At 35.9% G+C, this 125021-nt stretch overlaps 2 protein-coding genes across 3 annotated transcripts; one reads left to right on the forward strand and one right to left on the reverse strand.

Moving 5' to 3' along the window:
- The first annotated feature begins 13461 nt into the window (after window positions 1–13461).
- LOC149779871 (whirlin-like) lies at window positions 13462–101002 on the forward strand. Its single transcript, XM_089937313.1, has 16 exons — window positions 13462–14268; window positions 27320–27532; window positions 29095–29220; window positions 49129–49328; window positions 52974–53013; window positions 54108–54317; window positions 55069–55149; window positions 58856–58957; window positions 61542–61592; window positions 64468–64557; window positions 65608–65828; window positions 69521–69983; window positions 77530–77639; window positions 86709–86916; window positions 93746–93895; window positions 95386–101002. Exons 1-16 carry the CDS (start codon window positions 13516–13518, stop codon window positions 95602–95604), a joined length of 3237 nt encoding a protein of 1078 aa, XP_089793439.1. The 5' UTR covers window positions 13462–13515; the 3' UTR covers window positions 95605–101002.
- Window positions 101003–108912: 7910 nt separating this feature from the next.
- Window positions 108913–117044, reverse strand: LOC149779872 (small ribosomal subunit protein uS2m-like). Of its 2 annotated transcripts, XM_089936285.1 has the most exons (3): window positions 116967–117044; window positions 113913–113999; window positions 108913–109612 (listed from the first exon to the last, which is right to left on the reverse strand). In XM_089936285.1, exons 1-3 carry the CDS (start codon window positions 117022–117024, stop codon window positions 108954–108956), a joined length of 804 nt encoding a protein of 267 aa, XP_089792411.1. In that variant the 5' UTR covers window positions 117025–117044; the 3' UTR covers window positions 108913–108953. The 2 variants fall into 2 exon arrangements, with proteins under 2 accessions (XP_089792411.1, XP_089792413.1); XM_089936287.1 differs by lacking the exons at window positions 113913–113999; window positions 116967–117044 and adding an exon at window positions 113726–113803.
- Between the last annotated feature and the right edge of the window lie 7977 nt (window positions 117045–125021).

Consider the following 125021-nt stretch of genomic DNA (forward strand, 5'->3'; position numbering starts at 1 on the left):
AAAATGTCAAACTATCCATTTTATTTAGTTTATTATGTTCATGTATCTTGTTTTGTCGGAAGTTTCCATGTATTCAATTTTTGTTACCAGCATTTTGCTGGTCTCTTCACAATCTTTAGGTATTTTCCAACGTAATAAAACAAATGATAAAAATTTTGTGTCTTAAAGCCGTAAAATCTTTATCGTTTATATTTATTGAAATTAATCTCTAACCATTTAGTTATGCTTCTGTTTCCTTTTTGCTTATGCATGCATCTCAAATCTTGACATTTTTGGACGCGTATTAACAAAACATTTATTGCATGTATACCTTGCCTTGCATTAGGTTGATCAAATATAGCTGTATGAAAGTTGCAAAATCTTTTACTTCTGCTAAATCATTAAATGTGTGTAAATATAGATTTTAGATTTTTACATACATTTTAACAAAATGCCCACCTCGTTATCTAAAACCTTTGAACCCGTAGGAACGAAACTACTACCAATCACAGGGAAGACCGAATTTCCCTTTGCAGATCTGTTTCCATTGCAAAAGTGCTTTGTTCTCTCATTTATCATATTTTGTTATTGCTGGTTTCACGCTTCATATGTATGCAAGCCACACATGGGACCAGCACCATTCCAGCTCTGTTCTGGCTGACCTGGGTTGTGTCACGACGCCCTGTGCATGTACTTTACAAAAGACAAGCACTTTGGCCAGTGTCTTTGTGGTCGACCTGGGCTGCTTCATTTTTTCTTGTGTTTTTACCTTTTCGCGTAGTGTTTTCGATCTGCTTTTTCTATGCCAGCAACTTCAGGTACTGAGGTGAGCTCAATTGTATATGCAAAATATTTCACTACAGTAAGACTCGATTAATAATTTTTGATTTACACATCCTTTTGTTATAACACTGAACTATTCCTGTCTTAATTTTTGGTAGAAAAGTGTTGTATTTTATTAATAGTTTTGAGCCAGTAGTACGATTTAAACAGCGTTAAAGTGGGTCCTCTAGTGTGGAGAAAATATGGGAGTCATGGCAGTTTTAACTAGTCGGTCAGCAAGGTTAGAAGTGGACATCAAATCGTCTAAACCTCACATTTCATCTTGACCTTAGAAACCTAAAATTACAATTGAAGCAAAACCTAAATTGAAAATATAAATATTTTTTTAAAAAGATGAGCGGCTCTACCCTGATCCCGTATTTCTTCATCCGGTCAGTTTAATTATTTATTAATTTTCATTTGATCTTTTTGGAAACAAGCTCAAAGCATACTTGATTAAATTTATTAATAAATGTTATAACGTGGATATAATCTGATAACTGTTTTGTCTACAACCTCGGCAAAATATTTAAACCTTGAAGCAAAACAAAAAAATGCTCCTCAATTTATATAAAAAAATTCACTTCTAACCATGTGTGAAGCATTTATGTTGCATTTGTTTTCCTACTATTTTAATGTAGAGAGTGTTTCAGAACTCGTACTCTCCATGCTTGTAATTATCTCCCTTTTCAGATTACAACGGGGATTTGTTTGCACATCCTGGCTAATTTGGCAATCAAACAAAGGCATCTTAAAGGAAATTTTTCCTAACAATCTTAGCTGCCGGTGGGAAAAAAAAAACAACTCTTGATTTATAAATATTATTACATTTACAGCTTTAATGTTTTGCTTCACAATTCAGTTACCGGATATTCATATAAGGATACACGGACGAAAGGACAATCAGATAGACAGACAGACATACAGACAAATAGATAGATAGATAGATAGATAGACTTACTGATCTCCTAAATGGTCAATTTCGTACGTAAGTCTTTTGGACTTTTCTCGGAATAAGCGCCTAAAGCGCGCTAGTCTCATGTTTATGGTTTTCTCCAAAAGAAATAACGAAATCTAACGTTTTCCCAGTGACGTAAAGTTTTGTTCCCTGGAAACGTTTCCGTCACTTATTTCTCACGTCATAATATGTTTTTATTGTATTCCACTGATTTATAATACGGACTGATTCAAAGGGAAAACAACTAGAATTACACAAGTGTCAATCTTTAAAGTTGATATATTAGGACTAGTGTTTATATTATAAAACCTGCAACACCTTATTACAAGTAGAATAATAATAATAATAATAATAATAATAATAATAATAATAATAATAATAATAATAATTATTATTATTATTATTATTATTATTATTATAAAAGACAGCACTCGCATACCAATCCCCCTATGCTTAAATGTGCGTTATTTGGATTTTGAGTTATTAAAACGGGTAATAGGTGCAAGACAAATGGAGGGTAACCTGAAGAAAAAAAAATAGAAATGGTATAAGATGTAAGAAAGAAAACAGAAATAAGTGTGGATCAGATGAGATTAAGAAACATGATTGTTGTATGAGTATAAGTATATAATAGGTTTTCATATAAATCTTAATAAACTAGTTCCTGATTATGTGTACAAAAATATAAGCATGAGATAAATCAAGATTGTAGATTGGTAGATTGTAGATGCATTAACTGATTTTCATCAATATATCTACAACATTTCAAACCATAGCCAGAAAATAACTACTATACAACTAAATTAATTAATGCGTGCCATTCAGTTTCAAACATTCACGAAACCCTTATTTCACACTGATGTGGGTTTGGAACAAATAATCACCTAACTCTAATAATGCCATAAACGGAGACGTAAATACACGAAGCGAACACCCGAGCTTGTTACAATAAATTAATGCTTTGTGAGCTGTTTTGTATAACCAAGCAGTTTGTCCAAATCTTATGCTATACTTACTGGGGAAATAAAGTCTATTAACTGTTTATAAATCCTTTTGTGTGATTTAGTTTAGTAGTATGTACACACTGCAACGCATTTATCGATGATTAAAGTTGAATAGTTGCTATTTATTCTTTGTAAAACTTATTTTGCACGAGAACTCGATAATCAAAGACAAATTCTGTCCGCTGGGAAAATTTTCTGCTACACAGTCTTTATTTTTCCGCAAGATTTACAGGTATACAGATGTTCAGTTCATATTATGACTTACGATATGCAAATTCCATTATTGTGATATCTACATTAAATAGATGCATTTCTTTCACATACATATATGATACCTAAATATATATATTGAAAGCTAAACTGCGTACATATTTGAATGTATCGAGGTAAATATAGATATCAGATCCATCCCATTTCTTTCTCTACTTTGCTATTTATTGAGGACACCTCCCCACCACTTCAATGCTTTATTAAAAGCGCTATGAAGTAAATCATCTAAATCTAATCTCAACACATGTAGGTGTTATTTTCACTGTTTATCTCGAAACTCAGTCCGGCCATAAACGTTCCTCTGTTGCTAAAGACGACGATAAAGAGAGCAAACACTTGATTATCTGTTAAGTCGGTTAGAAGGGGATTATCTCAAAACAATTGATGTGTTCATGCTCAAAATGGAACAGACATTTGACCAGTTTCACTTAAGTAAATTTGTGTTCGTTAATTGCAGGATTCCATATATGTATTCGTTAATTGCAGGATTCCATAATTGTATTCGTTAATTGCAGGATTCCATATTTGTATTCGTTAGTTGCACGATTCCATATTTGTATTCGTTAATTGCAGGATTCCATAATTGTATTCGTTAATTGCAGGATTCCATAATTGGTCATGCATACCCGACGTATCCGATAGGATTGATATTTTGACTGGCTATGAAAATGCCCAAATCGAGCCTTAAGAGTTTTTATCAAGAAGAAACTCGTATCCAGAAAAATGTTATACTGAAATCCTAACACGGCTTTTGGCTTCTTCATATACATATTGCAATGCAGATATGTGTGAAATGAGCTAGTGTCTTCTGATAACTAATTAATGCCACCTCTATCACACCCAGGTACCATGGAAGTAGTTCAGCTGCTTCGGACGGGACAAATGTCAGGCTGATTCATACGCAAAGGCTTTTTTGGACGTTATCCTTTTGTTATTAGTTAATCACTGAATTTCGGGTTATTTCGCAGGCTTGAAGATGCTAGTTTAATTTTTCCCTTGTATTTTTTTTTTTTTTTTACAAAACAAGGCCTGCCAGGGTAATAACAAATTCCTGCATAATAATTTTCATTCGAATAATCTTAGAAAAGTACTCTTATTCGAGTGCTAGGTAATTCGTTTCAGCTCCATCTTGTTACTGGGACAGGTCAATGGTAGTGTATTTCTTTTTTTTGTAAAGCAAACCTTGTTTGTACTAATTGCGCAGGAACTGTGCGCAAAAATCGAAAAGAAGATGATTTATTATTTATGAACTTCATGGTGGAAGAAGATTAGAACATCTGCTTCATGAGTGTACAATAATATAGGTTTGGGACGGAGTACATGGATTTCATTTTTGTTATAAAAGTTACACTTGGAATGAAAAAAATTGCAAGGTAAGAGATTAGCATGGACTGTCCGAATTTATTTCTTGGATGTAATTTTGTTGGTATATAAGGCCCAAGCGAATTTGCAATACATCATGCATGAATTTACTATCTAGGTCCAACATTCCTCTACGTCGCATCATACTAGAGAAAAAAAAAATTAAATCGTCAGATGAGGCCGACCAACCTTTTTCCATCTCCAAGTAACTAATTGGTACCGAGAGCCGCTAGCATACTAGACCTGCAAGTAGGTCTCCGCTTTTTTTCTCTACTGACATTAGTGGTATAAAAAAAACCACACAAGCGGAGACTTACTTGTTGGTCTAATTGGATTCAACATATTGGACTTGGACTGCTCCATCTGTAAAAAAAAATATTTGACCTTTTTGGAGGAGGAGGAGGACCCTTGAGAAAAACCAGTGACAAATTCTCTGAATCGTAAGTAGGACCAGATCAGGTCAAGTCTTGGGGGTGGGGTGTTCAAAACTTTCAAAGGACCCTAACCTTCCTCGAAAGGGCACCAAATCAAAAGTCTATGCGCCTATTTACTCTGTGTGTATGATTCCCAATAAACGTGCTTAAAAATAAAACGATGGTAAAATTTCAAGTGCCCAGTGACAGAACGTTTGTGTAGTTTTTTGTTTTTCTTTTATCCATGGGTGGGTGGGTCCGGAAACCTTAGCCCACCCACCCCACCCGCAATCCGCAAGAAATGTCCAGAATGTTGAGTAAGGATTTCTTATCCTTTTGTGTATTATGTGTGAAACATTCCACAATAATGCATTGTGAACTAAAGTGTCTTGGTAAGTTTTACTGTCCATGGAGTGGGTATGTGAGAAAGCTTGCCAGTAGCTTCTCCTGGGTCGGTGGTTCTTTCCGGGGTTTTCATGGGTTCTTCCTCCACCATTAATACTGGCCGCCGCGTATAGCCTATCGTGTGCTGAAAAATGGCATTAAACCCAACAACAACAACAACAACTGTCCATGGACCAGGCGAACTTACATGAGGATTAAAGATTAACATTGCACAAATGTTTTTACTGAACGAACAGTGATGCTTACTGGCCATGGACCAGGTGAGCTTATGTGGATCAAAGATTTACCATTGCACAAATATATTTACTGACGGAACAGTGTATTGTATGAAATTCGTAAGTTATAAAGGGAATTTATTATTTTGAGGTAGATTTTAATTGTCTCAGGCAAATACTTTTGCAGATTGATGGTGGGGTACAATTTATTATGGATTGGAAGATGACTGGAGTTTATGGATGTGTATAACAGGATATGTATATACATTCCTCCAGAAAGTACAAAGTATAATGTCAAGATAAATAAAATGTAAATATTGAAAGTTTTTAATGCAGAATCTAATATAATTGGATTAGTTCACTTACAGGACATTTGAGTTTTTTTTTTAAAATTTAAATTATAAACTGCATATATGTAAACTCTATCAAACATTAAGCTTCCGTGGTTGACATGGTGACACCTGCTCATTGAATACCAGATTGGTTTTCATCCTATTCATATCATTATTTAAATAGGAAAGATGTATTTTATTGGGGTTTTAGATTTTTCCCAGGTCTTGTGATTTACTGAAGAGGTTGTGTGCAGTTTTAATGTTTCTTCTTAGAGGAGATTGCCGGAGATGTTAGCGAAAGTATTGAATTCATACACAGACATTTTTACACCTCTGCTTAAACCAGTCACAGTGTCCATAACAAAGCAAGACAATTGCAGACCAAAATCACAGTCGAAATGAATTGTATTGCTTATTTACATTGCCAAACTTTAAAACATGCAATTTTAGAGGCAGATATTGTGTTTAACAAAAACATCAACACTTGCAAGGGTATATTGTGACACAACATTGGAAATTGGTGTCTAGCCTAGAGACACACCACTACAGCTGACTTGGATTTAGGTGGGCAGGATTCAAACTTGCCACCTTTGGCTTGCAAATCAGGTACACTAACCACTGAGCCACAGGAACAAAATGACTTCTTTGAATGTGATTGTGGGAAGAATGATCCACTTTCTGGTCTAGAATTCTCCAGTAGAGATTGGTGCTACCACAGTTAACATTAATTAACTGATTAATTAGCCAATATTAATTGGATTATTTTTATTGAGTCTTAAAGCAAGACAGTTAACATTAATTAACTGATTAGTTAGCTGATATTAATTGAATTATTTTTATTGAGTCTTAAAGCAAGACAGTTAACATTAATTAACTGATTAATTAGTTGATATTAATTGGATTATTTTTTACTGAGTCTTAAAGCAAGACCAAATGGAAACAATGTGACAATTTTTGGTAGTCATTATTGTACAAATGCTGCAATCTTCATTGTTTTTTTCTCAGCTTAGAAATTATTGCTTTGTATGCTGGCATGTTTAGCAGAGAACATGAAAGTATGCCTTGAATGTAGAAATAGATTATGTTGATGAAAATGTGGTACTTAAATATTTATTTCTTTCTTCCATTCTCTCTTTCTTTCTTTCTTTCTTTCTTTCTTTCTTTCTTTCTTTCTTTCTTTCCATGTACTGCACTGCATACAACTGTTTGACGATCCTCCATTAACAGAGAAAACCATTTTTCTTTTATATTTACCCTTCATTTGTAACATATTTGTGATGGTGATTTCGATGTTTCTGTTTGTCTTGCCAACTACTGTCAGCGCATTTGGGAACAGGATAGTCAGTTTATTTGAACTGAATTGTAGGTGTTTGTTTTCCCTTTGCAGTTCTTAGTACATTGTGTTGACAAACATAAATTTAAAACATAGCATGTTGATATTTAGCTGGAAATTTCATACTGAATTTTAGACATTTTGTTGGTATGAATACCTTACCTGGTTCATACTGGATGATTAAGTGTGATAAAGTACTTGCAGCACAATAGATGCTATGAATTTACTTAACTTAGCAAAGTGTACTTAGAACAATAAAGAAAAACAATACAATAAAGGGAAACAATTCCTACAATTCATATCAGTTTGCATAGAACAGTAAGGAAAAGCAATTCCTACAATTCATTTAATTTTACATAGAATAGTAAAGGGAAACAATTCCTAAAGTTCATTTCATTATACATAGAACAGTAAGGAAAAACAATTCCTATAATTCATTTAATTTTACATAGAATAGTAAAGGGAAACAATTCCTAAAGTTCATTTCATTATACATAGAACAGTAAGGAAAAACAATTCCTATAATTCATTTAATTTTACATAGAATTGTAAAGGGAAACAATTCCTAAAGTTCATTTCATTTTACATAGAACAGTAAGGAAAAACAATTCCTACAATACATTTAATTTTACTTAGGACAGTAAAGGGAAACAATTCCTACTATTCATTTCATTTTACTTAGAACAGTAAAGGGAAACAATTCCTACTATTCATTTCATTTTACTTAGAATAGCAGATTAAAACAATTCTTACAAATCATTTAAAATGAGTGCAGTGTGAATTGAACAATAAAGGGAAACAGTTTTTAAAATTTGTTCTAAATGACTACATTGCACATAGAACAATAACGGAAGAACTTCCTGAATTCATTTCAAATGAGTACAATGTATATAGAAAGGGAAACAGTTCCTCTCAAAATAGTATAGTTTATGTAGAACAGAAAAAGGAAACAATGCAATGAATTAATTTCAAATGAGTACATTGTATAAAGAACAATAGAGGGAAACAATTCCTACAATTCATTTCAAATTAGTACAGTGTACATAGAATGGTAATGGGAATAATTACTACAGTTCATTTCAAATTAGTACAGTGTACATAGAGCAACACAGGGAAACAATTCATACAGTTCATTTTAGATGATTACAGTGTATGTAGAAAAGTAAAGTGAAACAATTTCTACAATTCATTTGAAATTAATTGACTATCCAATCATCAGGTACCTGTGAATTATCTGACTACTGTACCAGGTTGTTAGGAACATCCCTATAGATTAAAAGGCAGAAAGGTCAACAGTTAATGTCCCAGAGAAAGGGGCAGTTGTTTTAATTTTGCTCAGTGATAGTGTCTTTTGAATGGCTGTAGTTTATTCTGTTTCACTGATTAAATTGTCATCCAATATTGCACATTATTTTTTGTTTGGGCTTAGAAAAAGTTTGAGGTCAAAATGTCAAGGTCAATGTCACAATACTCAGTTACTTAGGATTTTGTAAATGGACATTTTACTAAATCTTCTTTAATATTTTCATTGGTTATTTTTCATTTACTGTTACAGAACTTATCGGCTCCATTGTTTTCTTTCTTATATGTGACAAGTATATTTTTTCTTCAGAGAGTGACGTACTGATTCAGATTGGCCAAGACCAAAAGTGAGAAATTAGCAGTCCATTTGAAAAGGTACTAAAAACTTGTACATGTAGCTGTTTCAGGGTTCATTATAGACTGTGCCCTTGCATCTGTGATCCTGTTTTTTTAATCTTTGGTTCAAGGAAAGTTCCCTCCATAATGCTTATATGGCAGCAAGAAAAAGAACCAAGGAAAAGAAAAATGAAAGATCACTATGTTTGATTTTAGACTGAACAGAGTGCATGCCATGCTTACTGAATAGAGACCACTTGTTAGTGAAAAAAAAGTGCAAGATGTTTAATGTTGTTGGCTGCCATAATGGCTTACTGATTTTATTGGTTTGGTCACCAGATGAGAGTACATATTTAGGTCTACCATCCTGGAAAGAAAATGAAAGAAGAAACATTGAAATCTTAACCAAATTAAAGCAGATTGTTTTACAGAATTAAGCCTACAGGGAGGAAAGATGTAGATTTATATGCTAAAAAAAAATTCAAGAGGGGATTGGGGTACTCAAACACGAGTAATTCCAGTTCCAGTTTGGAAGGCTGATAATGATCTCCGATGCTTGGGTCATGGAATGTTTTAATTCTTTCAGTAAATTTTCAGCTTTTTTGCATCCTGATCTTTAAATCAGTCATTGTTGAGTCAGTCTATTACACGATTTACTACAGTTTCCATGAAATGAATGCACCCTGAACAGTGCTTATTCCAGGAATGGTAAAAGTGGGTCGTCAGGGCTGCATACCAAGTCAAAAGTAGGGTTATTTAGAAAGAAAAAGACAATGGGTCACATATCTCCTTATTGACTTCTTATTTAATAAAGAAAATCCAAACACCATCTTTATCAGCCTGCCCAGCTATAAGCCACCCTATCAGGATTTGAATTTTTAAAACTGCAAAGATATTTTATCTTTAATTTCTAATGATATACAATATCCCATTGTTAAAGCATGGGTATAGCAAAACACAATATCCCATTGCTAATACATGGGCATAATGATATGCTCTATCCCATTGTTAAGGCATGGGTATGATGATATACAATATCACTGGTCAACAGTGAAATCATTACTGACTTGAAAAGGCCCTAATCTGTAGTATTTTGGTGTGCCGAACACGAATATAACCGTGAAAAATTTGTATTGGCTCTCGTTTTGAAGATATTCATATACCTTATTTTCTATGTTTCACTGTGTAAATTTCTCCAGTAGGACTGCAGCAACATCCGGAATAATGATGTAACATTGCATAATACCATCATGCTCACATCATCCACAGTTGATTGCATCATTTTCTGATGCAATGCAATACTAATGCCATGCGGCTGCTGAAGTAAGTTGACGTCAGCAGTGTACTATACATGTGTAGGCCTATTATACTAATGCCAGGTGGCTGCTGAAGCTGACGTAAGCAGTGTACTATATAAAGCCCAATCAGATAGGTTCAGCATTTAAAATATTTTAGACGTTGTGCGAGACAGTTCAAGCTACTGTTACATAAAACTTATTATTTTATCCATTTACGTACAATAAAGAACAGTAATGCCTCGAAAGTGTGTTAATACCGCGGACAATTTTTGCTATATTTGTGGGGAAGTGACATTTGCCAACCAGAAGAAAAGTATCAATTCTCAAGTGAAGAAGGCATATCATCTTTACTTCGGATGCAAGGTTGGTGACCAAGACAAGCCTTGGGCTCCGCATATATGCTGTGCTACATGTACAACACAGCTTTCACAGTGGTTGAATTGCAAAAGGTCATCAATGCCGTTTGCAGTCCCAATGGTGTGGTATGCTGTCCACATGAAAGAGACATACGATAACTTAAGGCAGCTACTGAATTCCATTGAGTATAACAAGTACAGCTGGCACCTCTGTGGTGATTTGAAGGTAGTTGCCCTTTTAATGGGACTGCAGCAAGGATATACAAAATACATGTGTTTCTTATGCGAGTGGGATAGCCGAGCAAGGGAAATGCACTACATGAGGAAGGAATGGACTCACAGGCAGAATGTAGCCATTGGAGAGAAGAATATCCAACACCCAGCTCTGGTTGAGGCTCAGAAAATCTTGCTACCACCCTTTCACATCAAACTAGGTTTGATGAAGAACTTCGTGAAAGCCATTGACCGGACTTTGCCAGCATTCCGATACCTGCATGAAAAATTCCCTCGACTCAGCGAAGCAAAGATTAAAGAGGGAGTTTTTGTGGGTCCTCAGATTCGAGAGCTTTTCAAAGATGACCGGTTCAACAACTTGCTGGAAGGTGACGCGAAACAAGCATGGAATGCTTTTCGCCTAGTTTCTACAAACTTCCTCGGAAATGTTAGGGCAGAAAACTATAAGGAACTAGTAGAAGACATGTTGATGAAGTATAAGAAACTTGGCTGCAATATGTCTCTAAAGATTCACTTCCTTCATTCCCATTTGGATTTCTTTCCTAGCAACTGTGGTATTGTTAGTGATGAACACGGCGAACGTTTTCATCAAGATATCGCAACAATGGAACAAAGATACCAGGGAAAATGGTCCACTACAATGCTGGCTGACTACTGCTGGACACTCCTCAGAGATGCTCCCGAACAGCTGTACAAGAGACAGGCGAAGAAATCTAAGATGTAGTCAATGACTTGATTTTTTATAGGTAGGCTATTACAGTTGACCTTTTACTATTGGAATGCATTTCGTTATGTAAACATTAATTTCTTGCAGATTACAAAAAAACTAGAGCCAATTTTGCAATTTGACTGTCATATTCGTGTTCAGCACATAAAAATTGATAAGAATTGACTAATTTTATTTCAGTAACATGACTTTTGTAAAAATTTGTTGCCCAGTGTATCCAGTTGTTAATATTTGGGCATAATGATATATCCCATTGTTAAAGCATAGGCATAATGACATACAATATCATTGTTAATGCTTTGGCATAATAATATACAATATCCCATTGTTAACAAAAGGGCATAATATACAACATCCCATTGTAAATAAATGAGTTAAATTATATACAGTGTCCAATTGTTTAAACATGAACATAATGATACACAGTTTTCCATTCTTAAAGTATGAGCATAATGATATATAGTGTCCCATGGTTAAATCATGGGCATATTGATATACAATATATAATTGTTAATACATGGGAATAACAATACACAATATCTCATTGTTAAAGCATGTGCATAACATACAATATCCCATTGTTAATACATGAGTAAAATGATATACAATTTCCCATTGTTAAAGCATGAGCATAATGATAAATGATTTTCCATTGTTAAAGCATGAGCATAATGATATATGATTTTCCATTGTTAAAGCATGAGCATAATGATATATGATTTTCCATTGTTAAAGCATGAGCATGATGATATATGATTTTCCATTGTTAAAGCATGAGCATAATGGTATATGATTTTCCATTGTTAAAGCATAATCATAACAATATATGATTTTCCATTGTTAAAGCATGAGCATAATGATATACAATGTCCCATCGTTAAGCATGGGCTTAATAATAGAAAGAATGTTACCTTGAGACTTAATAGAACACACTGTTTATTAGTCCTTATGTTCTTCTTTTTAATTGTTATTTTATTTTACACCAATCAGCTGATGGAAAAGTGGGCATAAAAAGACACAGTTTCAGTTTGGGCAGCATGTTATAAAACATTACAATTTTCCTTGCTTTATATGCCTGATTCCCTTAATTCTTTATATTCATTTATTTCATTGATCAAAACTTGTGATTGGCTGTTTTTATTACCAGATGTTAATTATGTATTAACTCTGGTGTAATTTATAATAATTAGAACTCCCAGTGTACAAATAGCTGTATTAACTCTGGTGTAATTTATAATAATTAGAACTCCCAGTGTCCAATAGCTGTATTAAGTTTGGTGTAATCTATAATAATTAGAACTCCCTGTGTACGCTAGCTGTATTAACTCTGGTGTAATTTATAATAATTAGAACTCCCAGTGTCCAATAGCTGTATTAAATCTGGTGTAATTAATAATAAGAATTCTCAGTGTACAATAGCTGTATTAACTCTGGTTTATTTAATAACAATAAATACTCCCCGTGTACATTAGCTGTATTAACTCTGGTGTAATTAATAATGATAAATACTCCAAGTGTACATTAGCTGTATTAACTCTAGTGTAAATAATTATAATAAGTACTCTCACTGTACACTAGCTGTATTGACTGATGTAGTTAATAATATAAAGTAATCCCAGTTTACACTAGTTATGTTAACTCTGGTGTAATTAATATTAAGTACTTTTTAAGTCACAGTTGGTGAAATACTTCACTCTGAAGTTGTAGCACACTGGAGAAGTATTTAGGGGAAGATTACTGATCATAGATTGATAATCTGTAATCTTTATGAATGTCAGGATCAAATCTAGAACTACAGGGTCACAAAGCACAAGTTTTAAACACTTCACAATTATAACCTGAACACCTCAAAAAAATCCAGCATCATTTGAAAACACTACCTGTATTAAGACCATAAGTTATAGATGATAGTTACAGTAAGTCACTTCTTTCAATTAATTACATGTGAGAAAAATTCAAAGCATTGGAGACTGAAAGCAACGGCTTGTATGGGCAGTCAAGACCTGTTTTCTCAAGTCCACTCTTTTTGCTGTTTAAAACGTTTGCTTTTTATGACTATAGGTGACTAAATTTCTACTATTGCAGATGGAAATAGGCCATTCCCTTTGACCTCCCAGAAAATTTGAAAAACTAGATCAGCTTAGGTGTGCAGTTAGACAGGGCAGCAAGATGTCTCTGTTTCAGGAGCCAAGTGGAAAGTCACGGTTCAAGACCATGTCAGTCAATGTTAGGAGACTTCAAGAGGCACTTGACATGAACCTGGATGTCATTGAAAAACAAAAATTCATCCAGGTACTGAATGAGTACCATGCAAACAGAGATATTGTCCTTTACATCAAGGCCTTAAAAGGAATTCTGAATACCCCAGCAAAGAAGCAAATCCTGCCTTTAGTTCGGAAAGTCATCCCAAAGTCTGATATTGAAGTGTTTGATCAGTTCACAAGCAAAGGTGCTAAGAAATATGCAACATTACCTGTAAAGATCTCCAGAAAATTTGGCCGTCCAAAAGTCACAAAGATGCCTGATTTTATAGAAACTCTTGATCAGATCCCACCCCATGATCAAATCCCATCACAACAAAGTGCAGCTCTTGTAGACAATAAAAGCCTTCGGACTCTCAATAAGTCAGTTTCAATAAAGTCACTGAAGTCAATGAAATCAGCAAAGTCATTAAAATCTGTCAAATCAACATTCAGACCTAAAAGTAACGATGTTAGAAGAATTCAGATCAAACACCTGAAAGATCCAGATGCAGGGTATGGTTTCAGTATTCGTGGAGGTGCTGAGTTTGGAGTGGGAATATATGTTTCGCTGGTGGACAAAGGAGGGCTAGCAGAAATTCATGGACTCCGAGTTGGAGATCTTTTGCTAGAGGTCAACGGTATTTCATTTGACAGAATAACACATGAGGAGGCTGTAAAGGTATGAAGTAATATGTAAATGTAGTACTTGTGTTTTTCCAGTCACACTAATGTATTCTAAAAACTCAGAAAACATGTTACACTTGTTTTTTCTGGTCACGCTTGTATTCTTAACACTCAGAAAACATGTTACACTTGTTTTTTCCTGTCACGCTTGTATTCTCAACACTCAGAAAACATGTTACACTTGTTTTTTCCTGTCACGCTTGTATTCTCAACACTCAGAAAACATGTTACACTTGTTTTTTCCGATCACACTTGTATTCTCAACACTCAGAAACATGTTACATTTGTTTTTTTCCAATCACAATTATATTCTCAGCACTCAAAAAACATGTTACACTTGTGTTCTACCAGTCACATGTGTATTCTCAACACTCAGAAAACATGTTACACTTGTGTTTTTCTATTCACACTTGTATTCTCAGCACTGACAGAAACCATGTTACACTTGTGTTTTATGTTCTGCTAGTACACTTGTCCTTTTCAACACCCAGACAACATACATGTAACACTTGTGTTCTGCCAGACATGTTTGTACTTGTGAACACTCATAAGACTTAAATGTAACTAACTTGACATGTTCTGCCAGCGATGCTTATTTGTACTTCTAAGCACCCAGAAAACATACTTAAAAATTTCTCCAGAAATTGAGAATTTACATGATTGTTAAGACAGTTGTAACATCTGTAAGTAGTAGATGTAGCGGAGAAGATTGAAAACAATTTGAAGAGTTTTGGCAATTGTAAGCATGTGTATCATTTTGTTTTTGAAGAAAAGAGTTGAGCGATTCCTCAAAAAAAAATTAATCACAAAAATTCTTCAGGGCTACGAATTTTCTGAGGGTCCAAGGATTTCTGTGGATTTATTCATCCCCAGGGTCATTTTTGAGATTGTAAAAAATTTAAGGAGAAAATCTGATGGAGTGGGTGGGTAGGCCATCGATCCAGAAAGACAACATTGACATAATCATTCCCCAGTAGTTTAGAGAGCTTATTGCCTGATCAAAAAAGACTGATTGCAATTTATAATTAACCAATCACCAAGTGTTGTGTATTTGTCTTTGTAAGAGAAATAAAGAAGCCAAAATAAATGGCAATGGAAGAAATTTTCATGATTTAAAACTAATTGAAAAATTAGTATTTTAAGGAAAAACAAGGAATCTAGAGTGAAGGAAATTGACAATGATATGAAGGTTAAATTTTCCTTCAAATAGTTTGAATGTTGTGTACAATGGAAGAATGGTTTAGATGAATAAGTATCAGTTAAACTAGGCGACAATTTTGGGAAGTGTGACTTTCCGGGACAGGCGTTATGCAGTTTGTGCACAAAAGCAAATAAATTACAGCAATCATGGTACAGTTGTACTTGAAGATCAAGTCAGATCAACGAAACATGTCACTTAAAGCAAACGCTCACACAACAGTATTGGCAAGTTGCTTAAACAGTTCAGTGATGAACCTGAACCATAAAAAAAATCTGAGAAGTTACTATCATTACCCCTGACACTTCAACAGCAACTGTCACATTCCCACATATTGTTCTGTGATAGGATAGCAAATTCTGAGGTATGTTTTTTTAGTGTTTTAGGGTTTTTAAATCAACAAATTGAAGGAGCTTTTGGGGTGGGGGTGTTGCTCCCCTGGCCCCCTAACAGGCTATTGCCCTGGGCCTACAAGGAGGCCTATGCAGCTCCCTTGACCCCATATATATGTTTTTCTCTTTTCTCATAAATGCCTGTTCACAGCCCTGTTCTTTGGAGGCAACATTAGACTGTCATCGAAAGAATTCCATATATTACTGAATGCATTTTCTTCCTTGCTGTTTGATTAATATTTAGAGACAATTTCGGTGTTGCAAATCATGTGACAAGAAATATATTCAAAATATCTTATATTGTGGAAGAGAAATGGAGATGTTTTCAAAACTGGAGACTGGTCTTGTATGACAGATGCTCTCTCAAGTTCAAGCAGTTTTCTTATAAATTTGGGGTCCCTGAGTGGCCGAGTGGTCTAAAGTACACACCATTACGAAGCTGCCATCTCAACTCTGTCTGCATGGGTTCGAGTCTTAGGCTTGCAGGCCAATGTGGGTATGTGATAAAGCTTGCCAATAGCTTTTTGTGGGTCAGTGGTTCTTTCTGGAGTATTTCAGGGTTCATCCTCCACCAGTTATACTGGCTGCCATGTATAGCCTATCTTGTGCTGAAAAAATGGCATTAAACCCTATAACAACAATTATAGTTTTGAGTGGATTATAATAATAGTAATAATAATAATTATTATTTATTATTATTATTACTATTATTATTATTGAAATACATGCAGTTATTACAATCTTTTCATTACATGTATCTATATACAAGTACTGTACTGTAAGGTCATTGGCCTATTTCACCATTCTGAGTTATTTGAGTTGCGAGAGTTTGTAACAAAAACTACATTTTCCTAATGTTAAATTTTATATTACTGTGCACTGTAGGTCAACACAATGGAAGAAGGGTGTATGTATATTTCTAAATCATTCAAACACAATTTTGTAAAATTTGCAGTTTCATTGTTTAGGTGCCCTTGAATGAATAACATTTCATAATAGAAACAAGATTACCTCCACTAACTCCAGTATGCTGTAATGGTAGTAAGTAACAAATATCCAATTTCTGTGTATACCTTGAGGAAAGTCAATCAATAAAATTACCCTACATACCTGTGAAGCGATCAAAGTAACAGAAATACAGGATTTTAATTATGATTCAACCATCCATTGCATCTCCCTCTCAGCCTTAACTATAAAGAGAAAGCTAAACATAAAGAACTTTCTGGATTATTTTTGCAAACATTAGTGTTACAGATGTAATTAAACTAATTGACCTAATTCATGCTGCAGCCAATGCTCTCCCAATCAGGTGTGCTTTACACCTGCAGTTACCTGTGAGACTAGGTGTGTGAATTACCTGTTAGGATATGGATCAATACTACAAAGCTAGGCTGTTAATACTACTTGAAGTGAATGTAATCCTATCTGATTTTTTTTTATTTCATAAGATTCTGCAAGAGCAGGCTGTGTGTGTGTGATTTGGACTTTTTTATGCAGCTTTAAAAAAAATTGAGTCAAATTGCTACGATGTCTGCAGTGTGGCAGTGTATAGTGATGTCTAGCACTGGGGCATCACTGCAGACATGTAGCATGATGTCCCACCCAGTCACATTATCCTGACACCAGGCCAACCAGTCCTAACACTCACATCTTAATGCTGAGCACCAAGCGAGGCAGTTGTTAGTACCATTTTTGTAAGTCTTTGATATGACTCAGCCAGGGATCAAACCCATGACCTTCCACATCCGAGGCAGACACCCTAATAATAATAATAATAACAATAATAATAAAGACTTTATTTAGAGAAGGTAACTCAGTTAGTTACAGAACTAATCTACCTTGAGGCCTTCTATTATGTACAATATATACAGTATATACAACATGATGTGAAGAGTCTGGCTTGACACTAAATAATTAAGTAATTTTAAAATTCAAAGTATCAAGCCTGGAACACATTCACAGGCATCAGTGAAAACATGAACATATATAAAACATAAAATATAATCATGTATTGAAGTATTCACTAAGCCACCAAAGCGGTTTAAGATCAGGCTAATGAAATATATATTTTTGTATGGATATCAATAATGCATATCAATCTTATTTAAAATTAGCATATTAGTGGCACAGAATTCACTGAATTATATTATTTTCTATCCAAGTACTAAAAACCAATTTTCTCATGATATCTGTCAACAAATTTGTGAAAGTTATTCCAAAACATTATTGGAAGATTTATAAAGTTGTTTTGTTTATCAGATGAACTTGTACACAATAGGTGTCATCAAACAAATATTTTGAAATTAAGGTTTTGAATTTTAAAATATAAACATCTGTGTTGGCATTGTATTATTTGAAAGTTTTAGTATGTATATGAATCTTGGTGAAGCTTTCATTTTAAGCTTCCTACATTTGTATTTATTTTGTCATTGAAAGTATTGTAGAATATTGGCATATAGCCATTTTTGTAAAAATAAAATTACAAAATTGGAAAAGCATTTTTTTTTAATTTCTGCCAAGTTTCTGAACACAGTTTAATTGAATTTGACAAAAGCATTCTTGCATCAATATGGCTGCCATATCTATCAACATTTGTTGTTTAACAACTTAATTAAAATGGTTACTTTTCAAAAACCACTGTACGAAATTGTATCAAGTTTGACAGAAAGCATCCTAGTTTGTAGATCTTTCAAGTTTGTAGAAAATGATGCCAATCCACCAGCAACTAGGGTTGCAGTAGCCAAAAAGTTGATAAATCTTTACAACTTTTTCTCCGAAATGCTTGAATAGAATTTGACTAAACTTTATAGAAAGCCTCTAGGTCTGAAGAGCTTATAAATTTTTACAAATAATGTCAAAATGCCATCGAATATACTAACAGTAGACAAACCTTTAAATGAAATCTTAAAAACTGCAAAACAGAATTTAGCCAAATTTAATAAATATGGCTGCCATTACTAACAAGAGGAAAACCTCCTTTAGTTGATGTTTTAATTTAAAATATGTTCAGCAGAATTGACCACATTTAACAGAAAGCATCCTGGCATAGATGGCTTTCAAGACTTATGGATGATACCATTCCGTATTCAGATATAGTTTCCATTGCTGAAGATACAAAATACTTCAGACAACTTCTTCAGGTAAGCAGAATTTGACCAAATCAAAATAAATCATTCTGGTATTGGTAACTTTCAAATTTGTACAAGTGATTTTGATTCATCATCAAATATGGCAACCATTATTAAAACTGGAAAATTCCTTTAAAAAACCCCAACTCATTCTTAAAAACAACACTCAACAGAATCGATGAATTGTTTTGACAAGTGGCTGATGGACTTGCTATGCAAAAATAACAAGTCCACTAATATCCAAATATGATGGAATTTCTTCATTACATAGTAAGGGCATACAAGAAAATTATTGTTCATAGAATAAATACTGATATCCACCCCTTGATGGAAAATATCAATCTTAGATGCTCTATGATACAGAATGAATAGACGCTTATCCATATGAAATATTATGTCTGGCAGACACAGATTGTTTGTTGCAGAAAAATGGGCTCCATGATAGCAGATTCTCCACGCTGCATAAAAGCTTAAAAAGCCAGTGCATGAGCAGTTTGTAGTAAGAGTTTAGTGTACTCACTCAGACAATAGTGTTCCAAGAACTGCTATATGCCACATGATATATTATATGTAATAGGAAGTCATTTCTGTCTGTAGTCACATGGCACCTTTCTGACACCTTTCAGTATATTCTGTAGTCTAAGTAAAGAACTAATATTAGTTAATGGAGTGGGGACACCAAGATACAAGTATGAATGCCAAATACTGGCATGATAAAGTTGTATACCGGTAGTTTGGTAATGTCAAGTGCAGCATCTGCGTACAATGTGCAAAAAGGAAATCAAGGTGTCCTCATTCGCAATGGGGGGTAAACTTGATCCTGGAATCTACAATCCTATCATTAGCAAGAAAGACCTGAAGGTTTAGAAGCCTGATGAATAAGCACATCCGGTGCCTATAGGCAAATAAGATCAGTACCACAAGAAATTTACGGTAGGCTCTATGTGAGCAGTAGTTTTGCTGGAGGAGGGCACTTGCATGGTTGTTCCTCTGCTGTGGGCACCAGCTGCCAGAATCATTCAATCTGTAAACGAGATAATGCATCAGCTATAGCAATTTTCTTCCCTGGTATGTATATGTTCAGCATATATGACAAAGCTATTAGTAGTAAAGCTGTCAAAGTCAGGTAGTGCAAAATATTTGTTTCATAATGTCAGGACTCTTAGATCTGCCTTCTTTTATTAATGCAACTGTGGTCTCATTGTCCCAGTGGAAGAGTATTTTTGTTTGCTGCAATTCCTGACCCCACAATACTGCTGCCACCACTATGAGATACAATTCACAAAAAGCTATAGACGGTTTATGGGCCTTTAAAAGACTAGCTCCTCTGGCCATGAATTTGTAACCTGTAACCTGAGCGACCTTTAAAATACCTCAAAACCAACAAACCCTGAAGCATAGATTCATTGTAAAGTTCCATATCTGCAGAATCAGGGATATCATCATCAAGCATTGTCATGATGACCATGGTTCTATCAACCATGTGGTGTGGGTGATCAATTTGTAAGGAAGTCGTCCAACAAGTAGAGCAGATTGTCAATGCCACTCTTATTCATTTCAATCCAACCGATAGTTTGTGACAGTTTGGTGAAAATCTTTGATGAAAACCAAGAACCAAACACTAGATGTACATAGAAATAACACTGATTGTTCCATTTAATGCTATGATAGGGCTACAGACTAGGGTGGATGGGGATGAGTTTAAATGCATCGCAAATGTCGAATCTACATACCACGCCTCTGTACCTTCCTTTCTAATTGTTTTTATGGCATCATTGACCATGACATATTTCAAGGACAATTCCTGCTTATCAATCAAACTATTAAGTCTTGAGTGTTCTTGATTATTATGTGAGGCTGAGAGATCAACAATTAGCCTCTTTTTCCTGGAGTATTTACCCTCAATGATGCCTATAGGATTTACCTGGTAAAAAGATAAAGGTGAATAATGAAAAGGTCCTATCAGAAATCTCTTTTGTTTCTCCTGTTCTATAATATATTGAACAATGTTTGGCTGGGATCTAGCAGACATTAAATTTTTACATTCCAAGGTTGCTGAAGGTTCTGTCCGAATAACATGAAAAACCCTCATGCAAACCATTTATTGAATCTGTTACAAAATCAATATCAGGGTGAGTGTGGAGCTCTTGAAGAAGAGCTGAGTTGAAGAAGCAGGTCAATATTTATAGGGGTAGTGGCAGTTGTAGGCATGGAAGAAACAAAATTTCCTTGTATCTTGTCTTGTGTCACACCAGGAACAGAATATAAATTGAGTCAGTCCTTCTTATTATTTTCTTTAGCATGACTTAAAGTTTTAATGGGGTTCCCATTCTTGGCTCTCTGATCACAACTGGCCTGAGGGTGGTCATTCTTGTACAATTTACATATATGTAATAAACTGCAGTTAGGCCTGATACAATTGGTCTCATTGAAATTGTTGCATATTGTTTCCTAATTTGAACAGAATTACTGGATGGCCATGCCGATCCATTGGTGTATGACTGGCTGAGTTGGAATTCAGATACTTGATAATTTCTCTTAGATTGTTGAGTATTAAAAGGCATTGTGGGGTTAGCTGGACAGAAGCCACTTGAGTGTAGAGTACTGTTGCAATGAATGCAAACCTCAGTCTTTCTACCAGAGAAAATGGCTGCAATGACATCATATCTGGGCAGAGAAACTATAGTAGACAAAGAGGGGTCCAGCAAGGGGCCAGAGAAGGATGCACTGTGTATTACTTAAACTATATCTAATTAATTAAATTACATTTTATAAAATCTGTTAATTACCATTATTATTGGAAAAGTTCATTATACCAGGTATTTGGATCAAGCAAAAAACATTCCTTATCCCCAAATTTTTCAAACAGCCTGAGATTGATTTGTGCATCTACTGTAATTGAGCTTGTTTACCCCATTACTAATAACGTGCATTAAATACTATATACACCACTCCCTCGATAACTCGCACACATTGGGGTCCAGAAACATCGACCGCACTATAAGTGAGGCGCGAGTTATCAAGGGACCTATAAAATAAGCCCAAAACCAATAAAGTGATTGACGACATAACGGAGAAATAAGGGGGGGGGGTAGGCAGATTATACTGTCGAATACTCACTTTATAATCGTTCTGAGATTAAATGTTAATAAATATCTCTTCATAACAGTGTACTTTATTATTTCCTCATAGGACAACATTAATTTCAGGATAAATTACAGTATATTGAGGCGATCATCGAAAACATTATTCCATGTGGTTTCCGTTCGCTTAACATGTGTACCACTTCACACATTGTGTACTACATCACTAATTTTTATGTTGAATTGGATACATTCTAGTTTTATTGTTTGATCCAAATTAGACATTTTTTTTATACAAAAGATCGACTTTTTTCAAGAAACAGTGTCAATCGAACGATAGAAAGATAAATATTTTTGAATGTGATAGAAGTAAAACGGAAAACAAAAAAAAAACAAGGGTTAATCAGTATAGACGTATTTAATTGGTCTACAAATTTAAAACAACGTAAATTAGAACAAGTTAATACTTGCCGTTTGTGACACGCTTGACAAATATCAATTCACTGTTTGAAAAAATCAGGTTTTTTTTGTGTGTGTGTTACTCCTTGGTTTCTCTGCCGCTGAGCAAAATCCCTCAGATTTCTCAACTGCATGAGCTTTACGTAGTCAACATTTTGGGTCTCCAGCCACCTTATGGCAATATCAAAATATTTGATTGCTTCCTGTGCAGAGGGGTGGGGGGTGCAACATCTGCGTCTGCATCACTTTCAACACTTGTGTTGCTCCAGTTAGAATCGTCTTCTGCTGCAAATTTGTTCGCTATAGAAATAATTATAGTTTCATCTGACATGTATTCGGCTGTGGGGCAATTATTGTCAGCACAAATCCACTCCTCCATATCATCAAGAGAAATGCCCATCTCAGGACCATGAGTCTGTACGAATTTCTCCCAAACAGCCTCGGCATTAATGACATCAGTTTCACTGAAACTTTCGAAGTCACTATCATCGTTGTTGTCTCTGTTACTGTTTTGCTTTACGTCAAAGGCAGCTCCAAGACCCTTAATCCAGCACCCGAGGTCTCATGTAATCGATTTTTTTTTTAATGCAACAAACACTTCCCCAAGTTGTTGATCAAAACAAAGCCGGCATGTACATGTAATTAGGTTCTCACAGAAGTACTCACGGGTTTCGATGTGACGGTTGATTGACTCTTTTCTTGTTTTCAATGAACAGAATATGTTGTGATTACTGTATAATGTTTACACTGAAACGGAATTAAAGGATTAGAACGTGACTTTCACACAGGAAGACGTTTAATTGGTGTTTATTTCATTCTCTGTTGCCACCTGTTAGCATTTACCAGAAGTTTTCATTGATCGCTATTTCACCAGACTGTTTATTTACAGTATACTGACAACTATTTATCATAAAAACTTACATAATATATGATATCTTTAAACAGAGGTCTCGCTAGGATTTTAAAACTGGGTCTTTCTGCCTCTGAAGTCAATCACTAAATATCAGTACATTTTCTCACTCAGCCGCTAGTCAAAGCCTTTGAACTAGCTGCCTAGCTGTTGCATCATGTTCTTTTTTTTTTTTTAATGTACTCTTATCAAATGGCAACAGTACATCAAAGAGTCTTTCAGTCACTGAATTCTGTCATTGTAAATATCAGCACAGTTAACTGATCAACACATTTTCCCACAAAGCAGGTGGCTGAAACAAGACCGGCAAATCTTTGAATTTTCCCGCGCACCTATTACATGCATACGGAGGACTCCTGCCTCAGTAATTTTCTGCATCCCAGATCAAAAATTGGCATCCAAATATGCTTAATTAAGTGTTTTCGAGATCTCTGAAATTAATTCTTCTTTAGAACTTGCAAATTTCAAAATATGGATTATATTTTTACGGGCATTAATCACCATTTTCGATGATAAAACGAGCAATGTATCAAGGTTTAATTTATCAATTCTTATCGTAATTTTTTCATGTTCAGCATATTTTAAAGATATTTTAAATACATTTTCTCTGCAAAAAATCGGGAGCCAAGACAGACACCGTGTTATAAGCGGGATCGCAAGTTAACCGGGGGTGAGTTATCGAGGGAGCGGTGTATAATGTTAAAGAAAGAAATAAAAACCTACCTACCCTATTGACACCTGCTTGACACCACAATTTCAATCAACTCATCATCACCATACAGTTGGGATACAGAATTTGAGTGGCAAACATTAGCAGCATTTGAACCTGTCTCTATGGATTTCATACGTACAATCATGATGACGAGTGCACCAAAGTCATGTGAACTTGATCCAATTCCAACATCACTGCTGCTTGAGTGCTTAGATCCAGCATTGCCTTCACTAACTGATGTTATTAATACCTCTCTCTCATCTGGGGAATTCCCATCATTTTTCAAAACTGCCATAATACTACCGCCCAGTTTCTAATCCCCCATTCATTTAAAAAATCTTAGAAAAGGTTGTTCTGTCCCAGCTTGTATCTCATCTAAATTCAAACAGTCTTTTTAGCAATGTACAATCTGCATTTGCCCTTGCCACAGTACTGAAACTACTCTTCTAAAAGTAGTTAATGACATTCTCTCTGCGTTGGATAGCAGAAAGATTACAGTCCTCACCCTCCTTGATTTGTCTGCAGCATTTGACACAATAGACCATGATATATTACTTCACTGTCTCCAGCATGTATTTGGCATTCATGATACAGCCTTACTGTGGTTCAAGTCCTACTTGGTCAACAATACACAAATTGTATCTGCAAATGGAATACACTCCAGCCCAGTTGATCTGTGTTTGGTGTTCCACAGGGGTATGTTCTTGGACCTGTTCTCTTCATTCTCTACACTCAGTCGCTCGCAAGTGTCATAGATCATCATCCAGTGTCTCATCAATTGTACGCTGATGACACCCAAATATACAAATCTAGCCACTCAACTGAAGTTGATGCTACCATCCAAGGTGTAGAGAGGTGCATTTCTGATGTGAAATCATGGATGACATATAACAAGCTGCAGATGAATGATGATAAAACTGAGGCCATTCTGATCGCAACACAAAGACTTTCTCATTCACATCCTTTACCTCAAATAATAAATATCAGCAATGCCAACATTAAATTCACACAATCAGCATGAAACCTAGGTGTTACTCTGGACAGTATTCTCACATTGCACCAACATGTCATGAACATATGCAAGGCTGCATATCTTGAGCTGAGACGTATCAGCTCAATTCGCAAATATATGCCACTAAAATACTTGTGTGTTCATTAGTACTTTCAAGACTGGACTATTGTAACTCAATTCTGTCTGGTTCATCTCAATATCTGCTCCAGAAACTTCAAAAAGTTCAAAACACAGCAGCTCAGATCATACTTAGAGTACCACGATCAGAGCACACCTCCCCGCTGCTCTGTACCCTTCACTGGCTATCCATTCGATCCAGAATCAAACATAAAATTTGTTCTCTGTGCTACATTTCACTGTCGGACTCTAGTCCAGCATACCTATCTGACCTCACCCAGGTGTACACACCAGCAAGATACTTACGCTCCTCTTCTGACAATCGTATACTCATTATTCCTACTATGAAAACAAAGTCATATGGACAGCTTTTTTTGCATACCAGGGCTCAGCAACATGGAATGAATTGCCCACTGAACTTAGACACAAAGATACAGTGATCACATTCAAGAGGGCTCTCAGAACTCACTTATTTCGACAGCAAGAACAAACTTAAAGACCTAATAATGTTTCCTACCTGAAATATTCTCAGCATGTTTTTTTATTTTTTTAATGTTTTTCTAATTTCATGTTGTTTGTTTTTGTAAAAATATTATTATGTTTCTTATCTTATAGGCGTTGTCTAATGTTGTAAAGCACTTAGAGCTTCTAAAGATTAGGCGCTATACAAAGTCCTCATTGTTATTATTATTATTTTAAAACTAGTGCAATAAGAAACGCACATTTTTGGGCCTAAATTTGATTTTGGTATTCATTACTTGGCTTCAGATTGTCATTTATAATGCAGCAGTAACAGATTAGCATGGTAGAAGACAGTTACTATGACATAACGTCCTAATGCACACATTATAAACGGCATATACTGATCAACAGTAATGTTTGTGGGGAAATAATGTTTAGATGCCTCTAGTTTAAAGCTGTAGGATGAAATGAAACTTGTATGGTCACTTGTTTGATTTTGCTTTTAAATATGCATGTGTTTTAACTTATTATTTTCTTGCCCTGGCTTTTATCCTTTCTGTAAAGTATAGTGTAGATGTATGTTTCAGATGATAGGCATTGCAATCATTTGGTATATATTTTATCTTCATGTTTAGCGTTGTCTGTGGGGGATTCTCCTGGGTATGTTTTGGGGTTTGACCCTCTTTCCAATCCCAAAATAATGTTTATTTTCTCAGTTTGCTCTAAACAAAATCCCAATTTGATCTTAAATTTTCCAGTTCAGAAACGAAAGGGAATTGCTTCATAACATTCTTCTTGAGGTACATGTATTTTAATGATCAAAGCAACAAAAATCATCTTATAAACAAAAATAGCTATAGAAGACAATAGTAATGTTTATTGTCTTGTGATGGAAAATTTCCCAATTCAGTCAGATTGTGTGCAGTTTTCCATAGGCCCCCATGTCAAAAGACCCAAGAAAATACCGTAATGTATTTATGCAAATTTGTTTTGTATTCATGCACATTTTGAATCTGAATAAATGCTGGAATTTCAAAAATATATATAAATGTCATCACTATATAAATGTATAATTATCATCACAACATATATGTATAATTTTCATCATGTATACTTATCACCAAAATATATATGTTTAATTATCATCACTGTATATTTTCTCCATAAGGTTTGTCAAAATATCAGATTTAAGGAAAATTAGAACAGTATCTAAATATGCACTGACCAGAATTTAGTATCAAAATATTTTTTAAATATATTTTCAGGTGGCTTTGAAGTAATGATTTAGAGAAAGGATCATAATATATATTCAGGGAGCTTTCCAGGATTTCCCCACACTGTAAAACCTGCAGTATCTAGATACTTTCTTAATGAATAATATACATATATATATATATATATATATATATATATATATATATATATATATATATATATATATATATATATATATATATATATATATATATATATATATATAATGCTGGCTGTCATTTGGCTATCATGCAGATAAATAGTGCATTACATTTTGAAGAAAAAAAGAAACAATAAATAAGCATCTCTCTGATTGCAGATCATAAGAGTGTCTCAGAAGATTGAGCTGGTTGTGTGTCATGTTGGGCAGATCCCGGGGTCCTATGTAGTCAACCAGATGTACAAGTGGGTTGACCCTAGGGGTAGGATTGTCTCCCCTCCCCCTGAGCTGGAACAGATAGGACATCTAGAGCATGGGACAATTGGACCCAAGAGTGGTCTCATGCTTCTTAAAGGAGAAGATGAAAGAAAGGTAACAGTTGTATGTGGCAAACTGGAGCCAGGATAATTGGTAATAAATCCAAATACGTTTATGTAAGTCAATTAATGTGGTGTTAAGTATTCAGTAAGTTGATTAATATGCATGTGATTAGTCTAGAAAATGTACATGTCCAGTGTTGGATTGTAACATGTACGTATGGTCTGTCTAGAAAATATACATGTCTATTGTTGACTAATAAATAATATATATTTTTGGGGAGTCCAGACAATGTCCATATCCAGTGATGATGAATACAGAGTAAATATGGTCAGTCTAGAAAATATACATGTCCAGTGTTGATCAATACATAGTACACATGGCCAGTCTAGAAAATGTACACGTCCATTGTTTGATCAATACAGAGTACACATGGCCAGTCTAGGAAATGTACATGTTCAGTGTTGATCAATACAGAGTACACATGGCCAGTCTATAAAATGTACATGTCCAGTGTTGATCATTACAGAGTACATATGGCCAGTCTAGAAAATGTACATGTCCGGTGTTGATCAATACAGAGTACATATGGCCAGTCTAGAAACTGTACATGTCCAGTGTTGATCAATACAGAATACACATGGCCAGTCTAGAAAATGTACATGTCCAGTGTTGATCAGTACAGAGTACATATGGCCAGTCTAGAAATTGTACATGTCCAGTGCTGATCAGTACAGAGTACAATTATGGCCAGTGTAGAAAATGTACACGTCCAATGTTGATCAATACAGAGTACATATGGCCAGTTTGAAAATGTACATGTCCAGTGTTGATCAATACAGAGTACAATTATGGCCAGTGTAGAAAATGTACATGTCCAATGTTGATCAATACAGAGTACATATGGCCAGTTTGAAAATGTACATATCCAGTGTTGATCAATACACAGTACATATGGCTAGTGTAGAAAATGTACATGTCCAATGTTGATCAATACAGAGTACATATGGCCAGTTTGAAAATGTACATGTCCAGTGTTGATCAATACAGAGTACATATGGCCAGTTTGAAAATGTACATGTCCAGTGTTGATCAATACAGACTATGTATGGTCAGTCTAGAAAATGTACATGTCCATGCAGTTCTATAATGACTCGAAATATTAGATGCATCTTTCTTTGTGACGTATAGCAATACAAAAGCATTCAGAATTAGTGTGATTGATTAATAGATATGCTGTATTTTCTTAGATATATCCTAATTGATATCTCTAAATGTATTTATATTAATTGCATTGACCCACATATTATGTAACCAAACAAGCAAGATTGATAAAAACTTGTGTGTGTGTGTGTGTGTGTGTGTGTGTGTGTGATAACTGTATTTGCACTTGTTGAAAGATTCCTTTTGGTATGTTGTTTTCACTTTCTGTGTTACTGTTTATTCGTACCTAAACATGTAACAGGAGTAGCTGGGGAATAAAAAGTGGACAAGTGGACCAAAGTTATGGTGACAGCTGGCTTTTACTGAGAACATAAATGGGAACAAGGGTATGCTTTTGGTTTATCAGTAACCTTGTGATGTTGAATTCTCAGTAATTTTCTCATCTATTCCAGGTTAATGTAACTGTACATGATGGACAGAGTTTGGGACTGATGATTCGTGGTGGCAGAGAGTTTGGTTTGGGGATCTATGTCTCAGGAGTTGATCCACTGTCGGTAGCTGACAGTGCTGGGATCAAGGTTAGATATGTTGATTTTCTGTATTAATGCATCTACTTAAAAGAAATCCTAGGTGCTTAAGTCGATTTTTGTTTTCTAATGACCTCAAGCAAGAGATCACCTGTCCTAGGGTCTATTTTATATCTGAAAATTTTGGTGGAGGAACTCACTTGCTCTTTTTAAAAAAAGACGGAATTTACAGAATATTGGAGAGATTGAATGAAGAAAATATTTTTTATAAGAAGAGCTTGAAGATATGATGCATGATTTTTGCATCTTGGTTGAGTTTTTATGATTCCTGAGAACTTGGTATGAATCCTGCAATCATACAGTCTAGAATGAATCCTGCTGTCCTGAAGAGTCCCATTTCCCATTTGTTCATGACAAAATGGGTAGTCTTTATCAACAGGTTTTATGCCAGTCGAGAGAGTTTTGACCTCCACATTAGGTTCTGAATCTGTACCATAAATGGAGCATCACTGTCATCAAGGACCTGGTTGCTCACCCTCTTAATTTGTGGTAACTGTGGAATTCAAGATGATGTAATCAAATTCATTGTGATGTCATCAATATGACATCATTAAAACTACAGTAGTATGGTACCAGGAACTATGCCACTGGAAGTAACAGAATTGTTCTGCTATTAAATTATAAATGGAAAAGTTTAGTATCAACATATTAAGACAAAACCTTATTGGAAGGGAGCCATGGTAGCTAGCTCATTAGAGCATCAGATTCATAATCCATTGAGCACAGATTAAAACCTACCCAGGCATTACTAGTTTGGCCACCTCTGTCCCCTTGGAAGGCACTTATAGCAGGTATTCAGAATTAGAATGCAAGTAAAGTGCTGAAAGCACAGTTCTAAACCATTCAATCATTTAAGTATAACAAAACAAGTAGGTTATTTTGTGCAGACACATAACTTTTTAAATTATCCCGAATTTATGACCTGTAAAGTGACTCCAATCTTTTTCTGCATCACATTAGAGTATGTTATGTTCTTAAATAGTAATTTAGCAATTGCAATTAAGCAAGAAATTCTTTACATAGTAATTATGCAAGACAGTCTCTACATAGTAATTTAGCAGGAAAGTCTTTGCATAGTAATTATGCAAGAAATGTTTTTATGCAAGAAAGTCTTTACAAAGTAAATTAGCAGGAAAGTCTTTACATAGTAATTATGCAAGAAAGTCTTTGCATAGTAATTATGCAAGAAATTTTTTACATAGTAATTATGCAAGAAAGTCTTTACATAGCAATTTAGCAGGAGAGTCTTTACATAGTAATTATGCAAGAAAGTCTTTACAAAGAAATTTAGCAGGAAAGTCTTTACATAGTAATTATGCAAGAAAGTCTTTGCATAGTAATCATGCAATCATTTTTTTACATAGTAATTTTGCAAGAAAGTCTTTACAAAGTAATTTAGCAGGAAAGCCTTTGCATAGTAATTTAGCGAGAAAGCCTTTATATAGTAATTATACAAGAAAGCCTTTTACAAAGTAATTATACAAGAAAGTCTTTACATAGTAATTATGCAAAAAAGCCTTTACATAGTAATTAGCAGGAAAGTCTTTACATAGTAATTTAGTAGGAAAGTATTTATATAGTAATTATACAAGAAAGTCTTTACATATTAATTATGGAAGAAAGCCTTTTACATAGTAATTATGCAAGAAAGTCTTTATATGGTAATTTAGCAGGAAAGCCTTTACATAGTAATTAGCAGGAAAGTCTTTACATAGCAATTTAGTAGGAAAGTATATAGTAATTATACAAGAAATTCTTTACATAGTAATTATGCAAGAAAGCCTTTTACGTAGTAATTATGCAAGAAAGTCTTTACATGGTAATTTAGCAAGAAAGCCTTTACATAGTAATTATGCAAGAAAGCCTTTTACATAGTAATTATGCAAGAAAGTCTTTACATGGTAATTTAGCAAGAAAGTCTTTACATAGTAATTATACAAGAAAGTCTTTACATAGTAATTATACAAGAAATCCTTTACATAGTAATTTAGCAGGAAAGCCTTTACATAGTAATTTAGTTGGAAAGTCTTTACATAGTAATTTAGTAGGAAAGTATTTATATAGTAATTATACAAGAAAGTCTTTACATAGTAATTCTGCAAGAAAGTCTTTACATAGTAATTTAGCAGGAAAGTCTTTACATAGTAATTTAGTAGGAAAATATTTATATAGTAATTTAGCAAGAAAGTCTTTACATAGTGATTATACAAGAAAGTCTTTACATAGTATTTATGCAAGAAAACCTTTTACATAGTAATTATGCAAGAAAGTTTTTCCATAGTAATTTAGCAGGAAAGTCTTTACATAGTAATTTAGCAAGAAAGCCTTTACATAGTAATTATACAAGAAAGTCTTTTCATACTAATTATACAAGAAAGTCTTTACATAGTAATTATACAAGAAAGTCTTTACATAGTAATTATGCAAGTAATTCTTTACATAGTAATTATACAAAAAAGTCATTACAAGCAGCAGAGGGGGCGAATCGGACATTTTGTCCAATCGTTATTTGGCTTAATTATTACTTTCTGCACTCAACGATCTAGTGTCGTCAGCGCCTGGTAAAAAAAAAACGACGACGTCGTTGGGGGATCGTCGCGTCGTCATTTGGTTTAATTAACACCTTCTGCGCGCCGATCCCCAGTGTCGTCAGCGTCCGGTAAGCACATCGACGACCGCGTCGATGTCATCGCCCCCTCTGCTGCTAAGTGGTTATTTACAATGATCTTACAAACAGAGTGATCACTAACTCCTCCTCTTGCAGATCAATTAGGTTATTTGACTGATCGGTAAGTCTGAAATTAATTCTCGTTAAAAACCGATCATGGCATCGCATATAGACCGGATTAATCGGACTCTCAACGATTAAAAATCCCGGAGGGGCTGTTGGTGAAAACGAATAAAGGATATACCCCTGTTGAGCTTGATTTGATTGCTTGGTATCCACCTGATAACTCCCTTCGATAACATCACACACTAGATTGATCGCTATCACCGATGCGATATTTACGTTGTATGGAGCAATATGCCTACCACCATCTCCGTTATCGTGTCTGAGGATATAAGTTGATGGACTGATAAAATCATTAAGAGACTTTCTTAGTTCTGGCGCGTTGTATCTTGGAAACTTAAAATCGGGTAAATCGGCTTCTGCGATATTATACTCGGTTAGGAATTTTTGTTTATCATTAGTTCTGCTAGCGGATATTACCCCGACGATTCGTTCATTGATATATTCCATGTCTGATATAAGTTGATTTAACACCTCAACGTGTTTTTGTGCTTTTGTTTCCCGTAGCTGTTCTAGTTGTGATTGGTAAATACGATTAATCTCGATAAAAAACCTATCGATATCATTTAAACTAATTTCGGCCGTCGAGACCGATCCAGGAGTTTTCTCGTCCCTAAAATACCAATACATGGTATTCCTGTCTTGAAATGTAAACCAGTCGGGGGGTGACGCGTTTTTCATAATAAACAAAACATCTCGATAACTGGGATTAATCTCATGATACGATTGCTTGTCCGCGGGGTTTTCATGAGGTGGATTCTTAGGCCAACCTAGTATGGTTCTTATTGAACTGTTATAGATATCAACCATATACCCCGGTGTGCTTATTTCAATCGTCGACGATAACGTCGGTTCATGAACCGTAATAGCGATTTTTGATTCTTTTCCTGTGATCGATTTTATCCTGCGTTGAAATTCTTTATTGATTTGTTCTATTTGGTATGACCCAGTTGGTATTGTAACCTCCTTCCAGTCTGGGGTTCCATCGGGTTTATTTGTCCGTGCAAAAACCAGCGAGTTATTAGGTTGTTGTCCGTTAAATGCGTCCGCTCGAATATTAGGCCAACTGTGATATACTCGCAATTTTGCCAGCGCTATTTCCTTCACTGGAACCGGTGATGGGAAGTTCACACTGAATTCGGGTTTCGTTGACGTTATTGATATCATACTTGTTTGTACCGGAGTGGTGTTCTCCGCGATCCGCTGAAGTAATTGAGACCCTTCGGGGTTCAGCGACATTATTATTATTTGTTGTCTTTAGTGTTTAATATTAATAACCAGAGCCCATTGAGGTGGTTCCGGCTTCCAGTTGAAAATCCTCGATTTTTGACATCGCGGAGCTATACAACTGGACCATCGTGGAGAATTCAACATCGGATACGAACAAATTATCAATCGATAACGAGATCAACCCGGATAATTTCGAGTACGCGTCGGATACTATTTGATGTTTTACTGTATACTCGTTGAGTTTTTTCTGAAAACACGATGATATCTTCCTAGTGATTGCGTTGGCGACTCCAGCAACTGTTGTCATTGCGGAGACAGCGATTGGAACAGCGATCGGGGCTATCGTGGTCACCGTGGATAAAATAACACCGGCGCCAGCTACTATGCCCGACACCGAGTACACGACCGCGTCGATGGCGGTTATTTTTCGGCGGTATTTTTTTATTTTTGCACGGTATTGTTCGGAAAGCGTTTTCAGATTCGCGGAGAATTCTTTTGCGGTATCGAATCGATATTGATGTGACATTGGTGATGCCTCTGATTCAATTACCCTGGTGGTCATTTTTATTCTAAAAGAGCTAGTGTTTTTAATTACTTAGATTCGCTGCAAATTCCACATACCATGTGATGTTTGCCCGGGCTAGATTTCTATCAACGGCATAAATTGTAAACAGTTCAGTTGCGTTCTTGTCTATAATTGTTGATATTGTATTGTTAAACCCGGATGAACTCGACGATAATATATTAAACTGCATCATTGAAACCAGTGTCAATCGATAAATACCCTTAACAGTTGCGGTAATATTTACTGTATTCTGTGTAGGAGTCCAATCGAATGATCCATGCCGAATTGTGTATACTGTGTTGATGATGTTCTCATGAGGGATTTTTATTTTTTCGAATTGCTCTGCTACTCTCGGTAGTCCGTCTTTAATCGCTTCAACATCAGTTTTAATCGTTCCTATTTCCTGTATATGCGTGTCCACATCTTTTTTGTTCGCTGCAACCCTAGTAATGAGTGTATTTATTTCCTGTATATGCGTGTCTATACTTTTTTTGTTCGCTATAACATTAATTTTGAGTACTTCTATTTCCCCTTCATGCACGTCTATACTTTTTTTGCTCGCTATAGCATTAGTGTTAATTGTTTCTATTCTCTGTCCATGCGCGTCTACATTATTTATGATCGTTACAACATTAGTTTTGATTGTTTCTATTTCCCGTGTATTCTCGGTTATACTTTTTTTGTTCGCTGCAACATCAAGTTTGATTGTTCCTATTTCATATGTATGCACGTCTATACCTTTTTTGTTCGCTGCAACATCAGTTTTGATTAATCCTATTCCCCGCCAATACGCGTCTACATTTTTTTTGTTCGCTTCAATATCAGTTTTGATTGTTCCTATTTCCTGTGTATGCGTGTCCATATTATTTATGATCGTTGTAACATCAGTTTTGATTGTTTCTATTTTCCGTCCATGCGAGTCTACATTATTTATGATCGTTGCAACATTAGCGCCGATTATTTCTATTTCCCGTTCATGCGCGTCTACACTCCTTTTGTTCGTTGCAACATCAGTTTTGATTGTTTCTATTTCCTGTCCATACGCAGTGATATCATTTATAGTTATTGTGATTTCATCCGGTTTGGCATTTTTTTTACCAAGGAATTTATCAAAGTTGTCATCGATCCTGTTAACATTTTTTCGTAACGAGGTAAATTGGCCCGACAGCGTCGTAAACTCCAAAATAGTATTTTTTATTGTTGCAAGATTCGGTTCGGTTACCGTCGGGGTTCCAAAAAAACTAGCAGTAGTGAGTTGTATATCGGCGACAGATTTTTTCACCTCGGTGGCAGATTTTTTCACCTGCGCGTCAAGTTCGGTCACCGATCTATCTAACCTTGTAAAACCGTCCTGGACTAATGTTACCCTATCCGTCACCGCTGATATATGTCCACCCGGTCTGAGTCGTCCGTCGGCGGTATACAACGCGATAGCGCCCTCGTCGGTATCACGCTGTCGTATTAAAACGTCATTCAGTGACACATTACCGGATTTCAATTTACCCTGGCGGTCTTGAAATACAACTATTTCGCCTGGGTCAACACTTGTTAGATTCAACATATCAGTGATTTCATCCTCAATTAGTTTTTTTATGTCGGCGGCGGCCGTTTCCGTGGATTCTTTCAGCGCCGAAACCGGTCGCCCCCAGATATCAATCATTATTATTGTAAATGTTATTCTCTAAAATCCGTTGAGCTTCTACGACCCCACTAGTGTATTCGTTTACAACCACATGAGGTGGTTTTCGCGATGATGAAATCGCCGCGAGTACGTTCAATACTTCACGGCCACATATCGGTGGGTCGCTTAATCGCTGTGTTGGCAGCGTGGAATAAAAAACCGGGGCTGAACACGCCCGGGTTGAACACGCCCCGACATACCGCATGAACTCTTTCGGCGGGGCTAACCCGTATGAATCAAAATAGACGATCGCACGCGGATCAATCGCGTATGCAACCCAATGAGTTCCCGCTCCGGAGGACCCATCGAGGTTAATTATACCGGTTTCAATATTCCTTGGTGCCGCCGGTAATTGATCCCTCATGAAAACACCTCTGAAGTTTTTTATCGCTAACGCGTTTGCGGCGTCTATTAAATCAAAATTAGACATGGGAGTCATAGACTCAGGAGTCATTGACTCTCGAGTCAATAAACGGTTCCCGGTAGTCTTAGACCCTTTCCCGAATACCATGAATACGGGGTTCCCGGTAGTCTTAGACCCTTTCCGGCCACGGGTCGTTTTTTTTTGTAGCCTTTCCCGGTTGCCTTCTTCAATGCCATCCCCGCCGCGGTACCAACGGCTCCTAACGCCGCCGCCTTAGCCACTGCTGGTGCGGCCGCGGCAATCAATGCCGGAATCGCAGCTAACAGCGGAAATATCCCACCGGTCTTTTCCATGTTTTTAATCGCTGCGGCCGAAAAATCTATTTGAACACCCTTTTTATTCTTCATCGCATCATTGAAATGTTTTATTTGACGCGCCGTCAACGATATCTTATGATTACCACCCGCCATCTGCGACGGCTTCAGCGTTATTGTGGTCCCGCATTGTTTAGCCGACTTTGATCGTAATTTCTTGACTTGACCATCAGTCAACTCTACACTGACAACACTATACGACATTTTATTGTAAACGCGTTTGTGCTTTCAATTACATGTTTTCCACTGGCGCATCAACGATTCTCATTCGTCCACCAACACCTTCTAGCAGCATTGATTTATCGCTGAGAATGACAGCGACCGCTCTGTAATTAACATTACCCGGGGCTATACGAGCTCTGAAGTGTATATCAACGACGGATTGTCTCGTTAAATCAAGATGTTCCAACGAAAAGTAATAAATCGGATACAGGTTTTTAAAATCAAGTTGTGATATTTGCAAACCAGTGTCGACGTTTTGATCACGACCCATATATGACAGCAATCGATGATACACACGTGCGACATGGTTGTCACCGTAATTAAGCTGTATATCCTCGGATGGTTCCTGTTGTCCGTTTATTCTCAGCGAAACCTCCATGACTCCTAATCGATCAAATATCATATGGCTGCGTTCTTGACTGCCCAATCGTTCCCTATTCTGTAGCGCTATGAATATATGACGCGGGGCTGAAACACCCTGTTTTGATGCTAGGTGCCATGTAAACGTATCGGCGACGTTATCCTCTTTAGCATCAGTTGTTACCGTTAGCCAACTCAACAGCGATTTCCCTCCCTGTTCCATAAATGCTAACAATCGTGCTTCCGTGGTAACTGATGGAGTCAGCACCGGCATCCACAATGCCATTTTAGTTAAAATGACTTTACCGGCAGCGACGCCAGCAGCATGCCATATTGCATTGTTATCATCGCCCCTTCGCGTCAGCGCGATTGTATGCTTAGCCCCATAGACAACTTTTCTAACATTTCTGCAGAATCCAAATATGTGATGGAGTGGAATCGCGCATGAAAACTTTCGGCGTGGTCCTTGCAACATTCCTATTCGTGTTGCAAACCCTAGATTAAAATTATCGTTAGTACTTTTTATGATATTGAACTCAGCACCCGGTCTTGCTCTGCGGTCTGGGTTGGCTGCTTCAGCTTGATTATTAAATGCGGTATCTCTTTCCACCAGCACGTTAATGTACTGAATATGATCAGCGTTATCGGTGGAGTCCTTTGCGAACATTATAGATGGGCCCGCCGATCTTGTATAATCATCCGAGTATCTCGCCAACCCAATTATCGTCGTTGCAACATCAACCTCGCGTTCTATTGATTCAATTTCTCGCCCGTCAATAAGATATCTAGCGCTCTCAAATAACGCCATGATACCGTTGTTGACGAAGCCAACTCGAACACGATGGTCATCTGCGTATGGTGCATTATCGGCGGCATTTGTCACGAGTTCTCCCTCAATTTCGATAAACGCTTCACACGGCAAAAAATATTTACTGGTATCTTGGACTTGAAGTTCAATTCGCGATCGTAGGTCGGGTTGCGCTGCATAATAAGAATAATATTGATAATCACGGACAGAATCATCCCTGCGTACTGGGGCGTCCATATCAAACGCGGGATCAGCGGTACGCGCAAACATTCTATTATTTATCATGTTGATGTTTTCAATTGCGATTTTTTCGTCGTAAATTCTTTGAATTTAAACCACTCCCCGCTATCGCGTTCATGAGCGCGTTGGTTGCCGCATCGGCGGATGGCGAAGTCGTCGCCAACGACTGAGTCGTCGCCAACGACTCTAATTTTTCTTCCACGGCGTTATTTATTACTTTACTGACATTTGCAGGCATCACTGTCGTTGATGGCATTACCGGTGGTTTCTGTTTTTTTCTCCTGAATTTCACCAATGACATTAGTTTGTCCCGCGCGGCTGAAAGCGCCTTTCCGGCAACATCTCCAATAGCGCTGATTCCCTTATCACGAATAACATCAATAGCCTTCATTCCTAATTGTTTGGCTAACGGCGCTACTTTTGGAGCCATTCTTGTAAATAACCCCGCAATGGTGCTACCGAGACCATCTCCATAGTACGCGCGGTAAATAGGCAATCGCGAGTTTACCACGTAGACGAGTACTGGTTTATCATGGTTGTAGTGTATGATCATCCTTATTAAAAACACCAGTTTTCCAATTAATCATCCACGAGTTCGTCTATGAGCGTTCGATATGCATTAATGTCCATAATACCGCCTGCAAATAACCGCTTGCAAATATCAGCGGCCTCATTGATTATTTCCGTAGAGTTATTTCCGGCTCGTTTTCCTCCAATTAGTACTTCCAGCCGTGATATATCACTGAGAACACTATTAGGGCAGGTAACGCCGTAGGATTCTTTACCAACAGGGTATCCTTTTCCTTTTTTTGGTGTTCTACTCTTAACTTTCTCGAGGAATTTATCGTAATCGGGATCACCACGATGTGGTAATGCTTCTCTATGTTTACTCGCTAAATACACTATTCTTGCCCAGTTCTCCGTCGAGGTTATTTTTTTCTTGTAACCTTCATTGATATACTCATCTCGAATGCTCTTAGTTGATGTTGTAGCAACAAAATTAACTAATTCTTCATCGTCGTCGATGTCTCTAATTTGATCTATTGCGGACTTTTTAAGAACATTACGGGGTATATTTCCCTCTTTCTTTTTTTCTTTCGGTGTTTCTTCGGGTGTTTCTTCGGGTATTTCTTCTTCTGGTTCTTTCGCAGTAGCACCTAATTCTTCCTCGTCGGCCATTGTAACATAAGGTTCTTGTGGTTCGGTTATAGCGAGTGGTGGTGGCCTCCGTGTTGTAGCAGCCGCTATTTTTGCAGGGAGTGTTTCTAAAGACCTTTTTGTTTGTTTTGTCTCTGCCGCTATCTTTTCAAGCGCACCAAGAACGGGTACAGTTGCCGCTGTAACATCCTTAGTCGCTTTAGTTACCGGGGCAAAGAGTTGTTCGCTTCCAACAGTAAAATCGGTTTGCATTTGTTGTCGCGTTTGAAGTTTCTCTCTCACCCTGTCTCGTAACGGTATAAACTTTTTAAGCGCTGCTAGCCGCTCTCTGGCTAGCCGAGTAGTAAGTGATTCACCTACCATTATTGTAAATTGATCCGCAATTTTCTAATTTTCCGCCGAGTGTACCATCGGGGGCTCCACGGAGTTTTCGTCTATAATCCTTCTAATGTTTTTGATCTTACTAGAAATCTCCCGGCGTCGTTCATAAACACGTCCGAGTTTTTTTCGTATTATTTCAACGGCAGTGAATAGTCCAATGAATGCATTTGCGTCATTGTGGTACAAGTTTTCATTGATCGTATGTTGTAATCGTTTTATAAAAAAATACTCGCGGGCCAGGGTAAAACGCCCCCGTTTCGACTGTTCGTTAATAATCTCATAATCGGATAATATTTTTTCACTGTCGAGACCATCAGATAATTCAATTCCTTGATTTTTTAATTTTGAAATCTCAGTTAATATATTATTGATGTCTTCGATATTCATTATTCTTATAAAACATCTTATTTCTAATATCAAAAATTTTAATAAAATTATTGGGCCATTTTTGACCCCGTTTTTTGTATGGACAGTACAATGCCGTAGATCTCCACTCGAGTGTTGTGGCAGATTGCAGGCATACATGGACAGTACAATGCCGTAGATCTCCACTCGAGTGTTGTGGCAGATTACAGGCATATACATATACTTAATTAAGGACATTCACATCTTGGAACCCCAAAGCATACATCTCCGGGAGGGAGGCCTAGGGTGACAAACGTCATCGTAGACCGCCCAGAAGATATGCTTGGGGGACATCACTACATGTACTTAATTAAGGATGAATATATTTACAATGAAATGATTGATGGATGATGGGACGGCACAAGACAGCACAAACATAAAACGGCGGGGCGGAACTCTACGGCCAATTCAACCAATCAAAAGCAACCCAATTAAATTAACCCGGTTGCATGATTGTGAACAAAAGACAACCACACGCCCGGGTCAAGAGCGTGGGTTAGTTTTGATTAGTTGAATTGGCTTTCGAAAGCCCCAGGCTTATAACGAGTCATCTTGTATATAAAGTGACTAATACAGCGGCGTCAGTCACAAGGTGTGTGTTAATTTGAATTCCCTTGAATCGTTTGAATCCTTAAATACTTATTAATGGTGTTTCACGGCATTTAAATGAAACCAAATACTCAAATAAAACATTAAAAAAAAGAATACAGCTGTTAGATAATAGCGTGTATTTCATTAGTTTTCATCGTAAAATGATTAATTAATCGCAACATTAATTGGACTTCAAGGGACGCAACATTAATTAGACTTCAAGGGACGTAACTCCTGTCATGCGACGCTATCACAAAACGAGTTATCTCCCTTTGATGTTATATATGAAAATCGAATTCTATGACCCGTCTTTTTTGAGATCGCTGTTTGATATATTCGTTCTGCAACAAATTGTATTGAGGCGATACAAATGTCAAAATATTTTCCTGCCTCATTCATCGACTGAAATATTTTTTCCTCGTGAGTTGTTGTATCAAATGACTTTACGGGTTTTGCTTTCTTTGAGTATTTACCAGTTTGGCCTTTTTTACTATTTTCACTCTGAGAGATGGCTTGCAGATTACACAGTCTATTATTTTGATAATTAGAATCAATGTGATCAATAACGAGACTATCTTTGATCAATCCGTGGAAACATTCATAGATGATTCTGTGACAGAGATATTTTTTCCCTCCAGCAGTAAACATTAAATACCCGTGATTGTTTTTCCATCCAACCGGCTTCTTCAGTCTACGATTTCTAACAATACCGTCGCGAGATGCCTCGTAATTGACGAGCAGGGGATGCGGCTGAAATTCTTGGTCCATTTGTATAATAATACTACTTGTCTAATTTATTATTTGGTTTAATTATGAATCTTTCAACGTAGTCTTGGGGGGTTTTGATGACGAAGTCGGCGGTGGGGTTGATGACGGCGTTTTTAATTCGCTTGTCATAATAGCGTTTTAGTTCCCTGTATCGCTTTCCGCCACAATTGATACACAACTGTGATTTTCCTCTTACACCGACGTGGCAAACCAAGCACGGGAGGGGGCCAAGAGAACCATTACGAACGCTTTGTAAATGATACCCGCAGAATTCACCTCTACATGATTTATTGCACGGGGTTGTCGACCCAATCATCAACCATTTGCAGTGATTCATTATACTATATTCTTTCATTTAAATACTTGTTTTAATTATATGGATGAGTTCGAGAGATTGGCAGCAATTAAACCCCGGAAAAATATTAGGTTTAATCTCGATAGAGTCCTCAAGGACACACCAAAAGCGTTAATAAACGATAAAACCCTGTTGAGTAAAATACGCGATTGTATCAATGAATTCAAGCGTGATGGCGCATCTCACAGTTGGTCAACATTTCGAATTGATGGCATTGTTGATGCTACCATGAACGACAACCGCGCAGCAATGATAATATCACAACTTGACGGTAAAAGGTATTTCTTCAGAGTAAAATTCATTGTCCGGGTGGAATCAGGCGATTGGATCATGCGTGATAAATTTGAACCAGTTCTCAGCGACAAGAAAACAGTCACTGTCAGCCGCGACTCCAAGCCGGGGTTGTTAACCGGAATTGACAAACCATACTATGAACGAGCGTATCCTGAAACAGCAGTTGTTTATGGAATATACCCGTTAAATAAGAAACCTGATATCGGAAAACTGAAACCGATGAAACAGTCAACTGGGATAAATTGTGTAGCAGAACGAATAATAGAGCATTTTACAAATGCATGTAGAGGAAACAAATTGACTGATTTACGACGTAGCAAAATCAACCAGTGGGAACTAACCGTAAAAGAGCGTGGAGCAACCATCAGCGACATAGCGAGATTAGAAACATCGCTGAGATTTCCAATAACCGTTACAACGATAACCGGTGAAGTATTATACGAATCGAAGTATAAATCGAAGGGAGCCCCAATCAAAATTATTGATCATAACGAACACGCATGGACGCCCGTGATCACAATATTTCCACGGGATAGAACAGTAAAGTATATACCCGAAGAATTCCTGGGAGAACAATTCTCCAAGGACGGTTTTCTCGCGGAGAGGAAACTATTTGATGCTATTGCCTACTTGTGTAAAAACGACCCTGTATCAATGTGGTTACTTCGCAGCGCTGAAAACGATGCGGATAACTTTGATCAGTTTGTAAGACCAAACGGTGAATTATATCGCACTGAAGCATTTCACAACAGGATGAAAAAAACCGCCATAGAATTTGAGGAGCATGATGAACAACTGCTAACAAATTGTTTTACGATTCCATCGGTTGTAGCTCATGTTGCAGCAAGGAAAAATGCGTGGAGACCAACGCGCAGGGAATTTCTACCGGATGTACAATCCAGTTGTTTGGAATACTATCACGGTGGACTATGGAACACTGAATACAACCGCGACGCTATGATCTCGGTTGATATGGTTGCCTGTTATCCAGCGAGTTTTCTCGGGTATGGATCCGCCGCTGAGTACTTTAGACGATTTGGACACCCCAGTCATGAAATGACTCGTGTTGCTATTAATGGACCACTGCCTGATTTTGATTTAACCGGATTCGCTCGCATAGTATCATTTGAATTCGCGGCAGGACTCCATCGCTGTTGCTATATTTGGATCGGTAGACACATGGCTGAAAAGAGATGGCTGCCAATAGCGCTGCTACGGTATATGATTGATTGTAGCATGCTAGTTTCGTTGATTGTCAGTGACGCGATTATATCATACCGGGCACAGACTGAAGTCTGGTTACCAGAACCGGAGCGTCTAGATAGCATAATTGACGAGTCCAGAAAAAACATTGATGCCGACGAGGAATATATCATCGAATGGTCCAGGAGGATATTTAACCAACGAAACCGCGAGGCAAAAGATCTCGGTAGAAGAATAATTGGTAAGTTCACACAAGGTGGAAAAAACCACGACTACAAACGATATTGCTCACGGCTGATTATAGATGACGCAGAATATGATTTCGTAATCAAGGACACAGTGGCAAAAAATAGATACGTGAACTGCAAAACAGCTTTCTTGTCCAATGGAACGAGGTTGGGTACAGTTGTTACCTACAGCGATGGAGACAGCCCGGCGTATCCACATTTGAGGGCGTCTATGCTGGGATATGCCGCTATCAATTTATTCTCGATGATAAATAGATTCCCCGATACCGCGGTTAGAGTAGCCGTTGATTCGTTTTATGTTGACGTAGCGTATAAGGGAAACGTAGCCGAGTTTACTAGTCCGGACGAGAGTTGGGGTACATGGAGAATTAAAAATGAAATACGACGCGATTATTCCCCGTCAGCAGATGTCACCGTTGAGAACAACTACTTACGCGGTGATAAATTGTCAGAATGGTCTAATGCACCATCGTGTTCTGATCCAATTTGTAGACACAAGACGGTTTATTTAAGCGGCTGTGGCGGGTCAGGAAAGACGACTCGGGCAATTGAATTATTTCGAACGCGGGCAAGTATAATCGTGCTTACACCGACTCATAGACTAGCGCGAGAGATAAAACAACGAAATGTTGACGCCGTTACTTATCACAGCTTCTTTCGATACAGCGGCGGTGAGTGGACTCCTGATCGAATGGGTGAAAAATTTATTCCCGACATTATCATCTGGGATGAGATATGTACTGTTTCGTTAGATACTTTACAAATGTTTCTTGAGTGGTTGCTGCGCGCGAATACAGCGGTAATCATGTGTGGGGACCATGGCCAACCACCACCATTTGTCGGCGAGGGTCCACATGATTGGTTAAGGGGTTTTGTGGACTATTATGAAGAAACCGATACTGATTACCGAGCACTTGATGAACAACTGCGCGAGGTTAAGAAATTAATCAGATTACAGCCGGATAGAATTCAATGTGAAATAATTCGCGAGGTGATTCCGGAAACGCCGTTAAATGAATTCTGGGAAACATGGAGACCAAACGATTTGATTGTAGCGAGTAGAAAGATAGTCAGAGACACACTTCAGCGGAAGTTGTTTACGTTGCATAAGGAAAAGTTTCCAACGCGTCCAGTGCCGTTATGTTATAGACCCGCGGACACACGGCGGCAGAACATTGAAGTTGAAATTCCAGGCCGGACAGAAAAACAAATTCTCGTGCTGAATGATATCGTGCTCGTTGATATCAGCGTCGTCGAGGACGCGCTACGTGCTGATAAATCCCCGTGGACGCTAGGATACGCAACAACAATACATTCCTCGCAGGGACTAACCATCACGGACACAATTGTTTGGATAGTTGATAATCGCATCGAATGGTCGAATCTAGTCTATCTTGCAGTGTCCAGAGTACGAAGGATAAATCAGCTTCGAAGAATTGTTATTGACGGAGTCAGTGACGGAGTCGCTGACAAGGTCAGTGACGACAAAGTCACCATCGATGCAAGCGTCATTGATAGAAAACTCTCGGGTTACCGCCAACAGGATAAAAAAAAACAGCGGCGTTTTGATATTGATGCCGAATTAATAATCTCGCTACGACAACAACAGAATAATCACTGCGCGAGTTGCAATTGTATAATGAGTTGGCGTTATTCGGATAAAGACACTCGCCAATTTACCGTGGACAGAATCGATAACAGTCTCGGTCATGTCAAAAACAATGTGAGGTTGACCTGTCTTGAGTGTAATAGACGCAACGGCGCTAGTTAAGACCACGCGGGGGTAATTGAGTATCGTTAGGTATCACTTGTAGTTGCTCGCGTGTAAATCCGCGCTGAGGAGCAATTGAATCCAGTCTATAGATCGGTGGTCTACCAGTTGATCGTGTTATCGTTGATATGTTATGTGTGGTAACACTCCAAATAGGATCGGTAGCCCTTTTTTTACCGCCTTCAAGCTCTCCTGGTTCATATAGATATCTAACAGTGACATCGCCAAGAATCGGCTTAGAAACGCTATTTATTTTTAATTTTCCGGGTATATACTCGTATTTAATCGCGTCGCTGGGCTTCATGTTGATTACTCGGGTAATCTCGTTATTTAACGCTGCAATTACACCTGGCAACCTTTTAACCCATTCACGAGATCGTTTTTCTTGGATGAATTCCTTCGCGTATTGATATCCAAATAACCGTTCAGCGAGAGTCCGATTGAATCGTTCAACAATTGCCTGATCACGATGTAGCGCAGTATGACCTCGTCGTATCGCGACGCTATGATGTTTCAGCGTTGATAAAACAGCGCCGCGAAATTCACTACCAGGATCAACTTGTAATAGATTTGGCCAGCGCAGAGGACCTCTTCGATAAATCCGCTCAAACGCATCGGCTACTTCAGTTGCTGACTTTGTTTTCAATGGTTCCGCTTGTTTGTATCGACTCGCAACATCAACTACGGTTAGCGCGTATTTGTAACCGTTGTCATGCGGCAGAAATAGTATATCAGCCTGATGAACTTCATTAGGTACGCTGACATCAAAGCGCGAGAAGTTGATTTGTTTAGGCGGTGGTAGATAGATTTGCCATATAGCCTGTTTGGATAACCAATTAGCCGCAGTGGTCTTTGTTACCTTTGCAGCGCTTGCAAGCTTACCAATTGCGGCCTTCCCCTTCCAGTATCCTCTCGGAGAATAATAGATGGAATCCATCGTTTTTCTTGGATGATTGTTATTAATTACCAGCGCCAATCATTAATTTACCTTTCATAGCCGATTTTACCAACCATGAGGCCAATTTTTCTTTGACGGATTTATCAGGAATAGCATTTAGCGCGTGAATTAATTTTACATCCGCGATATGACGCTGTTGCAGATCGCTACTTTTGTAAGCAACATCATGAGCATGACACGCCTTATCGATAGCGTTTATTGGATACTCACCGGGTTTGGGCTGATTTTGATCATCGAGTCTAATATCTAATCGTGTTCCGGGGCCACAGTAGTTATATCCTGGGAGGTGTTTTTCTCCTGGATACTTTGCCCACGGTGTTCCGGGGAGTTTTGCCAATTTGGCTGCGATGTCACCTCCTCGCTTTTTTTCAAAACATCTCCGGGTCTAATAGAAATAAATCTAAATTTCTTTGTACCGCATTGTACACACTTACCAGTAAGCGCCGATCTGTTATTTCTTGTCGTAACGGTTGTCATATCATTTGTGCCAGTACGCACTCTACACTTCACACAATATAGATCCATAATTTATGTATAGAGATATGAATATAATTGATTTTTCGGCGACTAAAACAAGAGAACCAGTTAAGCATGTTGCAGCGTTACCAAACTCGATCCGGATGATTATCATCGGACCATCTGGATCCGGCAAGACGCAATTGTTACTCAATTTAATAATGAGATGGATGAAGTGGGATAAGTTGTATTTGGTTGCTCCTAGCGTAGATGATCAACGATGCTACGAGGTGTTGAAAGATTTCAACGAGAATGCATCAGCGATCGCTAAAAAGAATGTTATTGAGTTTATTACGGATATCAATGATGCACCGGGTATTGATGATATTGATGGCGACGTTAACAATCTAGTCGTGTACGATGATGTTATGTTAGACAATCAAAAGAACCCAGCTAGGATATTTTCCAGAGGCAGGCATAAAAACACTGACGTGATATATGTCACTCAACGATACACTCAGATTCCAAAAGTAATCAGAGATAACTGCAATATTCTTGCTGTATTCAACGGCGTTGATACACACACGCTACGAAATATTTGGCAGACATGGTGCGGCGGTGACATGGACTTTAATGTTTTTCGAAACTTTTTTAGTCATGCTCAGTCGACCCCACATGGATTCATAACGATAAATTTACATGATCCTCGGACACGATATCGTATCGGACTTGACCAAATATTCGGTTAGTTGTAAATAATTTTCATTGTAAATAACCACTTAGCAGCAGAGGGGGCGATGACATCGACGCGGTCGTCGATGTGCTTACCGGACGCTGACGACACTGGGGATCGGCGCGCAGAAGGTGTTAATTAAACCAAATGACGACGCGACGATCCCCCAACGACGTCGTCGTTTTTTTTTTACCAGGCGCTGACGACACTAGATCGTTGAGTGCAGAAAGTAATAATTAAGCCAAATAACGATTGGACAAAATGTCCGATTCGCCCCCTCTGCTGCTTTACATGGTAATTATACAAAAAAGCCTTTACATAGTAATTTAGCAGGAAAGTCTTTACATAGTAATTTAGTAGGAAAGTATTTATATAGTAATTATACAATAAAGTCTTTACATAGTAATTATGCAAGAAAGTCTTTACATAGTAATTTAGCAAGAAAGTCTTTGCATAGTAATTTAGTAGGAAAGTATTTATATAGTAATTTAGCAAGAAAGTCTTTACATAGTATTTATGCAAGAAAGTCTTTACTTAGTAATTTAGCAGGAAAGTCTTTACATAGTAATTTAGCAACAAAGACTTTACATGGTGATTTAGTAGGAAAGTCTTTACATAGTAATTATACAAGAAAGTCTTTACATAGTAATTATACAAAAAAGTCTTTACATAGTAATTTAGCAAGAAAGCCTTTACATGATAATTTAGCAAGAAAGCCATTATACAGTAATTTAGCAAGAAAGTCATTACACTTCTTTATATCTAATTGGTAGAAATGAAAGATCTATAATCATTGAAATTTTTTTAGAAACAAAATTAGTTTTTGTGTGTGTGTGGTGATATGGTTCCATTTTCTCTATGTTTCTGTGTAGTTATTTTTATCTGTTTAGACACTTTTTGATCATAATATACTGTAATAAAATGCATATTAACCTAAGAAATATGTATGTATTGCTTGGATTTTTTATAATGCAAAGTTATTCTTTCTTGCAAAGATTGAAATAGTCTGACATTGAAACAGCAATCATCACTGAAACCAATCTCAGTCCAGTTAGAGGTGGTGTAACAGTGGATTTTAAAAATTTATATTTTATAATAATCTTGAGCCACTTAAAACAAGTTTTTATATACTTTGTTGAGACAATGCAAGTTTATGTTTTATACTTGAAAGCATATTTCATACAGTATAATGTCAGTACATACTGTATGAACAGAGAGGATTAATCATCCTACACTTGTGCTGGTGAAGAGTGATGTTGGGTGTAGTTCCATAGCTGCATATACTAATTCTGGAAATTGTTGCACTTGGTGCTGATTTCACTCACTGACCTAAATTAGTGTCTCCCTGGATTACCTTATGTATTTGATTCTATCTTGAAAGTCATCACAGCTTGTAATAATCAGTATATCTAGAACAGGGTAAAACCCAAATAACAGTGGACCATAGCCCTCACTTCACCTGTAACATCTAGATTAAACACCTTGAAACAGGTCGTAATTAGGTGACAACTACACCACCATGAGTGCAGGGTGTTCAGTTCACTCACTTTTTACCATAATGAAAGCTTATTCATTCAGACATCTCCATATACAGAGCACTTGCTCTTATAGGACAATATTTATGAAACCTTTTCTTAATTTACTTCGCAGCTTAATCAGTATTTAAAGTATCATAAAAGACAAATGTGTATGGTCCCTTGAGTGACCATAATAGACAGGTTTAATGGCATGTATACTGATTAGTGCAAAGCCAATATTTTTAAATTAGATAGGGCATGATAATTTAAATAAGCACCTTGTTTACGGTAATATTGGAAATTTTATAGAATTAATGGAGTTGCTATCATTTGATGCATTCATATTGAGAATAGAAAGAATGAGTGTGGTAATTGTAGTCACAGATGCCTGGCTTTGGTACCCATGCTGTGGTTAATTCATTGCAGGTGGGAGATCAAATTCTTGATGTGAATGGTCATAGTTTTCTTGACATCACACATGCTGAAGCTGTCCGTATTCTGAAAATCTCCAGCCGCATGATGATCATGCTTAAGGATGTTGGGAAACTGCCCTTTGCAAGGACAATTGTCGATCAGACCAACTGGCTTGACAGAACTCCTGTTTCAAGGTCAAGGCCATGTAGCAGGTAAGACACTAAACAAATCGTAGACCATTTTCAGCAAAGTTATAAATTTGCATTAAGTAGTTAGGCAGTGTGACCCATTGACTAATGTTCTCAACATAGTCTGAATATGACTTTCATCTTTAAGACTTGGAGTTTCAGATTTAAAATGAACACTGATGGAAGCAAAAATATATCCACTATCCAGATGGAAGCAGAACAGTATTCAGTTTCCTGATGGAAGCAAAAAAGTATTCTTTATCCTGATGGAAGCAAAGGAGTATCCAGAAATGAACAGTGTTGTAAATACATTGCTGTGAATTGTTAGTTCTGTCTTAGAGGGTTTTGACTGCATGCAAGTATTGAGAACACTCTAGTCCAGAGGGAATGAAAATATTCTAGACTTGTTGAATATATTATTATGTTACTTTTCTGTACCTAATTTTTGTGCATGATTAAGAGTTATGAAGTTAATGCCTACTTGACTTTTGTCATGACTTAAAGAAGTAAACAATATGTTAACTTGAATTTAGGTCAAGACCTGACTGTTTTATGAATTAGTGGGTTTTTCCAAAAGAACTCTACTACATTGCAGGTTAAGTGATATTTATATATAGAAGGGATTTGGTAAACAATTATTTATGGGAATTACAATGTGCTCATTGACTTTTTAGATTAAACACTACTTTGGGATTATTGGGAACACATTCATAGATATTCTGGATGGTATCATTGTGATATATCAGGACCTTCCAGATTGTTTAATTAATTTTGAACATTCTTTACTTTTTGACTCAAGACATTTAGGATTACTTGCAATTTAATTCACAATACAGTAACTATCTTTTGAGTTTTTACTTTGTATTCTAGGAAAGAAAATTGTTTGTTGAATTTTACTAAATTTTGGTTGGTTTCACTTCTTTCTGTTACATAGTTTAAGACCAAAGAGTTGTAGCATGTCAATACACCATTTAACAAAGAACTTGACCTTTATAATGTTGTGGTTGACTTGGAATCACACATGGTCACATATTCTTGAGACATTGTGAGCACATTAAACTGAAACTCAGTTCTTTGGGTTTCGTAATGGCATTGAGCATGATGAGAGACTGCTGTGTGTGGCATTTGTTGTTGTTGTTGTTGTTGTTGTAGGGTTTAACGCCATTTTTCAGCACATGATAGGCTATGCATGGTGGCCAGTATTAATGGTGGAGGAAGAACCCGAGAAAACCCTGGGAATAAACACCTACCCACGAGAAGCTACTAGCAAGCTTTCTCACATACCCACATTGGCCGAATCCTAGACTTGAACCCACTCAGACAGAGGTGAAATGGCAGTGATCCGTAACAGAGAGCGCTTTAGACCATTCAGCCACTCAGGGCCCCCTGTGTGGCATTTAACAGCGGCAGTGAGGTTATTTACTCATCCTGTCTATTCATCCATCCAGCTTTCTGTCTGGCCTTGATTAGTGCATCTAGTCCTGCAGATTTTGGTTGATTGCTTTGAAACTTTGTAAATATTCTGGTTATGACCTGAATATGCACATTTCCAATATTTGTTAGAACTATTGCCCATTTTGTCTTTTAGTAATGTATGACACAATCTTGTTAGAATTATTGCTCATCTTGTCGTATGACAAAGTTTTGTTAGAATTATTGCCATTTCTCTTGAAGCAGTGTATGACACAATCTTGTTAGAATTATTGCCCTTTTTGAATTGTAGCAGTGTATGACACAATCTTTGTAGAATTATTGCCCTTTCTGAATTGTAGCAGTGTATGACACAATCTTTTTAGAATTATTGCCCTTTTTGAATTGTAGCAGTGTATGACACAATCTTTTTAGTTTTGCCCTTTTTATCTTGTAGCGGAGTATGACCTAATCATGTTAGTGCAACCATTCTCATGTTTTAGTGGACTCCCATGAAAATTAGTAAATATTATAATCATGACAAAGATGCACATGTTGACAAATCACTTGCTTCTCCAACTTTATGTTAGAGTTATTGTCTTGTTTGTGACACTAGTACTGTGGTTTTCGATCCATTGCCATGAAACTTGGTAATTATTATGATCTGTACTTAAAGATGCCCCCACCGACATGTGACTTTGCACCGATAATTGTTATTACAGTTATTTTGCTTTTTTGTAGCTTAATGTGGTGCATGACACATCAAACTCTTAGAGCCACTGGTAATGTAGATTTTAGCTAACCTTGCTATAGGGCTAATTAGTAATCATAGGGTGTGGTCCTTTGCCCATCTTGCATCTTGTGTATGTGTATAATGTGTTTCTGCCAGCAAATGCTGTTCAGTGCTTCTCAAAATGACTGCCAATTTTAACCAAATATGACTGAGAGCATCTTAGCATGATGGGATCCAAATTTGTACAAATTATGCTGAAATCTTGTAACTGATAGGCTTCTTCTTTTCCCAGGGTGTAAGTCCTTCACAGAGTTTGCTAACTGTAGATAGTAGGGATCTTGTATTATTGTGTGCAAGTAAATAAGTAGCATGTGGACAGACAGACAGACAGACACAATCATAACATGATTATCATCTACATTATAGCATGTGTATAAAACTGCTGTAAAAGCCTGAAAATTAAATCTGGTAATTTTTTACAGATATGCCTATTACATTTACAGATATGCCCATTAAATTTACAGATATGCCCATTAAATTTAATTTCTTTCCATCATGAGTTTTTGCATAATTATGCTAACAAGGTTCACATAAAAGTTTAGAATATTTTGTAAAAAATATTGTGGAAATAAGACTAAAAACAATCCAGTCATCTACAGAATAATGCATATATACCTATAGAATTTCATATGCCCATAAAGAGCAGTATTATAGACAAATCTGGAAGTATGTATGTAATTTGCCAGCACAGCAGGTGTTTGCTTTATAATAATCATTTAAATAAAAGAGTGTTTATCCTGATCTACTGGAACACTATTTTACAAGACATCTAGATCTGTGTTTACAATTGTATACATGTTTTATACAGGTTGATATATCTATATCTGTGTTTACAATTGTATACATGTTTTATACAGGTTGATATATCTATATCTGTGTTTACAATTGTATACATGTTTTATACAGGTTGATATATCTATATCTGTGTTTACAATTGTATACATGTTTTATACAGGTTGATATATCTATATCTGTGTTTACAATTGTATACATGTTTTATACAGGTTGATATATCTATATCTGTGTTTACAATTGTATACATGTTTTATACAGGTTGATATATCTAGATCTGTGTTTACAATTATATACATGTTTTATACAGGTTGATATATCTATATCTGTGTTTACAATTGTATACATGTTTTATACAGGTTGATATATCTATATCTGTGTTTACAATTGTATACATGTTTTATACAGGTTGATATATCTATATCTGTGTTTACAATTGTATACATGTTTTATACAGGTTGATGTATATTTATTCTTACAGGTTGATTTATATTTATTCCTTTATCTTTAAAGAACTACAGGTTAAAGATATTGTCGTCAGTAAGGCCTAAAAATTACTTTTTGAATAATGACTTGTTATTTATTTCAAAAAATCTTGTTTCTTTTTTACTTTTTAATCTGTTCATAAGAAGCAATCAAAAACTCTAGTGCATAACATTCCTGCTTATTTTCAGGTATGGCACTAATGGTCGAAGGGGATCAATAACTTCAAAGGTGACTGCAAAGATGACCTTAATAGATTAAATATGAAATAGCATGAACATCACATTCCCCCTCCCTTTCTCTTTCTCTCTGTTTTCACTCACACAAACAGACACATTGACAATCAAAAGATGAACTTAGGAAGAAAAAAATAATCATTTTTGTAAACATATCAAAATAGGTCATGTTAATCTGCCTGTTCAGTTCATCTCTTTGAACACCTGACATCATAATCTTTGTAACCCAAACTCCATCTGCACTGAGGATGATCAATTGGTATGGATTTGAAGGGTGATAACTAGATGAAAGAGAAAGTTTTGAATACTGTGTTAAATTGTGATTTTTGCATTGACAAGACAAGAAAGACAGGGTAATAACATGGCTGTTTCATGTTTTAAAATAACCATGACAAGTTATGTTTTCAATATTTGGGGTATCAGTCAAGGACAGTGGGTTTCAGGGATATGGAGGCTTCACCAATATAGTGATTTAGGGTATATTTAAATTAGAGGGGGCCAGGAAGATTTTTCTGGGGTAAAAGCAAAAAAATCACCTGATCAGATATAAAAGCAAATAAAAAGTGCGGCTGGGCAATGGTGGGTGGAGGCATGCCCATGTTTACACATTTTTCTCTGTTCAAAACTGCCTGAACTGTCCTTCACTATTCATCTGATTGCAGACACTGATATAACAATACCATTTGTTTGAATGTGTATATGTGTATAAGTAGTAAAAAAGCATGGCAGCCTTTATTAAAACTCAATAAAACATATTGAACTCAAAAAAGGTTTTAATATGTTCTTTTTCCTTTGGAGTCATTTATTTATATTTACATTGAATGAGAAATATTATAAGATCTTTTAAGTTTATAGACAAGTTTTTATGAATACTCAGTAATTGTCCAGCTTTAATGGACCAGTTCTAAACATAAATGTTTCTGAACTGAATATTTTGACAATTATGGGTTTCATCCAACAGTATACCTAAATAAGTTGTCACATGCCTTCTGTATGGTTGAGGTCATGTGATTCCTGCACTAGTTTATATTTATTTTAAAATCTTTTGTTTTATCTGTAATATTTATGTCAAATATATTTGTTCCCCAGTCAAGTTTTATCAAAGGTGCTGGCTCTCAGCTGATGCTGTCCACCACAGTGAGTCCCAAGTGGGACATGCTTGAGGAACAGGCCAAACATTTCCTGAACACCACAGAGCAAGGCAGACTGCGACACTACCTCCGTCAATACCAAAATGGGAACATCATGGTGGAAGGGCTTGTGGAGGCCTTGCTGGAACTTCTTAACACACAGGCAAAGGTGAAAACCCTGACTGTTAGAATACTTCTAAACAATCAGGCAATGGCATGACACCACTGACTTAAAATACTTCTCAACAAAGACAACTCTGACTGTTGCAGTACTTTTCAACAGACAAATGTGACATCTCTGACTGAAAATTATACTTCCCAAAACACAGGCAAAGATGACACCTAGATTGTGAAAATGCAGTTTTTTTTTAGAAACAAATATATGCTAGGGTACTCTTATTTCACATAGCTCATATTAAAATGATAAGAAAATTCTAGATTGTATCTATGGGTGAGTATCCCACCTTAAAAGTGCCTTTCCCGGTCCCAAGTATGTTTTACTGGAATAGCCCTTACTATAGCTATTTCTCTAAATTTGGTATGCATTTTTTAATGAATTTTCTTTTAAGAGAATGAAGACTAATAACATATCATTTATAATTCATATTTCCTCAATTTAGAGGGATACTAATTTGTTTATGATCAAAGACAAGGAACATTACAATTAGTATTATGTTCAGCACCTTGATCCAGTTTAATATCATATTACAAATCACATATATTTTCAATCATTTGATTTTGACTATAGATGTATCATTTGGTAGGGGTGTAGTGTGGGACCTGTATTTTTATGTGAGCAAATTGCTTACCATCTAGTTTGTATTTTGTCTTCAGAGAGTTAAGATTTTCTTGGGTTGATATTTACTTTTGACGGAAACTGTAGATTTAGTTATCTTAACAATGTGTTTGTCTTACTACAGAGGACACTGATGGCAGAAGTAAGAACAATAGTGCGTGCACGAGACCTTGGGAAATTTGATAACTTCAGTTTAAAAAGGGAGGTAAGTATTTTATTGTAAGGTCTATCATGAGGGTGAGGCTCATAGGAAGGAGGGGAGAAAATGTAACTTTTGTCTTGATTCAGAATCATAAATTGGATGTTACACTATGTATGTTAGTACATTTACACCTCTCAACAGTGAAAGGGGAATCTAGGTTGAAGAAATATGATAGAGACCAAAATGAATTTAAAATGTGTTTTCACTGTAAGGGATCAAGGAATAATTCAGTTGGCCATAAGGCCAAGGTTACTGATGGCATAACACTTTATCTGTTATGTGTTGTCATTACATCACAGCTGCTTATTGCCACTTTGGAGGCCACATTTCTGATCTGACTTTGATCAAACTTGGACAATGAGTTTATATCATAACATCTCGGACAAGTTTAGTAATGACTGAGATCTAGTATGCATATGAAGGAGGTAATGTTGCGTTTGATTGACTGAGTAGATTTCTAGTCCGATATAAATCAAACTTGGCATAATTGCTTTTATATCATCTTTATCAGGGATCTCGAACATATGGTCCATGGGCCACATGTTTCCATGGAGTTATTTCCTTTGGCCGCTACAATAACACCCAGAACTTGTAAAATAGTAATGAAAATTTTTCTTCACAGTCAGCCTGTTTTGATAAAGATTTCAATTGGCTGTCTTTTATATGAATTTCATTCACTGTATGAAAAGGTTTGAGTGATGTGGAATTCAGGCCAATATACTAGTCCTTATGTGGTCCTGATGGTGATTGGAATTTGAGACCCCTGGCTGATCTGGATCCATGCATATTAATGAATTGATAATCCATCTGTTTAGCAGAGCTTTTTATCGCTCTGGAAGATTATATTTCTGATTTGATTTTGGTCAAACTTGGAATATATGCTTACATCTTTACAATCTTTGATATTGGTAAAGTTTCATGCATACACATGAGGTGGTCCTACATCAGTGGAAGAACTTTTTGAGACCTTGGGTGCCTTATTTTTCATGCAGTATTAATCAAACTTGGAATGTAGGCTTATATCATTCAGATCTTGGACAGGTTTGAGAATGTCAGTGCAGTTGATTCTATTAATGAGTTATTGTTGCAATTGATTGGCCAGGTTTGCTACTAGTCTAGAAGCCATATTCCAGATTTAATTTTGATTAAAAATGGAATTCAGGATTATATTATCAAGACTCCAAAATATTTGATAATCAGAATATTTCACACATTTGAATGAGGTGATGTTGCATCTGATTGGCTGAGCTGTTTTCCACTCTGGTTGCTGTATAATGTGCTTTTGGTATATCAAGAACATCTTTGACATGTTAGAAAATGAGTGAGATAATAATGAGGAGATTTTGCATCTGATTGGCTCACTGAGCTTGTTACAGCTTTCAAAATTATGTTTCTAATCTGATCTTGGTCAGACACGGAATAGAGACCTACAGTGAACTTGATCCATCCATATTGTTAAGTTAGGTCAGTTTCCTTGCATCTGATTGGCGGAGCTTAACTGGTGCGCTTTTGAGACTGTGTGTGAGTTGATTTAGCTCAGACTAATGGTAAATAAGACTGCATTATGAAGATGAGTACAGTCCCTGGAGATTCAAGTATTTTAATGACATCATCATGCAGTCATGTCAACACTCAAGATTATACTTTACTTTGGATCCAGTTTTTATCAAATTTGGCAGATGGGTTTATATCATCAGTATCTCAAATGTCGAGTTAACAGTGAACAAGATTTCCACATATTAATGGGGTGAGATCTTCGGTCATTATACCTCAAGAGAAAATCTTTATGATCTTATCTTGACAAAACGTGGTGAATTGTCTAATATAGTCTAGAAACGAGTTTTAGTATGAGTGAAACCAATGAATATTAATGTGGTAATCTTGCATCAAATTGGCAGAGGACTTTTTACCTCTTGGAGAGACTGTATTTTTTATAGGACTTTGATCAAACTTGGTAAATAGGCTTAAGGTTTCAAGATTTTGGGTGGATTTGATTATCATCAAGATCTACACATATTTGTGAGGTAATCTTTTATGTGATTATCTGCAAGCATGTTAGCACTCTCCAGGAGACCGAATTCCAATCAGATTATGCTCCAGTTTCTTAAGTCAGTTGTTATCATCATGGTCACTAATAAATGAGATCAGCACATATTGCTGATGGGATTCATATCTGATTGGCTTAGCTTGGTACCACTCTTGAGGTGATATTTTTTGTATCAGATTTCCATAAAGCTTGGCGATAAATTGGGTAAATAGAGTTATGATTGAGGCCTATGCATATTAATTATCTTGGAAACAAGTTTTATCAAACTATAGTAAAATAGGTGAAATTGGCTTAATATAAAGGTTGTGAGATAGTTTGCTTAGAGTTGTGTTCTTACAGTACTACATAAGCCTGCTTAGTGATTTGGTCAGCTATAAAGGTATATAAGCCAGGCGGGGGATGTCTTATTTTCTACTGATATAGTATCATACCTTCAATACTTTGTTGTATTTTTTTGCTTTATTTTATGCTATGACCCTGTCTATCCATCTGTCCATTACCTTTTCTTTTCAGCAAGACATCTCCAATTCTACAGTACATACCTTTCCTAAACTTTTTAGATAGCTTGTACTTTGGTTAGGTCAGAACCTATTGATTTTGGGGTCAAAAATTAAGGTCACTGTGAATGAAACAGTAAAAATGTCAAGTCCAAAATCACTGTGACAGAGCTTGACCAAACTTTGTGGATAACCTGCAATTGGTTTAAAGAATGAATTGGAGGTCAAAGGTCAGGGTCACTAAATGAAAGAAGACAAATGGTTTCTTCATAATAGCATCAGTATCACATCACAGACCTAGACTAAGCATTGTGAATAGTTTGAACATGTGGTGGTAAAGAAACATATCAGTTTGGGTTTTCAAAAAGTCAAATGTCACAGTAACTGTGACTGAAAAAAATTGGTTTCTGTTCAACATTCATGAATTTGTACCTTCACAAATGTATGTGGATAGCTTGTACATTGGATAAGAAAGAAGCCTAGTAATTTGGAGGTAAAAAGTTAAACTTCAATATATTTTGTTGTGGGATACCAGTTTTGGTGGATTTCATGGTTGCCACAAACCATAAACTTAAAGAAACACCAGGTAGTGATTGTTCCAGTAGAACCCCACCAGACTGTGATTGTTCCAAGAGGATCCACCAGACAGTGATTTTTCTAATAGGACCCCACCAGACTGTAATTATTCCAATAGGACCACACAAGAAAGTGATTCTTCCTATAGGACCCAACCAGACAGTGATTCTTCCAATAGCACAGTGGATCCCATCCCCAATCAGCAAAGTTTACTTAATAACTTCCAAATATATAATTTTTCTGATATCTATGAAAATTGAAACCTATGAAAATAAATAAATCCCTATTATTTTACTTTTTACTACCACCACTCTCTACCTAAAAAAGGGCCTCAAGACAAGTTCCCTCATGCAGGTAGATATTAGATGAGTTATCTTTAATTTGTACTATAGTTAGTGAATTTCCACTGAGTGAATAAGAAGGAGACAGAGTTATGGACAAGGTGCAGGTTGGATGGATGGGCAGATGGAGGGAAGGAAAACAAATATCACTATATATTCTTCACTTAAGCTTGGTGATAGAAACCAATTATGCTGTACTAAGGAGCAAAATATTGATGGTTAATTATAGTCTCTTCAATTAATTACAGGGCAGTGTGAAACAGCAGAACCTAACTGAGACGTACTCACGTCACTCATTTGATGGTGAATCCCACTCATCACAGAAAAAGCCACAACCTGGAATTAACAAGGTACATCATCTATCTCACCTCTTCTGCATTTTTGTAACTTAAGTGTGGGAATTGGGTTTAATGAAATGCTTCTGCCTGTTTCTTCCTAATCTGGACCGACCCCATGTAACACCCCTTGTTTGCACTTTTTAATACCATTACCATTGCTTCTAATGCAAACTTATTCATGACATGGAAATGTTTCTAATCCCTGAGATTTAGTAACAGGAAGAAACATTGTCCATAGCTCACTGAATTCTAGGTGCAGAACTGCTTTCCTAGTCATTTTCCTTCCTGTTTCCTTAGGTATCTATGTACACTAACCTACACTTTGAATGGCCCTGTGAGTGTATGGATCAGTAGGTGAACACCTGTTGGGTGTCCAAAGTCACTGATATCTAAATGACATTTGACCTAATGACCTTTAAATGACCTTTGAACAACATAGGTTGGGGATCAAAAAACCACTGAGATCTAAATGACCATTAACTGTTACTATGCATATCAGAAAAATTAAGTTTGCCTAAATTTAACTTCAGTAATGTTTGCCACCTATGACCAATAAGCTTGAAGGATAGATACAACTTTGGTAAATGTATGTCACAAGGATAAACTGAGCACTTAGTAAAAGAGATCAAGACCCATTTATCAAAGTAACATTTATCATTACAAAATATAAAAATAAATAAATACAGATCTACTCAGTTTCAGTAGTTGTTCACACATAGTTACACAGTGAGATTCAAATGTATCAGATTGGAAAATGGTGGACATTTTCAACTAGTCAAAACATTTCTTCTTTACTAATGACATATAGATGCTCTCAATTTTGAAATTCCAAAATATTTGGAAGTTTTCCAGATGCTGTTTTTTTTCTTGCAATGAAATGGCTGTATTATTACTTTGCCTGTTCAACAATATAAAATTACCTCGTACACATGACAAATATATGATTATTCATTTTAGATTATAAATAGGCATGAATTTATTCTGTCCCCATTACATGTTTAAAACTGATGCTCATTTAACAACTATGCATTATTGTGTTCCCATTACCTGTATAATACTGATGTTCATATAACATGCATTTATTGCATTCACATTACATGCATAAAACTGATGTTCACATAACAAACATGCATATATTATATTCAAATTACATGCATAAAACTTCTGTTCATATGGTAGACATAAAATTGTGTTGTTCAGATTACTGACAAAATTATGAAATTATCCTGTTCACAGAATAGACGTGAAATTATAGAATTATGATGTTCACATGACAGACATGAAAATGCCCTGTAGGGACAAAATGTCAAGGAATGAAACTGAAATATGATATTACATCCTCTCTGCTGAAGAAAGCCAATGGAATCTTACATTCTTGCAGATGAAGTTTGAAGTATCATCAAAATGTATCATCAAACCCAAAACTATTAGTTGCACAACGATAATTTCTGGACCAAGTGTCATGGAAACAACTAAAATAGCTCTGAACTATGGAATACTTGAATCTTCCAGTACGTCATGGTACAAATACCACTATATACGTGCATGTCTTCTCACAAACAAGGACCTAGTTTAACAATTAAAAACTGTTCCTTGCCTAAAATGTCTGTATGATGTATGATCAGATAAGAATTTATATACAACAGGAATAAATTATACAGGATTATAAGCTGGAATCATTTAAGTCATTTCTTATATACAATATTAATAATTCATACCAGCTTGTTGCTTCAAACGAAATTATGACTGTAAACTGAAAAAAGCACTATTAAATCTGACTTTTTTTAATGTTTGACATTTGACTGGCATAATGGCAATAGAGGGATTATAATCCAACACAGCAAAATACAGTTTGACACAGATTATAATGAATATGATTAATACACAGTCTGACACAGATTATAATGAATATGATTAATACACAGTCTGACACAGATTATAATGAATATGATTAATACAGTCTGACACAGGTTATAATGAATATGATTAATACAGTCTGACACAGATTATAATGAATATGATTAATACACAGTCTGACACAGATTATAAAAAAAAGAATGAATATGATTATTACATACCTCTAGAGCGTAAGATGTAAATTGTTGTGACAAGGTATCACACTAGGTCCATAACTGAAAATTCTAAATTTGTATTTGAACCATGGATGAGTTAGTTGAATTTATAATGCCAACAATTCACACAGAAAGTTTGTAAGTAGTGTGAGTAATGCTACATATGTTGTTATAGTACTATGTATATTTAACTAGTATTGTGTGATTGACCTTTTTCCATAATAGAGGGCAAGGTTTGGGCCTACCTGACAATGTTGTTTTTCTTTTTAGTGTCAACAACATAATAAAGCTAGATGCATTTTCATAGTTTGATCAAACCTTGGCATAAACATTTAGTAATGTTGTATGCATAATTGCAACAGTTGGGCAACAGGATCATATTATATTCACATTAAAATACAATACAATGGCAACTTTGTGCACACAATTCCATCACAAGGGATTATACACTAAAACAAGGTCACTATGACATACTTTGTAGTAGTAGGCAAATAAAGGTTAAATGTTGATGTTCTCTATTTCAGATATCCACTGCTGAGTATGCAGCATCCTCATCTGTCCTCAAGCTGAAAAAGGTTATTTTAATAAGGTTACATAATTATGCTTGACCTAGTATCTTTAATGTAGTAGTATCAACAAATATTGCAGTTGTTTTTTCATCAGTAAGTAACTGACAATAAAGGTTCAACCTAAATTGGTCTTTGTGATTTTCTGGTCTTGTGGGCAATCCTGACTCAATTGTTGGGACCGGGGATGAAACACAGATCTGGCTTTGTTGTTGTGACTTTGAATAGAGCACAGATGCAAACTAAGTTTCATTTGCTAACAAGTCTCTGATGCTGAGAATAGTTGATGTAACTATCTGACCTTTTGGCATCAGCATCCACACATGTAATTTAGCATGCATATAGCCTCAGTGTCTACAGCTCATCCATCCTTTCTTCCTAGGTCCTTGGCAACAGTTTCGGTTTTTCATAACACCTGTTTCAGTAGGTAGGAGATAAGAAGACAAACATTGTACATATGTGTAAAATATTAGTTAAGTATTGTGCTCTGGTATTGGTATGCTGTATACATACTGTTATATCTGGAATCATGAAACATAGTGATGCATTTTGATGAATACTGTGTCCTAAATACAAAAATAGATTGCCATGGTCCTATCTCATTCTTGGAGACTTTAGTATATTTGTATTTTAAGTGTATTTCTCAAGCTTTGTTCATGCTAGAATCATTAATTTGATGGCAAAAAAGTGAAAAACTGGCAAAAAAATTATTTTTATATCATTTTAGTCATTTTAGTCTCAATTTTCAATTTATTTTCTGCATGATAATTAGTGTTTACAGTGGCTACAGGAGAAGAGTAAAAATTTCATAAAGGTGAGCTGTATTATTGTTCATTGCACTTGAGTTTTATTTCTTGAAAAACCCACATTATTGGAAATAGATGACATAACAGTCAATTTTCTAACACTGGCAGCTTTGTCACAGTTTGCGAAGGTCCTAAACTCCATGATAGGTTCTCACCATACCCTGGTATGGAGCTAAGATGATTCATTTTTTTTTCTCCTTCATGTCAAGGTCTCATAGAAAATGTGTTATAATTTTGGTTACAGCTTTTTTCTTCATGTGTTTAATATTTCCTACACCTCTTGATAGGTTTTATTCATAATGTTGATATAAATTTAATCTAAAAATTCTGACAGTATGGATTCCATGATTCTTCCTGTGAAGATAGCAGCGATTTGCATTTGCACAAACTTTGGATGTCCTATTTCTAATTGGCTGTCTTATCTCTGTCTGTTTAGCATTCATCCAATACACAAATAATATTTCTAATTGGCTATCTTATCTCTGTCTGTTTAGGATTCATCCAATACACAAATAATATTTCTAATTGGCTATCTTATCTCTGTATGTTTAGGATTCATCCAATACACAAATAATTTATGCTATGAGATCACTAACAAAAAGTTTAATTATTCTTAGTTTCATTGACTGTAAATGGCTGTAGTAGGTAAATGTATTCATTCTAGAATTAGTTATAATCTAATTAATTTAGCAGACCAACATGTGACTTACTGCTCAATGTATAACTAAGAATGCTGCTGTGTATCATTTTATGCATTTACAATTAAGAAACAATAAGTACTAAGTATGTCATTTGAAAGCTTTAAAAATAGTCATATATCCATGTGCAGTTTTTCCCATCCTGCCTCATTTTCCCGTTCTGCCTTGCTGGGATATTGTCCAATAGTGACATGATGTTCTTTCGATAGCACATCACACTTATAGTGAGCTGGTAGGTCTCTGTGGTAGAGGGTAAATTAAACTTTAACAATGAAGGTCAAATATCAGGGACAAACCATTACCATATATACTTGCCTATAAGTTGGGTGTAACTGCAAAGTTCATGGAACTAGACCTGCCATCACATAATGCACTGGCAGATCTGGGTCTGTGCAGCTTGTTAGGTGTAATCAGTAGAACCAACAAAATAGATCCAGATCTGCAGCTGCATTATGCTACAGCAGAGCAGGATCTTTCTTGTTTGCAGTTTGACTCAATGTATAAGCAAGTATATACAATATTCAAAGAAAGGTATATGTTGGGAAGTGAATCGCTATAGTATGACACAGTTATTGAAATGACAGAACAACAGAAAACATGCATGGACAAATAATAGCATGTTGTGAAGGCTAAAGATTTCACATTTCACTGACTTCACATTTTCTTTTGAAAATCTTGCATAGACAAAACTTAATGTAGTGAACTGTAGTCACAATCTTTTACACACAAAACAATATAGTCAGCTATTATCTTAAAACATACCTACACATAACTTTATATAATCGTTTATGATCACAAATCTTCCATACAAAAAAGTCATTGTATTGTCAATTATAGTCTTAAATCTTGCATGCACAAAACTTTATATAACGAACGTCAGCCATAAATTGAACTTAAATCACAAACCTTGCATACACAAAACTTTATATAATGAACTTCAGCCATAAATCGAACTTAAATCACAAATCTTGCATACACAAAATTTTATATTATCAACTTTGGTTACAATTCTTCCATGTATATAACCATATACTGTTACCTAAAGTCACAAATAATTCCTGTCTCAGCTTTAGAGTTTGAACTTGAGATTGCAGAAATGTGAAGCATGTAGCCTAATCTCAACATGTGTGCAAGAACAAGTCTTGTGTATTTGTACACATACAGTAATATTGCATATTGGCTGGATATGTTTATTGTTTTCAAGTACATATATATGCTTGGATTTGCATTCTTGTATACATGCATGCCTATTTGTTATTTCAGCATTGGCCAAACCTTTTGTTTAAAGTTCAAGTACCTGCATCATTATTCCTGTCATCAGCAGTAAACTGGTGGATTGGTATTTGTGTGAAACTTTTGATCTTTCTTATATAATAACAGGTTGTGACAGATGGGGACTTGGAGGCCCTGAGGATGGCCATAGAACATCTAGAAGGGAATCCAGAACACCTGCCAGACAGTTTACCGCAGGTTTGGTAACATTCACAAAACCTTAACTAATATGGTCTTTTAAAATATAGATTTAGACCGTGGAAGTTTAAATTATGATGATGTTATTCAGTATTTAAGTCATAAAGTTTATTTTCATTGCAGGGATAAATTTACATAAATTAGATGAGGAATAATGTAATCATGACCATTTACTTGTCAGCTTATAAGACCTGTAATTATATCACTGTATGGAAGAAATAAGAAATAATGTAAAAAACAACAATTACATGTCAGTATGTTGGCAATTATAATATCGCCATTTGTAGGAAAATAAGGATTACTTGGCTATGTTCTGGATAAACTTTTAAAGTACCTATCATTGTTCAGACATTTGTCATCTACAAATTTGCATGTGTTTGTGTTGAAGGTGTAGAAACTCCTATAAAGTACAGAATAGCACTTTCTACAGTTAGGGCATCATGGTATTTGAATGTTTTAAATTAAAATGATTTCTGACCAACATTTTATTATCCCTTCACTTTTGTAACAAGTGTCGTGCAATTGCAGTCCAATTCTGTAACCACTTCTGAGCCACAGAGTAAACTTTCACAAGACTTTGTGGTCATGTTGCCTTGGTGACCATCTGTAAGAGTGGTGTCCATCGTTGCTTCCACCCCTGGGAGGTGGTAACCATCTGCAGTAGGGGTGTCCTTTTTTGGGCTCCACCCATGGGGACCCTATAGACAGTTAAACCATTGGCAGTAAGGGTGTCCTTCTTGGGATTCCACCCATGGTCTTTAACATCCATCCCTGGGATCCCTGGGAGATAGATACCTTCTGAAATATGGGTGTCCTTAATGGCATACACACTTGGCTCCCTTGGTGATGCTTAATTATCAGATGTGCTGAAAATTACAACTACAGTGACATTTTCAAACATGATATGACCCAACTTAAAATAGGCAAACGTGAAAGAAAGATACACCATGTATATGACAAAAGATTTTGCTTTATGACTCCTAGGTTTGCAAAATCTAAAGTTTTATGCTGTCCATTTTTGCTGGAAACTCTTTATGCATTATCTTTCAGAATAAACCTGCACTTCCAATCAAGAGAATTTCACCACCATCATCAACTTATTCATCTTCACATCGGAAATCTAAATCACCCAGAAGTTTGCATCATTCAGCTTCAACTGGGAGACTGTCACCATTATCAGTTGAAATTCATACAAGTCCATCACTTCTTCAACCTTATTTTCCTCAGAAGTCACAGCAACTTAGTTTTCACCAGTCCATGGATGACATCAGGTGATCTAATGCAGAGAATCTATCTTGAAATCTCAAAGTGTAGAAATAATTCAGACATTTAGATTTTATGCCAGTTGTTTATGTTCCAAAAACATGATATGCCATATGCATCACGTTGAAGGTGGTTGTAGCAGGATGCTCTCAAAAGCAAAATCTCCTGACTGCATAAAGCATAAAATCAGCAGATTGTACACTGACTAAATTTCAGACACTGAATGGAGAGGTGTATTTCATATGTTGCATATCAAACTGTAACTTTGAATTCAAAATTTTGAGATATTTTGCAAATTAACATTAGGATCATTACATGATATGAAATTTCAGCTTTGATAATCAAACAATTGCTAATTTGTCACTCCTTCCCTATCGCTAATGTGTGTATCTGCTAATTTGTCACTCCTTCCCTATTGCTAATGTATCTGCTAATTTGTCACTCCTTCCCTATCGCTATAATGTATCTGCTAATTTGTCACTCCTTCCCTATCGCTAATGTGTGTATCTGCTAATTTGTCACTCCTTCCCTATTACTAATGTGTGTATCTGCTAATTTGTCACTCCTTCCCTGTTGCTAATGTGTGTATCTGCTAATTTGTCACTCCTTCCCTATCGCTAATGTGTGTAGCTGCTGAATAATTGCATTTGCATCAGTTGATAAATGAAGGGAAGATTTCTTTTGGTCTGAACATAATCATGTGATCAGACCCAATTGCATTTATTTTTGTATAAACTTTACGGAAAACTACTTTATACTAACTTATATAAATAGAGTCACCTGCAAAGTAACTAATGTAAAAACTGAACTGGAAGGCATACACATTAATTCACAATTTTAAAATGAAATGAAAATGGTGGGTTTATATTTTATTTAGTCAAAAGAATAAACTGATTTGACAGAATCAGATAACAGATCTTTGCTGTTTTTCTGAATATAAATAATTCTTTATTTTACCTGATTTGACTAGATTTAAAAGAGAAAAGCTGGGAAACTCAAATTCTGCGAAGAACAGTGGGATTACAGCTTTTTCACTGAATCCTGTAACCATTTACTGAAGTCAGAATTTCAACTAGCATGGAAATGGGTTTTTGTGTGACTTCTTCCTGTGGACTCATATCACTGCATACAATTTACTAATAAATAATACCCATAACTAATACATCTTCAAACCATCTTAATCATTTTGCCAACATTACACAACATAACAGGTACATATGTTCTAAATGCAGACTAGCTTGCACACTGAGATATAATCCTCTCTCACACACACTCTCTCTCTCTCTCTTGTTCACTAATAACAAAAATCTTTTTGAGTACTTTTATTTTAATTGTAATTAGATTCTTGAAATAAGAACAGAATGAGACAGAAAAGATGTGTTTACTTGTACGTTTGTACTGTTAGGTTTTTGAATAGTGTGTGTTCCATAGAACTTGTTCGGGTACGATCCCTTTATTTTTTGTACAAGGTCAGTACCACAAAATGATAATTATTTATTTTACACATAATTTTTCGTACACTGAAATTAATAATTATTTTTTCGTGTATGAAAAATTACATGAAATACGGTAAGAGGTGACCAGACAGCAGAAAGGGTTTCTATTCCTTCTTGTTTGCTATGATCCCAGGTCTCAGCCAATAGCTACAGGGTCCACTCACCTGCTTTCCTCCTTAAATACTCCACCTGGGCCCATCTCCCCTTCAGGGCTTCCATAGTTTTGGAATTGAATGTATGGACACTATTTACCATATCCTTGCATTCCAGTCTTTTCTTAGCCACCTTCTTTAGCTGTCTTTCTTATTATTATTACGTTGTTGTTGTTATAGGGTTTAATGCCATTTTTCAGCACAGGATACACTATACATGGTGGCCAGTATTAATGGTGGAGAAAGAACCCGGGAAAACCCCAGAAAGAACCACCGACCCACGAGAAGCTACCGGCAAGCTTTCTCACATATCCACACTGGCCGAGCCCAAGACTCAAACCCACACAGACAGAGGCGAGATGGCAGTGATCCGTGATGGAGAGCGCTTTAGACTACTCGGCCACTCGGGGCCCCTTTCTTATTATGACATTGCTGGATGGGCATGGGGACCTCTTTTGGTTTCTTCCTTTGGCCATTATGATTCCACTCTCAGAGCTATCGCCTGAGGGTGATGGGTGCAATTATAGCTAATTTAAGATAGTTATTTCACATCCTCCAGTATTTTGATGACTGTTTGATGCAGCACCAGCCTTAGCAAACATGGGGCCTGATTTGGATCATTTTGGCAAGGCCCTCTGTGAGCATGGCATTTTGGAAATAAAGTTTAAAACAAGTTTTATATGAGATATTAAACTTAGAAAATGTTCCCATCACTTTAAAATTACTTTCTCTCTATAGATACATTTATAAAAATTATTAACATGCATTGCCCCTGTAAGCACCAGGCCTGATTGGATTAGATGTACCCTTCTGAGGGATAGGTCTCTCTTACGGGAGATGATGAAATGTCTATGGATCTGATTCCATATCAGAATTTCATTACATGGAGATGAATATTTTGACCCATCAAAGAACAGTCAATCTTCCTCTTGACTGATTCTCACGATGACTGAATGAGAAGACTTTCTTGTCTGATTGTCTCTACCATTCTCTCCCGGGGATTTTAAATGCAGCAGTAGACTTCATTCCCCAGTGGCAAGGTTTCATGTACAGTCCTGCAAGTTCTTGTTTTTAGCAGAGTGGAAACCTCACATTGATCCTTTCTGGTTGGATCCCCTTATGAACAATTAAGTTTCATCACCAACCGAAAAATTTCAGACAGTTTCTGATCCAAGTTCCATTTCACGCCCTGGAACCTCACTCCTTCCTCTACATTAATGCCTCAGATTCAGCTGGGTGAGGTCACCTAGAGGCTGAAAGAGTATGTCCACACTACCTGTGTTCTTGGGAGGAATATTCCCTTCAGATCAACAATCTTGAAATGTAGGAAATTTTACTAGATCTAAGCTAAAAATGTTGAGAAAAACCTGCATGTTCCAAGACCTAAACAATACACTAGGGACTCCTCTTAAGAGACAACAATTAGGAGCTTCTTTCCTTGTTTGCTAGTCAGAGTCAACATCAGTATAAAGGACAAGACACCATTCTTTTTAGATAGGTTTCACTATAATAAAAATGGCTTTTGAGAACTAATTTCATTATCTATTTCTGCTACCGTTGGATTCTCACCAGAACAACTTAAATAGTTCTCTTTATATTATGTCCTAGGGTGGTTGAGTGAGTTTGACACTTGGCTTAGCCAGTATGGATATGTCAAAAGCTTGCCAGTAGCTTCTTGTGGATCTGTGGTTCTTCTCTCAATATTTTCTCAAATTCGTCCTCCACAAAATATACTGTCTTCCATGTACATGATTAACCTTTCATGATAAATGGCATAAAACCAAATAAAACCAAACTTTTATTGAGAGATTGTTAAATAAGAAGGTGATTTCTAGAATATGTAATCATTTCAATCACATTATTATTCATTAATCTTGAGTCCAGAACATAATACGGTGATTTAAAATTTTTTATTTTAGTAGCAGTGCTCAAGAATTTACAAATTATACAGGATGCATGGCCATTCTGACATTTTCAGAGGGGCAGCAGTACAGGCTGAAGGGACTTTTTGGAGAGGGACTACTATATTCAAACATTTATTCTTTTTATCAGGTCAGTAAGTTCACAGAGCAGCTACAAGCCATCCCATCACTTCCATCACAGATCTCTAGTGGATGTTCGATCACCAGACCATCAAAATCACTCACTACTCTATGATATCGAATCATCTTATCAACATAACACTGTAGCAGAAGATTCGCCACATGCATTTCATTTGCGTCATAAGTCATCAGAGAATAGACGTAAATCACATCATCGGAATACAAAATATGTTGATGATGTTCGACCCTCAACATCACATGAGCTTTACTCCACATCAAAACCTGTCCACAACACTGAATACAGACCACCAACTACAGAGCTTTACTCCACATCAAAACCTGTCCACAACACTGAATACAGACCACCAACTACAGAGCTTTACTCCACATCAAAACCTGTCCACAGTTACACTGAATACAGACCACCAACTACAGAGCAGATAGTGGTAGCCCAGGTTCATAGTGTATCCAAGGTAAGGCCATAATGTAGACAAGTCAACATTTTAACAGACAGTATAGTTGCAATGTTATGAAAATACAGTAAATTGTTCATTTTTTGGACTGTGATTTCTTGCCAGCCCAAGAGGTAAGAAGTCTTAAATTGAAAATTCCAACAAAATGCATATGGCTGTTGCTAATTGTGTGTGTTGAATCATGGGAACAGACTATAAGAAAGATTCTTGAAGACTAAATTCAATTCATGACCTTGTAAGTAACTGTGAAAAAGTGTTTTAAGACCCAAAATCTCCATAAACCATAGCACGGTTAAATTGTCTGCAGAGCAATGACAATGAACACAAATATTAAAGGCCCGATTTTGAGTGGATTGAGCTATTTATAGTACACTAACCCAGAAAATAGATGATTTATGGACTGGTAAGCAAGAATGTTGCTCTTTTTTATTATATGTTAATACATTAGTAATCAAGAAAGTTGCTGGTTTTTGATGTTGATACAATTAGTAAGCAAGAATGTTGCTGTTTTTCATTTTATACTTAAGAAAGAAACAAGAAGCATGCAATGCACTTATGTTGATACGGTTGCATTTGTTTGCAACATTGCAATATTGGGATTCTTTCAGCTGGTGGCATGCTCTTCGGGTACATAGTAGTAAGATATGTGTGTCTGTTGATTGTACATTGTACAGTGTAGCAAGAGACATGTACAGTATCTGTTGATAGTACATTGTACTTTGTAGCAAGAGACATGTCTCTGTTGATAGTACATTGTACTGTGTTGCAAGATGTAGCGTTTGATAGTACATTGTACAGAGTATGAAGAGACATGTATCTGTTGATAGTACATTATTGTACAGTGTAGCATTAAGAGACGTGTTGGTTGAGAGTAGATTATTATAATAATAATAATAATAATAATGCTTTATTTATAGAGGGTGACTCATTAGTCAAGGACTATTCTCTCTTGAGGCCGTCTAAGGAGAGTATAACAATGTACATTACATGAAGAGAGCAATAATTACTGTTTATTTTAACATGTTTAGTATTAAATTACAAAATTCCATATCTATTAGAAACACATACATGCTCATGATATCTCTTCTTAAATACTCTGATATTTTCAGCAGATTTTACATGTAGTGGAAACTTATTCCACAGAACTGTACCAGAGTATTGGAAACACTTTTTAAATTGCTCTGTTCATGGTTTTGGTGGTAGGTTTCCATGTGATATTGATCTCAACTGGTATTGTGTTAAAAAAGACCTGAATAAGTCCTGAAAATACTCTGGTGCAGTTCCATGTAGACGTTTATATAAAAAAAAACTGCCTTGTGAAAATCTATCCTGTCATATATTGTGAACCATTTGAGTTCTGTAAATAATGTTTTTGAGGGATGATCAATAGATGCATCTAAAATTACATGTGCTGCTCATTTCTGAAGTTTATAAATCCTGTCTTGCTCAGATATAGCACAGTTTCCCCATACATTAGAACAATAATTCATTGTTGGAAGAATGTATGACTTGTAGTATAGATTGCGAGTTTCCATAGTTAAATATTTCTTGATTCTGCTGAGAAGGGCAATTTTGGTTGACAGTGTTGTACAAAGCTTATCAATATGGTCATTCCATAATAAATTATTATCTACAGACACGCCTACAAGCCTTTCATGTTTGACATTTTCTAATGGATGATCATTTATTGCAAGAGATAGCTTTGGGTTCCCTGACTTGTGTAGCTTTTGTGATGTCCCCAAAATCATACATTTTGTTTTGCCTTCATTAATTACCATCCTATTTTGTTGTGCCCAGTTTTGGACTCTAATAAGGTCTGAGTTTAATCTCATTTGGATAACTTCAGTATCAGAACTAGATGTATACAAGGTTGCATCATCTGCAAAATATCTGTATTTGTGGATTAATTATTTAATGGAAGATCACTGATATAGATAAGGAAGAGTAGAGGGCCCAGAACTGAGCCTTGAGGGACCCCTGAACAAATAGTGCAAGTTTGAGAGCTAATATTGCCAATGCTTACTTGTTGAGACCTTTGGTTTAGGTATGATCTAAACCAGTTTAAAGAAGGATTGTTGAACCTGTAACAGTTCAACTTTTGCAGCAGAATTTCATGATCAACAAGATCATAGGCTTTCTTGAAGTCAAGGAAAACAATCCCAGTCATATGTCCATTATCCATTTCCTTCAGCCAAAGATCAATTAATTTGGTAAGTTCTGTTTGGCACGAGTGGTACTTCCTAAATCCTGATTGTGCTTTATGAAATAGAGAGTATCTTTCAAAAAATGTATAGACCTGAATGGCTACATGCTTTTCAAATAGTTTTGACAATACAGGTAGAATTGATATTGGTCTGTAATTTCCTGGATCCTCCTTTTCTTCTTTCTTAAAGATAGGTGTAACCTTTGCACATTTCAGAGTTTCTGGAAAACTACCACTCATTATACTTAAGTTTATGATATGCGTTAGTGACTTTGTTATTACTGGTGCAGCAATTTAAATATTTATAGACTTCATGGACCAATACCATCCAATCCAGAGGATTTATTAATATTCAAAATGTAGCAAGAGACATGTATCTGTTGATAGTACATTATTATACAGTGTAGCAAGAGAATGTATATGTTGATAGTACATTATTGTACAGTGTAGCAAGAGATATGTATCTGTTGATAATACATTATTGTACAGTGTAGCAAGAGACATGTATCTGTTGATAGTACATTATTGTACAGTGTAGCAAGAGACATGTATCTGTTGATAGTACATTATTGTACAGTGTAGCAAGAGACATGTATCTGTTGATAGTACATTATTGTACAGTGTAGCAAGAGATATGTATCTGTTGATAATACATTATTGTACAGTGTAGCAGGAGAATGTATATGTTGATAGTACATTATTGTACAGTGTAGCAAGACATGTATCTGTTGATAGTACATAATTGTACAGAGTAGCAAGAGACATGTATCCATTGAAAGTACATTATTGTACAGTGTACCAAGAGACATGTATCTGTTGATGGTACACAGTTTGTATAATGTAGGAAGAGACAAGTATCTGAGCTATACTAAGTGGCAAGGGTTGCAACAAAATTTTCATAAACATGCATCACGTTTCATTGCTCCCATCATGAATATAGCAGGAGCATATATCATTAAGCATGTCTGTCCATCCCATAAACATTTACATCCATCCCAAAATTCTTATCTGAGCATCTACTCCATTGTGTTTTATGACTAAGTTGAGATTTGATAGACATAACTGAAACAAGGTGAACATGTGCATATCATTTTTTCATCATGGTTTGATTTTTCCCCCAAATTTATGCTTCATTTTTGTTGTTAAATGTATCTGATATGTGATCATTTTTGTGTTTCCCACACCCTTTTTAATGTTTAAAAGAATTGTTCAGAAACTAGGCAGACACAATTGACCGTATGTAAATAAATATGTACATGTTGTTTTGCAATCATGCACATATAAGTTGTTTCAGAGTTATTCCCCTTAGGTATTATATATGTATACTATGAGGATTCTTGTACATGTGGTTTTGTCATGATGTTGCAGAGTTATTCCCCTTTGGTATTAATTAATATATGTGTGAGTGTGTGTGTGTCTGCTGTATTTGCTGGCCTATAAGACAATACTTTTTGACCAGAAAATCTTAGTTTCGTCTTATACTCCAGATTGACTTATATAATATGGATTATGTCATCTGAATCACTTTATTGTATTTTTCATATGGAATATAATTCTCCAAGAGTACAAAAAATAATCTGTAAAACATATTTCATTTTAGGGAAGAGATCATGTATGAAAAATATAGGATCCCATACTGAATATTTTAAACAGTTACGTGATTGTCAGCATTAATAATTAACACAGATCAGATGTAATTGCATAAAGCAGCATGCACCAGTAATGTACATTGTTTGTAATATATGTTGTTTAAATTTAATTACATATATGTGCATTAGAATTTACATGTTAGAAGATGAATAACCTAATGATCAAATAAAATGCATGCCCCACTGAGACAGACAGACAGACAGAAATGTTTTTGCAATTGTAAATCTATATTGTTCATTTACCTGATGACTTACTCATTTACAAGTGCAATACCATATTCCATTATCAATTAATACCACTAGGTGAGCAATTCCTTCTAGTTTTTGTTTCCACTTCCATTATGAAAAGAATCACATGGGTTTGTAGTGGTATTTACATGCTAATTAAATATGCTACACTTGTATTCAGTCATTCCAAGCTAACACCCGTTTGAGGTCATGATTTGGCAGATCAGATAAGATTAGCGAGACTGCCAGTAGGGAAATGTGGATACCTATGGGTATTATGAACACCTTACCATATAATGAAAGGAAATGCCAGGTGGTTACTAGTGTAAATTTCTCAGCTAATAATATTTTTTAACTTGCTGACAGAACCGACAGCAATTTAAAGTACATCTAGCATGAGTGAAGATCAAAAACAGTTGCCTCCTATGTAAAGGAAGACTACATGCCCTTTAAACAAAATCTTATTTATTGAGAATGGAGAGGTCATTATACTTGCAAAGAAAATAAAACAGCATGCAAAATGGTCATTCTTGGGACTTAACCTAATGGAGACTATATGGATTTAACATTGTGAATATTTAAACCCTGAAGAAGTATGGCATGTATTTTCATAGTTTACATTTACTCTTTCATTTATTTATGTTTTCTCTTTTTGACAAAAGCATCAGCAACATGGGGGCAATAAGGTAAATTTAACAAAACATGAAGAGCTGAACTCTCTCACTCTCTCTTTCTCTCTCTCTCTCTCTCTCTCTCTCTCTCTCTCTCTCTTATATATCGAATCATATTTTATTTTGATCACAAGGTGCAAAAAGAAAAATGTGACGGAATACATATGCATCCTTCTCTCTGTTTCTCCCCCCCCCAAAAAAAGAACAATCGGAAAAAGCATTTTAGTATTAATGATGCAATTTCCCTATTGATGGTAATCTGAAATAGCATACAGTGATACTTTTAATATTTATGAAACTGAAAGTTATTATATTTAATTCCACACAGCATCGCAAGTTTTATCCTATCTGTAACTCAATATATTTTTGGGTCAGAGTCATTATATGTAGCTAAAAGTACATAATACATTTTAAATACTTTGTGTGAAACAAATTAGGTACTTTTAGTTACATTTATTAAGCCTTTGTGGAATGAAGTGAAAAATATAATCTGAGGTATTGATATGGCCTCGTCTTATACTCAGGATTGACTTATATATGAATGAAGGATGGAAAATTTGCCAAATTTGCTGATTTGACTTATACTCGCCATTGACTTACAGGTCGGCAAATACAATATGATGATTTTAGTTCGTATGGTTTTGTCATCATGCTCAGATGAGTATCTACCAGAGTTATTCCCCTTTGGTATTAAATGTATATATTGTATATGATGATTCTTGTGCATGTGGTTTTTGTCGTCATGCTTACATGAGTATTTTCCAGAGTTACAGTTGCCGTGAAACTTGGCAGACATGATTGACATGAAAGAAACATGCATATCATGATGCTATCGTATTCAGGTGAATTGTTCCAGAGTTATGCCCCCTTTATTACTAGATGTATATACTGTATAATTTTTGTATGTGGATCTAGTTGCACAACTTTTGGTGAATTCCCCTAAAACTTGGGTGTACTTTGATTTATGCTGATGATGCAGGGAACATGTTGCATTAGCCATTTTTTTAAAGTAATTTTTTAAAGATAAGAAGAACATAATGCAGTGTTTTGAGCAGCACTTTAGTTTTTCTTCTTAGCTTACTTTTTGCACAATCTCCTATTTTACCCTGATTTTTTCAAAATCCTTAAAAATAGAAACTTGCAAATTGGAATACAGAAAAAATACATACTGGCTGCTTCCAGCACATGACACTACTTTGCTTCAAGGAAAAATAAAAATGTGGACAAATAGGCAAACATTACATTATATTACTAATATCAGGTAAACAAAGAATCACTCATGTAAGATGTTTGATGTCATTTTGAATGTGGTGAGTCATTCTGTCATGTGAGTATATTGCAAAACCAGGACTGTGACTGCATTTGTTAGAACAAGTAAAGTCCATAAAACAGTGACCCACAGGACTTAAATGAGCTAGTAAATATATGTAAATATACATATTGTCCAGTATGTATGGAAATGATAAGTGGTCATGAAATGGTTGTATGTCATTTTTTAAAACTATACTGACTTAAGTTATTACCAGGGATTTAAAAGTTCTAATAGCTCATGCTGGGCATTTGTTTCCCTCAAAATTAGCATGGCAACCAGATATTTAAGAAAATTAATATAAAACCATTGCAAGGAGGTACAAAAAGTTGTCATGAATAAGAAAAAACATTGATATACTTAATGATTAAATGTACTGTTAAACAAATTTTCATTTTTGCTCTATAATTTCATGTTCTTGAATTTTGATGTTGCCTTTCATACTTCATAAGTTTTGTCTCAAACTATGTATTTATACAATTATTTTTTTTTTTCCAAAAGCTGTAGAATTTCACATAGCATTATATCATATGGCTCTAATGTTTTGAAAATTAATTGCTAATTTACAACAAGCAGACCGCTCTGGTGGCCATGACCTCCCACATCCAAGGCGGACGCTCTAACTACTGGGCCACTGGAGCGGTGCTCTGGAACAAGTATTGAGATAGAGGATTTTGCTTAGTCCAGGGGATCATCTTTCACACCTCTTTTATATTGTGCTTTGTGGCTACAAAGTGTACAAACAATTGCATGCGATACATATGGTGATCTTTTATGTTTGTTTTTGGACAATTAGTAAACAGTCATTGGAGCTCATATGACAGTCATGTCCAGACAATATGGCCATTTTTGTATCTGTTTGTTACATACATAGACTGGTCCATTAAATAAATACTTCACAATAGGACCATGAGTGAATTATGTATAGGACTAGTTGCTTTTAAAAGCTACTGGACTGCTGGTCAATAGGAGTTTTGGGTCTGTTCCAGACACTGGATGTATGCCCCTTTATATTTTAACCTATTCTGAAAGTTATTAAAATACATGCATCTTGTCCCAGTTATTGCTGTTTTCCTTGTACCACTCTTTCAAATGGAAAGGAGACATCATCATCCAAACATACAGACATCATCATCAAACAATGTTACACGAAAAGTTTATAGCATTCCAGTTGACCATCAGTGTTCAGCCCTATCAGTTTGCATATATTTTCTTGCATGAAAATGTGAAACAAACTTATGGAGCACAGCCTGATTTATAAATCTCTAAAGTTTATGTTGGACATACCTACCCAATAGAATTACACCATTTTGTATTTTATTACAGTATTTAATATGATTGCTTTTTTATAACTGAAATTCAGGGTTTATAGTGAAAACAGTTCTATAAATTCGATGAAAAATAGTGAAAGCTAACAAGGTGTCTATCCTTGATGCCTCAAGATTAGGAAAACATCAAAAATGGTATTCACAACTTTGATTGACAGAAACACCTGCAGGCAGCATCAGTACCTTTTAGCAGTCCCCAGGCCAGTGATGACAGTGGTGTGGAGGTCAATGGAATTGGAGGATATGAGACACATCTTCCCCTTGATAGGTATGTGACCCTCTTTACCAAGTTTGACCAAAGTAAAAAACAGTGATAATCACAATTATGCGTAATAATATAGTCTGTTCAATTCATGTAGACATTGTTGTCACGCAGCATGTAGACATATTAGCTCTTCAAATTTTTTTGTAATGACTTTTTTCTGCATCAAGCCCATGTTTTTGACACTCCTTTGTTTATGTCAGAATCAGAGTGCAACAAAGTGAACACTATAGCATTAAAAAGGAACATTGAACAGTATAGCATTAAAAAGGAACATCGAACACTATCACATTAAAATGGAACATTGGACACTATATCATTAAAAAGAGCATTTAACACTATAACATTAAAAAGGAACATTAAATAATCTAGCAATAAGCAGGAAAATGAATGATATCACATTACAAAGGTTTTGACTAAGTTGACCATGAATGTAAGTTTAATTTTCATTCTGATGTGTTAATGTTTTCTCACCAAACAACTCCAAAACAACAGCTGACTAATTCGAAAACATAATGGTCATGTAAGACCACTTTTCGTTTACCTTATAATTTGGGTTCACATATGTAAAGAGTACTGAACCCATCCTCAGAGTTTTGGCATCAATTTCAAAGTATCTGAGTATGGAGATACATAGTGAGCTACAGGTAAATAGGCTTTATCAGGAAAACGATACTTTGTATGGTTCTATTTAAATTGCAAATCAGCTGATCAGGAAAGAGGATACTTTGTACAGTTCTATTTAAATTGCAAATCAGCTGATCAGGAAAACAATTCTTTGTACGGTTCTATTTAAATTGCAAATCAGCTGATCAGGAAAGAAGATACTTTGTACAGTTCTGCTTAAAGTGTATATCAACTGATCAGGAAAGAGAATACTTTGTGCAGTTCTATTTAAATTGTAAACCAGGAAGGTTTAATATTCTTTGAAAATTGCTATTTAAATTGCAATCTCTTATACATTTTATTTTTACTTCTTACATGATGTTAATTTCCATCTGAATATGATTGTACACATACAGCAAAGTAATCATAATTCCTCTGAATGTTCTGGATTTGAAAATTATGACGGCAGGTATTCCCTCATTGATATGGTCAAAAATGGGTAATGTTCGAACTAAGTCAAGATTTAGTGAAGTAAACAATGTAAGACTTGTTACAAAGACAAACAGTTTTCATTTGTTACAAAGACAAACAGTTTTCTCATATTTGGTTAGTTTTTCAGTTTTACGTTTTAAAAATTAGCGTGAATCGTGCAAATACTGCATCCTAGAATAAAACATGCATTCATTGATATAAGTTATTCTCATAAGGCAATGACTGTTTGAAATGATTAAGTGACTTTAGACCATTAAATACAGCTAATTTCCTTTATTAATCAAAATTTGGGTTGAGTTATAGGGCATCACAATGCCAAATTCAGTAAATAAAACAGAAACACATTGTGGATTTTCCACATTCTATCTAAATTGATGGAGATGCATTACCAAGTCATTGTTCTCAGGGTGTGTTCTTGTTCCTTGCCAGTACTTTATTTGGACTGCACAGAAATTTTGCATATATCAGTTTTGCATGTTTTGGTTCATGGCAGTTGCAGACTCTGATTCAGTCTGAGGTGTAGTTTTGCATATGACAAATGTAGCATTATCTTAAGTTTGTGTAGTTGTCAACTATGTCTTGTTTTATGTAGACAGTTTTAGACTTTGTTAAGGTATATGAACACAGTATAATGTTGCACATGTGGCCTGCATGAAACATTGCCTGAGACTTTGTAAAGATGAATGAATATGATATAATGACACACATGTGGTCCACTTTAAATATTCTCAGCATGTTTTTTAATGTTTTCTAATTTCATGGTGTTTGTTTTTGTAATCATAGCATTATATATTTTTTATCTTATAGGTGTTGTCTAATGTAAAGTGCTTAGAGCTTCTAAAGATTAGGTGCTATACAAAGTCATCATTATTATTATTATTATTATTATTATTATTATTATAATCACTACCTGAGATTTGGTGGTGCTCTACCATTTCAAATTTTGTATAGGGTTAGATTTTTAAAGAAAATGAATTTCCCAGGTTTTCCTCATTGGTTATACTGGCTGTTTAAAAAAGACCTTTTAATCTTTGGTATCGTTAAAAGAACTTATAAAAATTTTTATTATGGTGTATGATTTGATTGATGGCTGTAATATGAACTTGGCCTTACTTCAGGTTTGCACATCTGTAACATAAAAAACTGCTAGCACCGCTTGATCATTTTTACTTCCTGGACTTTGGAGGTACATGTAAATTCTAAAAAGAGGAGATAACTTTTTTTATATTTATATATTTGGTAATTCTTTAATTGTATTTACAGAAGCTGGTATTATCTAGTCTGGCAAAATTCATTTTCCTTACCATAATAACTGCTAAAGATAGAGTACTTTAGACTAATTCAAGCTTAATTTGTAGTAGCACATGGAAGCAGTCATTTGGTTAGCTGTGTGCTTAGATCATGTACAGTTTCCACAAGTACAATATCCAAAGGAATTTCAGCCACAATACGTGAAAGTAACATAGGTGTATGCCAACATTCTCTCCATTGTGCATGTTGCAAATGCAAACAACTTCACCTTACACCTGTCACTCTTTCAGAAGTTCCCTATTATCATTAGAGCTACCTTTTGCAAAGATGCATGAACATGATGTAATATATCATACATGTGGCCTGCATCAAACACTACCAGGGACTTTGTTATTAATAGTTTAGCCATCAAGTACTGTACTTTTCTCCCCAAGGTTTCTGTGTGATCCTGTATGTGTGAGTTCCTTAACAGTCAATCTTTCTATCCTTATTTCTTCTCACAGGGTTGAAAAAGAGGATGTAGCATGGTATGTGTGGCATCTGCTGTTTTATTGTTATAGTACTGTTTCTGTAAATTCATTAACTTGTTCCTTAATCTCATGATCTTGCTGGCAGTTATTGCATCCCAACATACTTTTCATCTCTCTTTCTGTTATATACTATCATTAATGAACTTGTAATGGTCTTATTTTGTAATTTTGCATTAATTTGCATTTCTGTGTTTGCACTTTGTTTATTAACATTACTGGTTTTCAGTTACATAATTAATGCATTATTTCCAGTTTTATCTGTACATTTTTATATTTCAAGAACAAAATGTAAATTGTTTTGACACAAGCGTATTAATCAGTAGATGTTTAGAAAATACATGAAGGCTTAACTATGATGCAGAGTTGACATAATACATTGAGATTTGTTTCCTATAAATGATTGAGAAAGAAGGATCAAAATATAAAAGCTCTTAATTGCTCTTAATTCAGGTCTTTCCAAGGGAACTTTTCTTTCAGGAGGAAAAGGTTTGATTTATTATCAAATCACTCAGTATATTTAATGTTTATGCCTCAGTTTTCACTTGGGTTGCACAAAATATCACACTGACCCCATGGCATGCATTACATTAGTGTCTCACTATATACATTGTAGTTGTATCACAAGATTGTATCACTAGTGTGAATACAGTTTTAGTTGAATTACATTAAAATTGTCTTTATTATGAGCACATTTTTTGTTGTATTACATTATGACTGTCTCACTAGTTTGGAAACAGCTTTAGTTGTATTACATTGGGATTGTCTTATTACTGTGAAAACAGTTTTGGGTTAATGTTACATTTATTGTCTCATTAGTTTGAAAACATTTGTTTGTTATATTAAGATTATCTCAGGCATAAGAGTACAGATTGTGTTGTATTAAGATCATCTCACTAACATGAAACCAATATTCTAATTGTATTACATTTGAATTGTCTGACTAGTGTGACAAGAGTTTTGTATTACATTTGGATTGTCTGACTAGTGTGACAACAGTTTTGTATTACATTTGGATTGTCTGACTAGTGTGACAACAGTTTTGTATTACATTTGTTTTGTCTGACTAGTGTGACAGCAGTTTTGTATTACATTTGGATTGTTGCACTAGTGTGGCAATAGTTTTTTTTAATATATTAAGTTGTCTCACTAGAGAGAAAAAGTGTTTGTTATGTTAAGAATGTCTTACTAGATTGAATACAATTTCATGTTGTATTAGGATTGTCTCACCAATATACAAATAATATTATTTTAATTGTATTACAGATAATGTCTGACTAATGTAAAATCAGTTTTAGGTGTATTATGTTATGATTGACTTATGTAAAAGCAGTTATAGGCATATTACAGTACCTTTGTCTAACTTGTGTAAAAACAGGTTTTGGCATGTTACATTTGAATTATCTAAAAAGTGTGAAACCAAGTTCAGGCATATTCCATGAGGAATGTTTCACAAGTTTGTAAACAGTATTTGGTGTATTACATTAGGATTGTTTAACTGGTGTGAAAATGGTGTTGACATTAGGATTGTCTAACAGGTGTGAACACAGTTTTGTACATATTACATTAGGATTGTTTACCATGTGAAAACACTGGTTTGTCTGGTATGAAAGCACTTTGTATACGTGTATTAGGATTTTTTTAACTGTGTGAAAATGGTGTTAGTTTTTTTACATTAGGATTGTCTAACCGTTATGAAATCAGTGTTATGTGTATTAAATTAGGATTGTGTAACTGTTGTGAAATCACTGTTATGTGCATTGAATTAGGATTTTCTAACAGATGTGAAATCTGTGTTATGTGAAATAAATTAGGATTGTCTAATAGATGTGAAATAAGTGTTGTGTGTATTAAATTAAGATTGTCTAACAGATGTGAAAACAGTTTTTGCATATTGCATCAGGACTGTATCACAAGTTTGTAAACAGTTTTAGATTATTACATTAGGATTGCCAACTGATGTGAAAACAGTTTTTGTTGTATTACATTATGATTGTCTATACATGTGAAACATTAGGATTGCCAACTGATGTGAAAACAGTTTTGGTGTATTACATTAGAATTTTCTAACTGGTATGAAGATAATTATATATGTGTTACATTAGGAAAGTACCATAATGTTTTTTTGGATTCAATTTTAATTGCCTGGCTGGTTTGAAAACAGGTATTGATGTATTATGATTGTCTTACTGGTATGAAAACAGTTTAGATGTGTTTCATAAGGATTGTCTAACATGTGTGAAAACAGCTATGTGTGTATCACATTAGGATTATATCTCAAGTGTGAAAACAGTTTTAGGCGTATTAGAATTGTCTAACTGGTGTTAAAACATTTAAGGTGTATTTCATTAGCACTGTATAACTGGTGTGATAATAGTTTAGGTGTGTTACATTATCATTATCTAACATGTGTGAAAACAGTTTTGGACAGATTTCATTAGGACTGTATAAAAAAGCTTAGGCATATTACATTACTTTTTTTTATCAAAGGTGTAAAAACAGCTGGATATTTATTAAATTAGGATTGTATCAGAAGTGATAGCAATTTTAGGTGTATCAAATTAGAATTCTATAACTTGTGTGAAAACAGTTTTAATTGTATTATATTAGGATTGTCCAACATGTATAAAAACAGTTTGGGGCAGATTATGTTAGGACTGTCTAACTGGTATGAATACAGGTTTATGTTTATTACATTAAAATGTCTAAGATGTGTAAAAACAGTTTTATGCAGATTACATTAGGATTATCTAACAGTGTGAAAACAGTTTTAGTCATATTCCATTAAGATTGTCTGGCTGGTCTAATTGTCTATACATGTGAAAAAAGTTGTAGAGTATTACATTAGGATTGTCTATGCATGTCAAAACAGTTTTAGATTATTACATTAGGATTGTCTATACATTCAAAAACAGTTTTAGGCATATTACATTATAATTTTCTAACTGGTACAAAATTAGTTTAGGTGTGTTACATTAGCATTATCTAAGAGGTATGAAAGCCATTTTTGGCATATTTCTGTTGTACATATCATAAATTAAACTTGCATCACAAGTGTGAAGACAGTTTTAGGTGTAATAGGATTGTCAAATGTGTGAAATTAGTTTTAGGCATTACATTAGGATTGTCAGATGTGTGAAATCAGTTTTAGGTATTACATTAGGATTGTCAAATGTGTGAAATCAGTTTTAGGTATATTACATTAGGATTGTCAAATGTGTGAAATCAGTTTTAGGTATTACATTAGGATTGTCAAATGTGTGAAATCAGTTTTAGGTATTACATTAGGATTGTCAAATGTGTGAAATCAGTTTTAGGTATTACATTAGGATTGTCAAATGTGTGAAATCAGTTTTAGGTATATTACATTAGGATTGTCAAATGTGTGAAATCAGTTTTAGGTATATTACATTAGGATTGTCAAATGTGTGAAATCAGTTTTAGGTATATTATATTAGGATTGTCAAATGTGTGAAATCAGTTTTAGGTATATTACATTAGGATTGTCTAACTGGTGTGAAAATAGGTTTTAGTCATATTACATTAGGATTGTATCACAAGTGTGAAAACAATTTTAGATGTATGACATTAGCATTGTCTTAATGGTGTTACAACATTTTTAGTCATATTCCATTTGGATTGTATAACTTGTATGAAAACAGGTGTGACAACATTTTTAGTCATATTCCATTTGGATTGTATAACTTGTATTAAAATAGGTGTGCATTAGGATTGGCAAGTGTGAATTCTTTTTAGGAATATTACATTTCGATTGTTTAACTGGAGTGAAAACAGTTTTAGGTGTATTACATTAGGTTTGTATCGCAAGTGCCAAAAAAATTAATATTTTACTTTAGGACTGTCTAAATGGTATGAATACAGTTTTATATGTATTATATTAGGATTGTCTAACATGTGTGAATACATTTTTAGGTTTACTACATTAGGGCAGGTGCAAAAACTTGTGGAATAATATTGCACTGAGATACACAATATTTTCTTACAGCAATTTTGTGTTTCCCTCCATTTAATCTAGGGTGGGTTTGTACATATATGTATTGGTGTACTGGCCTTAAATATATGCAGTAATGTTAGATTTCTATTGATTATTTGTTTTTTAAAAGAATTACATATAAATCACCCTTACCTCGTTACCAAGTGTGATCATACAAGAATTGGTATGCATTTGTATGTGAATTTTGTTGAAAATAGTTGTCGTATTCAGCAGTTATTACAAGCAATTATATCATATGCTGCAGTTATTAGTTATTAATGGTATGCCATATTCAGCAGTTAATACAAGCAATTATACCATATTATATAGTTATTAGTTATTGTTGGTATGTTATATTCAACAGTTATTACTAGTAATTATACCATATGCTACAGTGATTAGTTATTACTGGTATATCATATTTCAGTTATTAGTTTTTACTTTTATATCATATTCAGCAGTTAAAACTTGTTATTATACAATATGCTGTAGATACTAGTTGTTACTGGTATATCATATTCAACAGTTATAACTTGTTATTATAACATATGCTATACATATTAGTTATTACTGGTATATCAAATCCTGCAGTTATTACCAGTTTTTATATCTTATGCTACAGTTATTAGTTATTACTAGTTAATCATATTCAGCAGTTAATTACTGGTATATCATATTCAGCAGTTAATCACTGGTATATCATATTCAGCAGTTAATTACTGGTATATCATATTCAGCAGTTAATCACTGGTATATCATATTCAGCAGTTAGTTACTGGTATATCATATTCAGCAGTTAATCACTGGTATATCATATTCAGCAGTTAATTACTGGTATATCATATTTAGTAATTACTTACTGGTATATCATATTTAGCAGTTGTTAATAATTATATAATATGCTTCAGGGAATGAATCTTTTTTGTATGCAAGTGACATACATACTGAACTCCCATCTTATATAGTAAAAATGTTTTAAAATTATGTGTAGTGTATTTGTCTCAGCAGCTGGTTGAAATAGCATGTATTTCACCAGCTCTTACACCTGATGCTCATAGTTGTCATTACATCACACATCAAGACAATGCATTCATTTTGTAGTTGTAGCCTGATAATTTATATGGAACTGATGACCAGTAAACATTATGAAGCAGACTACTGTCTCAATAACATTACCTTTATATCTAGATTACTTTATCCTGACAGTAACCTTTGTGTTTCTGTCATTTTTTAAATGTATCCAATACCCATTCTTTCCAGATGATTTGTCATGTTTTGAATTTTTTTCAAAGCTAGATCTTTAAATCGTTGTCCAATAATAGTATAAGCAGCTGTAGAACAAATTTGCAGGTCAGTTTCCCTGGCCAGCTAATAGTTAGTTTCCCTAGCCAGCTTATAGTCTGTCTTCTTGGCCAGCTTATAGTAGGGGACAGACTGTACTTCATATGTCACAAATCATTGGCACAGTGTCTGATCGGTTTACTTGTATTAAATTTGACTTTATAAAAAAGTGTATGCAGAAAATAAGTGCAAACATGCCTTCCAGTATTTCTGTGACAAAAATAAATGCATTAACTCTGATGGTTAAAAGAAAGTGGAAGGCCTAAACTTGCTGTTGCACTGATTGTTTTATTAACTGCTGTTTAGTACAAATATTTATTGTTCTAATTTTGACTGCTGCTTTTTTCTTCCTGAGTAAATGTCTGTTGTATGTTATTAAATCAGGTTGGTAAGTGTAAATCTCAAAACTTAAAAAGATGTACCATAATCGAACAATTCGTGATTGTTATATTATAAGCACATATAAAAATTAAAACATCTGACCCTTCACAGATTTAAAATATGTATGTCAAGTCCAGCTGCAAACTGAAACTGCAAGCAGCATAGACCTTGATCTGTCACTGCATAATGTGCTGGCCTATCAGGGTCTATGTAGTGTGTTTTACTGATTACTCCTCACCAACTGCAGTGACCCAGACATGCCAGTTCATTATGAAGTGGTAGATCTGAGTCTATGCAGTTTGCTGATGGGTTTGACTTATAATTGAGGATATTGAGTAAGGGTTTATGCTTGTTATCCAGATTTTGCAGTACTTGTAATAAGTAAATACCCAAGTGACTGAGCAATTAATGAAAGGATAATTGAGAACAGTTATGATTTCAAATCAAGAAAATGATGATAATGGTTTTGTTTTTACCTATCAGGGTAACAATATCACAGGACAGACCAGTTGATATTGGAGAGGAACTTGAGAGGAGATCATATGTGGAACCTATCACCTTCTACACAGGAGAGGCAGAGATATTTGAAATTGCAAGCCCAGGGGAGGTTCATGACAGTGATGTAGATGATGCTAATTCAGACACAATGACCTATCCACTGCAGCTGACATTTGATGGCCACACGTTGACAGTGAGTAGATTGTGTCAATGTTCATTGTATGGCTTCATCAACATGAACATGACATATTAAATTTTGAGAAATATCTCACAAAAAAAAAACCATTTCCCCATATTAAACTATTTTCTAGTTACATTTATAGATATCAGCAGTAAAATGATTGACATGTAGCACATCAGTGTCTCTCAATCCTAATGACCATGCATTCTGACACATAATATATCAATCTCACTCACTCCAATTGACCATGCCTTGTGACATGCAGCACATAATCTGTGAGACCAAATGACCATGCATTCTGACATATAGCACATCAGTGTCTCTCAATCCTAATGACCATGCATTCTGACACACAACATATCAATCTCCATCACTCCAATTGTGATATGCAGCACATAATCTGTGAGACCCAATGATCATGCCATCTGACATGTTGCACATCAATCTCTATCAATCCTAATAATAATAATAATAATAATAATAATAATAATAATAATAATGCTTTATTTATTGAGGATGACTCATTAGTCAAGGACTATTCTCCCTTGAGGCCCTCTTACGAAGAGTATAACAATGCACATTATATGAAGATAGCAATAATTACTATTTATTTTAACATGTTTAGTATTAAAATACTAAATTCCATTATCTATTAGAAACACATACATGCTCATGATATCTCTTCTTAAATACTCTAATATTTTCAGCAGATTTCACATGTAGTGGAAGCTAATGACCTTGCCTTGTGACATGCAGCAGATCAATCTCTGTCACTCCTAATGGCCATGCCTTGTGACATACAATACATCAGTCTGTCAACTCTAATGAGCATGCCTTTTGACATTTATCATATCAGTTTCTTTTAGTCCTAATTGCCATTCCTTGTGACATGTAGTACATCAATCTATCAATCCTAATGACCATGCCTTGCAACATACAGCACCTAATATGTCAGTCCTAATGATCATGCCTTGTGACATGTTGTACATCAATCTCTGTCAGTCCTAATGACCATGCCTTGTGACATACAACACATCAGTCAACCCTAATGACCATGCCTTTTGACATGTATCATATCAGTCTCTTCTAGTCCTAATTGCCATTCCTTGTGACATGTAGTACATCAATCTATCAATCCTAATGACCATGCCTTGTGACATACAGCACTTAATATGTCAGTCCTAATGATCATGCCTTGTGACATGTTGTACATCAATCTCTGTCAGTCCTAATGACCATGCCTTGTGACATGCAGCACATAAATCTCTGTCAGTCCTAATCACCATGCAGGACATCAATCTCTGTCAATCCTAGTGACCAAGGCTTGTGACATGTAGCACATCAGAGTCTGTCAATCCTAGTGACCATGCCTTTGTAATGTTTGGCTGAGGCTTCACCTCATAATGATTGTTTTTGTTAAAGACATATGTGATCTTTGTCAGATGAAGATATGAAGTTCTTTTAAACCAATTAAAAGAATTACTGTCATCTTTTTGTAAATGAGAAGTTTATAGGTTCATTATCAAACATGAGCTAGTTTTATGTGGGAGAATTACAGGTAATATGCCTTTGTAATCTGTAAATTAATGATTCAAGGATTGATTGGGTCGCTATCATATGCATACACTTTACAGGTAACATATTCACTTGAATTGTACTGAATATTTTGCTAGAAGTCACAGACTTATTCCTGTGTGCATCATTCTCTGTTTATTTCTGTGAAATGGGGGAACATGAAAAGTTCAGTTGCCACCTTTTGTTGCAAGGGACGTATTTTGCCTTTTGATATGTTGCATAACAGATAAGGTCCAGGTCTTAGTTTTACCAAAATTTAAAAAATGTCACCTCAGACTGAGAATTTATGAAACAGGCAATATAAGTAATTTTGTCAGAGGTGGAGATAGTGGGAAGATGCAAAATCTCTTTTTGTTCAAAAATGTTTCACTTGGAAATATTTGTATTCATGATAATTGAGTTGAATTAAAGCACGAATCCTTTTTGTAAAATTCAGGTTTGTATGACTTTTAATTCCTGATGTCTGCTGAATGTTATCTCCAAAGAAGTTGTTGCTGTCAAGGAATAAGAAAAATATTCAAAACTGTCAAGGGGTCCCTGGTGGCTGTTTGATCTAAAGTGCTCGCCTTTACTGATCACTGACATCTCACCTCTGTCTGCATGAGTTCGAGTCTGTGGTACTTAGAATATTTATCTAGGTATTTTTCCGTGAGATCTTACACATTTCACTTGGAGCAAAATGCCTGGAAAGTGTGTGTTCAACCTCAGTAGGTATCAAAAACAAGAATACAAGACCTGGTAATTAATTCCCCATATACTTCAAAGTAAAATAATGGTTGATTATGCCTCTATAACGAAACAGTCTACAAATTTGCCTGTACCAAATAACAGGGCTTATCAACTCTGCAGAAACATGGAAGACATTATCATTTACTACATTCTGTACACTGCACCCCAAAACTGTTTGACCAGGTATATTACAAGACACCAAAGTCTTTGCTTAAAATATTTTCAATATACATGGTCCACTGGTATGGAACAACATTCCGAGTGACATAAGACAGGCTCCTAGCTTTTCTTCTCTTCATAATCAATGTCTTAAATAGATGAAATCTTTAGAAAATTGAACAGTTCTAGTACAAAAAATACCGCCTGCTTTTCTGTAATTTTGCGTCATTTTCATATTTGAATTTTTCAATGCAGGATGATATTTTATATTTTATATCTGTTCATGTTTTCACAGATGCCTGTGCATGTGTTCCAGGCTTGATAATTTGAATTTTTAAAATACTTAATTATTTAGTGTCAAGCCAGATTCTTCACATCATGTTGTATATACTGTATATATTGTACATAACAGATAGAAGGCCTCAAGGTAGATTAGTTCTGTAAGTAACTGAGTTACCTAAATAAAGTCTTTATTATTATTATTATTATTATTATTATTATTATTAAACATCAGAATATGAGGCTAACTCTTAAATCCATGAAAGCAGCATAGCCAATATTCATTTAAAATCTGATGAATTCATAAGGCAGGTTGATGAAGCGGGCAGCCCATAAGTTTCCAATTAAAATGGACTGGTTGAACAAGTTCACTATGAACAATGGAATAAAGTTAATTTAGATGATGGGAAGAAATGAGCAGAGATAGAACAGATGCAGACAAGCCAAAATTGGTGAATAATGTTCCATGAGCAGACGTGATTTTAAAGAACATGTTTATAAGGTAAAGTAACAGTACAGGGCAATCAAAACCCTTAAAGATAACCTACCAAAATGGATTTTGCAGAGAAATTTAGTGTCTGCTGGAATTCAGAAGCTATGATGCTGCAATCCATTTGTGGTCTACTTTAGAAATAATGGAAGCATAGAAATTACGTTTCTGTCCGATGACTTGGTGCACAACAATATAAGAACAGTTAATGCTATGATGATATTGAAGAAACTGATTCCTGAAATAAAAACCACCATCACATCAAAGCTAGAGAGGATTCATTATTGGACTGAGAGTCAGGCGAGTTGACAGACATGATTCTGAAACTGAAAGAATCTACAAAGATTGGCGGTCGCAGTTACCAGATGATAATTAAGTCAAAAATATTGTTGACATTAGGCAGAAAATGAATGTCAGATTTTAAAACTGCCATTTCACTGTGACTTATGTTCCCAATTTTCAAATTCATTTTTATGCATCATCCTCTAGGCACCAGTTAGATGCTTTGATGTTATACATGTATATTAAATTGTTAATATCTCTAATTTGGAGAGGTATATTAATTGGAGGTACACAGAATTATGGTAATGAAACTGGAGATGATTTATTGCAAGCCAATTTGTTATGAACATCAAGACAATGTCATGCCTTCTTGTTGTAATGATACAGATAAAAAACCCATTTATTTGGACATATTTGAGGTGCATAATGTACACATGAGATAAACAGTAAAAATACTGTCAGTCATATTACCTTGTTAATAATAATTGGGTAAAACCAGATAATTTTGCATAATGGATGGATTTTTAGAACTCAAGTCATTCAGAATTCCTTGTCCTCAAGTCTACACACATGCTGAACTAGCCATTTTGCAGACGTCAAAAAAGGTATCCATAATAAAAAGAATAATGCCTTGCATGGGGATGATACTGTAAAAGTCTGTAAGACTTCAGCAATGACTGCTTAAGTGGTTCTGCAATACAACGGCCTCATTTCAATGCACCCAGATAACTTGCAGACCCACTTATAATGCAGGGTAGGTCCCATTTGTTCTTAAAGAAAATACAAAATGAATACATGTATATCCGTGATAGATCACTTGTTCTGTTGCCTAAAATGATGGTCATATATTACCACGAAATTGGAATCAACATCATGAAATGTACAGCTTTTAATAAGTAATATAGTTTGAAATGTTTCCTCTGTACACATCTTAAATAACAATACAGGTCATTATAAAATGTTAGTAGTTCCTACTGGTGTTAAAAATGTTTAAGAAATGAATACTTGGTAAATACAGTGCTTGGTCAAATGTGAGAAGCTGCCGTAGTAAGAAAAGTCAACATTAGCAAAAAATTTCAGAGGGTCTTTACATGGATAAGAATTATTATTGTATGGGTACACTAATGAACATCTTGAAAGAAGTCAGAAATTGTACATTTGTAGCAAGTGCTATTTTTAGACTAACTCAGGTGATGCAATTGAAACTTAGGTGCCTCAAAGTAAGAAATGGATGGATGGTCAGCAGCACATGACATTTCATTTATTCTGGAAAGATGTTAATGGTAGAGAAATATTTTAAATAACAGGAATGCAGTGTATCATAATCTGCAATTTGTCAAATTTTGAAAAGTTTTACAATGGGGCTTCATAGAAAATAAAAAAAAGTTAGAGACCAAAATTCTTTGTCTTGTTCATAATGCATTTTGACAATCATAGACCATCTTTGACCATTAACATTATAAGCCTGCAGTGTTCATGTTTCTGAAAGAACTGTTCAGAGAAGATTAAAGTAAGTACAGTAATATCAAGTTTATGTTTGGAAAAAAGCAATGAACTACAGCAGCGTCCTTATAGATGTCTTAGTATAACACTGTCCCATATGGTCATGGATACAATTACAGTATATAATAGCAGTGCTGTGTAGAATGCAGTGGCAATACAGTGTATAAAGTACCTCATTATAGTGTGTCATAGTATAACACTGTCCCTCTTATAAGGCAGGTATGGTCATGGATATAATTACAGTATATAATAGCAGTGCTGTGTAGAATGCAATGGCAATGCAGTGTATAAAGTACCTCATTATAGTGTGTCATAGTATAACACTGTCCCTCTTATAAGGCAGGTATGGTCATGGATACAATTACAGCATGTAAAGCAGTCCTGTTTATAATGTAATGGCAATGCGATGACTAATGTATCTCATTATTGAGTGTCTCGCTGTAACACAGTCCCTCTTATAAGGTTGGTATTGTCAGATATGCCTTCACAAGATGTAGAAGCAATGCGATGTATAAAATTTCATTCCAATATAAGATGACCTCACTTATAATACAGCAGTGCACTTTTGTGGCTCAATTGAACAATGTTTTAGTGAGTTAGAACTGTAATCTTCAGAGTGGGGTGGGTCTGGGATTGTTCTTAAAGCCAGAATATTTGTTGTTCGTTATTAAGGACAAAAAAATATCCTACTTTATTATGTCTGTGCATTTTCCAGGAGTGGATAATAATGTTGCCATCATATCTTGTGAATCAGTTTGAGTTGATTGCAGTATTTTTCCTAAGACCAGAGTGACGTCATAATATATTTGTGAAAAAGTTAAGAGCTGGTGATCTTATTTACAGAAGGAAGATATCCTAAAAACAAGTACATGTACAGAGGTATCTTAGAGTCACTGTAAGGTACTTAAACATAATGCAGTCCTTCACTGGACATGAGTATGGGCAATTTTGGGATTCCATTTTGGGGATGAAAGTAGCATTGACGTTTAAGCTACCTCAAGATAAAGTGACCACATTATAGCACATAGGACACGAGTATGGGCATGGATTCCATTTTGGGGATGAAAGTAGCATTGACATTTAAGCTACCTCAAGATAAAGTGACCACATTATAGCACATAGGACACTAGTATGGGCATGGATTCCATTTTGGGGATGAAAGTAGTATTGACATTTAAGCTACCTCAAGATAAAGTGACCACATTATAGCACATAGGACATGAGTATGGGCATGGATTTCATTTTGGGGATGAAAGTAGTATTGACATTTAAGCTACCTCAAGATAAAGTGACCTCATTATAACAGTCTTTCATAGGACATGAGTATGGGCATGGATTCCATTTTGGGGATGAAAGTAGTATTGATATTTACGCTACCTCAAGATAAAGTGACCTCATTATAGCAGTCTTTGATAGGACATGAGTATGGGCATGGATTCCATTTTGGGGATGAAAGTAGTATTGACATTTAGGCTACCTCAAGATAAAGTGACCTCATTATAGTGCAGTCTTTTCATTAAATAAAGGTATGGACAACTAAGATTACATTTTGGAATGACAATTAAATTGATATTTAAACTAGCTCTGGATAAGGCAACCTCATAGTGCAGTCCTTCATACAGCATGGGTATGGGCATGCATGGATTCCAGATTTGGGATGAGATTAGAATTGACATTTAAACTACCTCAGGATAAGGTGACTTCACTTGAAAGGCAGCACACAGCTTCTGACTGGGCATTATAATGAGGTTTTGTAAACATTGGTGGGGGGGGGGCATGGGTTTATCATTGTATTATTACAGTATCATATTTCTTACTTCCCAGGAGTCGCAGAAGATAGAGGAAGCCAAGAAGAAATATGGGGATGTCAACTTTCAGATTGTTTACATTTACAAGACAAAACCCACACTGGGGATGGCTGTCGAAGGTGGTGCTAACACCCGGCAACCACTGCCCAGAGTTATCAATATTCAGGTAATGTTAGTCAAATAGAAAATAATAAAAACACTTTATTTTAATGCCCAAACACTACAGATGGAGGAAGCAAATAGTGCTGTTGTAGTCTGTCAGTCCTGTCCCAGCCATAATTTGTCTCCACTGAATAATTTTTTTTAAAAACTCATTATTGAAACCAGATTTAGTATGAGGCTGTGTATTAAAATCTTTATCAGTTTGGCAACAAAAATATACATGATTGAGGCCTTTAGTTGACACTAAAAATATTTCCATTCAGTTGCATCATATATTGGTTGGGGCATCCTTGTCATATTGTCACATTTCGCGTTTTAATTATACAAATATTACCTTTGTTTTGTTATGGTATTCATGGGAAATTTGAATACTGCATTCTGTGATTATGTACACTTTTCTGAGTGTAGCAGCAAACATATTTATAAAGATACCTGAAATATCATTACATTGTGCATTATCATTCACCAAATTTACAAATTTTCATTAAATTTTTTGCTAGAATAGATTACTTCAGTAATATTAGTATATATAAAGATTAAACCCCACACCCAATCAAATTCTAAATGACGAATACTAAATGAATCTGATATGAAACAAATATGTATTTAAAAATCATGCAGTTATTTTTATGTTTCCATTAAATTTCCATGTTTAAAATCGTTTGCATGATAAATGAGAATGAGATTCTAGACAGGGAAAATGTTTAAACAAAAAAAAAAAACAACTGCCATTAATGTGTAACCAGGACATTATTACCAGTAATTGTATTAGGGCTGTTCCAGTAAAATGTTCATGGGACCCAGGGGAGGCACTTTTAATATGGAGTAGTCACTCATAGATACACTATAGAACATTTTACCATTTTCATATTAGCTCTTCACATAACCGGTGTACCCTGGCATGCATTGTTAACAAACTGCCTTCCTTTGGTCCCATGTATGTTTAAATGGAACAGCCCTTAGCACAGCTGATTTAAGTGAAGTGAAACAAGAAATAAAATTGCTGACATTTGCTTTTCAGCTGTTATTTTACATTTATTGCAGTTAGGGTTATATTTTAATTTTGATTTTAATTTTGCTGCAATTTAAAAATAAGTTTTGACTCTGCATTATACACATTAACATTTTTATTAAAGTTTTTATTAAAGCACACTTTTAATGCAAGATTTGAAAGCTCTTGTTCTCTCTCTGTAAAACTCTTGAAAGCAGAAAAACTGACTTTGGTAAATGCATTTCCATTTCATTCCAAATGAGCAAAAAAAAAGTAAAAGATGATTTTGAAATGTTCAGTGCATTGTGCATGTGTGGGTAAGTTATGGAATTCAGGGTTTTTAAGTAAGGCAAGAACCATTTTGTTTTCTTTCATTACATAAAGATGACACTAATGATTTTAATATGATAGTCTTTAATACAGAAGGTAGGTGAAAATGAGTAAGCTGTATTAAATCCTTTATCAGAATTGAATCCATTTGAGTTTATTCTTTTATTCCACAGCCAGGAGGTTCAGCCTATGAATCAGGTGGCCCAAAAGTGGGTCACATAATCCTGGAAGTAAATGGTCAGACATTAGTTGGTCTGGAACATTTTGAGGCAGCTAAAACCATCGCAGAAGCATTCAAGGATAAATCAGAAAACCAGATGGAGCTACTTGTAACAGATTCCAATGTCATTCTGACAGAGCCAGAAACTGCTAATATTTTGATGAACACATAATACCGTATATACTGACATATAAGTCAAGTCTAAATGCAAACTGCATAGACCCAGATCCATCACATAATGCACCAGCAGATCAGAGTCTGTGCAGTTTGATAGTGAGTAATCAGTAGAATAAACAACATAAGACTCTGAGTTGCAGGTGTATTATGCTATGGCAGTGTGGGATCTTCATTGTCTGCAGTTATATTCCACTTATAAGTGAGTATACACAGTAGATATCTTGGTAACAAAATAATTTTACAGTTCAGGGCATTCTATATTTCTCTCAAATTCTGACTCACAATAACTTTGGATAAATTTGTGACTTATTCAGTTGCGCACCACTTTAGAGGCATTAATAAGCATTTATTTGCAAATCAATTAGATACAAACTCATGAGTAAGCAAACACCAGTACTTGTTACTCATCTGTTTAATGTAATGTGGACTCATGCTGTACATATATTAATTTTGGTCATTTATTGACAGATTACATGTTCGTTTTGTACTTAAATTCATACATTGAGGAGAAGCTACATTGTTTCTACAAATTGTATTTGGTTTTTAATTATTGTGTCTTAATAGCACATAAAATTAAATAACCCTGAATGATACTATATTCACAGTATGATGTAGCTAGATAAAATTTGTGATTGTTAAAATCCAATACCAGCTTATGGATGCCATTACTGACAGTCTGTGCCAGCTTATGGATACCATTATTAACAGTCAGTGCCAGCTTATGGATATCATTACTTACGATCAGTACCAGCTTTTGGATACCATTATTAACAGTCAGTGCCAGCTTATGGATACCATTAGTGACAGTCAGTGTCAGTGCCAGCTTATGGATATCATTACTTACCATCAGTACCAGCTTTTGGATACCATTATTAAGTCAGTGCCAGCTTATGGATACCATTACTGACAGTCAGTGCCAGCATATGGATACCATTAGTGACAGTCAGTGCCAGCTTATGGATACAATTGACAATCAGTGCCAGCTTATTGATACCATTAGTGACAGTCAGTGTTAATGCCAGCTTATGGATACCATTTGTGCAAGTCAGTGCCAGCTTATGGATACCATTAGTAACAGTCAGTGTTAATGCCAGCTTATGGATACCATTAGTGACAGTCAGTGCCAGCTTATGGATGCCATTATTAACAGTCAGTACCAGCTTATGGATACCATTATTGACAGTCAGTGCCAGCTTATGGATACCATTGACAGTCAGTGCCAGCTTATTGATACCATTAGTGACAGTGTTAATGCCAGCTTATGGATATCATTAGTGACAGTCAGTGCCAGCTTATGGATACCATTATTAACAGTCAGTGCCACCTTATGGATACCATTATTAACAGTCAGTGCCAGCATGTGGATACCATTATTGACAGTTAGTGCCAGGATACCGTTATTGATAGTCAGTACCAGCTTATGGATGCCATTATTAACAGTCAGTACCAGCTTATGGATGCCATTACTAACAGTCAGTACCAGCTTATGGATACCATTATTGACAGTCAGTACCAGCTAATGGTATGCTTATGGATACCATTATTGACAGTACCATCTTATGGATACCATTATTGACAGCCAGTGCCAGCTTATGGACACCATTATTGATAGTCAGTGCCAGCTTATGGTTTATCCATCTTTTCTCACAAAGCAACATTTTAATGAAGGCAAATTTATATTATATTAGTATATATATACATGATTTTGAGCTATATGAATCTTATTAAAAATTTGTACATGGTACATGATCTGCAATGTACAAAAAATGCAGCTGTGTTGCCATATAACACTGAATTGATAAAGTTACCATGAGTGAAATATATACAATACACACAGTATGGATTGTCACCTATGCTATGTGCTAGTGAGGAGTAATGCTGAGTGTATTTCATTGACATATTCTGATGTGAATCTGGCAGATTTTGTACTGTACTCAACAAGTGCTATTTCTGCTGTAGGGGCTCTGAGTGGTCTAAAGCGCTCTCCATTACGGATCACTGCCATCTCACTTCTGTCTGCATGGGTTCAAGTCCAGGATTTAGCCAATGTGGGTATGTGAGAAAGCTTGCCAGTAGCTTCTTGTGGGTCGGTGGTTCTTCCCAGGTTCTTCCTCCACCATTAATACTGGCCACCATGCATAGCCTATCGTGTGCTGAAAAATGGCATTAAACCCCACCACAACAACAACAACATTTCTGCTGTACAGACCAAAATGGCCAGTTAGTGGATTGTCTTGTGTATTTGACTTTGTCTTCAATGGTATATAAAATGATAGATCTGTCAAAACTTTATCACAGGCTAATGCTATACACAAGTGGAGCATAGGTCTGGGTTCACTTGTAACACCTGGATGTTATACTGTGAAGTGGAGTGTAATTAGGTGAAAAATATACTAGCACAAGTGTAAAATGGTCATTACACACTGAGCATACTATATTTTGCAAGAGTTGCTGTCAGAACAGAGTGCATTAGTCCCCCACTGTAAGGTACCTCAGTATAGTGTACTATTAGATCCAAGGACATTAATCCCCCACTGTAAGGTACATTTGTATAGTGTACTATTAGATCAGAGGACATTAATCCCCCACTGTAAGGTACATCTGTATAGTGTACTATTAGATCAGAGTGCAGTAGTCCCCCACTGCAGAGTACCTCAGTTATAATGCACTGATAGATCATTGTGAAGAGCACCAACATCATATCTTGATGTAATGCCTGGCAGCTCAGAGTTCATTGGCTCATCAATATAAGGTACATGTCAGATCAAAGTCCCTCACTGTAATGTATTTCAAAATAATGCAGTGTCAGGTTCAATCACAGTGGTCCATCACTGTAATGAATTTCAGAACAATGCATGGACATTATCAGAGTGAAGAGGTCCCTCACCATAAGGCGCCTTTGTATAATGCTCTTTCTAATCAGAATAAGTGGTCTGCCATTATAGGATACCTTGGTAAAATCCAATTGCAGATCATAGTGGTCCATCATAAGGTATCTCAGAATACTGCACTGGCACATCATAGTACAGTGATCTGCCTGATATTGTAGGACACCTTGGCATAATCCAATGTCAGATCAAAGTGGTCATTCATAAGGTATCTCAGGATAACGCACTGACAGACCAGAATACAGTTGTCTTACACTATCAGAATGCCTCATTATAATGCACTGGTGGATCAGAGTGCCATGGTTTTACAATATAAATTAACTCATCATAATGCATTGGAAGATCAGAGAGTAGTAGTCCTACACTATAAGCTGCCTCATTATAATGCACTGGTAGATCAGATCAGAATCCATGGTCTTACAATATAAATTACCTTATTACTATGCATTGGTAGATCAGATCAGAATCCATGGTCTTACAATATAAATTACCTTATTACTATGCATTGGTAGATCAGAGTTGACTGGTCTTACACTATAAGCTGCCTCATTATAATGCAGCAGTCTGGTAGATTGGAGTACAGTGATATATCATTTTATGGTAGTTTGGTATAATGCACTGGTAGATCAGAGTCAATCTTTTTCATTCTACCTCCATTCCATACATATAGAATAGACCCTGATCTGCTGGTTTGTACTCAACTCTAAACTTTGCTCTTCTATATAATTTCTCGACGTTAAAAGTTAAGGTGTGCACCTAAGTCTTAGGATATCTTGCTTGCTTCAGATCTATATGTTTAATACAAGAAGAGTTTTACTCAGTGTCATCACACTTTAAGAAAGTTGATCCTGGGTAAACACTGCTGGCAGTTTGGCATATATTGTATAAATATAGTGTTTCTTAATACATACATTCTTATAACAAAAAATACAATGCTTCATAATACCTGCATTATTATACAATTAGTGTGAATGCTCACTCTTTGGATATTTTACACTTTTATTTATTTTTGAATTTTTCATTAGTAATTATAAGTAGTAAAAAGAATTATCAATTCCTTTGGAATCAAAATTTTGACATTAAAAACCCTTGCAATTTCCAAAGACATACTGTGTTTAGATTGAAGTCTTTTCAAGCATTTCATCTTTGTGGATACATGGTTGTGTTAGATTTATTCATGATGTGATGTATTTTCCTATTATGATTGTACAGTCTGTATATTATGTGCAATATTGTACTTGTTTATTTTTAAGTTTTGATGTTAATGATATTAAAAACTAAAATGGCATGAGTGCAATCTTTCAGGCCCGCTGTTTTTTTCTTCCACTTTTTAATTACAAACATGAGAAAGAAAGTAATATACATTTCATAATCAGGTTATACAAGGATGAAGTAGTATTTGGGGATTTTTTTTGTTATAAAGTTGTGCAGTATAGAGATGAAGCCTGCCAAGTGTTGATAAAGTCTTCCAGTATTGAGAATATTTCTGCCAAGTGTTGAGATGAAGTCAGTCAAGTGTTGAAATTAAGTCTGCCAAATGATGAGATAAAGTCAGTCAAGTGTTGAAATTAAGTCTGCCAAATGATGAGATAATGTCAAGTCAAGTGTTGAAATTAAGTCTGCCAAATATTGAGATAAAGTCAGTCAAGTGTTGAAATTAAGTCTACCAAATGATGAGATAAAGTCAGTCAAGTGTTGAAATTAAGTCTACTAAATGATGAGATAAAGTCAGTCAAGTGTTGAAATTAAGTCTGCCAAATGTTGAGATAAAGTCAGTCAGATGTTGAAATTAAGTCTGCCAAATGATGAGATAAAGTCAGTCAAATGTTGAAATTAAGTCTGCCAAATGATGAGATAAAGTCAGTCAAGTGTTGAAATTAAGTCTGCCAAATGATGAGATAAAGTCAGTCAAGTGTTGAAATTAAGTCTGCCAAATGTTGAGATAAAGTCAGTCAGGTGTTGAAATTAAGTCTGCCAAATGATGAGATAAAGTCTGCCAAGTGTTGTGATCCTGGTCAGAATTCATCATAGTGCTATATATTATAGTTTAAGAATGTTGTTCTCATTTGTAATTATATTAATATTGATAGTTGTATCTCTTGACAAGTGTTTACTTCCTTTATAGTGGCATACGATACTAGTTTATACTGAACTATGTTCCAAAACTGACTGTATATAAACACGAAAATATGGCATTTAATAGTTTGAAGCCACAGTCATTGGTCCCTATTAGGGCTGTTCCATTTAAACATACTTGGTACCCAGGGATAGTAGTTTTTAAAAAAATATATGCCTGGGTACTTTGATTTCAAAGACTTCATATTAAAATAAGATAAATAATTCTAAACTGCATTTATGGGGGAGTACTCCACATTAAAAATGCACTCCCTGGGTCCCAGGGATATTTTCTAGAACAGTCTGTGTCCAGTACTACAATTAAGTGAAATAAATTTTGTAGCAATAAAAAAACTTAATAAATTTAAGTGTCCCTGATGATATCTGCATTTAGAAAGGGCAACAATATCATGAGGGCCATTGAAGAGTCAACTCATTATTGTTGTTATTATCATTTTATATTTATATATTTTATGATGTAGATCTATATATATATATATATATATATATATATATATATATATATATATATATATATATATATACTGTCAATAAAGTGTATTATAGTAGATCTATTATATGGTCAGAAATTTGGATTACAGTGGCTTGCCCAGAGACATACTGTGGAAATTAACCCAGCCTGGTCTTGGCCAGATTCAAACCAACATCATTCTAGTCATAATTCAGGCATACTAACCTTTAAGAAAAGGACCATTTCAATCATTTTAGAGCAAAAGCATACTCTGGTTATAATCTTCTAAATATAATTCAACTGTAAATGACATAGAAATGCAATCTGCATAGTCCACGATGAGAACAGTGACATAGAAATGCAATCTGCATAGTCCACGATGACAACAGTGACATAGAAATGCAATCTGCCTAGTTAATGTTAGGAAGAGTAAGTGACAGAAATACAATCTGTATAGGTCATGATGAGAACACTATGTGACATAGAAATACAATCAGCTTAGTTCAGTGATGAGAAAAGTGACATTATTAACTGTTATCAGTATAGTTCATGATGAGAACAGTGGGTGACAGAAATGCAGTCTGCGTATGATGAGAACAGCAAGTGACAGAAATGCAGTCTGCATAGTTCATGACGAGAACTGTGACTTAGAAATGCAGTCTTAATAGTTCATTGATGAGAACAGTGACATAGAAATGCAGTCAACGTATTTCATTGATGAGAAAAGTAAGTAACATTATAAACAGTGATCAGCATAGTACTTATGAGAAGAGTGACAGAAATGTAATTGGCATAGTTCATGATGAGAACAGTGACAGAACTGCTATCAGCATAGTTCACTGATGTGAACAGTGACATAGAAATACAATTTGTATAGTTCATGATAGGAAGAGTAAGAGACAGAACTGCAATCTGCATATTTGATGATGAGAACAGTAAGTGACAGCATACAACTGTTATAGGCATACTGGTAGTTCATGATGAAATTAACATTTTAATTTTCATTCTGTAGGACCATTTCAGACAATTTGTAAAATAGACTTGTCACTATATAATTAAAAATGCAAAATAAATATATGCCGAATTTGGGATGAGATTTATGGCGTGACTTGTTTTATCATGTACATGTCATGCATCCGTCAACAGCTGCTGGTTGAAACTTCACAAACACCACTGGACCAATTATGACCAAATTTGGCACAAAGCATCCTCAAATGAAAGGCTTTAAATTTATTCCAATTATGGTAATTTATATAATCAACATGGCTACAGTCACTAAACATGGAAAACAAAAATATCTTCATAAACTTGCTGAACAGAACTGGATCAGATTGAACAAAAGTATTCTGGCAGGGAAACATTTTTAACTGATATAAGCAACAGGGTTCATCTTCATGGTTACTAAATATAGAAAAAAGTTCAGTTGTCTATCACAATTGCTGTTTTCAACTTCTTCCAAAAACTAGTTGCAACTTGATATTGACCATCCTGGCATCAAAGCCATTTCCGTATTTTTCAATTTACGTTGATCTGCTCTCATATAATGACTAAATATAGAAACTTGTAAAGTTCTTAGATACTGCTCACATGAAATCAGTTAAATTGTACAGAAGCATTCTAGTAATAAGGGCTTTCACATGTATATATTTATACACAACAAAACACAGATCCAGTTAAGTTTTTTTTTATAATTATACTGATTGCCAAGGGGGACTATCTGCTGCTACATATGAAACTGTTTTGTTCATTCTGTGAGTGATTCAGTGGCTACTGAATGGCACAACATGGTTGTACAGAGGTCACAGCTGGTCTGTGAAACTCCCTGACAGAATGTTATGGATAACCCTTAAGTAAAGTTTCTTCAGCGGAAACTGATGGAGCCCAGCGAAGACTGGACTGTCCAACGAAGGATGGGATGACAGTGGCAGCTGTGTGGACTTCACTCAGTGGTTTATTTTGAATACACCATATAGTGCTGACATTAGATTCTTGGGTGAATAAACAGAATGGAATGAAGTGGATGCCCTTAGGCAACTGCTTATTTAGGGTAAGCAACACGCAGAAGCAGACACTCCCATGTCCATTGAACACTGTAGGCTTTGAGGTGGGGATGGCGGTGGGTTTTGACCGAAATATGCATGCTGTCGCTATCAGCTCCAAACTAGAACAGACAGCTTAAACAAAGGACGCTGCACATAACAGCTGGGACTGTTTTGATTGGCTGGCAAGGGATGTATTAATACAGCTCATGCATGTTAATGCGGTCTATTTGCAAGAATGGTAGTGAGTGGGTCACCTATTGCTGTGTATAAACTATGCTTAAGTAAGCACTTAATCGACAAAATAAGGTGGCCATTACTAAAAGTGGAATTATTTTTAAAGCATAGGAGTCTTTCAGTGTTAGGCAAATGATGTTGTATGCACAAAATTATGGATGAAGATACAAAAGCTAGAGCAACATTTGTTTTCATACACTAACATGTGCAATCGACAGTATCAAAAGAAAGCATTCCACTGATCCCGAGTTCATGTATTTAATTATTTGGCAGATGTCATCTGAGCAATCTAATGCATTTTTGCCTGTTTCTGCCTTTGTCAATATATTGGCATTACCTGTCTGATATTGAAAGGCCTTTGTGTCAGGATGTTTTAAGTCAGAGTTCTTCACAAATTCTGTTGAGTGGCTTTTTGGCATAAATTTGTGTTGTTATTAATGGTGGCAAAATCTGATGATGGATTGAAAAATTATAATGCCCTTTAAGCCAGGGTTGACCAAGATCCGTCAAGTAGTTATTATTGAATTTTTAAAAAAATATTTAAGGTTTTCTATGTTTAATAATGATAACCAAATTTTATGTCCGGTCAGTACCATTTAACTTTAAAAACTCTTCCTGAATGAAATATTTTTTGTCTTATTTGGTCATGTTGTATTCAGCTATGTTTAAAAACAAGGTATTTAAAGGTTTTCAGTTTTTAGTAATGTAAACCATTATTTCATGTGAAAGTAACCTATGGCACTTGTGTCAATGGTGGCATGCCAAACTTTTCTGAACGGAATAGAGAACAAGTTGTAGTTTTGTATTCCAAGTACTAATTTAATTGAAGGGACAAATACAATACACAGCCCTCTACAAATGATAAAACCTGGAACAGCAGTCCTAAATGATTGCTGATGCCTGACATATTTGATGTAAAACATTATAGATGAGTACTTAAAAATTTTAAAAGAGAATACAGTAGTACTGAACTATAAATCTTAAAAACAATTGTTTCTTTATATGCCGACTAAAAAGCTCAGCATGAGTCAGATGACATTAAATAAGGTGTCATCAAATTCCATAGTTCAGCTCAGGAAAATGCAAAACTCTTATAAATGTATGAATTTGGTTTAGGTAAATATAAGTTGTTCATCTGAGAAGGATCTTAGTTCAAACATATTCGTAAAGACTCATAAGCAACATGCTCAGGGTTCTCAACAGATTCTAAAAGTGATGAGTCATTTGATCCGTGACCCCATAATTTCAAGAGTCAAAATTAAAATCTTGGTGGTCACTTGACTGATGGACCTTGTTTAAATTTCCCATGATCAAGTCTAGAAAGGACGTCATGCACAAGTCTGACAGGTCATTTCTGATACTGAATGATGTATTAATTAAAACATCAGAACTCTTAAACATTTTGCCTATTGAAGGAAATTAATTGCCAATAAAACACAATTAAAATTCATCCACTCCTTCACTTACCTTTGCCAATTTCTTTATGATCCACCATTATTCCCAGTTTTGACTAATTGATTACACTGGTCAACAGTGAAATCATTACCGACTTGAAAAGGCCCTAATCTGTAGTATTTTGGTGTGCCGAACACGAATATAACCGTGAAAAATTTGTATTGGCTCTCGTTTTGAAGATATTCATATACCTCATTTTCTATGTTTCACTGTGTAAATTTCTCCAGTAGGACTGCAGCAACATCCGGAATAATGATGTAACATTGCATAATACCATCATGCTCACATCATCCACAGTTGATTGCATCATTTTCTGATGCAATGCAATACTAATGCCATGCGGCTGCTGAAGTAAGTTGACGTCAGCAGTGTACTATACATGTGTAGGCCTATTATACTAATGCCAGGCGGCTGCTGAAGCTGACGTAAGCAGTGTACTATATAAAGCCCAATCAGATAGGTTCAGCATTTAAAATATTTTAGACGTTGTGCGAGACAGTTCAAGCTACTGTTACATAAAACTTATTATTTTATCCATTTACGTACAATAAAGAACAGTAATGCCTCGAAAGTGTGTTAATACCGCGGACAATTTTTGCTATATTTGTGGGGAAGTGACATTTGCCAACCAGAAGAAAAGTATCAATTCTCAAGTGAAGAAGGCATATCATCTTTACTTCGGATGCAAGGTTGGTGACCAAGACAAGCCTTGGGCTCCGCATATATGCTGTGCTACATGTACAACACAGCTTTCACAGTGGTTGAATTGCAAAAGGTCATCAATGCCGTTTGCAGTCCCAATGGTGTGGAGAGAGCCAAGCAACCACCTAAATGACTGTTACTTCTGCTTGGTTCCTCCTCTTTCCAGCGGAATAACGAAGCGAAAGAAGTCGAGAATAGTCTACCCAAACATTCCGTCTGCATTGAGACCAGTTCCACATGGTGAGGGACTTCCTATTCCAGAACCTCCAGCAGAATATTCTCTTGATTCATCTGACGAAGACAAAGGTGAGTCGACCTGTTCTTCTCCTGGTCCATCAGCATGCAGTGATCCAGATTTTCACTGTGGTGCATCATCAACCCCACACAGAATAACACAGGAAGAACTAAATGACCTGATTCGTGATTTGGACTTATCAAAGAACAAGGCAGAATTGCTAGGATCAAGACTCCAACAATGGAATCTTCTAGAAGAAGATGTCACAATTACTGCATATCGAAAGCGCCACCAGCGATTGGAGCCTTTCTTCAGAAAGGAAAGTAATCTGATATTCTGTTCCGATATTGAGGGCCTCATGAATGCTTTAAAAATCACTCATGACCCACAAGAATGGAGACTATTTGTGGACTCTTCGAAACTGAGTCTCAAGGCTGTGCTTTTGCACAATGGAAACATTCTTCCATCTATTCCAGTAGCGTATGCTGTCCACATGAAAGAGACATACGATAACTTAAGGCAGCTACTGAATTCCATTGAGTATAACAAGTACAGCTGGCACCTCTGTGGTGATTTGAAGGTAGTTGCCCTTTTAATGGGACTGCAGCAAGGATATACAAAATACATGTGTTTCTTATGCAAGTGGGATAGCCGAGCAAGGGAAATGCACTACATGAGGAAGGAATGGACTCACAGGCAGAATGTAGCCATTGGAGAGAAGAATATCCAACACCCAGCTCTGGTTGAGGCTCAGAAAATCTTGCTACCACCCCTTCACATCAAACTAGGTTTGATGAAGAACTTCGTGAAAGCCATTGACCGGACTTTGCCAGCATTCCGATACCTGCATGAAAAATTCCCTCGACTCAGCGAAGCAAAGATTAAAGAGGGAGTTTTTGTGGGTCCTCAGATTCGAGAGCTTTTCAAAGATGACCGGTTCAACAACTTGCTGGAAGGTGACGCGAAACAAGCATGGAATGCTTTTCGCCTAGTTTCTACAAACTTCCTCGGAAATGTTAGGGCAGAAAACTATAAGGAACTAGTAGAAGACATGTTGATGAAGTATAAGAAACTTGGCTGCAATATGTCTCTAAAGATTCACTTCCTTCATTCCCATTTGGATTTCTTTCCTAGCAACTGTGGTATTGTTAGTGATGAACACGGCGAACGTTTTCATCAAGATATCGCAACAATGGAACAAAGATACCAGGGAAAATGGTCCACTACAATGCTGGCTGACTACTGCTGGACACTCCTCAGAGATGCTCCCGAACAGCTGTACAAGAGACAGGCGAAGAAATCTAAGATGTAGTCAATGACTTGATTTTTTATAGGTAGGCTATTACAGTTGACCTTTTACTATTGGAATGCATTTCGTTATGTAAACATTAATTTCTTGCAGATTACAAAAAAACTAGAGCCAATTTTGCAATTTGACTGTCATATTCGTGTTCAGCACATAAAAATTGATAAGAATTGACTAATTTTATTTCAGTAACATGACTTTTGTAAAAATTTGTTGTCCAGTGTTATAATTTGATAGGCATCCAATAAATGATGATAAATTATCAAAGTTAGTCCATTCAAGTCATAATGGATTCCCTCTTCTCTATTATAAGCGTCAACGATAATCTCAGTATAATCCAGCCATGATTCAGTTATACACACCTAAGTGTGACATCAGTAACATGTAATAATCTAGCCATGATTCAGTTATATACTATAACACCTAAGTGTGACATCAGTAACATGTAATAATCTAGCCATGATTCAGTTATGCACATAAGTGTGACATCAGTAACATGTAATAATCTAGCCATGATTTAGTTATACACACCTAAGTGTGACATCAGTAACATGTAATAATCTAGCCATGATTCAGGTATACAAACCTAAGTGTGACATCAGTAACATGTAATAATCTAGCCACGATTCAGTTATACAAACCTAAGTGTGACATCAGTAACATGTAATAATCTAGCCATGATTCAGTTATACACACCTAAGTGTGACATCAGTAACATGTAATAATCTAGCCACGATTCAGTTATACACACCTAAGTGTGACATCAGTAACATATATAATCTAGCCATGATTCAGTTATACACACCTAATGTGACATCAGTAACATGTAATAATCTAGCCACGATTCAGTTATACAAACCTAAGTGTGACATCAGTAACATGTAATAATCTAGCCATGATTCAGTTATACACACCTAAGTGTGACATCAGTAACATGTTAGCTCTAACCAGTTCATATTGATTTTACATATGTATGAAATATGTAAATAGTCTAGTAAATGTCAATCACAAGCACTAGTAGCAAATTTGTTATGGATAGCACATGCTGTGCTGGAGGCAAATTAAGCCCAATTAATACTGATGCTCCAGCCCAAATCAACATTCATCATAAAAACGCACACGTTGGAATTTCAGAAATGGATCACATTTAAATTCCAATCAACAGGAATTGGCACCAAGCCCTTTATCAAATAAGAGAGATCACTCCAGTCAGACTTCTTCCAAGGCAAGTAGATGACTATTTAATACTTTTATTCTACTGTTGCTAAAATAAGCCAGTAGATTTGGTGAACATTTGATTTAGCTTGGGAGGGCTGTACTTGGATCTACTTCTAACATTTTATGATCGCAAAATGAATCTGAAGAAAAAAGTATAATCTGTCTTGAGAGACCACTGCAAGATCATATTTTCAATGCATAGATTTATTGAATATATAGTGTTATGACCTGTCATGAGAGACCACCTATCTTGACAGACCATAAGTTTCTCTTTCACAAACAGGGTTTACTGTACCATAAAATATAAATGAATTCACATTAATTAATTGCAAAGGCATATATAACTAACATGTGTGTTCGATCCCCAGCTGAGTCATACCAAAGATTTATAAAAATAGTACTAACAGCTGCCTCGCTTGGCGCTCAGCATTAAGAGGTTAATGTTAGAACTGGTTGGCCTGGTGTCAGGATAATGTGACTTGTTTGGGATATCATGCTAAATGTCTGCAGCATGATGCCCCATTGCTAGACTTCACTATAAACTGCCACACTGCAGACTGCATAGTGATATGACTGAAATTTGTTAAGCTACGTTAAAAATTAAAATCACACACACAGACATATAACTAACACAGCTGCTACTACATAATTTTATTAAAGATTTACAACATAAAATTTCAAGGTTTATATTCAAGTCCATCTTCTTTCCTCTTTTGCTTGCCTCTCATTATGGCCTCTTTAAACAGCCTAAGATACAAATGGATAGCTACAGGGGTATCGTCGTTTCCTGGGACTGGATATGCGATGAGTCTAGGGTCACAATTTGAATCTACGATCCCTACAGTTGGAATCAACATTTTTGCAAAGTCAGTGACAGCACGATGCTGCTCAAAGACATTATTCAAAGTGTTGATAAATATTCCCAAATCTGGAAGTCGTGTCATCATCTCAAATTGTTGTTCTGCATTTGTAAAGGATCCACCATACCAGTAACGGCAGTGAGCATACTCACCACAGTCATGTGCCGTTTTCTCCACATATGGCATCATCTGTCGATTTCTACTTACAAACAATACAATCCCTCCTCTGTACACCACATGAGCTGTAAAGTTCAATGCATCACCTAAATGGGGCAAAGTTTTTTCAAGATCAAAAATATCCATCCCAAGTCGCGAGCCAAACAAATAGGGTGTCATGTAGGGATTTCGACAACCAGCATCATGGCCAAAATGAACCCTGGCATTGAAAAGGTCACGCAGAGTCACCATATTTCTGACTTTAAAAAAGTCGTGATCCTTAAGAGACTTGTCTAGTTTGTCATCAACTTTCTCTTCATCTGAAACAAATGAAATGTAGGCCAAGTTTACTGTTATTGTTATTTTAAGGATACAAATGTTTGTGGATTATGGGGTTGCTATAGACCACGAATCTCAAGACCCAATTACCAATATATCTGTCTAGACAATAAGCAATTCTTCAAATTCTGAGGAATATTCACAAATTAATATTATCTCTCTAAAGAACAGCTTACGTAAAAAAAAGATCCACCTCGGATATATAAAAAAGTAAGAGGTGGGCTAATAAAAGATATACATATCAAATATTTGCAAACCTTTTGTAAAAATAGTGAAAACTTATCCTGCTGCTTGATTTTATCTGTCAAAAATCTCTTAGAAACTCCCAAGTTTCACATGTAATGGCCTCATTCAGACTCGTACAGATACTTGACCTGAATGCAGTAAACTATTTAAGCATTTCAGTGATAGAGCTGACAGCCTAATAAATAAACAAGTCTAGCATACATCATTTTTGCAAACTGCCTGTGAAATCAATACCTTGAACTGTGGCCTATATTTGTGTGAAACATAATGTACAATCTAAACTATAGTAATAAACAGTTATGTACATGACATACCTTCTATGGATGACCAATAAGTACATGTATACCAAGTAGAACTCCTTAAGAACAAACAACTGAAAATCTATAGATAAAAAATAAAACAAGGTAAATGGTTGGAATTATAAGTGATGTTGCCCTGCTTATTGCAAACAGGCTGGGGAAAATAAATAGCACAGGATTGGACACTGGTGGAAGGTAGGTAGAGTCTGCAGATTTGTAAATTTAATAAATTACTAACATGGGCACCTGATTAGACTTCATAACGGAGAAAGCAGCATGCAACCATGTATTAATAATGCAGAAGGCAGTATATAAAAAAGGCTGAATACATATCGGAACAAAGAGATGCAATTCAAGTACTGAAATGGTTTTATAGATTTTTGTTTTGTCTGCAGACTTTTACATTGGTAATGGTTTATCTACAGAACACCAGCTATCTTGGAAATGCATAAGGAAGACATCAATACCATTAACAGTCATGAGAAATTGCAGTCCTCATATTCACTCAGTAAACTGTACCTACGATTAACACAAGGAAGCAAAATCAATTTTTTTTACAAAAGAGACAAACATGAACTCTTGAGTCATATATTCTATTTTTTAAATGATTGGATTCTAATATTTCTTCTTCTTCTTTCTTTTAAGAAATGCAGTAAAATCTTTTGCATAGTACCTGTATGAATTTGTTTCAAGTCACTGACCCCTTTTTTTCTGGGAAGGCAAAATCTAGACAAAAGTTTAACATTTTGATTGGCAAATAAATTTATATATTAACTTACCTAGCATTTTGTATAGAATATGATGGAAAAATTCACATGTTTGTGCAATTTCAACAAAAAAAATTATTCTAGGCAAGCAAACCATTTTAGGATCTGTCCAGTCCTGTATATAATTTTAGTTGCTGAACATGTTCTACATTTTGTTCCTTGACTTCTGCAGTCTCAATTTCTATCACAAGCACTAAAACCAACAAGAAAATGGTTTTTCTTCAGGCCTTATCACTGAGCAGTGGATAAAATGGACCCACGGCCAAGGATTCACACAATCCAAAATCATAAAAATGAATATGTCTGTATGCACATTCTTGTTATATTTATTGGAATGTCTATCCCATAGCAACAGCAATTACACAGAAAAGAGTCATCATTATTTGTCCATAAACCAAGAGCTGAACAAGTGTTTAAACTTCCATCAAATCTGCAAAGATTGAAGATCACAGACTCTTTTTTTCCAACAAACAAAAAGCACTAATTGTTGAGTCAATTTTCAGAATTAAACATTGAAATCACATCGGTTTTCTGCTGCACTGCCAATTTACAGAAAATTGCCAAAGATTTTCACCAGTCTCTAGTTGACTTCATTGGTTTATAGGACTGTTACAGTGATTATTAAAAATGAACCAGCATTTTTCTTTTTCAATACTGAAGAGGGGGCCCCGAGTGGCCAAGTGGTCTAAAGTGCTCTCCGTTACGGATCACTGCCATCTCACCTCTGTCTGCGCTGGTTCGAGTCTCGGATTCAGCCAATATGGGTATGTGAGAAAGCTTGCCAGTAGCTTCTCGTGGGTTGGTGGTTCTTTTCGGGTCTTCCCAGGTTCTTCCTCCACCAATAATACTGGCCGCCATGTATAGCCTATCGTGTGCTGAAAAATGGCGTTAAACCCCACAACAACAACAATACTGAAGACGAGACATAAGTCACAATTTTCTTTTTTTTGTCCAATCTCTTGAAGAGTTCACATTTCTATGTTGCACTTAGGCATCATAATGTAATGATCACGTCATTAATAACTGCATAGGAAGCATTGATTTTACAAAAAGCAGGGTACTATCAAACATGTTTGTTCTTTTGGAACTTGAAGATGGACAGAAATAGACTGCTCTTCTTCAACTAGAGCCCTCCACTGCCTCTATCTAGATAAGTAAAGTACTTCCATAACACCATGTGTGTGTGTGTGTTTAATAGCATATCAGTACAATCTAGGCTTTAAATGCTGAGAAAATGGAGGTATTTAAAAAGGGCAAACAAAACAAATGTTGAGGCAAAAAAGGGTACATCCTTCAAACTGAACTTAAAGTTTTGATATAAAAGACACTCTTAAAAAGCTAAAGACCTCAGCTGTAACATCACAAACTTTTATGATATGCAGGCACAACTGGCCTAATTTACATCATTTGATCTGAATGGGCTGTGTCTATCTTGTATTAATTCCACATATATCATGCTTACTAAAAACGGGGAATCGTGCATAAACGTGTGTCAGTCTTTACTTCCAAAAAAAGATAAAATCCTAGATGTCATTATGGGAAGTAGTGGTTTTCTTTAAGGAAAAACTCCTGGAATCCAAAACAGTTCCCCAATTGTAAAAGGTGACTCCTGCTTAGTCCTCTGTAAAACAGTTGTATCTCTGAGGAAGGACAATTGTTAAACTTGAATTGTATAGTCACCTTGAATCAAAGCCTGATATGCAGTCACCTTGAAATGCATGGACACCTTTGTCACCTTGAGTCAGAGCCTGATAGTCACCTTGAATCAAAGCTTGAAATGCATGGACACCTTTGTCACCTTGAGTCATAGCCTGACAGTCACCCTGAATCAAAGCTTGAAATGCATGGACACCTTTGTCACCTTGAATCATAGCCTGATAGTCACCTTGAATCAAAGCTTGAAATGCATAGACACCTTTGTCACCTTGAATCATAGCATGATATAGTCACCTTGAATCAAAGCTTGAAATGCATGGACACCTTTGTCACCTTGAGTCATAGCCTGATAGTCACCTTGAATCAAAGCTTGAAATGCATAGACACCTTTGTCACCTTGAATCATAGCATGATATAGTCACCTTGAATCAAAGCTTGAAATGCATGGACACCTTTGTCACCTTGAGTCATAGCCTGATAGTCACCTTGAATCAAAGCTTGAAATGCATGGACACCTTTGTCACCTTGAATCATAGCCTGATAGTCACCTTGAATCAAAGCTTGAAATGCATAGACACCTTTGTCACCTTGAATCATAGCATGATATAGTCACCTTGAATCAAAGCTTGAAATGCATGGACACCTTTGTCACCTTGAGTCATAGCCTGATAGTCACCTTGAATCAAAGCTTGAAATGCATAGACACCTTTGTCACCTTGAATCAAAGCCTGATATGCAGTCACCTTGAATCAAAGCTTGAAATGCATAGACACCTTTGTCACCTTGAATCATAGCCTGATAGTCACCTTGCATCAAAGCTTGAAATGGATAGTTACCTTTCATCATATCTTGAAATGCAGTCACCTAAATCACCTTTAATCAAAGCTTAAAATGCAGTCACCTTAGTTGCCTTGAATCACAGCTTGAAACAGTCACCTTGAATCATAGATTGAAATGCAGTCACATTTAATCATAGTTTTATATGGATAATCACTTTTAATCATAGCTTGAAATCGATAGTCACTTTTAATCACAGCTTGAAATGCAGTCACTTCAGTCACCTTTAATCATAACTTGAAATGCATAGTCACCTTGAATCAGTTTGAAATGAACTTACCTTAGTCACCTTTAATCATAGCTTGAAATGCATAACCACCTTTAATCATAGCTTGAAATGCATAATCACCTTTAATCATAACTTGAAATGCATAGTCACCTTGAATCATAGCTTGAAATGAAGTTACCTTAGTCACCTTTAATCATAGCTTGAAATGCATAACCACCTTTAATCATAGCTTGAAATGCATAATCACCTTTAATCATAGCTTGAGCTGGAGCAGGAACTTTGGCTGATATTTGCTTTACATCTCCAGTGATACATCGCTGAATCTTTGAAATATCTGCATAAATAAACAAATAAATAAATAAGTACAGAATGAATGATCTCATACCACTCCCTAGCACATGCAAAAACTATGCAATTAATGGTTTGGTACCACTCTTTGGTTTATACAAAAGCCATGCAATAAATGGACTGGTACCACTTTCTGGTACAGGCACAAGCCATAAAATAAATGGTCTGATACCAATCCCTGGTACATGCAAAAACAATGCAATCAATGGCGTTTGCTTCTATATTATTTCAACCCAAAATATTTGCAACTGTATTAACAAGAATGACAGGCGCTGCTTGCTGACCCTAAGCATACTATAAAATGCACAGCATTGACCAAAAAGTTTAAAGGTTTAGCACGTGTTCTGTGGAATGAATATCGTTGCTTTATAATATTTCATGCAATGTTTGAACAGAATCTCTCAATGTACTTTAGGAAATGTAAACTGAAAATTTTAACTAAAACCAAATCAGCTATAACATTGACCTTGATTGCATTACATTATCTTTTTAATTAGATTAAATAATTCCATTTTAAATAAATAAATTTGCCATGACAATGGAAGAAGAAACATGGCAATACTCTATTATTGGGGGGGAGGACATCAGTGTGCATTCATTTTTTTCTTAAATTTTAATCCAACTGCTGGTTAAGGATCAAAATAGCAAATAAAAGATCCTATGACACTGCATGGCCAGTGAATGTTAAGGTTTGCAAGTTCCATGTTCTACAGGATGCCATGACCCTATGTAAGTGCTCAAAATTGCCACTAGCAAGCTAGCATTTTGCTTGTTACAATTCTGAAAGAGTGTGTGTGATTTGGATTTCTAACGTAGCTTTTAAAAAAATTCAGTTATATCACTACAATATCTGCAGTGAGTCAGTTTATAGTGATGTCTAGCACTGGGGCATCATGCCACAGACATGTAGCATGATGTCCCACCCAGTCACATTATCCTGACACCAGGCCGACCAGTTGTAACACTAACCTCTTAATGCTGAGCATCTAGCGAGGTAGCTGTTAGTACCATTTTTTTATAAGTCTTTGGTATGACTCGGCTGTGGTTCAAACCTGCAACCTCATGTATCCATGACAATGCTGAATACTAGGCCACTGGCGCAGTTAACAATTCTGAAATTGCTAGTTAAAAAGAATGAACTTGAAATTTCTTGCTCGTGACATTTTTGCACAATTTTATTTCGGAATTTAAAATATAGCATAGTCTGATATGGTCCATTATGAATTATACTCCACCACTTTGAAAGTATTTACCTGGCACAGTTAGTGTAGCAAAAGATTATTTAATCCCTTCATACATTATAAATTTCAAACCAAACCTTGCTCCATTAGCATATAACTTTTTTGATTTGGAAAAATTAAGTGATCTGCGGTGAATGCAGTGCTAAAGAAATTCTATTTTTTGCAGATGCAGCAGCCTAACATACACTGTAAGGTGCATGGGTGTAACATGAATGGTAAAAATAAAAGTCGGTATATCTATCCTGTGTACAACATGCAAGATACAAATTGCTATAACTGGTAAAATTAAAATAATGGGGATGAAACTTCAGTGACAAAACTCTCTGAATAATTAAAATGAAATGTAAAAGTAGAACAGACTTTATCATATTTATTACAAATCCCCCCCCCATGATGTCTGAATAAAAATGACATTATAATATGCGTGTACAATTCATAACTAAGTATCATTTAAAATGTTAGTACTTTTGTTAGCTGAAATATTACAACAATCAAAATGCTGCAAATACTGAAAAGGTTCAGATTGAGCCTTGTCTGGTACAGATATTAGTACTATTCAGCAGCCAACCTCTAACTGCAGATCAGATTAGACTAGTATTCAGTCTCTACTACTCATGAAGCATAACAAATTGATGGACCAGACTGCCTCAGTGTATTCATTATATCAATGTACCAGATGTTGCCTTAAAACATTACTGATAAGACAGAACTGATGGGCAAGTAATCTCTTTATAATGGTTATAGTATCTGCATACCCTTCTGTTTGTTTGTAACCCTCTACAGATTTTAAAAACAAACGGCATCAAGGATACAAATGTGCACAAAACTTAGTAAATTCATTCATCAATTTATAGTTTCAAACCTGTCACCCAGGGGTCCCAGAACTGTCAAACTATTGGCATTTGAATCAAACGAGTTGCTAAAGTAACATGGTCACCATAACTTCATGGGCAAGCCATTGTTTTTAACCAGCAGTATGATGTAGTTTCCCATCTCTGACAATCTCAATAATTTAATAAATTTTGGACTTACATCTCTTGGAACAAATGTATACAAGAGTTCCTCATTTTCATTTGCTCAGTTTGCTTTAGAAATATAAAAACTAGAAATTGCAAATATTGGACACAGATAACAGAGTTTTAAATAAAATGGACTGTTCTAGAAACCAAAAAAGGACAATGAGCAGCCTATCAACTTGTTTGCATTGAGAGCTTCCATTGGTTTGAAACACCAATAAGTTGAGTGTTAGGGAACCCTGGTGACAATCAGATTATAAATTATAAATTGATGAATGGAATGCCAAAGTTTGGGTCATTTTTTTTTTTATACCTGATGCTTTAGGTTTATAAAATCGATAAGAAGCCTTAGAAGGAAACAAACAATGTGCGAATATTATAGGACATTAAATGGATCAAATAACTTTTCTAAGTACGAAACATAGAGCTGATTTTAAGAAAAGTATGGGAAACTAGGAGGACCGATGAAAAGTTGGAAAAGATCGGTAAAATATATCCATTTGAAAGCCTGCATAAACCTAATTTCAAGAGTTAATGCCGGTATAAGCGAAAATAGGTGACTCCTGTGCAAAAAATGCCACGCGTAATTGAACGTGTAAAATAGTAGATTCCATACTGATAACTAATGCAAGTAAAATATATAACATAAATAAACATTTATTAATGTTAAAAAGTGGAAATTACAACAAGGAACACCTTTTAAATTCAACTTTCTCGCCCTCCGACTCGCCGAGGTCACCAAACGGGAAGCCATTGCCGGAAAAGAAAAGCTAATTTCCGACTCAGTTGACTAGAACCGTACAATGTGGCCTATACTTCATCAATCCGGAAGATAGTTCTCCAACATCTTTGCCTCAACTACAGTTGAAATTCTCAATATTTTAATTCTTATTCGAGTATTTTCCCAATTTAAGCCATTATCTGAGATTAATGAATGCTCAGTCAGAGAAATTATACAATACGATTTTTTTTATATAGGAATATATACACACACATACACACAGGTAGCAGCAATCAGGATTCCAAACTTTCGTTGCCATAATCTCGTCTTCAAGCATCGTACCAAAATATAGTCAATATTTCCAGTTTCCATTGGGTGTAGCTCGAGTTCATCATGCAATGAGAACCAACTAACGGACAGATGGACGGACATTATCGTTTACCAACAACACTATATGCGCAAAAAGTACGAAATATGATTACAAGAAAGGGTGTCTTAAATGAAAAGTAGTACCAAGCTAACCTCCAATATTGCGACCGTCTTACAACTCTTGTTATCAATACTACACCGAACTGGTGGTTATGTCGACATTAGAAAGTTCTTGCAGAAGAAGCAGAAGAACTCGTGTTAGCAGAGCAACTTAAAAGCAAGACAAATCGAAGAAACAGCAGAAGAATCCATTCCAGTGAAGAAATAACGTAAGCGAAGTAGAAAGAAAAAAAATGGACGTGTGATGTGCTTTGAAACAAGGTGTTTGATAGTTGTTAGATGGGTGCTGATAACATTACATTCCCGTTTGACCTTGTTTCTCCAGCCGCTTTAAAATTATTTTGTTACCCTTCTCGTGTGTGTGTGTGTGTGTGTGAGAGAGAGAGAGAGAGAGAGAGAGTAAATTCAAACAGCAGCAGCTCCCCCATCTCCAAAACAAGAAAGCAGGTGGATTTATCTCCTTTTATTGACTTGATGCCATGGTGTTTTAATTTTTGCTAAATACATACAGTTCTACCTACAACAACTTGCAGGGGATAAGGTGCCTCTTGATAAGCACTACTCTCTTAACGCAAAAGAATTATCTGTGACCTGTATCAGTTTAATATTGTGAGATTATCAGGATCAGATTCAATAGACGCGCGGACAATATTATGTGTATTATTTTCAGCAGTGCAGTTTGGGATTCCCACAAGTATGTGTATTTGCTTGATTAGGAAGTTATTTCTCTTTAAATGATAAAATGCAGAAAAGAGGTTTCGTCAACATTATGACTATTTTCTTTGGCATAAAAACGTTGTGTATATCGATGGGAAAATGACATTGTATTAGATCTCTGGTAGTCTAGTTTTATTCCACGACATTGCCATCCTTTTATACGTTCATCTTTAATGTTGTGTACTTGTACTTATGAGGAAGGGGTTATCCACACACCATGCTCTCGATTTGTTTGTTGATATTTAAGTTGGAGGGGCTTGTTACAAGAAGTTGATTTACGATGAAAATGGCATTAACTATTCTCTCTCTCTCTCTCTCTCTCTCTCTCCATTGTTCTACAGTTTTAAAATTTTGCATTGCTGTATTTAATTAAGTTAAAAAAACTACACAAAGTGAAATATCTCACAATCCTATACAAAATATTAGCTAAAATGCAAAGCTGTAACTTCCTTTAATAATTCTGTGACAAATGTAACTCTCAACATATCATTTATCAATATCATTTACTGATAAACCATAAACAATATCTCTCTCGCCAAACAGACACGCATATGATGATTGTTGTTGCCATGATTACAGTCACACTCAGACCTGTTGCTGCCTCGAAGATTCCACAAAATGCATTGGCGACACACACACACACACACACACACACAGATATATATATATATATATATATATATATATATATATATATATATATATATATATATATATATATATATATAAAACACTACTAAACGACTTCTGAAACGATCGTTCTCGTCTTCGTCCAAAATATTTTACCCGATCAAATGCGACCTTGCCGAATAACAGGTTCGAGATCTTTCTGACGCAACGGAGTCAGTGTTGGTGTAACATATTCATTGGTGAACGTAACTCGGGTGGATGCAGCGGTGAATTTAAGTTCGTTATTGTAGAAATAATCCCAAGGTGTTTTCGCACGTGGTGGTGCATAAAACAATACACCAAACTGACCTCTGGTTGCTGTTGTCGCAATAAATTGGTTCCAAATATTAAGTTCTACCTGACAATTAGCAAGATTACATTTGAATGTACACGAGGGTCTGGTAACATCACTCTGACACAGACATTCAAGAGGAACAAAAGCAGCATTAATGTTAGCATCCGCTGTCAATAGGTCGAATACTCCGTCGGATGATTCTGCAACTTCATCACTATGGTCATAGTCAGTTACTTATATGTAATGATAAACACCAAAGAGGTACCAACATAGTCTTCAATAAAAGCAGCTGACACGCGAGTCTTCAATTCTTCCTATTTTCGTGATTTCAAACAGGTTTTTTGGAACAGCGTCTTTGAGACTTACAAGAATATTTTGAATGTCCACGTTAGACATTTGTAATTTACCAGTTCGAGCTTAAAAAGTCACAAGCTCACCTGGGCCAACAAATACAAAAACCCGGCTGGTAAAAGTAGTTAAATTCGATTTGGTGGTATACCTGCTTAGATCAACGCGAGCACCACGTCGTCGGGTAGTTGAGAGTCCGTAAATTCAATAGGTATGTTGTATAATATTAAACGTACTTCAATGTTAAATCAATAAGCGTTTGAGGGGTTGGGTTTGAGGAAGTTCTGCCTCCTTCCAGTTCATGCGACGCTTTAACAACAAGATGACAACAAGCAGCAGGGGGGGCGAATCGGACATTTTGTCCAATCGTTATTTTGCTTAATTATTACTTTCTGCACTCAGCGGATCCGGTGTAGTCAGCGCCTGGTAAAAAAAAAACGACGACGGTCCATCCTACACGACGGTGACGTCATTTGGTTTAATACATTTTCTGCGAGCCGATCCCAGCGTCGTCAGCGTCCAGTAAACACAGCGACGACCGCGTCGATGTCATTTCCCCCCCTGCTGCTAAGAAGTTATTTACAATGAAAATTATTTACAATTTAACCGAATATTTGGTCAAGTCCGATACGATATCGTGTCCGAGGATCATGTAAATTTATCGTTACAAATCCATGTGGGGTCGACTGAGCATGACTAAAAAAGTTTCGAAAACCATTAAAGTCCATGTCACCGCCGCACCATGTCTGCCAAATATTTCGTAGCGTGTGTGTATCAACGCCGTTGAATACAGCAAGAATATTACAGTTGTCTCTGATTACTTTTGGAATCTGAGTGTATCGTTGAGTGACATATATCACGTCGGTGTTTTTATGCCTGCCTATGGAAAATATCCTAGCTCGGTTTTTTTGATTGTCTAACATAACATCATCGTACACGACTAGATTGTTAACGTCGCCATCAATATCATCAATACCCGGTGCATCATTGATATCTGTAATAAACTCAATAACATTTTTTTCAGCGATCGCTGATGCATTCTCGTTAAAATCTTTCAACACCTCGTAGCATCGTTGATCATCTACGCTAGGGGCGATTAAATACAACTTATCCCACTTCATCCATCTCATTATTAAATTGAGTAACAATTGCGTCTTGCCGGATCCAGATGGTCCGATGATAATCATCCGGATCGAGTTTGGTAACGCTGCAACATGCTTAACTGGTTCTCTCGTTTTAGTCGCCGAAAAATCAATTATATTCATATCTCTATACATAAATTATGGATCTATATTGTGTGAAGTGTAGAGTGCGTACTGGCACAAATGATATGACAACCGTTACAACGAGAAATAACAGATCGGCGCTTACTGGTAAGTGTGTACAATGCGGTACAAAGAAATTTAGATTTATTTCTGCTAGACCCGGAGACGTTTTAAAAAAAAGCGAGGAGGTGATATTGCAGCCAAGTTATCAAAACTCCCCGGAACACCGTGGGCAAAGTATCCAGGAGAAAAGCACCTCCCAGGATATAGCTACTGTGGCCCCGGAACACGATTAGATATCAGACTCAATGATCAAAATCAGCCGCGACCCGGTGAGTATCCAATAAACGCTATCGACGAAGCATGTCGGATACATGATATAGCTTATCGTAGCGGTGATTTGCAACAGCGTCATATCGCGGATGTAAAATTAATTCACGCGTTAAATGCTATTCCTGATAAATCATTCAAAGAAAAATTGGCTTCATGGTTGGTAAAATCGGCTATGAAAGGTAAATTAATGATTGGAAGCGGAGCTTCTCGCGCTGGTAATTGAAAACGCTAGCGTTTATAATAACAACATGGAATCCATCTATTATTCTCCGAGAGGATACTGGAAAGGAAAGGCCGCAATTGGTAAGCTTGCAAGCGCTGCAAAGGTAACAAAGGCCACTGCGGCTAATTGGTTATCCAAACAGGCTATATGGCAAATTTATCTACCACCGCCTAAACAAATCAACTTTTCGCGCTTTGATGTTACCGTACCCAATGAAGTTCATCAAGCTGACATATTATTTCTGCCGCATGACAACGGTTACAAATACGCGCTAACCGTAGTTGATGTTGCGAGTCGATACAAACAAGCGGAGCCGTTAAAAACAAAGTCAGCAACTGAAGTAGCCGATGCGTTTGAGAGGATTTACCGAAGGGGTCCTCTGCGCTGGCCAAATCTATTACAAGTTGATCCTGGCAATGAATTTCGCGGCGCTGTTTTATCAACGCTGAAACATCATAGCGTCGCGATACGACGAGGTCATACTGCGCTACATCGTGATCAGGCAATTGTTGAACGATTCAATCGGACTCTTGCTGAACGGTTATTTGGGTATCAATACGCGAAGGAATTCATCCAGGAAAAACGATCTCGTGAATGGGTTAAAAGGTTGCCAGGCGTAATTGCAGCGTTAAATAACGAGATTACCCGAGCAATCAACATGAAGCCCAGCGACGCGATTAAAAAAAAGTATATACCCGGAAGATCAAAAATAGATAGCGTTTCCAAGCCGATTCTCGGCGATGTCACTGTTAGATATCTGTATGAACCAGGAGAGCTTGAAGGCGGTAAAAAAAGAGCTACTGATCCTATTTGGAGTGTTACCACGCATAACATATCAACGATAACACGATCAACTGGTAGACCACCGATCTATAGGCTGGATTCAACTGCTCCTCAGCGCGGATTTACCCGCGAGCAACTACAAGTGATACCTGACGATACTCAATTGCCCCCGCGTGGTCTTAACTAGCGCCGCTGCGTCTATTGCACTCAAGACAGGTCAACCTCACATTACCACGGATATGACCGAGACTGTTATCGATCCTGTCCACGGTAAATTGGCGAGCGTCTTTATCCGAATAACGCCAGCGCATTACACAATTGCAACTCGCGCAGTGATTATTCTGTTGTTGTCGTAACGCAATTATTAATTCGGCATCAATATCAAAACGCCGCTGTTTTTTTTTTATCCTGTTGGCGGTAACCCGAGAGTTTTCTATCAATGACGCTAGCATCAATAATGTCATCGTTGTCGCCGGCTTCGTCGGTGGCTTCGTCAATAACAATTCTTCGAAGCTGATTCATTCTCCGTACTCTGGACACTGCAAGATAGACTAGATTCGACCATTCGATGCGATTATCAACCATCCAAACAATTGTGTCCGTGATAGTCAGTCCCTGCGAGGAATGTATTGTTGTTGCGTATCCTAGTGTCCACGGGGATTTATCAGCACATAGCGCGTCCTCGACGACGCTGATATCAACGAGCACGATATCATTCAGCACGAGAACTTGTTTTTTTGTCCCTGACGCTGTCGGGCCAGGGATTTCAACTTCAATGTTCTGCCGCCGTGTGTCCGCGGGTCTATAACATAACGGCACTGGACGCGTTGGAAACTTTTCCTTATGCAAGGCAAACAACTTCCGCTGAAGTGTGTCTCTGACTATCTTTCTACTCGCTACAATCAAATCGTTTGGTCTCCATGTTTCCCAGAATTCATTTAACGGCGTTTCCGGAATCACCTCGCGGATTATTTCACATTGAACTCTATCCGGCTGTAATCTGATTAATTTTTTAACCTCGCGCAGCTGTTCATCAAGTGCTCGGTAATCAGTATCGGTTTCTTCATAATAGTCCACAAAATTCTTTAACCAATCATGTGGACCCTCGCCGACAAATGGTGGTGGTTGGCCATGGTCGCCACACATGATTACCGCTGTATTCGCGCGCAGCAACCACTCAAGAAACATTTGTAAAGTATCTAACGAAACAGTACATATCTCATCCCAGATGATAACCTCAGGAATAAATTTTTCCCCCATTCGATCAGGAGTCCACTCACCGCCGCTGTATCGAAAAAAGCTGTGATAAGTAACGGCGTCAACATTTCGTTGTTTTATCTCTCGCGCTAGTCTATGGGTCGGTGTAAGCACGATCATACTTGCCCGCGTTCGAAATAATTCAATTGCCCGAGTCGTCTTTCCCGACCCGCCACAGCCGCTTAAATAAACTGTTTTGTATCTACAAATTGGATCAGATCACGGTGGTGCATTAGACCATTCTGATAAATTATCACCGCGTAAGTAATTGTTTTCAACGGTGACATCTGCTGACGGGGAATACTCGCGTCGTATTTCATTTTTAATTCTCCATATACCCCAACTCTCGTCCGGACTAGTAAACTCGGCTATGTTTCCCTTATACTTTACGTCTATGTAAAATGAATCAATCGCAACTCTAACCGCGGTGTCGGGAAATCTATTTATCATCAAGAATAAATTGATAGCGGCGTAACCCAGCATAGACGCCCTCAAATGTGGATATGCCGGGCTGTCTCCATCGCTGTAGGTAACAACTGTACCCAACTTTGTTCCATTAGACAAGAAAGCTGTTTTGCAGTTCACGTATTTATTTTTTGCCACTGCGTCCTTGATTACGAAATCATATTCTGCGTCATCTATAATCAGCCGTGAGCAATATCGTTTGTAGTCGCAGTTTTTTCCACCTTGTGTGAACTTACCGATTATTCTTCTACCGAGATCTTTTGCCTCGCGGTTTCGTTGGTTGAATATCTTTTTGGACCATTCGATGATATATTCCTCGTCGGCATCAATGTGTGCTCTGGATTCGTCAATTATGCTATATAGACGCTCTGGTTCTGGTAACCAGACTTCAGTCTGCGCCCGGTATGATATAATCGCGTCACTGACAATCAACGAAACTAGCATGCTACAATCAATCATATACCGTAGCAGCGCTATTGGCAGCCACTTCTTTTCAGCCATGTGTCTACCGATCCAAATATAACAACAGCGATGAAGTCCTGCTGCGAATTCAAATGATACTATGCGAGCGAATCCTGTTAAATCAAAATCAGGCAGTGGTCCATTAATAGCAACACGAGTCATTTCATGTCTGGGGTGTCCAAATCTTTTGAAATACTCAGCGGCGGATCCATACCCGAGAAAACTTGCTGGATAACAGGCAACCATATCAACGGAAATCATAGCGTCGCGGTTGTATTCAGTGTTCCATAGTCCACCGTGACAGTATTCCAAACAACTGGATTGTACATCCGGTAGAAACTCCTTGCGCGTTGGTCTCCACGCATTTTTCCTTGCTGCAACATGAGCCGCAACCGATGGAATCGTAAAACAATTTGTTAGCAGTTGTTCATCATGCTCTTCAAATTCCATGGCGGTTTTTTTCATTTTGTTGTGAAACGCTTCAGTGCGATATAATTCACCGTTTGGTCTTACAAACTGATCAAAGGTATCCATGTCGTTTTCAGCGCTGCGAAGTAACCACACTGACACAGGGTCGTTTTTACACAAACAAGCAATAGCATCAAATAGTTTCCTCTCCGCGAGAAAACTATCCTCTCCCAGGAATTCCCCCGGGATATACTTTACTGTTCTATCCCGTGGAAATATTGTGACCGCGGGCGTCCACGCGTGTTCGTTATGATCA

This window comes from Sinohyriopsis cumingii, chromosome 16, assembly GCF_028554795.1.
Source record: "Sinohyriopsis cumingii isolate HCF-2022 chromosome 16, ASM2855479v2, whole genome shotgun sequence".
NCBI lineage: Eukaryota > Metazoa > Mollusca > Bivalvia > Unionida > Unionidae > Sinohyriopsis > Sinohyriopsis cumingii.

Bases quoted from the DNA above. Each gene is read 5' to 3' on its own strand.
- LOC149779871 (XM_089937313.1), top strand. From the start codon at position 13,516: ATGTCTCTGTTTCAGGAGCCAAGTGGAAAGTCACGGTTCAAGACCATG. The intron at 49,329-52,973 runs GTAAGACACTAA...GCTTATTTTCAG, and splicing joins AGGTCAAGGCCATGTAGCAG to GTATGGCACTAATGGTCGAA. The intron at 65,829-69,520 runs GTGATCTAATGC...TCTTTTTATCAG, and splicing joins CAGTCCATGGATGACATCAG to GTCAGTAAGTTCACAGAGCA.
- LOC149779872 (XM_089936285.1), bottom strand. From the start codon at position 117,024: ATGGCTTCCCGTTTGGTGACCTCGGCGAGTCGGAGGGCGAGAAAGTTG. The intron at 114,000-116,966 runs GTGTTCCTTGTT...TTATTTATGCAG, and splicing joins GAGAAAGTTGAATTTAAAAG to ATATTTCAAAGATTCAGCGA. The intron at 109,613-113,912 runs GTGATTATGCAT...CATTTGTTTCAG, and splicing joins AGCTCAAGCTATGATTAAAG to ATGAAGAGAAAGTTGATGAC.